The sequence below is a fragment of the Balaenoptera physalus genome (assembly GCF_965194825.1).
Source record: "Balaenoptera physalus genome assembly, chromosome: 2".
Lineage (NCBI taxonomy): Eukaryota > Metazoa > Chordata > Mammalia > Artiodactyla > Balaenopteridae > Balaenoptera > Balaenoptera physalus.
In genome coordinates, this window is record NC_138883.1 from 167,527,532 (window position 1) to 167,632,507 (window position 104,976).

Sequence of the window (104,976 nt, forward strand, 5' to 3'; positions counted from 1 at the left end):
AAGAGCAACTATTATAAGTCTCAAACATTTTCAAATAGGAAAAAGTTCCTTCTTTTTTCTTCATCTTGTGGCTCAAAATTGTCCATCATAACTACGTGTGATTCTCAAGGGCTGGAAGCTATAAAAAGAGTGACCTTTTCCATCTTCACCTCCGTCAGGCAGGTATGGAAGTCGAAACGGGTCATTGTTATTTTCCAGAAGGAGGACGTGAGCAAAGCAAGTTGTGACTCTAAAGCAACAGAAAAATGATGGAGGTTGCAGGTTGACACAGGGGCTTGGAAGGACCCTGGGGAGACCCAGATAGCCAGGCCCCCAGGATGTCTGAGACCTCCTGTACCTGGGAGACATCCTGGTCCCCTAATTCAACCCAAAGCTGGTTCTTTCCCTGTTCCCCCGCCGCACCATATGGTCCACAAAAACACCATATCCCAATGTCTCTGGAGCTCCCCAGTCCTACAAAAAGCATCCTTCCCACCCCTCCTCCCTTCCCTTCTCCCTGACCCCCCTCCACACCCTCCCACCTGGGAGCTGGCAGCCCTCTTCTCTGTCAAATCCATTAATAGACAGATAAAGGCCTTCCCAGAACAGTTCCAGAGCCTCTGGAGTTAGAAGCCTCCCAGCACCAGGGCTGGCAGCCCGCCTTCTCTTTGCACAGAGGTGAACTATTCTGAGGCTCTCAGTGCCCCCTAGCGGGCCCTTCCTTTTACCAAATCCCACAGACACAGCAACCTCTTTATCCACAGGGGAGGATGGATGCCTTTCATTAGGAGCAAGAGGGTAACAAAATAATGATTCTATTCTAATAATACAACAAAACCCTAGAAACCTTCTCTGCTCCCTCACTCTCCAAAATATTCTTCTAAGAAGGTAGACAGAGGAGAAAGAAAGTTGTTAAGCCAAGAGCCACCTCACTCTACAACAATGTTCAATTTGTCTAGAGGCCCTAGTAAGATTCCCTAACACAAAACAGAGTAAAACAGACTATGGAGTAAACAGGGATGCAGAGATGGGACCGGAAAAAACAAAGGCAGGAGAGATGTGGATTCAGCAACAGCTGAGGCTTGACCCAGCTCTGATACTTTGAGCTGCTGGTTTATATTTGAATGCGAGTTCAAGTGTCTGTAAGTTCAAGACCAATGAATGGAAGTTCAAGAGCATTAAGAATGCCCTTTGGGGAGACTCACAAGCAGGACGGTCAGTGTCTGCTTTTCTGCAGTTGCCCTGCCCAGGCAGTAAAGCTATGAACCCCAGATTAGGAGAGAAAATTTCTCTGAGTATAACATCCTGTCTCTGAAAAGCCACACTTTTCCAGGCTACAGCTGCCTCAGGAGGCCCCGAAGGAGTCCCAGCCAGAGAGTCTGGCCCCCTCCACTGTCAGAGACCCCACCCTCTTTAAACGGCAGATTGTTCCAATGGAAAACCTCTTCTGTACATTCAACTCAGGATGAGAGCAGATTGCTTTCACTTGTAACTTTCAAGGTCAGGTTGTTATAACCTAGAACTCTGGGAAGCAGCGTCATGAAATCATAAGAGCTGTGTTTAGCCAAAGTGGTATGTTCTTATATCAATCATTCACGCAACCCTGTACAAATGCAATTTTAACAGATGTTAGTACGTACATGAGCTGGGAGAGCATCTCCATTAATAACTGCTTGTTCTGGGAGACTGGGGAGACCTCTTCTCAGCTACAGGCTCAAGTTCGGGGTAGGCTGGGAATAGTATCTCCATTTAGACATTTTTAAAGTAACATTAGTAGAGGCTTGAAAGTCCCTGACAAATGGCAGGACATAAATATGTGACCAGTGTGACTGTTTTTTAACCCGTTCATGCAGAGAGTAATTACTCCTTGGTCTTATTTGATGCATGCTAATTGCTACCTTTTTCAAATTGATTTGATTTGAGGTCCCTGGTCTCTTAGTGACAATAGGGAAATTAAGAGGAAAGGTGACATTTTCTGAGAAAGCACAGCAATTCCCATATGAAGAGGCTGCCATTGGGGCCGGGTGGTGGCAGCTGTGCCCCCAGCACAGGGAGAAACCGAGGGCAGGTGGGCAGGGGCTGAATATCCTGGAGCCAACCTTTTCCTTGGCAATTGCCCATCTCACTAATAGAAGAAAGCTCATGGAGGGGGAAAGACCCTTTCCTGGTCAGGCTGGGTATAAACACTCTTCTGACTCTTCCTAAAGTGAAGGCCCAGGAACATCTGTTAAGTAGCTGATGCCAGCACTTATCTTTTTGATGCAAAGTTCTTGTCATAATGTTATAGGAACCACTGTAAAATGCCGGCATGGACATATGTTTAAAGTGAGAGCCAGGGAGGCTGTGTCAGAAAAATATAGAAGAGACAGAGATTGGGTGATTCAAAAGCTAAACTACCTCTCTCTGCAGTATTGAGTTTACTGCAGTTCAAGAGATAATTTGTGGGACTTCCCTGGTGGCACAGCAGTTAAGAATCCGCCTGCCAATGCAAGGGACACGGGTTCGAGCCCTGGTCCAGGAAGATCCCACGTGCTGCAGAGCAACTAAGCCCGTGCACCACAACTACTGAGCCTGCACTCTAGAGCCCACGAGCCACAACTACTGAGCCCGTGTGCCACAACTACTGAAGCCCGCACGCCTAGAGCCCGTGCTCCGCAACAGGAGAAGCCATCGCGATGAGAAGCCTGTGCTCGGCAACGAAGAGTAGCCCCTGCTCGCTGCAACTAGAGAAAGCCCGTGCACAGCAACGAAGACCAAATGCAGCCATAAATAAATAAATAAATAAATAAATAAATAAATAAATAAATAAATAAATAAATAAATTGCAAGGAAAAAAATATATTATTAAACTTAAAAAAAAAAAGAAAGAGGGACTTCCCTTGTGGCACAGTGGTTAAGACTCTGTGCTCCCAATGCAGGGGGCCTGGGTTCAATCCCTGGTCCGGGAACTAGACCCCACATGCATGCTGCAACTAAGAGTTCACATGCCATAACTAAGGGGCTGGCGAGCTGCAACTAAGGAGCCCATGTGCCGCAACTAAGGAGCTGGCAAGCCACAACTAAGACCTGACGCAACCAAATAAGTAAATAAACATTAAAAAATAAAAAAGAAAGAAATAATTTGCCTGACAAGATCTGGTTGTTTGTCACCTGTCAGAATGGCTATCATCAAAAAGAACAGAAATAACAAGTGTTGGTGAGGATGTGGAGAAAAGGGAACCCTCGCACACTGTCAGTGGGAATGTAAACTGGTGCAACTACTGTGGAAAACAGTATGGAGGTTTCTCAAAAACCTAAGACTAGAACTATGATATGACTCAGCAATTCCACTTCTGAAAAAAACAAAAACACTATTTCTAAAAGATATATGCACCCCAGTGTTGTAGCAGCATTATTTACAGTAGCCAAGGTATGGAAGCAACCTGTGTCCATCAACAGAACACATGAATGGATAAAAAAAGATGTGAGATATATATATAGATAGATATAGATATAGATATATATACACACAATAGAATACTACTCAGTCACAAAAAAAATGAAATGTTGCCATTTGCAGCAACATGGATGGACTTGGAGGGCATTATGCTAAGTGAAATAAGTCGGACAGAGAAAGACAAATACTGTATGGTATCACTTATATGTGGAATCTGAAAAATACAACAAAGTAGTGAATATAACAAAAAAGAAGCAGACTCACAGATATAAAGAACAAACTAGTGGTTACCAGTGGGGAGAGGGGAGGGGGTAGGGGCAATATAGGGGTAGGGGATTAGGAGGCACAAACTATTATGTATAAAATAAGCTACAAGTATATATTGTACAACACAGGGAATAGAGCCAATATTTTATAATAACTATAAATGGAGTATAACCTTTAAAAATTGCGAATCACTATATAGTACACCTGTAACTTACAAAATATTGTACAGCAACCATACTTCAATTAAAAAAAAGATTTTGTTCTTTATCGCTGATGTGCCCTTGGTCATGGTTGGGGAATTAGCTGTGGGATGTGCCCACATTTAGGCATCTCTCCAGAATACTGGCTACTAACCAGTCAATTTGTTGACATCGTTGTCTAACTGTAAACAGTTAAGTGATTACTGACACCATTAACTTAGGCCAAGGAGTTGTGCCCCCCCCCAAACCACAAACCACTTTAAAAGAAAAGTAATCCTTTATGTTCCATTCATTAACTACTACTTTGCATTGGCCAAACCTGGACATACTCCAGTACAAGAAGGGAAAGTGAGTTCACTGCTCTCATAGCAGGATTCGATTACAAGCACTTGTTCTCACTCTAGACTCAGAGCAGTGGTCTCAAACTTCAGTGGCATCAGAATCACCTGTGCTCTGGCGATTACTGGGCCTCACTCTCAAAGTTCCTCATTCAGTAGTTTTTGGGTAAAACCTGAGCATCTGCATTTGCAACAGGCTCCAGGTTGTACTGATTCTGCTGGTCTGGGGCCACCCTTTGGAAACCACTGACCTAGAACCGGAAGAAATCTCCCACTTAGGCTAGGCTGACTCTCTCCCAATATATGGAAACACAGCAGATGCTACTCACTTCTGAAAAGTTAACTACCATTTTGACTTATAAATGAAGGAGACACGCAGTTTTGAGAATTTCTAAATTAAAGTCTTTTCGTTAATAACCCATGGGGATTTCGATTTTAATCTTCTTCATGCCCTGGAAAGATTGTCACTAGAAACAAGGAAAACACTACATTCAGAAATGGGTCACAGCTGCCACCACACTGAGGGCATTTGAGCCGAATAAAGGTACACTCAACTATTTTTTCCCCTATTCTTTACACCAAATATATTCGAAGTCAGCAGAATTTCTAAGATGTCTAGGACTAAGAATGAAAAGTAAAGAGTTAAGATCTAAATGCAACAATTCAAAAGCAAGGAAAGAGATTCAGAAGCACCCAACAGCTTTATCATTTTAAACTGCCCATTTTAGCACAGGATTTTTAAATTGGAAAAGAGATAGCAAATTCTACCTATAACTGCATCACAATGACTCTTCATTCACTCCTTGGCCCTCAGCTTTGCAGATTTGTAGATTGATGATACAAATGGGCTATTGTTTAATTATATGTGTAACTAATGAGTAACTGTATGCTCAGGGTGCAGCTCTAGCCGAGTCCTTTGTGTCAGGAAGATGCCCTCAACCATGAACTCTGCAGTCAGGGTTCTGAAGGTTTGACAACCTCAGCCAAGAGCTTAGCCCCAATCTGTGTTCATTCATTGATAATTTCCATTGTCATAGTTAATGATGGTGACAACATACCAAAGACCACCTCTATAACTGCTTAGATGGGACTCGGTGATTGGATTGTTTAAAAAGAATGACAGAATGAACACATCCAAATTCAGCTGGAGGCGTAAGTTCCAGTGTCTGTTAAAAATTCTGTCGAACTATTCAGTACTTCACAGTGAAACGTTATATTGTTCCACATATTTAATTACATCGTTGCTATATTCACATGGTGAGATTGGGTTTTTAGGGAGGAATGGCCATGTTTTCCTTGAGTTTCAAGACTGTGTATGTCATGGGCTAGTGAGATTATGAAGTCTGGGGTCCTGCTCTTCAGAGCTGAGAGGAGGAAAAGGAAAGAAGAAATCTGAGATTGCAGTTAGAGCATGGACCTCCGCGCTGGGCGTCGTCACGGATGCAGGCAGGAACTGGGAGCAGAAGACAGAAGGGCATGGAGATCCACAGATGAAACAACTCTGGGTGCTCCTTCCCCACGTAAGGTGGTTATTTGGAAAGGCCAGACTTACACCTCTTCCCCGCAGGAATTTTCTCAGTATTGAAGGGAACGATGCTTCCTGTCTGAACCCAAAGAACATGAGCCCATCTCTAGGCACCCCCAGCAGTTTATACAGCACTCAATAAAAAGCAGTTGTTATAATGAAACTTTTGCCAGGAACTGATGCTCCAGTGCTTTGCAACATAGCTAAATATAGCTGGATATTCATCCAAGTGCAGGTGAAACAATAGATGGGGTAGATGTTGTTTTCCAGGACTCAGAACGATGGCTCTGGGGCTTCCCTGGTGGCGCAGTGGTTAAGAATCCGCCTGCCAGTGCAGGGGACACGGGTTCGAGCCCTGGTCCGGGAAGATCCCACGTGCCATGGAGCAACTAAGCCTGTGAGCCACAACTACTGAGCCTGCGTTCTAGAGCCTGTGAGCCACAACTACTGAGCCCATGTGCCACAAATACTGAGCCCGCACTCTAGAACCCGTGCTCCACAACAAGAGAAGCCACCGCAATGAGAAGCCCGCGCACCGCAACGAAGAGTAGCCCCTGCTCGCCACAACTAGAGAAAGCCTGCGCGCAGCAATGAAGACCCAATGCAGCCAAAAATAAATTAATTAAATTAATTTTTTAAAAAATGAAAAGAATGATGGCTCTGCCTCCAGAAACCTAAAGCTGTCAAATGCCACAAATTTGCTCTTTTTTGTTGTTGATATATTTATATCCTACCTCGTTCCACAAATAATTTGAAGAGGCTTATAATATGCATGCCACCTTAAAATACGAAAGTGTGAATAAAAAAGGTGAGGAATAATATAGATAGAATGGAAAGACATGATCAGAAGGTCTCATGCAATTTCCAAAATAGGAGACTAGGCCAGAAATTGGGCTCTGAGCTTTTCAGCAGCCAAAATAATTATAATTATAATAATAATAGAAATGCAAAATTCATATTGTCTATCAAAAGGAAACATAACAATTCATCAGAAGAAAGGCTTTTTCCCAATTCTTGGGTTGAAAGTACATTCCTATGGGAGATGGCCTGGCCATGGTGCATTAACCTCACCCTTCCAGTCAAGCCCATCAGGGAAAGGACACTGGAATTGATGTCAGAAAACCAGTGTCTGAGTGGCTATTCCAGTTGATCTTGGGTTAGTCATTTGCCTCTTATAAAGCAGCAAAACATACTCCACAGCTGGCGTGAGAATTAAGATCTTGAGATAAACGAAAATCACAAAGTGCTGTTCAAGGAGAAAACATTTTAAAATCATGTTTTCTTTATTACTCTTTTAGTTTCCCTTGCCATACGGTCAGGCATGCCCCGCACACATCCTCCTGGGTCTCTGAGGTCCACAGGTGCATCTCTGGATTCAAAACCAGCCTACATCCTGGAGACCTGATTTACTTCGGGGGCTTGCTCTCCATAATCAGTAACTGTGAACAGTCCCTGATTTATTAGTCCCTTGAGCCCTTCTCAAGCTCAATCTCTTGACCAGAAAGTCAGAGATTAATCTAAAAAAACTGTTCTGTGTTCATTTGTCACAATTTCTACTTTTTGCCCAGCTCACTCCATCGTCCTTTCTCACCATCCTTTCTTCATGGTGAAGACCGAACACACATCCCAGGAAGCCTCTGCACTTACATAAAATTAAGGCAGAACATTGGCAATGACTACAATTTTATTTTGTATATTCATTTCTTTAAAAGTCATTACCCTTTGTTCCTAAAGTCACATAAGAGATGACATCAAATGCTTAATTTGAAAGGTTCAATATAATGAGATTGTTTTTAATCCCAAATTCTCAAATACCAAAGATAAAATACAAACTACAGAAAAAGTGTTACAAAGCCAAGATGAAAATTTTACCAAATGACCATTAAAACAGAGGCTCAGACTTGTAAGTAGTATGCTAACATTATGGGAATTTGTCTATTTTTACTTTGGTATTGGTGGTGGTGACTGGACCTCTTAAGATGATAAAATCTCTTTACTCAAAGCAAAGGAACTCATACAAAAGGAGAATGGGTTATCCATTTCTTGTTATGTAATTTTTCAACAGTTCTGCTTCCCCTTTGTCATGACATATGGGACAGGTCCTCCAGGTGAGAGAGATTCAATGGCTCAAGTTTTTAAGATGCATGAGTGCATTTTATCTATGAGGTCACCATGTGGAAAACTGCTGTTTCAAGGCACTAATCATAGGTGAATGAATAAAAGTGGTACTTTCTTCATACTTAAAGAGATAAGATGTCTTCTAATTAAGGAATTTATTTCATTTATGATAATATCCATCCCAGAGTCCAGTAATTTCCCTGTATTTTATTTTTTAAGACAAGGGATGAAATAAGAAGTATATTAACACTTTATCCAAAAAAAACGTTGGTAACTCATAAATTAATTTTCTAGATAGAGTAACCTTGCTTCTTTAAAATCCCAAACTTAGAAAAGTATCTGCCACCTTGGATGGCAATCTTTCTAAAATGAATTATATATGTAAATGATTTACCAAGGAATTTCAATTCTTTGAGAATGTAAAGGCAGCATTTTCCCCTCAGTCATGACTTTCAGTGGTGCTATGTCAAATGAGTTTTTCCATTCTCCTAATGATGTCTTAGGCAGAGTCTATAATTTCTGATTACTTTCAGTTATTAGAACCTAGCTAAATTCAAAGCTCCCTCTGTACCTGACACAGGCTAGGTTTGGGGGCCAAGAGCCAGAAGTGGGGTCTGGGCCATGGTTTGCTTATTCATTCTTTCTCTCACCCTAGCATGTTGATTTGGTAGATGGTAGAGGGGGATGCTGGCCCCACTGCTGGGTCCAGCTGCTCTCTGGTGGGAAGGTAGAGGAAGGACAAGGGAAGTACCACTGAAACACTGTTGTGCTCACAGCACTTAATAAGCAGCAGTTGTTATGATAATAAAATGTTTTTCAGGAACTGATGTTTGAATGTATATAGCTGGATATTTATCCAAGTGCAAGTGAACAGATGGGTTTGACATGCTATTTTATAGAACTCAGAATGGCGGCCCTCTGGCTTGCCTTTGGTTTGGTCTAATAGTTGGTGACTTAGACTGATGGGGTAGACTCCTCATAGGTGACTTCTCCCCTTTAGTTGGGTGGTGTTCAGCTCCATCTCAGCCCCCTCTGTCACTGAAGACCACTCAGAGCAATAGTCTAAGCTCCCTCTCCGCCTCTCTAGTAGTCCACATGTCCAACCCTTTCTCAGGATGGACCACCCCATCATTTGACTTGGGGGGTCTCCTGGGAAGCCCCACAGCTCTTACCCTTTCTCTGGGTTCCATACTCCTTCATGTGGAGCCATGGGTATGACTAGGATACTTCTCCCTTCTCTCAGGGGGCAGAGAGAGTTTGGTTGGGGTGGAGCTGTACCCTACTTCTTCCAGGCCACTACCACGGTTCAAGACTTGCTGGTACAGAGTACTCCACTGGGCAAAAACTGACGACAGCTCCCTTGTGCTTGTATGCCCCCAATTCCAGAGAATTCACATCAATTACTCTTAAGAATCCTCTCACCACCCTCTGCTCTAACTTGTTAAGCCTCCAGCCAGGGGATCAGAAGCAAGTCTCTTGCAAGTACTGCAATTTCTATAAATAATTATCCTGGGGAAAAGGAGAGAATTAAGTTAAAGAAAAGATAAAGGAGTCAGAGTCTGCTTAAGTCCTCTTCTGGAATACATTTGACTGGATCAAGAAGTGGAATAGAACCACAGTCCTCAGGGAAAGAACTAGAATGTTGTTTCACTTCTCTTAGAAAGAGTAACTCCTAAAAAATTCACTATACAGAAGAAAAAGAGACACTTGTGATCTTCAGATTTCCACTATTTATCATAAGGTATGTGCTGTGGTTTTCTCTTTCATCGTCTCTTAGCCCTAGAGAAGAAAGTTCTTTATGCATCATGTCGTATGACACAGGAAAATATTGCCTCATGGCCCAAAGAAAACCTTCAACTGCCTTGACTTGTCAGGCATTAGTATGTCAGGATTGATGGAGTGTTCCTCAGGGGGAAATTAATGAATATGCATTCGTGACTAAAGCTTTTCATTAGTGCCCTCTCTCTCTCTCTCTCTCTCTCTGTGTGTGTGTGTGTGTGTGTGTGTGTGTGTGTGTGTGTGTGTCTGTCTGTCTGTCTGTCTGTCTGTGTATGGTGGTGGTTTAAAAACTTCGACTTATACAGTTTGGTCAATGACTCAAGTCTAGTTAGAAAGCTAAATAACAGAACTTTCCATTGAAGAGATGGCCTAACAAACCAAAGTTAATGCAAGCATTTTATATCAACTACTAAATATATATACCTCTCTCAGTATAGGATGGCACCCCAAAAATGTTGCTGACATTATTAGTCCACATGGATACTCTTACCTTATACTTTCTTAGAGAAAAAGGCTTTTTACTCTTGTATGTATGTACTAGGAAAATTTTACTTCCATGAGTAAATATCCACAATTTTGGTGGATTAAAGTATTAACCAATGTATTGCCTTTTGGAGATTAAATACTGGTTAGTATGTTGATATTATTTGCTGGCAATCTCACTAACCTCAGATATCCCTTCTGAAAGTTTAATGTTCTTTGTTTATATATAATGTGACACATCTGCAAAATACAGGTAGAAATTCAGATGTGATCACATCTCAGGTTTTATTCTTTATCATAACAGAGTAAATCAGGGCAGTAGAATTCTGCTGAAGCCAAACTTTGGCTGCAAAGGACTTCTGACCACTTAATCAGAAGATATGACTTCCAACACATATTAACCTAGATGTAAATTTGTACAATAAACTAGAAATTTAATGCCAGCAAAAGGATTTTTTGTGCAGCGGGTCCAACCAATGGTTTTTCTTTTTAATTGAAGTGCAGGTGATTTACAATATTACAATAGTTTCAGGTGTACAACATAGTAATTCAATATTTTTACAACCAGTGGGGTTTGATGAGGGTTTTCCTTCATGCCTGTAATGCTAATCACTCCTTCAACTTGACTTCTTCAAGACCTGTTTCAAGTCTCACCTCTTCTATGAAATGGAAATTAGAAATTCAAAATTGGAAGCTGTAATAATCATGGTTATGATAAAACTTTATCCACAACTAAATAGTAATCTTAAAATAATGCAGGGCAGAGGGCAGAGCTAAGGCTGGAAACTGGAGTGAGGCTGAATTTAAGGCACTTCCCATTGAGTGGAAACTGAAATATACTATTAAATGGGTGTAAATCTTCACAACCTTCTGGTTTGCAAGGCAGGTGAAAGCATACAGGGTTAGTGCTATTTGCAAAATCCTATATCAGAATCAGTCCCATAGTCTCACACAGTTAATAAGAATAGATACTTGACTGCTATTATATCTAATCCCCCTTGTGGAAGCAGTATGAGAGCACAATGGTTAAGAAGAGAACAGGAAGTAGAGCCAGGCATTCGGACCATCAAATTCCCACACCCCTCCCCCACCACCATTGGCTGTGGAGCCTGCAGCATATCACTTCTATCTGTGAACTTCAATTTCTTCATCTATGAAAGAGGGGCAGGAATGATATCTACCTCCTACAAAAGTCAGTTAACGACTAATGCCTCATCCTTGGGGAAGTTAAACAAGATAGCATGTACAGGTATGGGTAGAGTGCTTGGCTCTGTGTCTGTTTGCTGTGCTACTCTTGCTTTGAATGCTTTCCTTCCAGCTTCCAAATTCTCTCTCCATACCTACTTCAATCTCACTGCTATAAAACTACCCCTGACTTTCCCAGCTTCTCCACAAGGATGTTTCCATTCATGTGGGTGTGCTTCTTGCCTGCCTAATTTGGTTAGAGGCATCATGAAGACAGAAATACTATCAAGTCCTTTATTTTATGACTTTTCACAAGCACTTACTAAAGACTTGTTGACTTAAGTCCTTAAACGAGGTAGCAGTTATAGTATTGAGCGTCTACACATGATGCCTCTTAAATCATAATGTGAACACATAAAGTTCTAGAAAATTATAAATACTAAGGAATCAAGAAGCAAATGATTTTTATTCAAGGGAAGATTATTTATTTACAAAGGCATAAAAATAGATGACACCCTGTGTAGATAATTATGAGATTTGTGTGAACTTGGCTTTCAGAGAAATGGCGTGTGATGTTCTGCTTTTTAATTTGCAATTCAGTTATCCGAAAGCCCAGACAGATCTGGGTAAGCAGAGAGAAGCAAGGTAAAATGTAGTGAAAATAGCCTGCAATGGCCTGCTTATTCAGCTGTGAAGATATGCAGTAAAATGGATACTTTAAATAAAATGTATGCATTCATTATAACAAAAATGAGTATGTTCAATTAAAACATGGGCCTTTAGAGCACTACATCAAGAATTAAGAAGGTTAAAAAGCATCAAGATAGTCAAGACAAAATAGATATGATCATCTGAGTCATTTCTATTTCATCATGGCTGTCTATAGAGTTCTCCAGTGAGTAGAACATATTGAAAATCAGATCTACCTCTGATAAGACAAGGGAACCAGAATAGGTGAATCTTTCATTTGCATAGTGAAACATAAAGAGTCTACACTATAAGTCAGAAAACACAAGCTGTCAATCTGCTTTTGATCCCACAGAAGAAGAGGAAAGGAGACTGAGGCAGAAAAAAACATTAGAAGACATAATGGCTGAACAATGTGGAAAATTTTCAACCCAATAGTTCAAGAATCTCAACAAACGTCAAGTAGAATAAACATAGCAGTAACTATATCTAGGCACATCACTGTCAACATGCTGAATGCCAAACCTTAACATCAGCTGGTGGGGATGGCAGGAGGATTACATTAGAGGTAGGAGAATAAAAATTACCGCTGACTTCTCATAAGACCCAATGAAGCCAGAAGTAAGTGGGATGACATTTTTACTGTGCTGGTGTTTAGTGAGGGGGGGCTGGAGGGACTGTCAACCTAAAATTCTCTAACTAGCAGAAATATCTTTCAAAAATGAAGGGGGAGAGGGATAAATTAGGAGTCTGGGATTAGCAGATACAACTACTATATATAAAATATTTAGATAAACAACAAGGTCCTCCTGTATAGCATAGGGAACTATATTCAATATCTTGTAATAAACTATAATGGAAAAGAACATGAAAATATATATATGTATAACCAGATCACTTTGCTTTACACTAGAAACTAACACAACATTGTAAATTATACTTCAATTTTTTTTAATTCTTAAAAAAAAAAGAAATCTAATTCTTCAAAAAAAATGAAGGTGAAAAAAGAGATTTAAAAAAAAAAGTGATTTTATTGCCAGCAGGTCTGTACTACAATAAATATTAAAGAATGTTCTTCAGGCTGAGGGAACTAATATCAGTTGGAAACTCAAATCTACACAAAGGAATGAAGAACACCAGAAATGATACATTTAGAAACTTTTTTTGGTTGTTTTTAAAATTTTTACTTACAGGTTAATTGACTATTTAGAGCAAAAATAAAACAATGTGCTTTGGAGTTTATACTGTATGCTGAAGATGTATAACAACAATAGCACAAAGAGAGGGTAGTAGGTGGATGCATATGGTTTAAGATTTTATCTGGGAGGGACTTCCCTGGTGGCGCAGTGCTTAAGAATCCGCCTGCCAATGCAGGGGACGCAGGTTCGAGCCCTGGTCCAGGAAGATCCCACATGCCACAGAGCAACTAAGCCTGTGCGCCACAACTATTGAGCCTGTGCTCTAGAGCCCGTGAGCCACAACTACTGAGCCTGCGTGCTGCAACTACTGAAGCCTGCGCGCCTAGAGCCTGTGCTCCACAAGAGGAGCCACCACAATGAGGATCCCGCGCACCACAACGAGGAGTAGCCCCCGCTCGCCGCACCTTGAGAAAGCCCGCGCGCAGCAACGAAGACACAACGCAGCCAAAATCATTTAATTAATTTATTTTTTTTAAAAAAAGATTTTATCTGGGAATTGGTATAATGGGCTGTGATAAGTTAAGGATGTATATGGTAATCCCTAGGACAACCACTAAAAAATTAAATAAAACAAAGAGGTATAACTTAAAAAGCCAACAGAAAGGGGAAAATGGAATACCAAAAAACTCAATCCAAAAAAATTCAAGGACTGAGATTAGAAAAGAAACAAAAACAGATGGAGCAATTAGAAAACAAAAGCAAATAATGCCCCAGGCCAAGTGTAATGGTTCTTGGGGGTAGCTCAGTTCCTGTGGGAAAAGACCTTACAAATCTGTTATATTCACTAAATCACATAAGCATAGCTGCACACAAAATCAATAGTGATATCTATGATAACTTATACATATTAAATTAGTATGAATGCGTCCTTAATAATTCCCACTGACTATACTGCACTCAAGAGAAATTTTTAGGACCTTGTTTCCTAGCAGTTTCAACAAGAAGCTTGGAAATCTGCCTTGTGTCAGATAATACATCTTAGAAATAAGAACAATTTCCCCAATCATTGAGGTATTTCTGATTCTATGACTGGGAGTTCCAGTGGCTGCTTGAGACAAAAAGCTTTGGGTATCACCTTTTATTTAAGCTGCCAGGCTTAGCGATTCTGATGTTCCAGCCTCCTGAAGGAGGCAGAGGAAGATATTAAACTTGGGAGCCAAACAGACCTGCAGCTAGGGTGTCGAACAGTCCCCTGCATGAACTCAGGTCACCCAGCAGTGGGGCTGGAAAGACAGACAATGGGCCAGGTGCAAATGTCCTCAGTGAATGTGGGAGAGTGACCTGAAGGTTGACAGATGGCAGGACTGAGGACCAGGTCACGGGTGTTGTAGACATAAGTAACGTGAGCCTCACAGCAGGGGCTTGTTTATGGTAGAAAGAGTTCCAGAGGGCACATTGGAAGAACTTAAGTGGAAGGGGAGCCGGGGGAGGGAGGGGGGGGTCTGGGTACAGTGAAATCAGATTGTGGGAGATGATGGGTGAATGGAGGAGGCATTCTGTTCCAATGAGGGAACAGAATTCTCTGTTCCTTCTGATTTTCCCTCTGCATTTCTCACATTCTTTAGAAATTGCCCTTCTGCCTGAGCTGTGCTAAGGGGAGCCCAACACGTTCTTTTGTTGTTGTTGTTTACAGCAGAGCAAGACAAAGGGGACAGGCCACATCCAACGGGACAAAACTGAGACTCATGTGTGGGCTTGCTCCAGGTTGGGAGATATCATTTCTACAGCTCTTCTCTGTCAAAACACTTAGAGGGCTTCTGGTTTCATATAACGAGGCAAATTCTTCCGTTACAGATAACGTCTCGGATTTAATCCCGTCACTGCTATCGTAATGTGAACACGAACAACTTAACATCCACATGCTTTGTAATCTCCATCTATAAACCATGGAATAGGAGAATGACAACGTTCCCAACTGGTGGGGAGTCTCACGACACAAAGTCATTACAAACACTTTTGTGTCATGTGTGATAAAACAGAATTAGAAATCCATTTCTCCAGCTTTTAAAAACAATGTGTAATGAAGTCAAAGCACCATTTTACAATGACTAATAAAATCTAATTTAAATACAAACTTTAGTAATTTATAAAATTGAGAGAAATGCCAAGGACTTACTAAGCTTTTTTTTACTTTAGTCCAAACACACGAACCCTGTTTTCTTGTTCTCTCATGACCTGTTGATAGTCATAAAAGCCAAGCTATTACCTACATCAAAAATGTTGTACATTTCTTATAGTGTCCGGAGGTGATTTTTTACTCCATCATCTTTGTAGTGTATCTAAAGAGGCATTAAATAGAAGGATTATTCTCTCCTTCATCTGCTTTGTAACTCTGAATTTCTTGTTTTTCCGGTGGAATTTAGGAAGCTTCACTTTTTTAACCTTGCAATAGCCATCAGATTAAAGAAAAGCATATATTCAACACCTAATTTTTTTGAGTAGAACTTTCTTTTTGGTACTGGAGTATAAGTTGGACTTTTATGACTTGCTGAAGGTGCTCTCAGTTTCCATTGCAGAGTTGTCCCTATAACAAGCTCTGGAAACATCTTGTTTCAGACTGCCTCATACCAGAAGCCAATCAAGCAGGAAAAGGCGAGTCCAGTTATGTGATTACTTCCCATATCCAATGTTTTGATGCTTTCGTTTTGCTTTAAGTATGGCCAATTCCAAATGCCTCTGGACTCATGAGCAAAATCAAAATAAATACACACACTGACGCAGAACAGTGGGCAACCTCTCTCACACTCAGATATAACACAACTCAATCAGACTCAGCTGTCTTCATGGCAACGGTCCTCAAAGAAGGGCTCTGTACAAAGCTTTTGAGGTTGAGAAACCCAGGGCTATGTGGAATAATTTGCTCTTACTTTTTTTTCCATGGTTCTGATTTTTAAGTGTAGGGGATTATCCATTGCCTGTAGCTCATTAATCATGGTAGCTTTTTTTTTTTTTTTTTTTTTTTTGGCTGTGTTGGGTCTTCGTTGCTGTGCGCGGGCTTTCTCTAATTGTGGCGAGCGGGGGCTACTCTTCATTGCGGTGCGTGGGCTTTTCATTGAGGTGGCTTCTCTTGTTGCGGAGCACGGGCTCTAGGCTCCCAGGCTTCAGTAGTTGTGGCACTCAGGCTCAGTAGTTGTGGCTCGTGGGCTCTACAGTGCAGGCTCAGTAGTTGTGGCGCACTCAGGCTCAGTAGTTGTGGCTCGTGGGCTCTACAGTGCAGGCTCAGTAGTTGTGGCGCACGGGCTTAGTTGCTCCGTGGCAATGTGGGATCTCCCCGGACCAAGGCTCGAACCCGTGTCCCCTGCATTGGCAGGCGGATTCTTAACCACTGCGCCACCAGGGAAGCGCCTCATGGTAGCTCTTGATTATGAAAAGTGCAATCCAAAAGACAGTACTCTGAGGACTTGGCAGAGAAGTTCTATGCCCATCCCTGAAATGTGCCAGAACACCCTGCACTCTGCCAACTGTGATTACACTTGGCATTAATTGAAGATGCTGAGAGCTATAAGCCTTCCTGAGTTTAGCCACCTGGAGCAGATTAAAATCTGGGTCCCGCCGGTGAGGAGGTTTGAGGGATTGGGAATACAAGGCTGTTTTAATCTTTTCCAAGTCAGGCTGTTTAGAAATATCCATACATCAAATGTTCATGGATCTCATACAATTTCCTTCTCACAGGAGAATTCAATCACCAGTAACACTAAGTGGGATTAACTTGTGGTGGAGAGCCATCTGGAGAGAGAGAATTCACCTTCCCCTGTAAATATGTTCAGAGATTTACCACCATGGTTTTGAAGAAGTTGCTGAAGGTGCTCAAAGCTACAAATGATATTTCCTCTGAAAGCCTTGTTCAGTTGACCCAGTGAAATTAAAATGCAATTGAAGGAAAATCTAGTCCTTCCTTTGTGCTTCAATATTCCTCCGCCGCAGGAGGGTGATACCAGGATTTCAAGGACTGGCTTGAGGTCTTGCAAAGATATGATGAAAAGCCAGTGGAAACTGTCCTGAAACTGTATTGCCTAGATAAAGAGAAAGGCTCATGAAAAGGAAAGTGAGCAGAGGGAGGGACTAACAGGGAAATTACTAGGAGTCAGAATTCAGCTCTCTGGATCATGCTAGAGATAAGGGCTGCTCCCTTGAAGAACCCAGAAACGAATATAGATTAGTCTTAGAAAGTAGAGGACCCAGAGAAGCACAGAAGGCAGAGAAAGCCTTCATATTTTAATGGGAGAAAATGAATTAGCATAGTCAGAGGATAGAGAGAAGATGGCCCAGGAGGTCAAAGGCCAACCTCAAGTTCCCTGGGCCAACCCAGGTCATCTGAAATGATGCCAGTCTTCAGAGCCGTAAGAATGTCAGTCCTCTGGAAGAGGAGCTGAACCTCAGTGAAAAAAGTAAGTGCCAGCCATACCAATCTGACCTCAAAACCTCTGTGATATGGGGGCAAAATCAGATCAGGAAAATAACAGATTATTTAAAAATTGGTTTTATTAAATACTTACTATCTTCACTATTAAAATTACTGACAAACTAGACACATAGTATCTTCTTCAATTTGTAAGTCTATTATGATACAAACAATAGTGAAGCCATTAAAATTATGATACATTGATTTTGAACAATATCCATAAGCCTCTAGACTCATTTGGTGAGGCTAGCGTAAGTTTGATATTTAAACCAGGCCATGGCACCGTGAGAAAGGAAAACTATAAAGTCAACTCAGTTTTGAAGATAAATGTGAAAATCATAAGTTAAATATTGGCAAACTGTCTAAAAATGTGTAAAAAAAATACATAATGACTAAGTTGGGTTGATCTCAAGATTTCAGTGATGGCTTAACATTAGTAGAAAGTCTATTAATGTAATGCTCTACATTAACATAGTAAAAGAGAAAGGACATATGGTCATCTCACTAGATACTGGAAAGCCAATGAATAAATTTCAACACTCATTCATGACAAAAACTCTTAGTAAACTAGGAATAGAAGGGAACATCTACATCCTAGTAAAGATTACCAAAAATCTACAATAAATATCATGCATACTGGAGAAATGTTAGAAGCATTTCCTTTAGAGTCAGGAACAAAAAAAGGATGCCTGCTTTCACTACATCTATTCGAAGTTTATTGGAAGTCCAAGCCAGCACAATTAGAAATAAAAGATATAAGAACTGGAAAGAAAGAAAGATGATCTAATGATAAGATTGTTTTCATAAAAAATTCAAGAAACTCTTCAAGACAAACTGTGGAATATAAGAGGAGGATTTGTCAATCTTACTGGATAAAATATCAATGTACTAAAACAGCATTCAAATACACCAGCAACAAATAATTAGAAATTAGAACATGAAATGAAACACACACAATAGCAACAAAAGTTACAAGTTTTCTACGAATAAATCTAACAAAAGATGGGCAACTCCTCTCTCAATAATAACATAAAACTGAAGAAAAATATAAAATAAAACCTAAATAAATGAAAAGCTACATTACTTTAATAAATATTATCAAAAATAGAAATTGCTCTTTAACTTGTAAATTCAATAATTCAACACAATTTCAACCAACACTTCAATAGAGGTTTTTTTATTCTCCTTTTTTGGCCGCGCTGCGCGGCATGGGGGATCTTAGTTCCCTGACCAGGGATTAAACCCATGCCCCCTGCAGTGGAAGTGCGGAGTCTCAACCACTGGACCACCAGGGAAGCTCCATCAATAAAGTTGTTTTTATGCAACTAAATTTCACATGTAAGGTGAAATTTATTTCATTTGGATGAATGAAGAGCCAAGAAAAGCCAATACATTTTTGAAGAAGGGAGAATTATATTTGCCAGATAGTAAGGTTTAATATAAAATTATAGTATTAAAACAGTGTGGTATTGGTACAGGGATAGACAAAGAGGCTAATGGAACAGACTTTTAAATAAATAGTTTAATAAATGGACATTTAATAAATGGCTCTGACAATTGTCTCTCCATGTAGAAAAAGACAAAATTAGACCCTTACCTCACACTATACACAAAAATTAATTTCAGGTGGACTAAAAACTTAAAAGTGAAAATGAAAACTGTAAGCTTTAGAAGATAACACAAGAGAATATCATTATTATGTAAAATCCATTAAAAGAAATAAAATAGATTTTAAAAATCCATACAGGTAAAATGTTAAAACAGGGCTTCCCTGGTAGAACAGTGGTTAAGAATCTGCCTGCCAATGCAGGGGACACGGGTTCGAGCCCTGGTCCGGGAAGATCCCACATGCCACGGAGCAACTAAGCCCGTGCACCACAACTATTGAGCCTGCACTCTAGAGCCCATGAGCCACAACCACTGAAGTTCGTGCGCCTAGAGCCCGTGCTCCGCAACAAGAAAAGCCACCGCAATGAGAAGCCCGTGCACCGCAACGAAGAGTAGCCCCCGCTCGCTGCAACTAGAAAAAGCCTGCACGCAGCAACGAAGACAGAACACAGCCAAAAATAAATAAAAACCAAAAATTTTTAAATGAATAAAATCTATCTTTAAAAAATGAAACAAAATAAAATAAAATGTTCAAACAAAATATTGAGTAAGAAAAGCAAGTTGGAAAGAATGCATACATTTTGATGATAATAGTGTGTACCGTTTGTACAAAATTATAAACACACACATATGGGAACAAACACAGTAAAAGAACATAAGCAAACTGTAAAGGTAGATAAATCTGACTACTTAAAAATTAAAACTTCTGTACAAAAGATATCATGAGCAAAGTAAAAATCAAATTCACATAATGGGAGAAAATAATTAAAACCCATACAATCATCAAATAATTGGTATGCATAATAATAAAGAATTCCAACACAGCTGTAACAAAAAGAGAAACATCTAAAAGAAAAAGAGACAAGAATGCATACAATTCACAAAAATTGTGAATTGGTGGCTATTAAGCATCTGAAAAGATTCTCAACCCCATTAACCATCAGGGAAATGAAAATTAGAAATCAGTGAAACCCTATTGTGCATCCATCATATTGGCAAGAATTAGTAAATCTCATAACATCAAATACTGGTGAAGATGCGGGGAAATGGACTCATGCACATTGTAGGTACCACCACTTTGAAGAGCAATTGATGAAGTCCAAGGAAAGCTGAAGATGCATTATTCTTTGATCCAGTAGTTCCACTTCTACATGTCTATTCTAAAGTAATCTTGGGTGAACAAGGAGGTTTGTACAAAGTCGTTCATTTGTAGCATGGTAACATGGTTTGTAACAGCTGAAGAATGAAAACATCCTACTGTCTCTAAGTAGAATAATGGATATCCTCAGGTTTGTCAATACAATGCATTCTACACAGCAGTTAAAATGAATGAAGTAGATCTAAACCTGTCTGTCTGTCTATCTATCTACGGCAATAAATCTTTAAAAACCAAAATACTGAATAATAAAATCAAGTTGTAAAAACATACTGACAGATTTTAAAACACAGTAAACAACACTTAAACTGTTTTAGAATACAGTCATCTGTATCCTATCAGTGATTCCCCCCAGGGGACATTTGGCAATGTCACAACTGGAGGAGGATGCTACTGGCATCTAGTGGGTAGAAGTCAGAAATGCTGCTAAACATCCTGCAAGGCATTGCCCAACCATCCCCTCACCCTCAATAAAGAATTATTTGACTCCAAATGTCTAAAGGACTGAGTTTGAGAAATCTTGCTCTAGAGCCATCCTATCCAAATTATATAAATGAGAATGGGGGATTGAGGCAGGAGTATATTCTTCAAAAAAAAAAGAAAGAAAGAAAGAGAGAGTATAGTTCAGGGAAAAGGGAAGTAATTAAAACATATCAACTACAGTATGTGTGAAAAAGACGGAAAGAATACACATCAAAACATTCTCAGTAATGATTTCTGAGATAGTGTTCAAGAATTGTATTGTGTATACTTCTATTTTCTAATTTATCTAAAAGGAATACGAAGCATTGGTGAAATTAAAAATCATTTGAAGAGAAAAATAAAAAAAAAATCTTTCACCAAAAAAGTTTTCTTCCAAAATTTTATGCTTCAGATCAATTTCATAGCGCATATTTTTACGTTATTTTTCTTAAGTATTAACTATTTTGTGTTCTACTTTTTCCCACTGGCATTATTTCATATAGATCATTCCATAAACCCAGATAATCTTTATATTTGAAGTTTTAAGGGCTATATGATGTTTCATTGTATTACTTTGTCAAGAGTTACTTAGCCATTTCCTAGCTGCTAATGATTTTGGATCCTTCTATTATTATGAAAAGCATAAACATCTTTGCAAAAATCGAGTGTTTCTCTTTATTGAATTCTTTCCCTGGGATTTGCTCCCAGGAGTGGATTTGCCACATGGAAGGATATAATGAATTCTGTGATGCTTGGTACATGTTGTCAGATTTCTTTCCAGAAAAATTATTCCACTATTTCTACAAGCAATGCATGAGTATACTTGAGTCTCCAAAGCACTGTTAACTTTGGTTTAAAAAAAAAAAAAAACCTATTATTAATTTAATATGTAGGAGGTAGTATACTGGACTCTTTTAATTTGCAATTCTTTAATTATTAGGGAAGCTAAACATTTTCCCAAGCGATTGTACACTATTTGTAGTTTCCCTTGTGCAAACCATCTCCTCATATCCTTTAACCATCTGTCCAGTCAGACTTGAGTATTGTCCAAATAGATAATATTAATTTTCCTTAAATTCATAATAGTAAATGTTTGTAGGTTATTACAGTGTTCCCCCTGTTGTTTTCCTATTTATTTATTCAATTTGGGACTGTGATGGTTAATTTTACGGGTCAACTTGACTGGGCCACCAGATACTCAGATAACTGGTTAAACGTTATTTGGATGTATCTGTGAGGGTGTTTCTGGAAGAGAGGAGCATTGGTGGATTCTGTAAAGCTGGTGGTCCTCCCCAGAATGGAAGGGGAAACAACCACTTTGGAAAACATTTTGGTAGTTTTAAAAAGTTACACTTACCTTATGACCTAGCCATTCCATTTCCAGTTATTTACCCAAGAGAAAGCAAAGCACATGTCCATGTAAATGAGACAGGCTGGGACCTGGGACCCTTTGCTGTAGTGCTTGCACCTGGACAAACTTTCTCCTCCAGAAACAAAATACAAAGAAACTATAAGGGAGTAAATTTAACTGTGAGTTGGGGCAAATTATGAACAACACATACAAAAAGACCAAAAACACAACTGCCACGTCTGAGGAGCTGGAAGCAAAAGCAGGATGCTGCACAGGCCCCCTGCACACAGCACCACCAAAGGGGCGGCCAGCCCACCCAAGCCACCCCTCCAGCACAGCCCCTGGACCCGCCACCTACCCTCACCCCACATAAGGAAACAGCTTGCCCTGCCTCAGGAAGCGAGCAAGGGAACCTGTTACTTGTTTTCGCTCCCTCATGTTGCAGTATGAGTCCCAATAGAGCCTTGCCTGAGTTTCTTGTCTGGCCTCTTATCAATTTCTATTGATTAAGGAGTCCAAGAACTCTGGTCAGTGACACACAGATTTGCACAGAAATGTTCCCAGCAGGTTTACTTCTAATAAGGAAAAATTGGGAATGATAATGTCTATCAACAGGTGACTAGGTAAACACATTGTTGTATATCTATAAATGGAATAGTACTCAGCACCAACAAGGAATGAACAGTTGTTACATGCAAGAACAGGAAGGGCTGTCAAATTAGTTATTCTGAGTGAAAGAAGCCAGACAAAATAAAAAATGGTTCCACTTATGTGCAACTCAAGAAAAAGCAAACTAATCTATAGTTCCATTTATAAACAATTCTAGAAAATGCAAACTAAAACAGATCAGTGGGGTGGGGGGAGAGGGCATGGGGAGTAGAGTGGGAATGGGTACTGTGAGGTGGGACCAGGGGAAGAGCCTGCAAGGGGAGAGCCAGGTTTGGGGGAGCAGCGCAGGGAGGTAGGCGGTACATGGGCCGAGGGGGCCAAAGAAGGCCAAGGGGAGACGGTAGGGGCAGAAGCAGGAAGCGGTTAGGAGGAGGAAAGCGGGAAGGGCAGGAGTGGGGTAAGGAGCACAGCGCAGTGTGGTGCTTGGAGACCGGACAGGAGGGGAGGTGAGAGGAGGCGGAGCGGAGCATCGAAGACGTGGGCGGGTCCTGCGGGCGTGGGCGGGTCCTGTGGCGTGGGCCCCGCCGGGTCGCGTACGGCATCATGGCGCGCTTCCTCTGTGTGCTCAGGAGCCTTCCTTTCCGAGAAGTGCCCGGGTGGGGGGTGCGGGGCCGAGCGGGCCGGGGCGGCCTCGGCGCGAGTACCGGACCTGGGGACGCAGGTAGGACGCGGGCCTCGCAGGCCCCGCCGCCACCTCCCGGCTTTCGGTTTCCATTCACTTGCCAGGACTTGGGAGCCCGTCTGCTGGTTCTGGACCTGGCGCTTACTTTCTCGGGAAGCTCCTTCGGGACGCCCCTGCCCGCCCACCTCCTGCCTTCTGCGACAGCTGGTTGTAAATTGGCAGGGGCGGGGAGTGGGGGGGGAGGTCACTGACCCCTGTAAGGATTTGTGTAAAGGTATTGGTCCTCTCTCCAAACGTGCACACACTTTTTTTTTTTTTGCATAAAATGTTATGCTCTAGAGCCGGGCCTCAAGGTGTTGGCTCAGCAGCCCACCCCGCACGCTCTCTGCTGCAGTGGCCCCTGCTCTGTTATACTGTCCCCCTTCTCCAGTTATGTCTGCTGCTTTTCGCGTCTGAGAAGCAGGCGGTTCAGACTTTGCATGCCTGTGGATCTGCTCCCTGACCTGCTCTATTTCTGTGTTTCCAGGACCCAGGGAAACATGTGGACTAATAATCCACACCTCCTTTAACCTGATAACCATCGTTAGTCAATGGCTGTGATACAGACTAGGGAAAAGCGTATTTTCTACAAAATGCCTTTGGCTGCTCTGTGGGACTGGGGCACGTTTACATTTCATCCTTTAGTACGGAGTCACTTGTGGAGACGTGCGTTAGCTGGCACTATATTTCAGGCCTATTTCAGGGGAATCTAGTGCCTCGTGTCCATTGGCTTTCTGGGCAGATGCCTAGCCATCCCATCTCTGAATCCATTTGTTATGTGTCCATTGAAGACATTTAAAGCTACATATCTGTGCTGAAAATGTACCCAGTCACTTGGAATTCTTTTTATCCCCTTAAGTTTTCAAAATGCTGTGTTAAATAAATAAAAGCCCTGGCAGTGTGCAGTGGGAACTGATCCAACATGACTTGGGGCCATGGCCTTCAGAACCGCTTGGTGTCTCTAGTCAGCCAATCTCATTATTTGTTCTCTGCCTACTCTGTGCCAAGCAATGGTTTCCTGAGAACCACAGGTGATGGAAACATCACAGCTGTGCGCTGGAGCTCTTCTCATTCCCGTTTATAGGGTGGTGGTTTCAGCAGAAATTTGTCCTTCATGTTTGTACTTGGTGCTGTCAGAAACAGCCTAATGAATCGCCCTGGAATCTGAGGTTCTTCAGCAACGTTAAAATTTGGCCAGACACCAATACAGTAACTGCTAACTTATCAGACACCCCCTCCTGGGAATTCCTTCTAAGGAAATAATTCTAAAGAAGAACAGAGTTATATATGCAGAGATGTCTTTAACAGTACTCTTAAGAACTAGAAACTGGCTCTAACCCAAACGTCCATCAGTTAAGGAATGCTTAAGTAAACCATGAAAGTTCAATTCAACAAACTAGTAGGCAACCACTGAGAATGACGGGCAGGTACTAGTTTCGTGGTTAAGGGGGTTTCAGAGTCGACAGTGTCAATCACTGACCCTGTGTCTTTGGGCACGTCTTGAACTTGGTACCCTGAAGCCTGTTTTTTTCTTCTATAAAATAAGGATAGTGATAATGGTAGGGTTGTTTTACAGAATAAATGAAAAAAAACCTAAAAACATTTTATCACAATATTGGTGCTTAGTAGGTATACAATAAGCATTTGTTATAATTACATAAGAAATGGAAAGGTTAAAAGTGCAGCTGCATTTAACCCTGTGTTGTGGACTTGGGGCCTTGTTTATATATTGGCCTAGTTATCCACGTTGTGGGGAGGACTAGTGAGACATAAACAAGTACAGAGGTTTGCTGACGGGGAAACATTTTATAGCCTATACATTTTATCACTTATAGCCAATTATCACACAAGCATTGTACATGTGCTTTTAGCAGTAAACTTAAAGCCAGCAGTGACACACCTCATAAGTCATTATACTCTGTGATAACTAGGCAATTTTTTCCATCCTGAACATTGGGGTCAAAAATGTGGTTTGAAGCAAAACAGTAGCTTTCCACTAGAATTCTTTAAATTTCTTACCCAGTTCAGCAGTATGATCTGAAAGTTACCATACGTTTTCCATATAATTTAACATGCTAAATAATCCTAGTTACTTTAATATTTCTTCTGAGATGTCTAGGGGCCCTTTGGAATACTCGAAGTTAGCTTGAGAAAGAAACTTACAATCTGTTATCAAAAGCACCTCAATATTCCTGGATAATTTTGTTCTCTTAACAGGGAGAAAGAAAACCTAATTCCAGTTTTGTACCAGCTTACTATTAATAACAAAGGTCATTTACCTAGTTAAATCCAATCTAATCTTTTTTTTTTTTTTTTTTTTTTGGCTGCATTGGGTCTTTGTTGCAGTGCACGGGGTTTCTCTAGTTTCAACGAGCGGGGGCTACTCTTTGTTGCGGTGCGCGACCTTCTCATTGCAGTGGCTTCTTTTGTTGCAGAGCAGGGGCTCCAGGCACGCAGGCTTCAGTAGTTGTGGCACACAGGCTCTAGAGCGCACGCTCAGTAGTTATGGCTCACAGGCTTAATTGCTCCGTGGCATGTGGGATCTTCCCGGACCAGGGCTTGAACCGTGTTCCCTGCATTGGCAGGCAGGTTCTTAACCACTGCGCCACCAGGGAAGCCCGCAATCTAATCTTAATCACTCCTTCAATGTACGAAATTCTTTTCTCAAAATTCCCTTTTTTCACAAACCTTTTATCACTTTTTGTATCCATATGATTTGTCCCTTTTTTTTGCCCACCCAAAAACAACCAACTGTAGGACAAATTATTATCCTCATTTTTCCTCAACAAATATATCTCCATTCTTTATACCTTCTCTTGCCGACAACACATATCCTACTTGCTTTCCACACCGAAATGCTTCCCTTATCATTTTTAGTAGCTTTAATTACATATTACAATTTTTAACCCTTAAAAGCCTTAACAAAACCAAGAAACAAGTAATTGAACTGTTATACCAGCATTTACTGAGTGGCAAACTTAAGAACATATTCCATAACCTCTAAAAACTTAACATTTTTCTCATAGCATAATTTCTCTTTAATGTGGTACAAGATGTGTGTTTAATAAACCCAAACATCTTTTGAAGTTTTACCATTTAACCCAAGGCTGAAGTCTCAGGCAAAGTGGGCTGTGTTTGTATTTCAAGGACATGATAAGAGTTAACTTCAAGTTTTCTCCTATGCATATTTTTGTTCTCTCAGGGTCAGAATTCTGAAAACAGTATTTTATCAAGCCAGCTTTCTCTAACTGCATATGCAAAAAGAAGCGGTTTTGGAATTTCAAAAGAGTTTCATCTTATCCATTCTTCTCCAGAGTATAAAGAATACTGTTGTCATATATTGTTAAAAAAAATTATCTTCCTTTTTCTTTAGTCGTAATCTCATAGCTAAAATTTTTCTAATGAATTGAACCTGACCTTCCCATTTTACAAAAGACAGCAAAGATACCAATCACACAAATGAAATACACACTCACATACCAGAAGACAGAACTGTCACAATCCTCCAAGACAGTGACCCATGTGGAGTCCCAAACAAACACTTACCCAACACAAAGGGTCCTCGACAGTAGACACACGTCAGAACCAACTGGCAAAATGCCCAAATGACACACTCAGTGCTCACAAATAGCCCTCAGTGTCAGACACGTCAGAACCAATTGGCAAAATACGCAGATAGCACTTCGTGCTCAAAAGAGAAGTCGGCCCGCCTGCACACCCGTGGACTTACTTGGTCATGGAGCTCGTCAGTTTGTCCAGCATGTTTCCGTTCCACCAAGGAAAAGCGTACGTTGACAGCCAGTGCCAAGCAGGGGAGAAACAGGGAGAATCCCCCAAACACGTGGTTTCGGCAGCTGCTAGGAGCGTCCCCCCAAAGCCCCCCTCTCGGGGCCACCGAGCCTCGAGCAGCGGCTCCTCACAGCCATCCCGGCGCGTCGTCATGGCGGCTCTGCTCGGGAAAACCCCGGGAGCCAGATGTCGCGAGAGTACAGCAGCCCCAGGTTGAGAGCCAGAAACTGTAACCGGAAGTGGGATCGGGCTGCTCGCCGCTCTAAAGCCAATAAGGAGGCCGGGTTGGTGGGAAGGAAAGTTTGCTTTATTTCAGAGGCCGGCAGCCTGGCGGGGGAGGGGCAGAGGCCTGTCCAAAGGCCGACTCCCCGCACTGACAATCAGTGGGCAAGAGCTTTTATAGATGCGGGGAGGGGGCTACACGCAGAAACAGCGCAGTCAGCTCTGACAGTCATCTTGACGTTGGTCATCGGTGGTCTGATCAGCGTCATCTTGATTGTTTTAAGTACAGTTAATCTTCAGTTCCAGGGTCAATTTGTTCCCATTTCTTTAAGGCCAGCTCTCAGAATTGTAGCAGCTTATGTCATGGTTACAGTCTGGTCATCATGTAGTTAACTTCTTCCACCTGGTGGAGGGGGTTTAAGTATCTGTAAGACAGCTCAAAGGATATGGCTCAGAATGTTATCTATAGCCCTTGAGGAGGAACTAAAGGTCCTTGACTATACTTAATGACAAAAGTATTATTATTTAGTCTTGTTGGACTGTTTTCCTTTGTTTCTGCATTTTCTCACTTCTCTGATTAAACTTATTCTTTGGCTAAAGTTTTTCCACAGACAAAAGGCAGACTGAGGACATGGGGGGCAAGCACCATAGGGTCCTGCTCTGTTTCACTAGGACACTGCGTTCTTGTGGTTTCCTTCCCACCTCTCTGCTTGTCCCCGTTTCTTCAACCTGCATATTGCGGAGAGCCTCAGGGTCCAGCCCTCAGGCCTCTCTGTTCTGTCTACACTCACTGACTTGGGGATCTTCCAGTCCCCAAGATAAATAACATCTGAAGACTGAGGGGTTGCAAAGTTATATTTTCATCCTAGACCTCTCTTGGAACTCTAAATCCATGTGTCCAACTGCCTACTTGACATCTCCACTTGAATATCTGATTGGCATTTTTAAAGTTAACAAATTCAAAACCAAGTTCCCAAACCTACTCCTCCTGTAGTCTTCCCCCATCTTTCAGAGCCCAGAAGCTGTGGAGTATGACCCTTGGCCCTTTGCTTTCTCTTACCTCCACATCTGACCCATCAGCAGATCCCCCGGCTCTACCATCAGACTGTGTCCAGCGTCTCGCTACTTCTTAGCCACTCTCCTGCTGCCACCCTGATCCAGGTTTCCACGTCTCAGCCAGATTAATGTAGCCTCTGTAATGGTTCCCCTGCTTCAGACTTTACCCTGATTCAAATATTTTTTTAGTATATCTACCACTGATCCTTTTAAAATATGTTAGATCATGTCATGCCTCTGCTAACCTTCCAATGACTTCCAAACTCACTCAGAACATAAGCCATTGTCCTTACAATAGCCTTCAAGGCCCTAAATGATCTGGACCCCATCATCTGTCTGCTGTCCCTTGTACTAACCTTCCCTGCTGACTCCACCTCCGTTGCTCTGGCCTCCTTGCTGTTCATCAGACACGCCAGGCACACCCAGCCTGGTGCCCCTCTTGCCTGCAGTGCTCTTCTCCTAGGTATTCACGTTGTGTGTTTGTTCATTTCCTTCAACTCTTTGCTGAAATGTCGCCTTCTTAATAAGGCCTTCCCTCATTATTTTAAATTGTGTGTGTGTGTATGCACACAAATACATACACACACATTCTCACACTCTCTAATCTCCTTTGTGATTTTTGAAAAAATCATCTAAAGTTTTACATTCTTAGTTACTTTACCTCAACTCCATAAGGGCGGCGATTCTTGCCTGTTTTCTTTACGTTTGTATCCCCAGCATCTAGAATAGTGTCTGGCATATAGTAGGTGCTCTGTAAATATGACCAAATGAATGAAGAAATGAATATTTATCAAATGCCAAGGCACTGATAAATAGGGGTACACTGAACAAAGACACAGTTTTTTCAGACTTTCAGCTTCTAGTTGAATGAGACATCCAGACAGATTAACCTGCGCTTGTCATGTCTATCATGGAAGCACTGAGGGCCGTGAGAACCCAGAGGAGGAGCTTGCAACCCAGACTTAGGGGATCAGGGAATATTTCTTGGAGAAGATAACATGTAAACTGAGATCAGAGATTGGAGACTTCGGTTTCTGTCCTGGCATGTAAGGATCTTAGAAGTCTTCACTCCATCTTAACAACAAGTAAAAAGCTAAACAAACTATGATATCTTCTGGGGGAACTCAGAGGACCACAGTTGAGAGGGACTGGAGCATAGTAGAAGGGAGAAGTTGGAAGTGGTAAGCAGGGCCAACCATGAAGAGCCTTGGAAGTCACATCAAGGAGTTTGGAATTTATCTTGAGGGTATCATGTCACATTGAACAGTTTCGGGCAGTGAGGAAAAGAAGCGGTCGGAATAGGGGAGGGCATACAAATTAGAAAAAAACCTGTAATAATCTTTGCTGGAGGTAATGGTGGCCTGATCCAAGGTAGTTGCAGAGGGGTGAGAATGAGCAGATCCTAGAGTTATTTAGGAAGTAGAACCAACAGGCTTGGTGCAAGGGCAAGGGAAGAGTCATGGATGATGGCCTGGCTTTCTGGTTTGAAACATGGAATTGATGAGCTGGAGCACATGAGAGGAGGACCAGATTTGGGTTGGGGTGGAGGAGATACATGAAATTCTTTTGTTTGGGACGGGCCTAGTGGAGATATCCGGGTGTGGATTGTGTATGGATCCGGTACTCAGCAGAGAGATCTAGGATGGAGGGAAAAAATAGGTTGGGAGTCTCATCATGTAGATGGTACTTTAAGGATAAAATCTCCCAGGGTGGGGGAGGGGGTGTGGAGGGATGATAGAAGAAAGCCTAAGACAGACAGACTCCTCTAAAGAACACCAGTATTCAAGGATGGCTTGAGGAAGGGGAGCTGAGAAAGGATGCTGAGAGGGAGGAACTGGAGAGACAGGAGGATTTAGTGTCATGCAAGCTGAGGGATTAGACTCTACCAGAAAGAGAGAATGTCTAGTGTCACTTCTATGGAGAAGTAGATGGGATGAGGATGAAGTGTTCCTGGGTGTCCCTAAGAAGTCCTGCTGAGCTCTCTGAGAGCAGACCAGTGCAGCACGTCCCACCCAGAGGCACATGATGTCAGCTGGCCCCACTGTCAGTGATGCTAGCCTTGCTTACTTGGTTGAGGTGGTGATTTCTAGACTTTTCCATTGTAAAGGTACATTTTCTTACTTGTAAAATTAATAATTTGAGGGATCACATTTTGAAAATGTGTAACTATTCCATTCTTCAACAGTCTTTTTACCCAGGGGTTTTAGAATTCCCTGATGATTCTTGCTTGAATCCGTCTATTATTTTAGCGATTGCAAAAATGGTGATTTTAAAAATTTCATCATTCCTTCTCCCTTTATTACTTGGCATTCTGCATAATAACTCTGAAAGTCACTAAGCAGTAATAATTATCACATAAATACATTTTGCTTTGCTCCCCAGAAGCTGAGTTCCTGAAAAATTTGTGTGTAACTGAGCAATATTTCCATAGGAATATTTCAGAGGTATATTTCCATTGGAAAAAAAGAAATCCCTGTGGCCTTATAAAAAGTATTTAAGAAAGGACACCTTCTAATATATTTAACAGATAAAAACCCTTAAATAAAATGTAGACAACCATAAGCAGTCAATAATATATAATACTGAAAATACCATATTGTGCAGTATTATGAACTCGTGATGAAGACACAAGTCTTCTCTTGCTGAGAGATTATTTAGGACTTTCTTTTTTGTAACCAAAAATGAAATTCAGCTACGATTTTCTGACATGTTTGTTATGTGGGTGGTGACATCACAGGTATTTAACATTTCATCTTCAGTGCTGTGGTCAAGTTACTAACCCTTTGGGCCTTATTTTCTCCTTTGTAAGTTGAGGTGTAAGCAGATGATAAGGTCCTTTCATAGTCTTAACGTTGGATGATTAAAACGTTTGGATGATTAAAACGTTTATTTATTATAATATACATTAGGCTTCCTACCTCCCTTTGGCTAAAGTTATTTTGTTTACACTCACTGGAAAAAAAGTTGTAAGATAGAAGCTGAAGGGAGCAGAAGAAAGGAAGACAAAAGTGGGAAAAAAACCATGAAGCATGATAATAGATTATGGTAGGTCTCAGTTTCCCGTTCAGGAGTATGTGCTATAGGAGTCTCTTATTTTTTCCACACAAAAAGAATTTTTAATAAAAGACTTCCCTTGACAAACAAAATCAGAGATATCTTTATAAACCAGCAAGGAAGAGGGGTTTAATAACCCACTGGCTCCACGATCTTTTCTCTCCAATCACTCAGCTACTCCCAGCTGTATCCTGACAGGAAACACTCCTTTGAACGTAGTAATAGAAGAAAGATGAATGTCTACCCTTAGTAACCCAAGGAGAATTTATTCTACCTTATTTCATATTTCAGCTGCCTCTTATCTTCTGTGCCCCAGCAGGACTGGAAAACTGGCTCTCTACTTATTACTCATTTCTTATTAAACTAATGAGTCAATTACAGTATTTTGTACCTGAGCTTTCTGGTCTCTGTGAAGAAGGAAAAGGTGGAAGGGGGAGGGGAAGGGATGGCGTGTTTTGCTGGGAGATGGTGCACTTTAGGAGAGAGGCTAGGGAAGAAAAGGTCATTGTGCCTTACTGGGTTTTTTCCATGCAAAATATATTTTAATAATATAGAAATATATTAAAGTCCTTAACTTGATCAAAGACATCATTTGAAAGTCAGTAGCACCCATCTTATAATTTGCAATTTGTCGACCATTGCCATTAAATAAATTCTTATACCGTAGTTATTTTGAGATCCCAAACAATGCAATGAAATACGAAAAACAATTAAAAATATAAATATTTGTAGTAAAGGCATGACTCTAATTCTTTGGGGAAATAACTAAATTTTCTTAGACAAATCCAAGGAAGTCAACCTCAGCACTCTGGGCCTTGCTGTTTTAATTTTTTTTAATTCCTATTTAACAACACAGGGTCCCTTACAAAGCGGAAGCCGGTTCTCTCCAAGAGTGAGTGGCAGAAGAAGCTGACTCCAGAGCAGTTCCATGTCACAAGAGAAAAAGGGACGGAACCGGTAAGCTACACCGATCGACAGTTTCTGAGTAGATGTGTTGGGGGCAGGGCAGGACAGGTTGGAATCTATCTCGCTACAAAACCTAACTCATCCTCTGCTCTGAGAATCTGGTGCCTTTCATTGCTCTCCTTCTTCGGCCATGAATATCCATCCAGTTGTGCAAACCAGAATCCTTCCTCTGGACACACTGCCCTGCGTCGCCTCTCCCACCCATTCTGCCTCCTAAATGACCTTCCCATCACTCGGCTTCTCTCCGCTGCTCTCACCTGCAGGCTGGTCCAGGCTCCCACCAGCCCTGGCTTGCGTGCATTTGCCTCCAGCTGCTCTCCTCACAGCTTCCCTTGCTCCCCACCTTGCCATTCTCCGTATGGCTGCCAAAGAGATCTTTTGAAAACAGATCTGACCACATCACCCCCTGCTCGAAATTCTTCAGTGGCTTCCCACTGCTTTCAAAGTAAAGAGAAAAGTTGAAAAGTGGCTAATAAGGCCCTAAAGGCTCTTGCCCCTACCTCCCACCCCTGTCCTCAGATCTGGCCACTTTTCCCCCTGGTCACTGCACTCCGGCCACACTGTCCTCTTTCAGCTCTCAGACCCTGGGCTTCCCCTCCGTTCAGGCCCTTTCACCCCATGTCCTCCCCCACCACCAACACCCCGACCCATTCAAACCTACCTTTCAGCTCTCAGCCCCACTCTCACTCCCACAGGGAAGCCTTTCCTCAGCCCCGATGGGTTTGCTTTTACCAATACTTTCTCTTCTTAGCACTTGCCATCCTTGGTATACCCCAGCACATAACATGGTGCCTGCAGATAACAGGCACTCAAAAAATAAACCGTGGTGACTGTCGCATGACTGCAGGCCACGAGGGGGACACGTTATTGAAGCTGCCTTCAGTAATCTCAGCTTTCTTTCATTTCCTGAGAGAACAGCCCTCAGTGGTTCCTCATTATAGTATGTACCATGTTTACTGTGCTGCATTTCCCAACAAGTAGTCTGTCTTAGTCCCAAATATGACCACTGGAATATAGTTATTGAACCAGGTTATTAGATATTTTCATTGGTGAAGCAGACCCCACAGAGTGGACCACAGCGCAGCGGTTTCAAAAGTTGTAGAATATTTATATCTTTGAACTTAGCAGTCCCTGCAAAATTCAGGTAAGCTGTCCGTGTGCTATGGCTGTATAACCGTGGTCTCACCCTCAACTTCACCACCGATGCTAAAGCCGTTAGACAGACCAGCAGATCCCAATAGATTCTGGTGAAATACTGGTATTTTTGAAAACTTCCTGTGGGTGGGATTTTAATAAAGGCTTCCAGCATTGGATACACACTAGGTTTTCAAGTAAATACTGGAATGAACAAGTGAGAAGCCCTAAATAAGTGGTAGGACTTGTATAAAACTGGGGAGGAAGGGTAAGAGGGCAGACAGAGGAAATCAGGTGAGGAGGCGGAGGAGAGATGTCATTTCATAAAATACGTCGGCTAAGCATTCTTTTATGGTTGATTTTTTTTTTTTAACTTACTGTGCTACCAGTTCCCTGTCACTTCCTCTGCCCACTGTCCCTGCAATGACAGAATTATATTTTGAATATTATCAGGCTGTCCAGATCGCATGAGTAGGCTGTTCTAGATCACCTTCAGGTCTGGGCAGCCCTTTGGCATGTGTGTCTCATCAGCCCAGGTAGGGAGGATGCGAAACTTCCTCTTCATTCCAGATGCCCATTCATGCCAGCGTTGGGTACAGGTCTTCGAGGGGACAGGCCAGAAAAAGACCAGCTCACCACTGTTTGGATGTCTGCAGCCAAGTTCAGGGTTTTTAAAGAGGGAAAACATCCAAGTGTGCTGAGATGGTGGGCTCAGTAGGTTAATTTGAAATTGTCCATTATGCAGCTCCCTGAAAATGTGCTGTTAATCCTACCACGAGGAATGTGAATGTTTGACCTGTGGATTTGTCGAGGTGGGACGTCTAGAGAGGACCAAGGAGGCTGCTTGTTTCCTGAGTCAGCTCTGGGACTCGGTGACCCACCCGGTGCCTCAGCTTCTCTCCATAAAATGGGACAGCACCTGCCACGAGCCACTGCTTGTAGATTTTCACACTAGGCTCGTGCAAGAGTTTCTTTTTCTTGACATTCCTTTGACAGAGGAGATGACGAAAGGAATTGGGCAAAAATAGCCTTTTTTTTTTTCAAACAATGAGATCAGTTTACAAAATAACATTTTAAAAAATTAGTCTTGGCTCACTCATTGCCTCAAGTCTCCTTGTGTTCCTCTCGGAACCTGCAAACTCCTTAAGCCACGATTAACGTGGTAATTTCATCTAAGTAGTAACTTAGGCCCTGCGAGAATCTAGCTCATTATTTAGCATTTATTAAGTATGCAGTGTCCTAAACACCACGTGAAGCATATTAAAGGCACAACCCTAATCTCACTGAGCTTTGCTTTTTATGTATCTAAATCCTGTCTTTAATTGGAGATTTCAAAGTGTTTTAGACAGTGGACTAGATTCCTGTTGTATTAACTCTTTTGAAATGGTGACCGAGATCTTACACAATCCAGAGGCGCGGTTCTCTCGCTTTTTCACAGGCTTTGATGTTCTTGGGTGAAAGGTGCTATATAAATACAAAGCATTATTAATGTCATAATTTGAATATTTGGCACAATAAAGGCCGGTCGTAAACAAGCCTGTAGGCTTCTTCACTGGGCGCATTGTAATTTTCTCTCCAGTGATATTTGCACTTTGTCAAATTAGTACAAAAATTCCTTTATTGGGAGACTTAATCTTGGATTTGGATCTGCTGTATCATGTCCTGCCGGAATTATGAGAAACCTGAACCTGATGTATCTCATTTGCTTTCAGCCTTTCAGTGGGATCTACCTGAATAACAAGGAATCAGGAATGTATCACTGTGTGTGCTGTGACAGCCCACTCTTCAGGTGAGATAAAGATCAAAAGGTACCGAAGGAGAGTAAGCCTCTAAATTCATACATCTCTGTCTCCTGGGGCCTTGGATAAATACATACCCATGATGTTTTTAATCGCCCTTCTCATTTGGCCTGGTTGCTATAAGGAGGGCTGTTCATTTAAGATTCTTGCCTATCTTGATTATTTCTAGTGTTTAGAGCATTAACTTCTTAGCCTATATTCTTTCTTTCTGTATCCGCAAGAAACAGCTAAAAACAAAACAAACTTGGTGGGCACCTTAAGATAAAGCTATTAGAGGTTTTTTCCTGGGAAAGTATTTAAATAAATCTAAACCATAATGGTATTTGCTTGGCCATGTGATTAAAACTGTATCTCTCCCAGGGAGAAATGGGTTTATAATTTAATTTAGAAAATGTAGAATTTTATGAGGATAGATTCCCCACAGTGCTTGACAGTAGTGAATGCCATGCCCTCTTCTATGTAGCTAAAAGTAAATTTAATTGTCCCTTGATTTCAAAGCCTCTTTTAAGTCAATCAGGATCTGAAATCTCTCCACAAAGGCTTTTTTGTTTAGACATGCAGGAAACAGTCTAAAAAAAGTAGATTCGATGAAGAAGAAAGGAAAACATCTTTGAAGTCCTGTTTTTCAGAACTTCAAAGATGTTTTCCTTTCTTTTGCATCAACCCTAAATTGGTTTAGAATAAAATATAAATCAAGCCAGCTCTGTGAATCTTCCATTAGGCAGTGCTTCATTATGTGCTTTGGGCTTTGAGCAGACTGGGCTTTCCTAGGCTGCTAATGTGGGCTGAATTTGGAAAGCCAGACCCAGCCTGCAAGGATGAGGAACGATTAGGATTGATTTTCCTTCATGCTCACGGAAGGGCAGGCCTTTGTCCGGATTCATTCACTCTGTCGGTGGCTGGTGAGGAGATAGCAGAGGTGGCAGTCAGGGGAATTCCCTGGCAGTCCAGTGGTTAGGACTCCTTGCTCTCACTGCCAAGGGCCTGGGTTCAATCCCTGGTTGGGGAGCTAAGATCCCACAAGCCTTGCAGCATGGCCAAAAAATAAATAAATAAATAATAAAATAAATCTTTAAAAAAAAAAAAAAAAGAAAAGACGGCAGTCAAGCTGAGATGGCCTGGGGGAAGCTAGGAACAGTAAAATGGTTGTATATTTCTGAACCATTAGTTATTTTTTGACCTTTGGTTCTATTAAAAGGGAAAAGTGGGACCTTGAGATGGCCACACTGCTTTTAGCCAAAGAACCCGTGTTGTAAAAGTATAAAGCACGGCCTTGTGACTATGCATTAACCAGCCAGATGTTCTGTTTCCATCTTTCGACTGTGAAGGCAAAAGATGTGAGGTCATCTTTGCAAGAGCATGTTCCTTCCTACATTTGAGTCTTTGTTTTTTAACTTCATTGGCGTTCCAGTTTCTGTACCTGTAAAGATGACATTCTCTTCCTACCCAATGCCCAGCCAGGTTCTGTCAGGAAATCACAGAATGTTGGGTGCAGGTAGGGACCGGAGAGACCAGAGCAAAAAACTCTGTCTAGTAGAACTTTCTATGATGATGGAAATGTTCTGTATCTGTTCCATCCACTTCGGTGGCCACCAATCACACATGGCTGTTGAGCACTTGAAATGCGGCTGATGCGGCTGAAAAACTGAATTTTTAATTTTATTTCATTTAAAATAATTTTAAATAATTTAAACTTGAAAGGCCACATGTGACCAGTAGCTACTGTATTAGCACAGTGCTCGTCCAAATTAAGGAAGCTGAGTGACCATCCCCAAAGCAGCCAAGACTAATGAGAATACCAGCCAGTTCCCCAAAAGCCCTTTCATCAAGTGGCCAGTTTAATGACCTGCCAACCTGTTTGTTTCTTTTTAATCATTTAGTTTTAGTTGCAGTTTCCATTTTCATTTCTTAAGGACTTTTGAGTTTGTTCCATTTTTTTTCCTCCCGCTGCTGCTGCTGCTGCAGCTGAGACTGAGAAAAATAAGAATATATTCATAAGAATCTTTTATGTTCCAGAATGTACTCTTATTAAAGATGCATTTATTTATAGGCGAGACAGTGTAGTACAGTGGCTAAGCCTGTAGATGTACATCCTGGCTTCATTGCTGTGTGACCTCAGGCAAGTTTCTTAACCTCTCTGTGCCTCAGTTTCCCCACCTGTAACATGAGCACGCTAGTAGTACTGAATTCATAAAGTTGTTGGGAGGATTAACTGAGTTATGAGTTAATACATGTGAAAGCACCAGAGCAATGCCTCACACATGCCAAGCACTGGATACATGTTAGCAATGAGACATTCTTAGAGACAGATCCTTCTTAGGGCCATATACATGAATGTGTCTTTGATAATGAGGAACTCCTGAGAATTTCTTCTAATTAATGAGAATCTATAAATGAAGACTATATTCCTGACGGTGCTTCCCATTCAGGAGGGTGGCTAGCTGTAGGGATTCTTGTTTGACCTCTCATTTTCCCTCTCTCTCTGTCCCCAGTCTCCAGCCTCAGTAACACAGAGCAGGAGTAGAAAAGAAAGAAACATTCCTTCAAATGCTTGTACAGAGTCAAAACCAGGTGAAAAGTCAACTAAACAGTTAAGGAATCAAGTGGATGAGGGATTACTGTCTCTTGGCTGCTGGGCTCCTTGCTGCCTGCACACTTCCCTTCAGGCCAAACCAGTATGGTGCACATTCTGGGGGAGACAACTCAGAGACATTTAATCCAGGGTTTCCAAGTCAAGAGCGCTCTCGGGATTTTATCACTCCCCTGGGGACTCCAGGCTGTTGCTTCCTTAACCTTGGAATTTTGTGACTTTGCCCCTCCCCTGCTTCCTCTATTCCCCTCCCTTCTCCTCCCCCTGCCCCCCCCCCAACACTGATTCTGAAAGTGTTTATTAAAATCTACTGTGAGATCACATGTTTCATGGTCATAAATCTTGGAACAGAAGGAAACTGAGAGCCTGATGTTAGTTCCCTTTTTACAGAATATCCTGACATCCTACGTGTTAATACTAAGTAACATTGTTAACCTTTTGTGTGCTCCCATTCCTTCAAAGGAAGGAAAATTCTTCTACCATGAGGGTTGTCAGTTATCACCAAGTGCCTCTGCTGCTGTTTTGGGGGCTGTGGAATTTCCAGAAATGAAGATTAAAAACAAAGCAAATAAACATATAACAAAACTAAACAAAAGAAGCACCTCTAAGAGTACATGACTAAAGATGGTCCAGAATGGCTTTAGTTTCTCAAGGGAGGGCCTTACAATCTGCTAATCATTTAAATATGTATATTGGAATTTCTAATTCACCTTAATATTTAAGTTTTCACTCTTAAATGATATATGATGGGCCTCTCATATTACCTGGTAAATCTCCAGATTCTGTAAATTGCATCAATAAAACTTTTATTGTTTCCCATAAAATGTTTTAAGTGACTTTTTATTAGTCTTAGATTCATTCATTAAAAAAATTATTATATTCATAATTCTCCATCAAAATTCCTTTAATGATCACTAGTTTATATATAATGTTCAGTGTGGAAAAGCTATGATTAAAAGATACTTAAAATGTTTTTCCCTGGACCAAAGTAGCTCAGATGAATATTTTTGAACCCTTGGAAAACAAAAAGGGTTGCAGAGAACCCAATCTGAATGTGCAGACACTTCTAATTGGACCCACAGCTGCTCAAATTTCATGGATACCTGTTACTACTACTAATAATGATATTTAAAAAATAATAGCTACTGACTTAAGTACCACGTGTCTGACACTATGCAAAAAACAGTAAACGTAGAAAGCATCTCAGTTAATCCTCTCAGGAACCCCATGAAATAACAATGCCATTACGATTCCGAAGATCAGGACACAGAGGCTTTGCCAAGGTTGCATAGACATAACAGACAGAGCCTGGCTTCACACCCGAGTCTCTCAGAAGTCAACCTCAGAGCTATACCTGAGTTCCTGGGATCTTTTCAGGTCTCTTCGAGGTGCTCCCTTTTGCAACTGCGTATCCGCGAGACCACATCCTCTTCCTACACTTCAGTCGAAACAGCATTGCAGCAGATTGAATGCACGAGCACATATAAAGAGTCAATTGTCATTTTTTTTTAAGCTAGACAGTAAAGAGATTTACAAAGTTAGAAAACAGTGCAACTCTTCGCACTAAATGTTTGTTTCAGTTTGGAAAATAGAATTATTGTTGTAAGAATAGGTTATTTATGTTAGCATGTAATGCATTTATTATTTTTAAAAAATAATTTAATGCATATATGTTTTTAAAATTCTCACTTATAATTTCTAATTTGTTAAGTATTGATAGACAAAACTCATGTAAACAAAAGTTCTCAGAGATCCTCAGTAATTTTGTAGTACAGAGGGGTCCCAAGACCGGAACGTTTGAGTCTCTTCTTACACGAGACTCTTTCTGCTGGGGTTCGTGCTCTAAACTGAACTTCCTTCTGTGCTCATAGTCTAGGGATTTGATTATTTGCCACTTTTCCCCCCTCTTTACTCAGTTTTTGGTGTTGTTGGGTTTTTTTGGCAGAATTTACAATTCATTTCTTGTCTCTCCTCCTCAGACGGAGCCATTTCCCTGCCATTTAAAATTTGTTTTCCTAGTGTGAGTCAAGGGAGTCATTCAAAGCACTTAGAGACTGAGCCTCTGATGAGTAGACTTGCTTGTTGCCCTCCTCCTCCTCTTGCCGGCTCCTCTGCCACCACCGCCCCCCCCCCCAGCATCATTCGTCCCTGTGGCGCTTCCCCAGGAAGGTCCCTGCACTGCGGTGATGACTCTGGGTGCCCAGGCTGATGTATCACCACTTGCTCCACAGCACAGCTCCTTAAACCCTCAGAGCATCTCTATAACGTAGATGTGATTATCCGCATGTTACAGATGAGAAAACTGAGGCTTGGAGAGAATAAGCAGCCTGTCCAATTTCACACAGCTAAGAAGTGACAGAGGCAGCTCTTGAACCCCTGAAGGCAGTCAGGCTTTGAATTTAGATAACCCGAAGTTCCGGTGGCTGAAGACGGCTGTTTCATCAGTTCTCACGCTTCTCTGATACGCTAACCTCACGATGCCCTCCTTCGACCGCTGTTATTTCATTTCGATTTCCCCCTTTCCTACGTTTAGAACACAGGGATTTGATCTGTTTCCTAACGTGCAACAGTTCACAAAGCTCCTCATGTTTTTAGTCCTTGAGCGGGATGACTTCGACATCCCATCATCCCGTTGAGAGGGATGCCTTCGACATCAAAAGAACAAAAAATCTTTGACCTGATAAGACAGCGTCTTTAATAGTGGAGATGCAGTGGGCAGATTCCTGTGGAACCAGTGGTTCACGGAACTGGCCTTGGGATCTGGCAGAGGAGAAGGGAATCGAATCGTGCTTGGTAGAAAAATGATTCGGGGCATAAAATGTTCCTTGTATGGTAATAGCAGCCTTCACAGCTGTAGTGTCATGATGTCTAACACAGCTCTGAGAAAAAGTACTGCTCGGGCACCGGATGGCCTTCGTTTTCTGAGGCTCACGGGACGTCTGGCTCTGATGAGAGTGACACAGGGATCCTGCGACGTGTGGACACCTCGTTGGGACCAGCTCGCACAGAGGTCGTCTGCAAGCAGGTGGGTGTCTTTGTTTTCTCTGATTTGTTTTCCCCAGTGCCGCCCCAAATGCCGCAGAGAGCTCACTTGTCCTTGCATATCTGGTGTGACGGCCCGGAGCACTTTTGTCACGGAAGCACCTTGGGTTTCTCCCGTGCTGCTGGTCCCTACCTCCCATCACTCCAGGCACCGCACACCCGAGAAGGAGCCTTTCCTGGTTCAAGCCTTGCAGAGATGGGAGCAGAGCAAGGGTCTGAAAGAGAGAGCTGGCCCTTTACATTCTGTTGCACAGGGACAATCAGCAGGAAGGCCGAGCCTGGCTGGCGTCCCTACGCCCCCTTCTCACTCTGCAGCGTGTCAGCAACCGGCGGAGCGGCGCTGCAGGTGACATCAGCACGTTATTCCTCCTGTGAGCTTGGTAGGAGAGAGTGGCTTAAATCCAGACAGCATATTCACGTAGATATCCTTGGGTGCTCAAATGTTCTGGTTTTGTAAGCAGATAAATATAGCTTAGTCTTGTCTTCAGTAAAAAACAATAATAATACACTGGCTACAAGATTACCGAGTGCTCACCCAGGGACGGTGTTAGTGCTTTAAATGTGTCGTATCAGTGAATCATCACATCTCTATTACGTAGGTATAATTATCATCCCCATTTTATAGATGAGTAAATCAAGGCCTAAGTTAAATCACTTGCTCACATTCTCACTGATAAAGGAGAGAGCTATTTACCACTACTGTGCTCTGCATCCTTTCATTTCTTAATCAAATTCTGGTACAATAGACTTTTTCCCCACACCAGTGTCAAAAACTCGAGTGGGGCGGCCATGTGGGATTCATGTGTCTGGTTTTACATAAAGAGCCTTGTCCCAGTTGAGGAATGACAGAGGCTTCTCTCCTTGCAGTGCGAAGCTCACCTTGGCCATGTGTTTCCTGATGGACCTGGGCCTACTGGTCAGAGGTTTTGCATCAACAGTGTGGCACTCAAGTTCAAACCAAGCAAACACTGACTACCTCCAAGAGTCCCCTTCCCTCGCCACTCCCTCATTTCCAAACTCAATTTTCATAATTTATGTGAATGGCTAGTTTTATTACCTACTAAACCAGGCTAAGTTTGCTGCTATCACCAAGCAAGTCACACCTTCTCTAACTTACTACCTGGAGTCAGCTCAACCCTGGCTCTAGCTTTGACTGGAATTTCACAAAATGACAGAGGGGCAACCGTTTCCATTAAATCGACTTCTGTGGGCTTTGCTTGGACCAGAGGGCATGACTCTTTGGGGACATTTGGAGGCTGATGGACAAACCAAAGAATTCCTACAAAACCACCCTGAACGTTCCATTGCAGTTAAGTTCTTCATGGACATATATAGGTGAGAGATCAAGTGAAAAGAGGAAGGAAAATATGGGGTTAGGGCTTCCCTGGTGGCGCAGTGGTTGAGAATCTGCCTGCCAATGCAGGGGACACGGGTTCGAGCCCTGGTCTGGGAAGATCCCACATGCCACGGAGCACCTGGGCCCGTGAGCCACGATTACTGAGCCTGCGCATCTGGAGCCTGTGCTCCGCAACAAGAGAGGCCGCGATAGTGAGAGGCCCGCGCACCGCGATGAAGAGTGGCCCCCGCTTGCCGCAACTAGAGAAAGCCCTCACACAGAAACGAAGACCCAACATAGCCAAAAACAAATAAATAAATTAATTAAAAAAAAAAAAAAAAGAAAATATGGGGTTAGACTAATTCACAGTCCCAGCATGGAAAGAAGCAACGAGGAGGAGGGTTGTGGATGAGCCGTGCTTTGGGGGATCCACGGGATGCATGATATTTTTTTCAAAACTTTAGACTGTTTTGAACATTCCAGTTCCAGCTTCTCTATGGGCAACTTAAGTTTCAATGGGAGTTTGCTAGATTTCAGTGATAATGAATACAAGTGGCTACAAAGTTAAACTTTAATTTAGTTCAAATAAAATATTTACTAAAATCTGTTTGCTTTTTATCTAAGTCTGTGAATTTGCTCATTTATAAAAATGACTAAATCAAATGCCAAAAAATAATTAGTTCACGTGGTAGTAGGTGTTTGGTTACACCAATGCTGATAGCAACTCAAGTGTTTTTTACAAATTGAGTCTTGAATAATTTGTTACTGAAAGTGTTTAAATCATTTTCTTTGAGACTTTATGGACAGAAAGGAGGCTTAAGTATTCTATTTTTCTCTTTATTACTGTGTTATGCATTATGACCTCTTCTTCTAGTACTTACCCTGGAAATCACAACATCCATCCTTAACTTATTACCGTCATACTAAAATTATTAATTTTTTCTACTTTTCCAAGAATGTTAACCTTAGAACACTTTAACTTCATTAACATCCTCTCATATTTTGTGTTACTATTGTCATGTATTTAATTTTATATACATATAAACCCCACAAATCATTGTTAGTGTATATGTTGATATTCATTTATGTTTACCTACATATTTGCTGTTTCTGTTGCTCTTTATTTCTTCCTGAAATCCCATGTTTCCTTGTGGGATTTTTTTTTCTTCTGCTTGAAGAACTCTTTTTTCTTTTAGTTCATGATTTCTCATGATGAATCTTCTCAGTTTTTATTGGCAAGAAAATGTATTTATTCGCCTTTCATTTTTTTAAAGCTTTATTGAGGTACAATTGATATATTTAAAAATTGCACATATTTAATGTATACCTTTGGGTCTCCTTTTATTTTTGAAGAATCCTTTTCCCTGGACATAGAATTCTAATTTGGAGAAATTTTATTTGGACATTTTACAGTTTCATTCAATTGTCTTATGGCTTCTATAGTTTCTCCTGAGAAATCAGCTGTCAGTGCAATTGTTGCTCCTCTGAAGGTAATGTGTTCCCCTCCCCCCACAACTGTTTCTGTGATTTTCTCTTTTTATTTGATTTTCAGCAGTTTGTAATGTGCCCTGGTGTGGTTGTCTTTGTATTTATTGTGCTTGGGGTTCACAGAGCTCTTTGAATCTTAGGTTGATACTTTCATCAGTTTTGTTATTATCTCTTTCTTTTTTTCCCTAGACTCTCTCCTTTTGAATTACACAAATTTTAGACCATTTATTGCACCCCACATATCTCTAAGGCTCTTTTCTGTATCTTCCCGTTCTTTTAAATATCTGTATTTCTATGTGGATATTTTCTGTCAACCTCTTCTCTTATTTACTAATCTTATTCTTTTGCTTGTCTAGTCTGCTGTTAAACACATCTTATGCATTCTTAATTTTAAGTGTGGTACTTTTGTAGTCCTAAAATAACCATTTGATTCTTTTTTATGGATTCCAGTTCTCTGTTAAAGTTCTCCGTCTTCAACAGACAAAAATAAAATTCTATGAGGCCTTTCCTCCTGAAATAGGTTGAACTTTTAATCTCTGCTTACAAAACTGATGAAAAACAGTGCTCTGCATTTCAGAGGCTTTCCACTTAGGGTTTTAGCACCCTGACCTACGCAGATCCCATATTCATCAAATGTGCTAAGATGAAAAGTAGCCATTTACTTAGGGTCCCCAAGTCTCTGTTATAAATGCTCTGCTCATTTCTGTGTCCCCTAGCAGATGCCCTTTGTGGGTACAAAGCCTAAATTCTCAGGCTCTTGGCAGAGTTTAGAATTGGCAAATGATCCCAGGATAAAAGGGGCTCTGTGGGGTTCTTCCCTCTCTGGAGTTGTGGCAGACAGAATAATGGCTCCCCAGAGATGTCCATATCCTAATCCCCAGACCTGTAAATACATTACTTTCATGGTAAAAGGGTCTTTTCAGATGTGAATGAATTAAAGACCTTGATACAGGGAGACAGATTATCCTGGATTCTCTGGATGGGTCCATTCTAATCACATGAGTCTTTAGAAGTAAACCTTTCCTGGCTGGGGTCAGGGAGAGATGTGATGATGGAAGAAGGGTCGGAGAGATGCTGCATTGCTGGCTTTGAAGATGGAAGAAGAGGACCATGAGCCCAAGAATGTGAATAGCTTCTAGGAGCTGGAAAAGGCAAGAAAATGGATTCTCCCCTAGAGCCTCAGAAAGGAACACAGCCCTGCCGACATCTTCTTTATCCCAGTGAGACTGTTTTCAGACTTCCGTGTAACTGCAAGGTAATAAGTGTGTTGTCTTAAGCCACCCAGTTTGTGGTTGGTTGTTAACAGCAGCAATAGAAAACTAGTACAGGAATCTTAGCCCCTTTATTTCTTGTTACCTCAGAACCTTTCTGTTGTCTACAGAGATAATAATTTGTAATTACTTAATATTTTATAAATTAATAAATGTAATACATATTTATAAATTAATAAATAATTTCTGTATTTTGCCTAGCTCTAGTTGTCCTGGATGAGAGTGCTGGTATGCTGCTAGCTACTCATTGCTCCTGGATAATAGCTCACAGTTTTAGTATCCAACGCCTTTTAACTTTGCCCTCACAAATGTCCCTGTGAGGAAGACAAAGACAGTATGTTTTTTTGCTATTTTGTATTTGGAGTGGAAGCTCAGGAAGGTTAAGTGAATTATTCCAAATTAGATAATGCTTAAGAAGCCAAGTCAAGCCTACAACACAGGTCTCTAGACAACACAGCCAGTCCTCTTTCCATTATTATAATGTCTGTGACCCACAATCAGAATCAAGCACTCCTATTTTAAATTATTTACATACAGTTACTTTAAGTGAAAAATTTGCTGAATGTTAATAATTTCAAACAATCATGTAACCTCTACCACAATCAAGATACAGAACAATTCCCTTACCCTAAAATTAATTAATCCCTCCCCCACCCTGACCCCAGCCAACTACTGATATTTCTGTCACTAGAGCATTGCCTTGTCTAGCATTCTACATAAATGGAAATATATAGTATGCAGCCATTTGTATTTGAAGCGTTTCACTTGGCCTAACAGTTTTAAGATTCATCCATGTTATATTGTGATTTGTTCCTTTTTGTTGCTGAGCAGTATACCATAGTCTACCCATGGGTAAACAATTTATCTATTCACCAGTTAACAGACATTTGGGTTGCTTCCACTTTTGGCTGTTACAAATAGTGCTGCTATGAACATTTATATACACACTGTTGTGTAGACTTACGTTTTCATTTCTCTGGGAGTGAAATATATATTTAACTTCATAAGGTACTGTGTATGTTTTTCCAAAGTGGCTGTTCTATTTTGTATTCCCAACAGCAACAAATGAACATCCAGTTGCCCCACATCCTTGTCAACACTTCCTTTTTTTCCCCCCTACAGATGGCCAGTTGCCCCAGCACCATTTGTTGAAGACTTTCTTGAATGTCCTTGACATTTTTACAAAAATTAATTTACCATATAAGTGTGGGTCTATTTCTGGACCCTCTGTTCCATTGATATGTCTATCCTTATGGCATTATGTTGATTAATAATTGCTTTATAGCAAGTCGTAAAATCAGATCAATATGGGTTTCCAGCTTTGTTCTTTTTCAAAATTGTTTTGGCTATGCTGGTTCTTTTGCATTTCCATATAAATTTTTAAATTATCTTGAATTATATTAGATCAGTTAGGGGAGATTGACATCATAATAATGTTTGGTCCCCCAATCCATGAGCCTGGTATATCCCTCCATTTATTTAAGTCTTCTTTAATTTTTCTTTAAATATTTTGTAGCTTTCAGCGTGTGATTCTTATTTTGTTAAATTTATCCCGAAGTGTTTTAATTTTCTTAATGACATTATAAATTGAGTTGTTTAAATTGTTTCTTGCTGTTATACAGAAATACAATTAGCTTTTGTGTTTTGACCTTGTATACTGCAACCTTGCTAAATTGACTTTCTTAGCTTTTTTCTGAATTCCCTAGAGTTTTCTGCATTCACAATCATATTGTCAACAAATAAGACAATTTTACTTCTTCCTTTCCAATCTGCCTTTTATTTCTTTTTCCTGCTTTATTCACTACCTGGGCCTTACAGTACAAAGTTAAATCAACATAGTGAGAGTGGGTATCTTTGCTTTGCCTTGTTTCTAATTTTAGATAGAAAACATGAAATCTTTCACCACTGAATATAATGTTAGCTGTAGATTTTTCATAGATGACATTAATCAGATGAGGAAGACTCCTATTCCTAGTTGCTGAGAGATTTTATCATGAGTGTCGATTTTTATCAGATTTTTTTTCTGCATCTATTGAAATAATTATGTGGTTCTCCTATATTTTATTAATGTGGTGAATTACATTGGTTGATTTTCTAATGTTAAACCAACCTTGCATTCTGAGATGAACCTTACTTGAACATGATGTATAGTAGTATCCTTTTTGAATCCTGTTGGGTTTTATTTTCTAATATTTTGTTGAGAATTTTTGTATCTGTGTTCATGAGTGATATTGCTCCGCATTTCCCTTGTGATGTCTTTGATTTTGTAATCAAGGTAATGTTAGCATCATAAAATGAGCTGGGAAATGCTCCCTCTTCTATTTTCTGAAAAAGTTTTTTTAAGACTGGTATTATTTCTTCCTTAAATGTTTGATGGAATTTACCAGTGAAGCCATCTGTATCTGAAGTTTTCTATGTGGGGAGGTTCTTAATTGTGGATTCAATTTCCTTAATTTATATAGGTCTGTCAAGTTTTCTTAAGCCACTTTTGGTAAATTGTTTCTTTTAAGGAATGTGTTTATTTCATCTAGATTGTCAAACTTGTAGGCATTAGATTGTTCATAATAGTCTCTTATTATCCTTTTAGTGTCTGAAGGGCATGTGGTGAGGCTCCTTCTTTCATTCCTAATACTGGGAATTTGTGTCTTCCATTTTCTTGATCACTCTAGCTAGAAGTTTTTTAGTTTTCTTGGATTTATTTCAAAGGGTAGGTTTTGGGTTTACTGATATTCTCTATTATTTTCTGTTTTCAGTTTTATTGATTTCTACTCTTTATTCTTCCTTTTGTTTGCTTTGGGTATAATTTATTCTTCTTTTTGTAGTTTCTTAAAGTAGAAGCTTAGATCATTGAGTTTTAGACCTTTTTTTCTTTTCCCACATAGGCATTTAAAATTCTGAATTTCCCTGTATACCCTATTTTGCCTACATCTCACAAATTTTGATATGTGTATTTTCATTATCATATTTATATGATATACTATCAACATATTTTCTAGTATTGCCATGACACCGCCCACCCCAAGCCCGCCACCGCCTCTGAGTGCACCCCAGGCTTCTCTTAGCCCTGGGCTAAAATCTGGGCAGATGAGACCAGCTGCTGTGGCTCCCTTGTGCCTTCTTCAAGGAGAGCTTGCATTCTTCACTGGAAGTCATTTGCTTCTTGTTACTCTCCAGTACTTTCAGGTAGTTGCTCTGTGTATTATGTTCAGTCTTCTGGTTGTTTTCTGCAGAAGCACAGTCATCTGGAGTCACCTTAGTCATTGTTCTTGGAAGTGGAAACGTAAGACTCTCAGTTGCCAGTACTTTTCTCAGTGGTGTGTCCTCCTTTCTGGCATGGTCTCCAGAAATTTAATTGGATTTTTATTCAATGATGTTGTACATTCTTCTGGTGATATACATTCTTCCTGGCTCGCCAGGAAGCTGTACAGATTAAAAATCAATGTTTTAGAGGCTCATCATTGAGAAATTTTTCTGAAGCCAAAAGCTATTGGCCAAGTCTTAATTTAAATTTTTTCCAACCTATAACTCATGGCTATGCTCTGTGGATTCACTTCTTAATCTAAGATCCTTTAATGGGCTTGAGGGGAGTCATGAACCCCTGAAATTGTTTTTTTAAAAGTGACTTACATGTGTTTTTTTTTTTCTGGGGAGAGTTTTTTAACTTATCAGATCTTCAAAGGGGCCCTTTGCCTAACACTGATTGAAAACCACAGTGCATGTCAGTGGAGTTACGGGGCCTTGAGTATTGTGAAAGACGAGGTGGACAAGACCCTTGTTTTGACTCAATTTTCATAAAAGATTGTCATCCCTAATTTTGCTTTATTGCTTTTTCAGATGTATATATTGGGCTTAGAGAACACAGAAATATGTAACAGGTGGTCTTTAACAGAGGAATTTATATTGTGATTTCCTTGATACCTAATAGGCTTTTTTTTTTTCTTTTCTCATAAATTCCTAGGGAATAGGTTCCAGCAGCTCAGACGCCCCTCTGCTGGTTCTCATACAGTGGGCTTCTCTGGGTGGAGCAGGCTGGGCTTCAGTTGAATGCAGGTACCTTTGTCTTTACCTTCCTTCTTTTTCTGGTCATTCTCCTTCACGTGTTTCGGAAAGCTATCTCAGGTCTGGGAGTGCTTCATGTGCGCAGAATGTACATTGATTCTCTTGGCAAAAATCTTGCCCTTGTTGGTTTTCAACGACACCAAAGGCATGCCGATGGGAGCAGTGGTGGGGCATGTGTTTTTAACCGTGCCCTTCCCTTGACATCTGCAGTATCACCTTTCTGGCAAATTCGCATGTACATGGCCAAAGAAACAACTCCAGGATTTCTAAAGGCCTAGAGAACATATAACACGTTCCTCTTCTCTTTCCCTTGTGCCTGTAATTTTGGTGAATTACTGGAAGATGGAGGTTCCAGCCAAAGGCCTTTTAACTCCTCTTGTGGTATGTGATGAATCAAGATATTTTGTGCTGGATACTGGCTATGAATACAACTTATGTGCTGTAGTCTGGCTCCTAAACTTTTGTGGGTTTTAAAATATATTCATTATATTACAGCCAGTTGAGATCATGTTGCAAAAATGTAAATCACCGTTAATAGCTGGTTATTATCATATTATAAAAAATATAAATCATTATTAAGGACCACAGATTCCATTTGCTGGATGTTATGCTGTGGGTTAAAAAAAGAATCGCTGGTGCCAATTTCATTAGCCTGTCAGTTGGGTTCTTATATTTTATTTTTTAATCCCTGTATAACTGTTTGAGGAAATATATTTATTCTAGAGAAGAAAGAATTCCAGGAAGAATAGTTGTATATTTATATGGTGGCCATTTTTCCTTGATATTAGATGTTGATTTCCATTTTTGTTTTTTTATTTCCAGAGGGCCCACTCTGCTTGTCTCTGCTCCTTTTCTTTTTCTTTGCACCTCTCACAGCTTAAAGAAATTGAAGTTGCTCTAATTGTCAGCGACTATGATTCAGGCTGCTGGGTTCTCATAGCATCTCAGATATAATCTCCCAGACTAAGAGGGTGGGAAAGACCCATTCAGAAAATAATGACTAATCAGACAGGATCCTTCGCCCCATTCATTGCCTACCTTTGGAGCACTCTTTCTCAAGGTGATTTGCCTGATTTCAGGTGTGCTTGCCACATCTGTTATATTTCCACTCTGACCATATTTTCTTTTAAGAAGGACCTTTCCTAAAAAATAGAAGCATCGATTGCTGCACTAGTCTACCCTGCTTTCTGGAGGCCTCTGCCACTCACTCCAACCAAGTACTGTGTGAGCGTTCTCACACTGAAGCACCGAGTAATGCATGCAGAGGAATAATAGCAATTTAATAGAAAATGGTTTTCATCTGCTCTCCAGGCATGTCTTTCTTTGGCCACAGGAGAGAACCTCAATCATTTTTTATTGAATTAACAACTTTATAGATTAACCTCATATCCAGGAACTTCATGCCTACCATCAAATCAGCACACATACACACAGTGTAAAAAATAAAGGAGATATAGTCAGAAAGAAGTTGAAACCATGACTTGTTTGAATAACTACAGAGAGTTATGACTGATGAAATGATCATTGGATTATGTACTGGTGGATTGGAGCACCTCTGCTCCTCTTTGTTCACAGCAACAGCAAGCAAAAAACAAAACAACACCCCATAATTGTTTTGAATTATATCTTAAGATCTAGAAGGAATGTCAAATGACTAGAGCAAAGAGATTGAATTATATACTTGTGTTAAAAAATAAAATATTAAATAACATATAAACTGCAGTGCTGCAGTGCAGTTCTGACACAAACCATCCGGAGCTGCACCCTCTCCACAGGTTTGGGGCATGATCCCCAACAAGACTGCCCTCGTGTCAGATGCCAGGCACATTTTGGGGGTCCCTAGGCCACCTGCACTTCTGGCCAACTGGCTACAATCCAGGGGTGCTCTTACGACCCCCTCAGCTTCAATAATTCACTGGAATGACTCACAGAACTCAGGAAAGTGCTATGCTTATTATTACAGTTTTACTCTAAACGATACAAATCAAGACCAGTCAGTGAAGAGACACATAGGGTGAGGTCCCAACACAGAGCTCTGGCGCCCTCTCCCTGTGGAGCCAGGATGCACCACGGTCCCGGCACAGCCACCAGGAGGCTCACCCAAGCCTCAGCATTCAGAGTTTTTATTGGGGTTTCATTACCTAGCATGATTGATTGCATTGCTCACGTGATTGAACTCAATCTCTATTCCCCCTTCCCTACCCGGAGTCAGGAGGTTGGGCTGGCTGATATCTCGTGGCTCAAAGCTAAAATCCTCTGATCACATGGTTGGTCTTTCCAGCAAGACCAGCTCCCACCTGAGTCACTGCCTTAGCATAAACTCAGGTATAGTCCAGTGCTCATTATGAATAACAAAGACTCAGACATCCCTCGGGAACTTCTAATGGTTTAAAGGCTCCATCCCAGGAACCCAGGAAAAAGACCAGACAAGTTCTTTATTATATGACTTTTAGGAAGTAACACTACATATAAAAAATTATAGGGTGTTTTTAATACTATAGTCATAGCCTTAAATGCTTTTTTTATTTATAAGAGAAAATAAATGAAGTTAAAGATTCATTTAAAGAAGGTAGAAAAAAAGAATAAGGTGATCTTAAGGAAAATAGAATAAAGAAATGACAAAAGGAGACATTAATGAATTAGGAGAAAAATATAGTAAGAGTAAAACATCAAAGAAATGGGTCTCTGAAAAACAACAGTATAAAACAAACTTCTAGTAGTTAATCTAGAAGAAAAGAATATTTATCTGAACTAAAATTAGATATGAAATGCAGGGTATAAAAACAGATACAGGAAATTTAAAAATTGCTAACATGCTCTTGTAGAGCTCAACTGAAAAAGATGGGTGAAGTGTATGATTTTTGCAGAAAATATTAAGTGATCAAAATTACTATAATAAAATCTGTAATGCCCAAATAGACTAATGTGCATAGAGGACTACAAATTATTCATAGTTGCCTGCAAAAATGACTCTGGGCCTGGAGAGTTTCATGAGCGAGTTCTTTCAAACCTCCAGTAATTCCTGTGCCATGACATAGTTCCTGGGTTGGTGGGATGAGGGAAGGGGGAGAGAAAGTCAATTTAATAGTTGGGAAAATAACGTAACAATGAACATCAAATCCCATCCAAGGTAGAGGATAACACAAAAGAAGGAGATCTATAAACCAATTTCACCCAAGAAAATAGATGTGAAAACATTAAGCAAATTTCTAACAAAATAATTTCATTGGGATATTAAAAGAATCATTCGGCTTTTACTCTGGTCAGTATGAAAAATTAAGATTCTTTGGAGGTCACTCCAGTTCAAGACAAAACAAAAATAGAACCTGCATGAAACACTCCTGTTTCCAATTACATTGCTTGGCCTGCAGGACCTAAGAGAAATGGTCAAGGCATGTTGTGGGCAGTGGAGGTGGGACTCTAATAGGAAGTGAGACAGGAAGCATTCAGAAAAGGCTGGGTCGCCTGGGGGTGGAGGGGGGTTAAGCCGACATCACTCATCCATTCAGTCATTTATTTAACAAGTATTTAAGGGGTACCTGCCCTATGCTGGGCTCCGTCCTAGGTACCAGAGACCCAGCCGTCAACAGCACGACATCTGAGTCCTGTCCTCATTTGGAGCATCCATTCTAGTAGGGGAGACTGGCAACAGAATCAATTAATAAATACAGTAAAATTTTAGGTGGTGCTAAGTGCTATGGAGAAAAATTAAGCCTGGAAAGAGGATAGGGCACGTTGGGTGGGTTACAGTTTTAGATAGCGTGATCAGGGATGCCTCACTAAGAAGGTACCATGGAAAGACTTGGAGATGAGGGAAGCTATTCCAGGCAGAGGGAACTGCACACTGTAAAGGTTACGTGGAGGGGTGTTTAGAAACTGAGGAGACCTGTGTGGCGGAAGAGGAGCCAGAGGAGAATGACATAGGGACTGAATACACAGTGGCCGTCTGCTCTTTCCAGTATGGTGCGTTAAGTGGAGATGAACTGGGGACGCCACCCCGTATCCTTTAAGTCTTTAAGGTGGTACTAATTCCCCTAATCTTTCCCCAAAGGGACACAGAGCCCTGTGCTGTAGTCACTGTACACTAGAGAGGAGAAAACCTCGAACTTTGAGGTCTGTTGGATACGGGATCTGAGCTGTCACTGACTCCAGGGACCCCAAAAGCACCGTGGTCACAGTGGAGATACACAGAGCGCGTGGGCCTGGCCCAGATTCATTCACCAGGGGATCACTGAGCCCATAGATCCGTTAGCCGGCCCCTGAGTACTTAGGACGCATATACCTCCCAGCTGGCAGGACCCCATCTGTGGAGCAAGGACAATCGTGATACAAAGGTTCAAGCAGAAGCCTGAAACCGTGCCCCGCACCGCACCCCAACCAAGACAGTGAACCAGAAGCAGGACTACATCCCAGGGAAAATGGCAGAGATTAGTTACATTTGGAAACAAATAATTAGAATAAAAAACAAAACAGCAGCGAAGCCGAGGATGCAGGGCTGCTTTTTGTAGAGAGCTCCTTCTTGCTGCTCTCTGACTTTCTTCTTGGTTTGTGTATGTTCCTCTGAACCCTGGTTTCCTTTAGAGCGATGGAAGGATCTGAATAGTTCCGTTGGCTGGTATTGGACTTAGGAAAGGGTGGGGCAGACAGGTCACATTGCCACCTGCGTACACATCTTGTCCTGAATCATGAAGTTAGGCTTGGCTAAAAAACTGAGTTTAAAATGTGACCCAGTGGGCACTCATGCCTTAAAAAGGTATAGACCTCAGTCTGAAGGCTGGTTGATGACTCTGGAGGGCTTCTTCCTGTATGTTGGAGCTCACTGGTGCTCTGAGGGGTTTAAGAAAGCCTGTCCTTAGGAATAGCCCAAGGATGTTTCTCAAGGGTTATCGTGGCTTGATTCTGCCCTGGCATAGGCCGTAAACACCATTATCCATCCCCCATGATGCAAGGACAATCTGAACACATTATATCACCAGTGACCTTGAGTTTCCCAGGTCTGTCAACCCACTGACATTGTAAGGTGCCCCGAGAGACATCACTGGAGCCTCAGGACTCCAGGAAAAGGCCATTTTCTCAATACACCAGCAAGAGAGGAATTCTTCAAAGAACCGGTATTCTACAGGCTTGCTGTCACATCGGTCCAATTTCCTGTCCTCATACTTGCTGACCTTTCTCCCATATTAAAACTCACTATAGAGGGGCCCCCGAGTCTAGTTCTGGGGAACAGGGATGGGAGACAAAGAGACTTCTGCTCATTTCATCTGAACTGGGGGCATCCTGCGAGGCTGCCTCCCTGCCTGGGTCAGGGAGGGACGTTTGTCTCGATGAAGTTACCCCAAGCCTGGGTCTTGGAGTCTCTCCTGAGAGTCATGAACAAAAGAGTAATTCCTGTTGCATTTAGATGCTGATTATGGGGGAGGGGTGGTAAGATGAGGATGGGGCGGGATATTCTTAGTAATCCGAGTATTTGACTGATTGGTAACTGCTTACAGCTTGTTTCTTTCTAGCGTGTACCCCTTGAAATCATTTTCTTTGTAAATGTTAAAAGCCATATGAAAAAAACAAAACTAACCTTGATTACCCTTCTTTGTACTTCAATCAGCAGCATGTCAGCCCGTGAATAAACTGTAATTCCTTCACTGTGCCTGTGAGGAGAACATTTAGGCCACATTAAAAAAAAAAAAAGTCTTGGTAGGCGTCTCAAGAACAATTAGCAATTAAAAGCATCTATATTCTACGCGTTACTCCATAAGCACCGCTGCTTGATTGATTTCAGCCTCGGGCACTGCTTCGCTCGGGATCTCCATCTTCACCGATTGCCAGCTCTTGGAGTCACTGGAGGCCTCTCAAGTGTCGAGGAAGCTCTTGGTGTCCGTGAATCTCTTAGTGCATCGTTAACTTGAGAACTGGACTTGATGCCTATTCCTGGCGTCCTTCTGGGGGTCACCAGCACTCCCCTCCAATCTCCATTGCTGGGGACTAATGATAAGAAACCAACTGCCAGGGTGAGTGCTGGCGGAGAGCCTGGGACACCTGTGCTCTCCCTGGACGCCGGCCACAGCCTGCAATGAGCTTTGCCTACAGATAACATCCTATTATCAGGACTGACTGTTCCCAGAGTAACAGACTCCAAACACCGTAAAATGCCACAGAGAGAAGAGAATGAAAAGGCACTGGGTCCAACCCCTGTGCATTTTACCGTTAGACTGAATCCCAGAGAGACTGAAGTAGCTCGTGACGATAGCGACACCCGAGGTTCCTGAGTCCTCACGCCAGCCTCTTCCCTAGGCGGTCTTCATGGGTGGAAATTGGGTTAGGTGGCTTCTCTAGGATGTTAAATTTGTACAACAGTTCAGGTACAATCCTGATTTCAGGCAGAGGAATGGACTTGAGGACTTTTCAAGGCCACAGTCAGGACCAGGAGTCTCTGAGAGCTGCAAAAACTGTGCTCTGTCTTCAGCAGTGTTCCACGTTAAGCGGGTGGCCATCCTGCATCGCCTCAGACCCACCCATCTCCCCGGAGCCCGAACACTGCGGATTGGGGCCGAGACCTGCAGCAGGGCCAAGGCTGTACGAGGTGGGAGAGGGCCCACACTAGCCAGGAGACACTCACCCTCAGACCCCAGGAGGCAGCCGAAGCTGAAATTTCACATCTAGGTGCCTCTCTGGCCTCATCCTTGTCCCTATGGGTACCCCAAAAGATGTAAGAAGAGGGGGACGAAAACGGCAAGGGGCAGGGTGACCTGCACAGGGGGTGGGCACTGAGGAGAGTCACCAAGATGAGGTACAGTGGAGAAGAAACATCCTCAGCGGGAGTGGAGCCTACCTCACCTGGGCCTGGGGTCTGAGCCAGCAGTGGGAGCCCCTTTGAGAGGCCCTGGGGTGACCATTTCCACTGAGCCTGAGACATGTGTCATCCCCAGATCCTAGGCTAAACCGAGGTTCCAGGATGGGAATGACTGCAGGGGCAGAGCTGCTCCCTGGGGTCTCCTTCTCGGGCCAGAGACCCTCGGGCAATCCACAAGCAGGTGGGATGGGCAAGAGCAGCCTGAGGGGCCCCTGTCGCCATGACACGTGGTGACATGGTGACCAAACCACCTCCAAAATGACTTCAGTGGATTCAGTGAAGCCTAGACCATGGTTCAGTCTCAGTTCAGCGATGCTTCCAGAATGTCTGCACAAAAAGTCACATTGTTGGGCTTCCCTGGTGGCGCAGTGGTTGAGAATCTGCCTGCCAATGCAGGGGACACAGGTTCGAGCCCTGGTCTGGGAAGATCCCACATGCCGCGGAGCAACTAGGCCCGTGAGCCACAACTACTGAGCCTGCGCGTCTGGAGCCTGTGCTCCGCAACGAGAGAGGCCACGATAGTGAGAGGCCCGCGCACAGCGATGAAGAGTGGCCCCCGCTTGCCGCAACTAGAGAAAGCCCTAGCACAGAAACGAAGACCCAGCATAGCAATCAATCAATCAATCAATAAATCTTTAAAAAAAAAAAAAGTCACATTGTTTTGCCATAGACAGGAAGCCACCAGGAACCCAGGGACCCCCTCAGTGGTCTGCACTTAACAGAAGTGGCTCCGACCTAAAACCAAATACATGATAGCTTACGACGCCGAATAACCAATTGTAGAAGATGGAACAGTAAAAATAGTAAAAGAAAAAAAACAGTAAATAGTAAATGCAAACAAAAATTCTAGCAACCTTTTATGAGCCTTTAAGCATTTTTTTCACTTACCATGATTTGTTTTTGAAATGTAGGAGTGTTTGGTTGAGGTTCATAATGTTTATGAGTCCTATGAATTTTATGTATTTTTTAAGAAAATTGTTTCCAAATTGGGGCATGTTTTTCCTATTCTTTTAAATCAGTGTGCTTACTCTGCTTGCTTAACAGTGTTTTCCATGAATTTAAAATTTCCTCTCTGGTTCTAAGTAAATCTCCGAAAGAATACTGATCAAGATGAATCTTTTGAATCACTAGTATTTTTAATTGTTAATGTTTGTGCACTTCAGGATGATCTGTATTTAAATGTACTTTCCAGTAATTTTGTCCACTTTGTCAGTTGTTTTGCCTTTTAAACTGATGTAAGTTGGTTTTCAATCAGTAATTCCTGCCTTACTGTTATAAGTCAGAGCCAGCTACTTGTGTACTCTGCCATGTGCTCGTGAGATGCGGGGAGGTGCCTGTGGGACGGGACGTTTGGGGCTGACCAGATGCTGTTAATGGAGGTGATGCTGTAACCCATGTTCCCGTATCTGCTTGCGTCATCCATATGCACGAACGCGTTTGCTTTATAGAGTAGAGGAAGGCCTCTTGGATGGGGTTTGAACCATCCAAGGAAGGAACCCTTTTCGTGAAAATCTCCATAAGATTCTGGATAAGCATCAGCAGCCAAAAGCAGACTGAGGTCTTCTGGAGATGCTTTAGGAGAATAGTAGAAATTAGGGGAGGGGTCAGGAGATAGTCCGGCACAGTGTTGGGGGCAGCCCTTCCAGCAGCCTCTTCCGGTGCCCTAGCGCTGTCTCGTGGTCACGTGGGGTGGGGGAGGGGAAGTGGTCAGCACGGGTGTCCTCACAGCAGCCACCACTCATGTGTCATCGCACCCCAGGACGCTGCACCGGCAGGAGCCGCATAGCAGGGGAGGGAGTGGGCCAGCAGCCAGCCTGGTGACTGCAGCAAAGAGGCTGGTTCGTGGCTGCCTTCAAGGTCCCCTTTGGAGACTCCCCAGAACAACTGGGAGACATAAGGAGAGCTGTGTCCCTTTTAAGGTATATTTAGGGAACCTCAAATTATTGTAATTTGGGCATTAAAAGTTAATGAGACAAATGCAGCGGACACGGGTTCGTGCCCTGGTCTGGGAAGATCCCACATGCCGTGGAGCAACTGGGCCCGTGAGCCACAACTACTGAGCCTGCGCGTCTGGAGCCTGTGCTCCGCAACAAGAGAGGCCGCGATAGTGAGAGGCCCGCGCATCGCGATGAAGAGTGACCCCCGCTTGCCACAACTAGAGAAAGCCCTAGCACAGAAATGAAGACCCAACATAGCAATCAATCAATCAATCAATCAATCAATCAAAATCTAAAAAAAAAAAAAAAAAAAGTTAATGAGACAATATTGTAGCCACAGGCCAGTGAAGCCTGGATGTAGCCCTTGTACCTGTGATGGCTATGAGGCTAAACTAAAGAGAATATTATCTTGACGAAACATTTCTTACCTCTTTATTCTAATTTCAGTGGTAAAAAAAAATGACATTAGCAAATTAGCAACTTCACTGAGATAGTATTTCTCGGCTCTGAGATTGGCAAAGTCCAAAAATGCAGTAACACACTCTGTCGGTGAGAATGTGGAGAAACAGTTGGGGAATACAAAACAGCACAACCCCATACGGGGCAGTTTGGTGATATCTACCAGAAAACGTACGTTTACCCTTTGACCCAGCAATTTGACTTCTAGGAGTTGACCCTAAAGCTGTATTGGCAAAAATAAGAAAAAGAGAATGTACGAGGATTTTCACTGCAGCGCCGTTTGTAAAAGCAAAAGACTGGAAACAATCGAAGTGTGCATCAGTCAGGAGACGGTTGAATAAGCTATGATGCGGCCACACGACGAGTACTGTCCGATTAAAAACAGGAATGAAGACTGTCTCCACTGCCAGCATGAAATGACCTCCAGGCTATATAACAGTGGGGAGGACTGTGTGTGGTATGCTACTTTCATCTACCAAAGACGGCAACTTCTCCAAATAAACGTTCCTTTGTAGATTTGGGTCAGAAACCATGAACATATTTTCCGTAATTATGAAACAAAATTAAATTTAAAAAATCAGTCCCCAAATAATCAAGAATAAAGTGAAACAATGAACCTAACTCTGTATCATGTTAGTGGCATTGCCATAGGGAGAGGAACAATTGTAAGTAATTTTAAAACATGGTAATCTGACTGTGTCTCCACAATGGGCTGTTACCTAGGACAAAAAGAACTGCCAAAGAAAAAATTAAGCTATTTTCATATCATAGTGTTGGCAGATGAGCAATTACGTTGGTGTCATTGGGAACTGGGATTTTCGGTGTGGAAGAGAGGAGAAACCAATGGATGATAGATAAGGTGACATAAAAAGCCTATAGTTTTCTATTTGAGTTGGAAATTCAAGTATGTAATCATATAAAACTCATTTTATCTTAAAAAAAAAATAATTTCCTAACCCTGTCCATGAAGAGGCCTAAAAACAAGGAGCATTCCAATGAGAGGAGGCAAGCAAGCCCCCAGCGTCCCTGGTCAGTTATGTATCCTGGATCAAACATCCCAGACTGATCTTCCAGTGAAGATCTTGGCAGTGAAACTACTGCCCCAGCAGAAATGGCCGAGCCAGCCCGGCAGAGGCAAGAAGGCTGTTTTCATCAGCACCAGATTTGCCCCGTCTCAGTGATCATCCCGGCTGGGCCCCATCAGTGTGATCCCAGCCAGATACTGCATTCCTGGGCCACTTGAAAGATAAGACCCTAACACAGGAAGCAGCAACAGGGAGTTGGGGACATCAAAACCAGTCAGCTCATAAAAACTCACAGATGGGCCCTGACAGAACACAGCTGCTGGCCCACGGCCGGTATGGGGACATCAGCAGCACAAGTCACAGGACGCCCGGCCTCGAGGGGCTGGAGCAGAGGTGGTTCTGTCCCCCAGGGTCAGCGTCAGGAAGGGCTTCTCCCCCGCTCCCTGGCTGCCTTCGAACTCTCGGGCACGTCCCAGGAAACCAGTGAGTCTGCAGACTGCTTTACTCAAAACCACCAGAAAGCCTTCTCTTTTATTTTCTACTGATATATATTTGATTTACAATATTGTGTTAGTTTCAGGTGTACAGCATAGTGATTCAGTATTTTTGCAGGTTATACTCCATTACAGGGTTATTACAAGACATCGGGTATAATACCCTGTGCTTACAGTTTATCCTTGTTGCCTTTTATTGCTGAGTCAAATGCTCACAAGGAAATGTGGCATTCAAAAGCAGGATGGGATTTTTTCTAATAATATAGGAAAATAAAGAAAGAAACCAAGCACACGAACTTCCCGTTTGGATGCACAGACGTGGCGTGAGCTCCTTCTCACTTTTCAACGTGAGAAGGGCCTCTTCCTTCCCTCTCACCAGCCTCACTCCTGTCTCTCTCTTAGGTCTCAGCTTCCTGTCACTTCCTTGGGAAAACCTGTAAGCACCTGGGTCAGGTCGGATCCTCCCGTTCATACACCCCAGACTCTCTGAAATCACTTACTACATTTGCAATTCATAAATTATGTAGTTACTTGTTTAACATTCTTCCCCTCTTGATGATGGGCTGTCCCCTTATGGTTTCCCAGATTCCACTCAGCCTCAGCGTCTCCCCACCTCGCTCCAGAGAGGCATCAAATGCAGGTTTAAACAGCAAGTCTCAGGTGTAGCATGAAGAGCCCCAGTCTGACATCACCCTGCCTCAGAGCAGCAGGCCCTGGAGATGTCCCCAAAGGCAGGGCAGGTCCTCTCCGTGGAGGTGATGGCTCAGAGGGGGCACCAAGGCTGTCGAGGTCACTGCTGTTTTTCCGGGACCTACGTGATGCCTGGTTCACTGTAGGAGCCCAGGAAGTACTCCTTCGGATGACAGTGAATGCTGGGTGGCTGGCCATCCGGGTCACGGCTGCACAAAGTGCTTCCAACGGTGATCATTAGGATGACCTTATGTCCCGTGTGCCGGGCTGTCCTGATCTGTCAATTGTCCCTCCCTCCTAAGAATGTCCTAGTTTTGATGACAATGTATTTGGACGCCCTGCAGAAGTATCAGTCAAGCCAACGTCTTCCTATTAAATAAAAACGGAGGGCAGGGGTGAAAACACCTCACTCGGGGCTCAAAACCCCTTTCTCACTTTGATCCTAGGTTCAACAAGAATTTATTCGTAAACCACCTTTATTTCCTTATTATCAAAGTAATAAATATTCAATTTGGAAAATTTAGGAAATACAGATATGCAAAAAAGAGAACATCTCAATCACTGTAATCCCAACACCCAGAGATACCCACCCTAATATTCTGAGATCATTCTTCTCCCATGAAAATACATACTTTTTATCAAAATGACAGCACACTTGCAGGCGCAGTTAAGACATGCAAGTTGCCAGGCAGCATGTATCCTGCGTGACCCAGAACATCTTGCTGCTGTTCAGATGATATACCTGGGGGTATAGCTTCCATATATATATACCTGACCTGGTGCCTGCTCAGCCCGGGCCACACCCCATGCAGGCGCAATCGGGCAGTACCCACCCGGGGTGCTGCCAGTGGTCGGGGTCGAGAACCAAGCCTGGAGGTCTTCCCTCTGCACGGGCCTTTCTCCCACTCCTTTTACTTACTCTGTTCCATTTTTGAAATAATACCTGGGTTTTTGTCATTCACATGAACAACAAGGACCTTCCCAAAAAGCAATAGATACAGTTTTCCTTTAAGGGGAAATCACTGGGGTATCCAGAAGATTATCCAAATATAGGGATCGGACCAACAAGATTTCTGGAGATACTCCTCAATCCTATATCCCTATGCGAGGATATCTAGGAAAGTGTTCTAAGAATCTGTAAACCCCTAGACATCTTAATCATTGTCAACACTTTGTGGTTACAATCAGTAGTGCTGGAACTCATATTTTGATAAATTGAAAAATGTCTCTCCTTTTCAAGACCCTTCTGGAAGAAAAGAGAACATATATATTTTTTCTCATGTATATATATTATATATATAAATCTATTTTGTTTATAGATTCTATTGTACATATGTGTGTGTATATATATGTATATTTATGTATGTATGTATGTGTGTATATAAATTGTCTAAAAATCTCTCTCTCACCCCCTTCCTTCCTCTTAGGTCATTCTCCTCCTCTGTTGGATTTGAGATCTATTTTATCATTCAGAGTTGATCACTAAAAATACATTAAAAAGCCAAAATGCTTAATGTGTCCACTTTAAGTTTTCGGTACTTTTTAACAGTCCAGTTAGAGTTGTAGCTGGGAGAAAAGAAGCAGTGGAGTTGGGGAGATTGAAGATGGAGGAAAGACGGGGCGTGGTCGCTGGGGCCAAGTCCGGGGGAGGCCAGAGCCGGGGGGGGGGGCGGAATGGGGGGAGGCAGAGGCGGGAGAGAGGCCGGCCCTGGTGAAGAGGAAAGGAGAGAGGGAGCCAGGTGAGTGGGTGCTAAGTCTGTGGAGCGGGCAGGAAGCTAAGACAGATGATGCCTCAAGGTTCCCCCTGTAGAGATCGGGGCAGGTTCTTGGGGAGCAGTGAAAGCAACTCTGCCCTGGAGCTGGGGACGGAGAGGAGAAGGAAGCTTCCAGACACATGTGAACAGGTTTTGTTCATTACAACAAAGGTTGGTATTTAAAACCTCCCAAGACCACTTTAAGAAAGTATCAGTGGGCTTCCCTGGTGGTGCAGTGGTTGAGAGTCTGCCTGCCAATGCAGGGGACACGGGTTCGAGCCCTGGTCCGGGAAGATCCCACATGCCGCGGAGCAACTAAGCCCGTGCGCCACAACTACTGAGCCTGCGCGTCTGGAGCCCGTGAACCACAACTACTGAGCCCGTGAGCCACAACTACTGAAGCCCACGCACCCGTGCTCCGCAACGAAGAGTAGCCCCTGCTCACCGCAACTAGAGAAAGCCCACATGCAGCGACGAAGACCTAACACAACCAAAAATAAATAAATTAAATAAATAAATTTATAAAAAGAAAAAAAAGAAAGTATCAGGCAGCGCGGTAAATCACAGGAGCCACAAGCCCTCTGCTCCTTCTCCCGCGGACGTGGCGGGGGGCGGGGGCTCACCCTCCATCCCGGGAATCTGAGCCGCAGGGACACAGGGACTTACGTGGCAGAGGTGATGCCCAAAACGTGACTTGCAACTTGTAACTTCCGCCAGAAGCAGCTGGCGGATTTCTGCCTGGGTCTTGCCCACTCGCTCTGGGGTGGGGCGGGGAGGGGAAAGGCGGCTGCCACGTCGACAGCCGCACCCCCACCCCCGAGATTGCCAGGCGGGGAGAGGCCTCTCTGAGGAACCCGACGGTCCCAGCCTCACAGCTGTCCCGATGTGCACTAGACATGAGGGGGAGCCCCCATCTGGGGAGCCCCCAGACCACCGGCCCTCAGTGACCTTAGTCACCCCCCACCTGCCCGAATTCGTGGCCCACAAAACACATACGATAAAGCGGGGGGAAATCGGCTCAGCAGCCAAAGTCACCAGAACAGTAGTGTCCACTACAGCTGAGCACACCTGCCTCCTACCACCTACCAGGGCCACTGCCGGTAAATATCTAACCAAGTCGTCTCTGCTTGCACCAAGAGACACATACAAGAAAGCTCACAGCAGCGCCATATTCATGACAGTGGCAAACTGGGAACAATGCAAGAAAGGCAAGACTAGAACTATCCATGGGCTGGATGGGGCTGGGTGGAACCAGAAAGAATCAGGGAAAGGATGGCAGCAGAGAAGCCTGGATTGGCTGTGGCCTGATTGGGGGGTGGGGGGGTCCCAATTAGATGGCTGTACAGTGCTGAATATGACACCCATTGTCACAGCTAAATACCCACTGGAAGAGGAGGCACCACCTCCCACCTCCCCCCACCAGCATATGTGAGCTAGTCTTCCCCTAACCAGCCCACTCTACTTGTATTTGCTCTGATCGTTACAGTGTTCCTGGCCTTGCGCCTGGTGATGAGAAAGAAGGGAAGGGAGGGAGAGAGGGAAAATGGAAGCACTAGGTCTCTTTCATTTAAGAAACAGGCATTTAAACAGATGATTTCAATACAACAAGACGGTGAGTGCCGTATTCCAGGTTTGCCTGTGTTGGTCACTAGATTTCTCCTTGAATACACCACCTGTCTTCTAGAAAGGAAACTCCGTGAGAGCAAGGACAGTGTTCTACTGACTTTTCAATTGCCACAGCATCCAGGCCCTTGTGCATGGTAGGTATGTCAAACTCATTTTTTTTAAAACCCATTTTAAAAAAACTGAATGGCTGAATTAAGCCAGAGCTAGCTGCGTTTGTAAGGTCACCCACGAGGTGGCCTGGAGATGATGTGAGCCCTCCTCCCCTGCAGCCAGGTGAGAGGAGATACGCGTGGGGCTGAGATGAGAACACCTAGCCTCTGGTTTGCCCTGGGTCAGTGGACTGAAGCCAAGGTCTGTGGACAGCTAGATGTAGCCAAGGACAAACGCCCCTTCCCCAGCATCCCATGACACGGCCATCACAACGGGTTCCAGGCACTATGGTCCCATCTAACAACATAGCATCATAGAAAAGTGGGCAGGAAATGGCCCCCGGTCCTGGGGGCTGAGGAGGGAGTTCAGGGGACCCACAGGTGGAAGGAAATACCCAGGTAGTGAGCAGTGTCTTACCTGACCTGCTTTTGTCCTCCAGGGGTCAGGCTCTCTGGACCCCTGTGATCTATATCCCACTGACCGGCTGAAGTTCAGAAACCACACATGCATGCACACACGATGAACAGAATGCAAATTGTGCATGAACTTCATTGATTTTTATCATTAAATATCTTTTATCAACCAATTTATAAAGGTACAACTAATATGGACGGGGGGGTTCCCCTGGAACTCTAAAAGGCTCAGAAATAGCTCTGTGTAGGCGTAGATTCTGATTTTTCCAAATGAAGAAAAAAAAAATCTCACATGTAGGACTTATCTGAGCCAATAGAGGGCGTCACTCACCTTTACAAGTCCCTTGAACACTTTTTTTGGGGGGGAGGGGGTTGAGGGGTGGCGAGACCCTGAGATGTACTGAATCTGAATGTGCTTTTTGCTGTAGACTAAGGCAGTAGGATGTTGGTGGGATTGGTAACTAGAAAACTGACATAACGAATATTGCTAAAACGCCCTGTCTCTTTTGCATGAAATAGAGCTGAATCAATTTTCTCTCTTCCATTAAGCTCTTCCTCTTGCTAGATTGACCTACGGACATTAGCCAATTCTCCCAACCTTGACATATAGCTGAGAGTTTCAATTGGTAGACTGTTGCACTACATCTTTCCATTGTCCAAACAAGTGTGTTTGTTGTGTGTAACCGGGTTATACGTGGGGGAATGAGTAATTCTGGAAAGGTCCACTAGAGGGAGCCAAATGACTGCTTTAGAACCATTCACTGCCCGTTGGGATTCCTCTTTGGGAAGCTGCTTCCTAATACCTCTTGGCCACCCTCCTCCTTCCCCTTTAAAAATCAGAAGTAATCATAGCAGCAGAACTGTATATTCTGTATTTTCTTACTTAACTACCCACAGACTTTAAACAAACAAGTAATGCCGCTGTGGTGACATATTCAACAATATGAAGATTCTCTGCCTTCTTAATAGGGAGTAGAATAATTAGAGAAATCTTGCCTTAGAAAGACCATTAACTGGATGCACAGTGAGAAATAAATCCTCAAGTATATTAGGGGGCTAGGGGATGGGAGAATGGTTTCTAAGTATAAACAATTACCAGGTTAAGCTGATCACTTTTCATATATTTTCAACTAACATTTTAAGCATCTGCTTTAAAGGGGACTTGACAGTGATTTTTTTTCTTCTTATGCTGTGATAGGGGTTGGCTCTGCATTAAGAATCACCTAGACAAATACATCCTTCCTGCTTCTGTTCTGCTTGAGACCTAGGAGACTGTTCATCGAGGTCAACAGCATCCTCCCGTTGGCATTGGCCGTGACTAGGCATTCTGTAGCCAGGAACTGCTGGGAAAATGGTGCCTCCGAATTTCAACCAGCTTCTTAAAATACTCCCCTTCCACTTCCCTGGTGGCGCAGTGGTTAAGAATTTGTCTGCCAATGAAGGGGACACAGGTTCGAGCCCTGGTCCAGGAGGATCCCACATGCTGCGGAGCAACTAAGCCGCCACAATGAGAAGCCAGCGCCACGCAACAAAGAGCAGCCCCCGCTGGCCGCAACTAGAGAAAGCCCGCAAGCAGCAACGTAGACACAACGCAGCCAAAAATAAATAAAATACTCTCCCTCTTTCTTGGTACCCACCCTTAAACCTTTTCAACCCACAGCCAGGGGCTAGTGGGTCCTTCTGAGATCCCACACACTTTGTAACAAATTATAGCTCCAATTCCATTATATAATTATTTTAAATCTGAATTCCTTATTAAACTGTCAAAGCTTTGAGGAAAGAATTTTGTCTGAATTTCCTCGAGAAAATTTTAGCCACAGAACCCAGCAGAGTGCAAGGCACACAGGAGTTCATCAATTTTTATGGAATAAATAATATCCTCGTGAACAAGGTGTAAAATAATAAAAGCTAGGAGCAAGCAATGACTTTCCCTGTGCCAGCCTCTCTCTAAGCACTAGATATGTGTGAACTCATTTCATCCTCAGAAATGCCCCATGGGGGCTTCCCTGGTGGCGCAGTGGTTGAGAATCTGCCTGCCGATGCAGGGGATACGGGTTCGAGCCCTGGTCTGGAAAGATCCCACACGCCGCGGAGCAACTAGGCCCGTGAGCTACAACTACTGAGCCTGCGCGTCTGGAGCCTGTGCTCCACAACAAGAGAGGCCGCAATAGTGAGAGGCCCGCGCACCGCGATGAAGAGTGGCCCCCGCTTGCCGCAACTGGAGAAAGCCCTCGCACAGAAACGAAGACCCAACACAGCCAAAAATAAATAAATAATAATTAAAAAAAAAAAAGAAGTGAAACAGATGAGTTAGTTTAAAAAAAAAAAAGAAATGCCCCATGAAACAAGTAACAGGTACTACTACTACCTACATTTTAAAGTTGAGAAAAGTGACCTCAGATTGACGAGGAGGATTAAGTAACTTGCCCAAGGTCATGAGTGGTATAAGCCGAGACTGGGGTTTGAACCCCAGGATGGTGATGCCACCACCTGGACTCTCAGCCACATTACTGTAAAGAACTATGCCCGGGAATTAGAGGTGGTTATGCAGATGTGTACCTGCATACTGACTATACCCTATGGGTGCCAATTAATTCACAATTAAGGAAAACTTGAATGGAGTAACATGCAACTTACTTCATGTCTTAGGTAGGTCTAAGCTGCTGTAACAAGAAGACTCCCCCCCGCCCCACAATTCAATGACTTAAAGATCAAAATATTTATTTCTACCTCATATAATAACCTGGAGTGAGTGTTCTGGGCCAGTGGGCAGCTCTCTTCATGTGGTCATCCAGGGACCCAGGCTCTTCCGTCCCGGGGCCCAGCCATTCCCAAGGGCCTTGTGGTCCTCTGAGGTTGGGACTAGCCCTGTCTTTGGACAGAACTTGGTCACAGAGACACAAGTAACTGCTGGGAAATGAGGTCTCACTGGGCAGCCATGTATACGGTGACAAGTTCACTACCATGGAAAAAAAGCAAGCTTGATAGGAAATTAGCTGTGCCCACCACACTCAGTACTCAGGCCTGTGCCAGTCAGCATTTTATTACTCACTTTCATAAGGACAGACGTTACCTGCTCGTGAAATTAGAGGATGACACCAGTACAGAAAAGAGAAAAAATATATTGGATGATAGATGAGGATTTTTTTTTTAAACTCATAACCTTAGGAAATGACTTCTTAGATATGACACCAGAAGCACAAGCTACAAAAGAAAGAATAGACAAATTGGACATCATCAAAATTTAAAACTTTTGTGTTTCCAAGGACACCATCAAGAAAGTGAAAATGCACAGGAGAAAAATTTTGCAAATTATATATCTGATAAGGGACTTGTGTCTAGAATATATAAAGAACTATTAGAGCTTGGTTATAAAAAGACAATTAACCCAATTTTTTTAATTGACAAACTATCTAAATAGTTTCTCCAAAGAAGATATACAAATGTCCAACAAGCACATGAAAAGTGCTCAACACCATTAGCCAGCAGGAAAATGCAAATCAAACCCATGAGACAGCACTCCACACCCACTAGGGTGGCTATAATCAAAAAGACAAATAATAACAAGTGTTGGCGAGGGTGTGGAGAAACTGGAACTCTCACGCACTGCTGGTGGGAACGGAAAATGGTGCAGGCGCTTTGGAAAACAGTCTGGCAGTTCCTCAAAAGTTTAAACATAAAGTTACTTTATTCTGCTCCTAGGTGTACACCCAAGAGAAATAGAAACATATGTCCACACAAAAACTTGCACACAAATGTTCACAGCAGTATCATTCATAATAGCCAAAATGTGAAAACAACCCAAATGTCCATCAACTGATGTGATATATTTGTATAATGGAGTATTATTTGAAAAAAAGGAATAATAATATTTTATAATAATTTTATATGGAGTATAATCTATGAAAATAACAAATCATTACGTTGTAGAGCTGAAACTAATGTAATATTGTAAGTCAACTACAATTCAATTTTTTAAAGTTAAAAATAAATTATATAACGTACTTCTGAATTTTAAAAAAGGAGTAAAGTACTAATACATCTACAATATGGATGAACCTTGCAAACATTAAGCTAAGAGGAGGAAACCAGTCACACAGACCACATATTGCATGATTCCAATTGTACAGAATGTCCAGAATAGGCAGATCTCTAGAGACAGAAAGCAGATTAGTGGTTGCCTAGAGCTGGGGAGAGGTGTGACAGTTAAGGGGTGTTGAGTTGCTTTGGGAGATAATGAAAATGTTCAAAATTGATTGTGGCGATGGATATAGTATATAGTGAATATATTAAATATACAAAAAGCCATTGAATTGTACACTTTAAATGGGCTTGTATGATATGTTCATTATTCCTCAAAAAAGCTGTTAAAAAATCATGGGAATTCCCTGGCGGTCCAGTGGTTAGGACTCTGTGCTTCCACTGCAGGGGGCACAGGTTCGATCCCTGGTCGGGGAACTAAGATCCCGCCTGCCTCGTGGGGAGGCCAAAAAAAAAAAAAAATCATAAATGGCAAGAACAATGGGCTCCCACTAACAAATGAAATGCATCATCGCGCCATGTAACATCCAGCTCACAGACTCTGAAAACCCTCTGCACAAGTATGGGATGGGGAGAAAGGTGTTGACAGTGACACCAGGGAAAGGGGGAGGGGGCTCAGGATTGCATTATGAGCAAACAGCATGACAGAGCTGCCAGAACAGTTAAATACGCTGAGGTGAAGGCTATCCTCTCCCAGCAGAAATTCCAGGGGCTGTTTCGAGCTTTAAAGCCTGGGGTGCTCTGGAAAACAGAGCCCACTCACAGCTCTAAACTCACTACTAGGGAAAACAAGCGAGAACATGGGAACCCTAATGGCGGTTATTGCCAAGGCTTCGATGTCAGAGGAGTCTTCTGTCCTGGCCTCAGGTGGACCGACTCACTGGCGTCAGGCCTGCCTGTGACTCTCATCACCAGGCTCGGTGGGCAGAGGCTGCAAAGATCTGAGTGGAGGAGCCCCCTGCATTCAGGGCTGTTGGCTGGGGGTCCGCAGCGACAGCCCTATGACCAGGCTCCCCGTGGACGCCAGTGAAAAAGGAAGTTGGGGGATGGGGTCAGGAATCAAATGGGTTTGAAAAGAAGACAATTGTAACAGGTATACTATTTAAAAAATATCTCCCAGTGATGCTTCTTTAACAGTAAGCCCGTCTCTCACTCCCTATACTTCCTAAAACGTCCACCTTCCTTTTCTTCATTTACACTCCACTTCTCACCAAAAATAATCTGAGGACAGAATGGAAACTTTGAGCCCCAGGAAGGACTTCATATCATTGCTCTAAGTTTTGGGGCGTCCTTTGAGCTCACTGGCAGAAAGAAAACAGAAGTGCCTGAACTGTTCTCATTTTCAGGAAGGAGAAAGCATACCACATTTCCAAAATATAAAAGAGTTACTGACACAACAGCTAAAAGAATTTTCTGACGTGACTCTTTGTTTTAGCGGATAAACGTAGGTGACGGAAAATCGTTTTTCAGTAAGGCAGAAAAAGCATTTTATATATTTATGCGTGTTGCTCAGAAGTTGCTGATCTATTATTTCTACCAGAAGCCCACATATGTCAGAAATGCATTTAAACAGCTTAATTTCTGCTAGAATTCACCCTAAAATAAACAAACAAATGAGCAATTATTTATGTGCCTCTTCTGTTTCAGCACTGGGGTGAATGAAGAGATGCCAGAGAGTGAGAATAGTATTTGCGTTCTAGAAAATTCCTTGAGCCGTAACAGTAACACACAGGAAATAACTTGAACCGTGGAACAGTACAGACTTAGATGCCGGGGTGGGCGGCAGCTAGGCACCTTACCTTGGATGTATGGGGGTTCCAGCAGGAGAGATCAGTGAGAACCACAGTGGCAAATAAAGCTACGTCAGAATGAAGGTCTGGAAAGCCAGGCTCCAGGGTTCTGACCTGCCTCCTCCATAAAGAGGGCATCAGGCTCACACCCATCCTGGAAAGGCTGGTCCCACGCCAACAAGGCCAGGGAGCAGAGACGGCAACACCGCAAGCCTCATTACAGGACAGCCATCCCCCAGAACAGATGCAGCCCCACCCAAACAAGGCAGTTTGGGGACAAAGGAGACCTAAATCCCTTGGCCACCCCCGACCCCCGCCCCTCTCAGCCGCGCTTCGGCCTCAAATGGGCCAGGTGGCACCTAGGGCCAGTCTGCCATCCGCTGCTGGGAACTGGCATGTTTAATCCGCTCAATTAGAAATGTAACGACTTCTCGCTTCCATTTGCCAGGCTGCCAGGGAGAAGGTACAGACAGCCAAGTGCGGTCCACGATGCTGAGCAAAAGCTCAGAAAGCGCAAGCCCAAAGCTTCCTTCAGAGTGACAAGCATTCTCCAGAAAAGACCCGGATGTGTCCAGCTCTTCTTCCCGCCCCGCGTGGTCCTGCCTGCGGGGGCGTGATGGCCAAGGACACGGCCTACAACCCTCCTTTCTTCATCTCTAAATCGTTGTAATAATAGATGATGTCTACTTTTGCAAAGATTAAGACAGAGCCTATAGCTGATGCCTGATGTCTGGCACTTAGCAGTTTCACAGGAGCTGTTATGACCCCGTTAATTTCTAGTATTTTTGGTCCCTCCGTCTGCTATTTCTACTCCCTCCACCGCCAGGAAACAACCCAGACAAAATGTCTCCTGAGATGCAGGCGAAGAGGGCTCAACCATACGACTCCCCAGCACATCAGTGTCTCAGCAACAAGTCAGGGAGAGGCCTGAAAACACCGGGGGAGTTGATAGATATCTATTTCAATAAACCCAGGGATGCCCCTTCCAGGATCGCAATGCACAGTCACGTCATTTCCGGGTCTTGCTCACCTTCCTGCACCTCTGCCTCACCTGGGGGAAGCAGAGAGGCAGCTGTTTTTATACTTTCCCAATCAGCCTCCTATACTTTCCCACCTCCACCCAGGGCCTCCTCCCCTTTGGAGTCCCAGGGCATGGCAATCAAGCATGTGTGAGGAAGGGTCTGCAGTAGTCAGAACAGCAGTCCTTTGAGAACACCCACACCCTAGTCCCTGCGAAGGGCACCCCCTGTTCCACAGTGGAGGGCGGCTAAGGTAGCAGATGGAATTAGGGCTGATAATCAGCTGACCTTAAGACAGAGAGATGAAACAACAAATGCTGGGGAGGGTGTGGAGAAAAGGGAACCCTCTTACACTGTTGGTGGGAATGTAAATTGATACAGCCACTATGGAGAACAGTTTGGAGGTTCCTTAAAAAACTAAAAATAGGGGCTTCCCTGGTGGCGCAGTGGTTGAGAATCTGCCTGCCAATGCAGGGGACACGGGTTCGAGCCCTGGTCTGGGAAGATCCCACATGCCGCGGAGCAACTCGGCCCGTGAGCCACAACTACTGAGCCTGCGCGACTGGAGCCTGTGCTCCGCAATAAGAGAGGCCGCGATAGTGAGAGGCCTGCGCACCGCGATGAAGAGTGGCCCCCGCTTGCCGCAACTAGAGAAAGCCCTCGCACAGAAACGAAGACCCAACACAGCCAAAAATAAATAAATAAATAAATAAAAATTTAATAAAAAAAAAAAAAACAAAAACAAAAACAAAACTAAACTAAAAATAGAACTACCATATGACCCAGCAATCCCACTACTGGGCATATACCCAGAGAAAACCATAATTCAAAAAGACACATGCACCCCAATGTTCATCACAGCACTATTTACAATAGCCAGGACATGGAAGCAACCTAAATGTCCATCAACAGAGGAATGGAAAAGAAGATGTGGTACATATATACAATGGAATATTACCCAGCCATAAAAAGGAACGAAATTGGGTCATTTGCAGAGATGTGGATGGACCTAGAGACTGTCATACAGAGTGAAGTAAATCAGAAAGAGAAAAACAAATATCGTATATGTGGAATCTAGAAAAGTGGTATAGATGATCTTATTTGCAAAGCAGAAATAGAGACACAGATGTAGAGAACAAACGTATGGATACCAAGGGGGAAAGGGGTGGTGGTGGGATGAATTGGGAGATTGGGATTGACACATATATACTATTGATACTATGTATAAAATAGATAACTAATGAGAACATACTGTATAGCACAGGGACCTCTACTCAATGCTCTGTGGTGACCTAAATGGGAAGGAAATCCAAAAAAGAGGGGATATATGTATACGTATAGCTGATTCACTTTGCTGTACAGCAGAAACTAACACAACATTGTAAAGCAACTATACTCCAAAAAAAATTTAAAAAAAAAAAAAAGAGATGATACTGGAGGGCCCCATGTGACCACAGGGTTCTTAAACATGGAAAAAGGAGGCAGAAGGAGGTGTGACAACGGAAAAAATGGCCAGAGAGCTGCCATGTCACTGGCTTTGAAGATGGAGGAAGGAGGGCAACAAGCCAAGGAATGTGGGAGCCTCCAGAAGCCGGAAAAGGCAAGGACCCGGATTCCCCCGTAGAGCCTCCAGAAGGAATGCAGCCCTGCTGACACCTTGATTTAGTCCAGTGAGACCTGTGTCAGACTTTCAACCTACAGATTGTAAGACAATAAATTTGTATTGTTTTAAGCCACCAAGTTTGTGGTGATTTGAATGACAGCCACAGAGAATGAATACAGTCTTCCCACTCATCATCTGGTGACATCCATTCTCCCTTCCAAGCTGTATTTCTGACAGAGGTGGTACGTGCTATCTCCGTGATTTTTCCTGTGCTCTGATGGAACATGCCAGCCAAATGCTAAGACCCTATGCCCTGCCAGTATAGGTAAAAATTGTCGTCACACGTGCGAACCTCCGTGTGAGCCTGCTCCAGGAAGTAAGGATGGCCAAGGAGTTACTGGAGCCAGCAGTTGTGGGCATGTTCAGGGGTTGCCAAGAGCACGCATGTTCTGCCTGATCAACCCTTCCATGCTTCCCAACCTCTTCATCACCACAGACCTCACGGCCCCAGGGTTTAAGAGATTATGCATGAATTAATTTTTCTCTATTTTTATTCATCAGAGAAACATATGACTTCCAACCAAAGCTTGTAATGAGCATGAAGTAGCCAGAGCTCTCACTATGATTTCAGTGAATTCCAGGTGAAAGCAAAGCCAGGAAGCTTTAGAAATCCTGCCCAGTCCAATCCTCAGTAAATGGTTGGTTTCTCTAAGTTTTTATTTAATATTTAAAATACTTGGTGAAGCCCCATTATCACCTCTATGGCTTCCTAAAGGCCCCAGATTGAGAACTACTGAAAAAGATTTCATTTGTGTGATCCACTTAGATCCTGAACTTTACACCTCAGTATCTAACTCCTTTCACCCCAGTGTTATTTCTGAGTGCCTTTCAGCTCTATGAGTGGAAGATTTTTTTTCATTGTATTGGTAGGTTTACTTCAAGGTCAGCTTAGATTCTGGTCTGCTGAGTGTATAGCAATGGAGGCATCCATGGTGGGCCTTGGAGACTCCACAATCTGATACAGAGGCTTTCCCCAGTCTGTCCCTGGGAAGGAAGGGACTAAAAACAAATTGCCTGGAATCTCCTTTTATGGACCATACGCTCCCACTTCAAAAAGAGTTAAAGCACGTGCTTCCTGCTCCTGGGAGTATAAACTGTTAGAACCATCGTGAAAAATAGTTTGGAGTTACCGCCTGAAGTTAAAGATACGCATACCCCATGATCCAGAAGTTCCATTTCTAGGTTTACACTCAAAGAAATGTCCGCACATGTGCATTAAGAAGACATGTACAAGAGTGCTCATAGCGGCGTTGTTCCTAACAGTGCAAACTGGAACCGTCTATAGGAGAATGCTATAAAGAGCAGTGTATTCCTACAATGCAATACTACGGAGCAATGAACGCAGCACAGTGGATGATGTGCACACTCATAGTGTTGAAAGAAAAAGAGAGCAAGTGCAAAGGAATGTTCTCTGATTCCATTTACATAACGTTCAAAAAGCAGCTGAAATCATAGCATGTAAGGATTCAGACTTAGGAGACAAAATTCTAAAGAAAAGGAAGTAGTTACCACAGAAGTTTAATATTCATTACTCCTGGGGGTGAGGAAGGGGTTGGTGATTGGGAGGGGACATGAGAGGGGCTTCTGGGGGACTGGCCATGCTCTATTTCTTCACCTTGGTGGTGATCACATGGGGGCTTGTCGTGCCAAATCCTTGAGTTGTGTATTTTACACATTTTTCTGTCTGTGTGCTATGTTTCACACTTTTAAGAAGAAAATTTTGAAATGTAAATTCTGAACTATTTCCCTAAAAACAAATTCCTTGCATTTGAAATTTTCTTACTTTATGAATTTCCATGATAAAACATATTCATGAGCATAAAAGAACATTTGAAAAACATCAGATAAGTGGGAAAAAATCACCGCTAAATTCTTTCTCCCAAAGCAAATACTGTTAATACTTTGGTATATTTCTTTCCAATCTTTTCTCCATGACTAGCTTTTTTTTTTTTTTTTTTTTTTTTATTTATTTATGGCTGTGTTGGGTCTTCGTTTCTGTGCGAGGGCTTTCTCTAGTTGCGGCGAGCGGGGGCCACTCTTCATCGCAGTGCGCGGGCCTCTCACTATCACGGCCTCTCTTGTTGCGGAGCACAGGCTCCAGACGCGCAGGCTCAGTAGTTGTGGCTCACGGGGCTAGTTGCTCCATGGCATGTGGGATCTTCCCAGACCAGGGCTCGAACCCGTATCCCCTGCATCGGCAGGCAGATTCTCAACCACTGCGCCACCAGGGAAGCCCCATGACTAGTTTTTGATGTTTTTATTTTTCATGATAGATAGCCAGATTTATTCAAATCTATATTTTAATATCTTTCACTTATCATTATCCTGTAAGCATTTTCAAAGTTCTTACAAACCCTCATGTAATTATTTTAATGACCATGTATTTCACTTAATGGTGCATCATTAAAGGACATATCAACTTGAACAATATTTAAGTAATTTCCTCTTTTTCTATCTGTAGGTAGTGTCATGGCAGAGCTTTTTCTGTACAGCCTATTTCAAATTATTTCCTTAGAATTGATCTCTAGAAATGGATTTTCAAGAGCCAAAAATAATGCCTTCCTAGGGCTCTTTATACACAACACGTCCCTTTTCCAGGATCGGAGTTCAAGGAAGTTATCAAATCCAAACAGACACATCTTAGGTCCATTTAGAATAGCTCCTCCCAGAACCAGGTCAGCTGATCTGTTGATTTCCCCAAATCGCTGCTCCAAGTCCATGGATGCCACTAACCTTGGGTTCACGCACTTTTATCTTCCCACTGAGATGCACAGCTCAGGGGTACTTTGATCACCCAGCAAGATTCCTTAAAACAGTGGAGCTGTAAACTCACCTGTAAGTTTCTAAATGCTTAGAGCAACAATTCCAACAAAGTTTTAGCGTCTTCAATGTAAAATGAGAATATGAATGTCAAATTTGAAGGAATATGTGTGAGCATAAATGAGATGATGTTTTGTTTAGGGTAGTGTTTCTCCAAATGTGGTTATGGGACATTTTTAGAAGCAATCTGGTATATTAGGGCAAGTAAAGCTAGAAGCTGTAATAAACAGTGCCCCAAACTCAGTGGCTTAACAGCATGAAGATGTAATTATTGCTCATTTCATAGTTCAGTGTGTGTTAGCATGTTGTAAATGATGGTCTTCCCACCCAGCGGCTGTGGTTCTTTCCACCTAATGTCGCTGCCATCATCCAGGGCCACAGAGTCCTCTGCCAGATCCTCTGTATCCACTTGGCAGACAACAAGATGGGGGAAAGCTAACATAGAGGACTCAAGAGTGGTTTTAGGGGAATTCCTTGGAGGTCCAGCGGTTAGGACTCCACACTTTCACTGCCGTGGGTCTGGGTTCAATCCCTAGTCAGGGAACTAAGATCCCACAAGCCAAGTGGCACAGCCAAAAAAAAAAAAAAAAAAAGAGTGGTTTTAAGTACCAGTGCCAGAAGTGATCTGGCACATCACTTTGCTGACATTCTATTGGTCACGACTCAATTACCCAGTCCCACACAGCTGTGAGAGAGGGTGGGAACTGTAGTTTAGCTCCATCCCAGAGGAAACGAAAATGATTTTGGTGATCTCACTGCATACCTGACTGTAAATATATATATATATATATATATATATATATATATATATATATATATATATATATATATATATACACATATATATATATATGTGTGTGTGTGTATATATATATATATATACACACACATATATACACACACACACACATGCACACACGTATTTAGTAGGTCTGGGTAGCCTCAGACCTTATGCATATCTGAGGCTACCCAGACGTACTGAATCAGAATCTCAGGGGCCTAGGAATATGAAGTTTAAACAGATTATTTTTTTTTTAACAGATTATTTTTATAGGCACTAAAGCTGGAAGCCAGAGACGGCTTCAAGGGTTCCAGCACAAACACCTCTTTTCCAAGGGCAGCCCTGCTATTGATCTTACCTTAGATGCCAGGATGGGTACCCAGAGTATTTTGGCAAATCTTTCGGAAGCTGCAACAACTGTACCGTAAGGACTCCCAGGATGGTTTGCCAACATCCCATTAAAAGTGTGCGTAGGGCTTCCCTGGTGGCGCAGTGGTTGAGAATCTGCCTGCCAATGCAGGGGACACAGGTTCGAGCCATGGTCTGGGAAGATCCCACATGCCGCAGAGCAACTGGGCCCGTGAGCCACAATTACTGAGCCTGTGCATCTGGAGCTTGTGCTCCGCAACAAGAGAGGCCGCGATGGTGAGAGGCCCGCGCACCGCGATGAAGAGTGGCCCCGGCTTGCCGCAACTAGAGAAAGCCCTCGCACAGAAACGGGGACCCAACACAGCCATAAATAAATAAATAAATAAAAATTTAAAAATAAATAAAAAAATAAAAAACCTCTCCTTCAGCAGGATTCATGCTACAAAACCTTCTTTAAAAAAAAAAAAAAGTGTGTGTAAGCATGGCATTTGCTGGGTCCCTTTCTCAGTACTTTTATCCTTACTCAGACAAAGGGGATAGTGCAGGGCTACGCTGAGCAGCACAAAGAGAATCCAGCCCTCACAGCCCAAATCTATCTGCTTTAGGGACACTGGTGAGGTCACCATTCAATACATCATCATTTTATGGGGACACATGGAAGAAATTCTCTCAGGTGTCAGTATCTTAAATAGTTGTTTTTCTGTTAATCGTGAAATTTATTGCATTTCTCCTTTGTATCGGCTGCTGGGAAGTTTGGAGCCAAAACTTGAGACCACCTATAGCAAGTACACAGAACTTAATCCCAATTACATCTTATTTTTCCTACCTTTACCCCAAATATTCACATTTGCTTATTTTCTTATCTTATTAAAGTGTACATATTTGCACATGCTACTTGATATCTATTTTGAATGAGCACGTTGTAGAAATTGATTTTTAATGGTTGAATAGATCTTGTGACAGAAAAGTGAACAGAAATATTGGTTCTTAGTTTTCTGACCATGTTTTAGCCCAAGGAAAATATTCCCCAAAAATGACATGCATGAAGCCTTAATCACTGGTTTAACTCAGTACAAAGTGAGTTTTTTCAGAGACCTCAGAAAAAATTCACTAATTAAAGCCACATGTACCTTTCCAAGATCAATCTGTCCCAGTTGTCATCTCTTTTCCTGAGATGGAATCACCATATTCTGGGCCCAGAGAGAGTACAGAACCGAATTACCATTCGAAAGTAGAGTGTTGGGTGAACAAGTCTTGGCTTTGATAAATTTTGCTCTCTGTCCAAACTTTCCCACAATAATAATTAAATCCAGTGCAAAGAAAGCTAGAAAGAATTCATGTACCTTTAAGACATCCTAAGACTATTACTTAGCAAAAACTTCCCACACTGAATTTAATGAGTAACTCATGGAAGGGACTGAGAGGTGTCCAAATATCCATTCAATTAACTAAAATGTACTGAGCGCTTGTTTATGTTCCAGTCACTGTACGTTAACATGCGATTCCCATTTTACAGATGCACACACACATACACACACACAAACACACACACACACACGAAAGAAGCTCGCACTCTGAAAGGGAGGTATTAAGAGGGTGTTGACACGTTTCTTTGAGCAGCCCCTGACAACGGCCCTTGATCTGAGGGAGGTTGCCTCGAGAGGCCGGGCCGTTACCTTCAGCACCAAGGCCAGCGTACCTGGCTCTTCTGGGATCCCTTTACCTTCCCCATTCCGGAACTCTCACACCCAGAACTACAATAAAGAAATGCTCTTTCTCAGTGAAACATGCCTTCTAAATTCGTGAAATGAGCTTCATAAATGGCTCTTCATGGAGCGGTCACCGGTGCCAGCAGAAAAGCTTTTGGCAACGAGAGATGAAAATGGCCCGTTTATTGGAGACCTACCCCTTCCGAACACAGGCGCCCACGCAAACCCCCCCCAACACACACATACACAAACACACGCGCGCGCGTTGCCAGATGGGCTGCACGTTGGCTGAGCTCTGCTCTTGTCACTCTCAGCACCCCTTCTTACAGAGAAGCAGTTGGGGAAAGCCTTCTTTGCCTCCTGCCCCAGCAAGTAGTGACTCCTGCGCCAGCACAGGCAGGGGAGATGCGTGAGGAGCACAAGGGCTCAGGACTCTGGTTTTCTGAGATTTGTGCTTCTAAGAGCGTTTTATGCCTGGGGTTTGTGTATAGCTCTTGACCCTAAGGCAAACAAACAAACAATAACAACCCACCATAAAGACTGCCCTTCCCAACTAAAGTAATACAAATCCTGTAAGGCAAACATATCAGACATTGGTAACACTATTCCCACTTCACAGATGAGGAAGCTGAGGCCGAGATTAAGCTACTTGCCCAAGATAACACAGTGACAAAGACGAACCAAAAAAGCCAGATTTCCAGTCTCCTTTCTGCTGGTCCTTCCCCAGCAAGATACATACACGTATTTGCCAACTGTCACCAGCTTCCGGGTTGTGCACCCCTCCCTCTGGCCCAATTATCTGAAAACCAAAAGAGTAGAAAATCGAAAATGAGAGGGAAGTCGGCAGGGACGTGAGGCAGCGTATTGCTGCCGCTTCCTTGCCTCCTTTTTCAGAAGCTAAAATCGACTCAACTCTTCCTCGGTGACAGCCCCTCGCCTGCGGCGTGGCTCCCGGCCTCGGCGGGGGTCCGTGCAATCTGGGCGCCTCCAGCTGCCCCTTCTCCAGAGTCGCCAGCCGCAGAGCGCAGGGCCAAACTGGGACGGAGCGAGGGTGCCCGGGGGGTCCGGGATGCCCGTTCCGTTGCCGCTGCTGGAGCCGCCCTGGGCGCACTGCACAGGGCTCGGCTCTCTTCTGCTCGCCCGGCGCGCTGCTCGTCCCGGAGCGCAGCCAGAGAGCCTCCAGCTGCGCCCCAGGCCCAGATCCTGGGCTGTGCGGAGCGCGGAGCCCCGGCTTCCCCCAGCCAGCTCCCTCCTGAGTTAGCACTCAGTGCCAGGGAGAAGCGTGGGTCTCTCCCCACCCCTCCCCAAGCGCACCGGGCCAGCTTCCATCTGATTAGAATGTTTCTTCCATCTGATTAGAATGACAGTAGCTTTCAAGTCATTCATTATAAGAATTTTAGTCTTAAAAGAAAAAGAGGGTCCCACTGTAATTGTGAGTTGTAATAGATGCGAACTTCTGGTGCCTTCCTCTGCAGTATGTAAGACAGTAAAAAATGTGTCTCATCCAAACGCGCCCCCTCCCTAAGCCCATTGTGAAGTCAATCTCTAACAAAGGGGACGTGTGAATATTCAACACCAAGTCTTTCAGTAGTATTTTCCGGAATCCCTGAGTCGGCCTTTTTTTTTTTTTTTTTTTTTTTTAAATCAGCGAATACCTGTTTAAGTTTTAAAAGCACATGGAAATCGCCCGCGAGCGACCATATAATTTGATTTGCCAGGCAATCTGCAGAGCGATCGCACATCATTTATAATGTTCATTGAACATTTTGCCTAATTGTGTCTGTCTCTGAAAGGGCGGCGCACCCCCTCCCGACCGCGAGCAGCACAAGTGGCGACATTCCCATGGAGCGGCCGCGCCGCAGCTTGTAGCATTCAGCTCGGGAGGCCGGGCCGCGCGCCTCCCTGCCCGGCGACCGGGCGCGCCTGACACTAATAGCTCGCGGCTCAGGTACGAGCGGCCGCCGCGTTTGACTCCATTCAATTCACAACCGGCCGCGCTTGCAGGTGTCGCCTTTTGAAACTGCCATTCAGGCGGCCGCTGTTCACTTCTCGCTGCGCCGCGGGTTTTGTGGAAGCGCAAGAATGGGGCTGATTATTCCCGTGCCCACAGGCCGCCCCCACCCCAGCCGGACGCGAGGCTTCCCTCCGCCAAAAGAGGCGTTTAATTAGTTCTGGAGCCGCGGACAGCCAGCGCGGCCGACAAAGCCAGGCTCCCCAGGTAATCCCGGTTCCCTGCGGCCCCGGGAGGGGGCGCCCGGGGCCTGAGCACCGGCCTCGGGCCGCGCGCTTCCTCCCGCGCCGCCGCCGTCCCTCTGCCCTCCGGCAGGCTCTCCAGGCGTTGGAAGCCTCGCTTGCCGGGCTTGGGTGACCTTGGTCAGCGGCGCTGTTGGTCCCCGGCCGCGAGCAGCTCTCGGGCGCCTGCGACCCCTTCCCGCCTCTCTGTCCCCATCGCCAGCCGGGGAAATGGAAACTTGGCTGGCAAGACAGGTGGCCCTAGCTGTCTTGCGAGTGAGTGTCCTCTCCGTGACATGTCATCCCCCACCCCACTCCCATTTCGGAGAAATATCGGACAATGTTTTGGGGAAACCCTGGAGACACTTGCCCCCTTTATCCGTCTTTGCGTCTCAGCGCCGCGTGCGCTAAGCTCAGGGCGCAAAGTTGGGCCTGGGAGACGGCGAATGGTTGCCTCGCCACCGCGGCCAGTGACACTCCCTTTGCAACAGGGCTCGGGCGCCCGAGCTGGCTCCAAATACGCACGTCAGTGGACAGCATCAGCCTGGGTCGCATACTGTAGGCCACCGGAGTCACAGGTACCACCCTCACCCTCCAACCCCCCCAAAGGGATCGTGCCCGCGGGATCCAGGCCTTTGGCTGCGGGACGCGCAAGGCCTGCAGCGGGGGCGGGGGGCGAGGGAGGCCCAGTTCAGCCGGATGCACGCTGGGTACCTTTCGTTGGGGGGAGAGTAGGCGTCGGCCGCGGGGCGGGAGCCCCTCCTGCCTCGTCATTTGATTTCCGCGAGCGTCCGAGGACGCCGGCACCCATTCGTTCCACTCGCTGAGCTCTGTGAACGAGCGTGGGGAGGGCTGGGGAGGCCGGGCCCGGGGAGGGCCGGGTGGTCTCCCTCCCCCGCCCTCCCCGCCGGCCGAGCCGCGGCACAAGTGTTGCAATTCCCACGGACCGGCGGGCTCTGCGGCTGGAGGCCCGGGCACCCGGGGCCCGGGAGACAGGGCGGACACAGAGGGGTTTGTCGACACGGTGACCTCCGCGCTCCCGCTCTGAAAGGGCCTGAAAGGAGCCGTTTATGGTGCATTACCAGTCAAGGGCTCAGGTACCAGCGCCTTGTGTCGGCAAGCTCCGGCGGCCGCCCGTGCTGCAGGTGTCAACTATACAAACGCCCGGGAGGGGGGAGGACGCCGGGGAGAGCCGGGGAGGGGCGCCCGGCCGCGCCGCGCCCGCCGCTCGCGCGGTTTCGCTCTTTCTCCTCTGCGGTGAGAGCAGCCGGCCTGGGGCGCAGACCCAGGTCCTGTGGGGTTGGGGAGTGGTAGAGAAAGCGGCGGAGGCAAGGGCGGCGGGGGAGAGAGAAGGGCCCTAAGGACGTTATTTATGGGCTGCATTTGATCAGGAGGGGAGTCGGGGGAGGCTTTGAGCCTCTGCCCAGCGCGACCCAGTTTCAAGGCTGAGGGCAGAGGGAGGTCACGGGAGGCTAGAACTGTCCAGTGGAGGCCAGCGTTGGGCCGGGCAAGGATTTTGCCCGCCGGTAGGGCTGCTTGGGCCCCCAGGGGCCTCCCCGGATTTAACCTGAACTTCCCACGTGGGTCCATCGTCTTCCTGTGCAAAGATGGGCCTGAGCCTGGGTGCACGTTTAACAAATGTTCTTGGTTAGAGTGGCCCTCTCCTCCTCTCCCCGCACCCCCGAGTCAGGGTCACTTCCGGCCCAGAAGAAACCAAGGAAGGCGCCTTACCCTCAGTGGGCCCCTCTGCCCCCAAAGGCCTGGCAAGCCGAGAACTCAAACCCCTCAAGTTGGCTTCTATAAAGCAACACCTGGAAATACTTTTTTCCCTTAGGGAGGAGATTGTTACTGGAGTTTACTTCCTAGATTGGCCCTCAAAAGCCTTCACGGGGCCAAAATACTGGGGGGAAAAAAGGTAAAACAAAACAAAAAAGCCCCAAACACCACTGCCATGATATTAAGCAAGACAGTTTTTAAAAATAGCAAATGATATTTAATGATTTTCAGGGCCAACTAAAAAAAAAGGATGAGCAGACAGAAATCTTAGGTGTGTCTGAAGGAAGCTTCTGGGAACTCCCGAAGGTCTTAGAGATTGTCTGCCTTGCTTCCTTATCTAATACTACCTAGAAACTTCTTTCTCCTTTCTGCAGCTCCATCACCATCATTACTTTTACATGTGCCATCTACGATTACAATTAGCTTTTAACTGAGTAAAACTGAGTGCTTTCCTTAAAGTAACAGAGGAATGGGACAAGGAATGGTGAAGAGAATGAAGAGGACGGGTGTGTGTCTGAGAGAATAAAGGGGAGAGAATAGATTCCTTACGAGGTGAAAGAAAACATTTCCCACCTGAAAAACAAAGGAAAATCGCCCCTGTTCTCTCTATCATCACATTCACAACTAAACGTCTTGAATAAGTTATCCAAAGTAGGGGGTTTCTATTTCCTCACCTTTATTCGGTCCTCAGCACACTGCATTCCGGCCCACACTCTCACACTGGAACTCTCACTCATTTAGTCATTTTCACCAATAACTTCCATGGCCCCCAATTTAAGAACAATTTCTGACCTTATCTTGCCTAAAATTGCAGCAAACAGGTCCACCATTCATCCTGATACCAAGAGCAGAATCCTCAGTACCATCTTTTGTTTCCCTCTCTCCTCCAAGCCCACAGTCAATAAGTCACCAGATCCTAAAAGTATTTCTCCAGTCTGCCTGGCTACCAACCAGTTCAAGCCTTCGTAATCTCTCAGCCCTTCTGCTGCAGCTTCCTGATCCGTTTCCCTGCCTATAATCTTGCTTTACACCAAACTGTTTTTCAACACTGCAGCCTTGGTATCCTTTCTAAATGGCAGACTTGATCATGCCACCTGTGGCTTCAGAACCTTCCCTGATTAATTATAGATAAATTATAAACATGTGCTATTGTACTAATCAATTACATACATTATAAAGACTCAGACAAATTTTAAAAGAATGAGATGCAAATACAGATAAAAAAATAAATGATGGATTAGAACAGCAAAAAAAAAAAATACTGATGATAGTTCTAATATTTTTTTCCCATACCCCAGTGGATCTTCTTCTCCACTCTGAAAATAACTGTTCTATATTATGCCAAAGTCCTTAATACAGCTTGTAAGCTTCCTTATTCTAGACTCTGCCTATGTTTCCATTTTCATCATCTCTCTTTACTTCAGCCTTAATAAAGTTCTTTCATATTTCCAAATGCCACGATACTCATACTCTGTTTGTCTCTCTTTCATGTTTATTTCAACCTCTACTCTCTGTTCCCTGTAGTCTGTAAGCTCCATGAATAAAGGATCTGTTCTATTTATTGTTAGTGCTTATCACAGTTCTCAGCACAGAATTGTTGTTCAATGTTTGTTCCATAAATAAACATGGTACATCTTGGAGGAAGCCATGATTTCTATAAAGAGACTAGAAAGCAGAGAAAACTGATCCACAGAAAAAGAATGAAGCAGACACACAGAGGAGAACAGAAAGAAGCACAGGAAAGACAGAGAGAATGTGCAGGCATCTTTCCAGATCACAGTGTGTTAACAAGGATACAAGTTAGGCTGCTCTATAAAAGAGTTGAAATATATAGTGGTTTAAAAGAGATAGAAGTTTATTTCTCTCTCACAAAAACAAAACAAAACAAAACTGAATAGGCATTCCAGGCCTCATGTGGGATCTAAATGATGTGGGAGACTCAGATTCTTTTATCTAGTTACTTATCCATCCTCAATATGTAGCTTTCCACTCATGGTTCAAAATGGCTGCTCCAACTCCTGCCATTGCATTGGCATTCCAACCAGTAGGAAGAGAGAAAGTAGCAAAATGGGACATGTCCTTCCTCTTCAAAGAGCCCCAAAGGTGAATATCACTTCTACTCATTAGTTAGAAGTTAGTTTCACTGAGCTGCAAGGATGACTAGAAAATGCAATTTTTATTCTGGGTGTCCATGTGCCCAGCTACAATTGTGGGGTTCTATTCATACAGATATGGGGGAGAATTTTCAGTCTCTGAGACTCCTGGTACTGCTGCCTTCCTGAGGCCTAGCTACATTCCTGCTTATGGATTCTAGGACATGCCCTGAATCCCATATCATAGCTCTCTTTTAATGTTTGTTAATTCAAGTTGATTTCCATTACTTGAAACCAAAAGATTTAAAACTAACACACAAACTTACTGAGTAATATGTGCAACAACACAGGTACATCAGATAAGCCAGGTTATGCTGCAGTAGCTGCCCCCAAATCTTAGTGGCTTCACACAACAAAAGCTTATTTCTAGTCCAGGTTTCCTGCTCTATGAGAGTTTGCAGGGGGCACCCTGTTCATTGTAGTCACTCAAGGTCCCAGGCCGACAGATGTTCTGCCTTAAGCTGAGTTTCCACCATCGTTACAGAAGAGAGAAGCAAAGGAGCCAGTTAATACACAGGCTCTTAAGGCTTCCTCCTGGCCTGCCCCTGCCCTGGTGCATTCTCCTTAGAGAATCAGCCATTTCTCTAAGGATCTCTGGAACCTTTAAGTGAGGAATGGTTTTTAGAAAACAAGATCTGAGAACAAACTGTGTTCATTGTTACAACGGCCCTTTTAGCAGACAGAGCTAGGAAAAAAAAAAGAATGTACACATACATATACAAGTACCTCTACGTTTATATCTATATCCATATGTCTCTATCTATACATTCTAGTCGTTCTCCTTTCCATATTTATAACTCCCTTCTCTTAACAGTGAAAAACCCAGTTCTCATTATTCTCAGTATATTTACTCATTCATTTACCCCTAGATGACACAGAAAGTCATTTTAACATTGCTAACCTATACCACTGTGAACATCAGACCTACTAAATACAGTTTAGAATTTGTTTATAGTTCTTTTTACCCTGAGTCTGAAAGTATTGTATTCAAAAGTTACTTGGGGGCTTCCCTGGTGGCGCAGTGGTTGAGAGTCTGCCTGCCAATGCAGGGTACACGGGTTCGAGCCCTGGTCTGGGAAGATCCCACATGCCGCGGAGCAACTAGGCCCGTGAGCCACAATTACTGAGCCTGTGCGTCTGGAGCCTGTGCTCCGCAACAAGAGAGGCCGCGATAATGAGAGGCCCGCGCACCGCGATGAAGAGTGGCCCCCGCTCGCCGCAACTAGAGAAAGCCCTCGCACAGAAACGAAGACCCAACACAGCCATAAATAAATAAATAAATAAATAAAAATTTAAAAATAATAATAATAATTGTTTCAGTTACATATGCCTGAGATTTATTAAAAAAAAATTACTTGGATCACTAATAATAATATTTTTTTAAGTAGCAGGGAAATTACAACAATAAAATGCACTATTGAACATGGAGGGGGAAAAAAAGCTTCCTCCTGGAAGTGACATGGCATTTCTACTCATCTTTTACTAACCCAAGCAAGTTACATGGCCACATCTCACCTCAAAGAAGACAAGGAAGTACAAGCTTATGACCTGCCTGGAAGAAGACAGAGGTCTGTGGCTTGTCCGTCCAGCTGCCATCACATGGGATGTCCTATGATGGAAACTTTTCAGGTTAACTCTTGTTGTAAAGCACCCAGAAAGTATAATATGGTCCTTCTGCACTTTCCCTTCTTCTCTGCTCACACCTGCCCGGCTGAAGAGGAAAAGTGCTCCCTAAGCACTAGGGACCTGTAAGGTCAATGACAACATAAATCCCTCACATCACTTTAAATCAGGGCAGGGAAATGTCATAAAATGGATGATGGTTTGCAGAGCTTTGCTTCGCCCTGGGACATCTCAACACTCTTAGGAGTCTCTGTGCATTTTCCTAGCTGCATCTTGGATTTTTACAGTGGGTTTGTACTCTGGTCTGGTAGGTTCCAAGCACCTGAACAAACTACAAGGACCAGGAGCATGTGAGGAAACAGGAAGACGTTCTACCATGAGGTAAATACAGGGAAATGGGTTTTGGAGGCTGGTGAAGGCTAAATAAAGGTGAGATTCTAGGTTCTTGAGGCAATCTCTGACTGTCCCCCAAATGCTTTCAAATGACTGCAATAGGCTACATTGTAAGAATTCATCCCTGTGATGGATGGCATTACCTTTCAAGGACACTAATAAAATGCCAGAGAGATGACGATCTAGTTGCTGCATGTTGCTTACACCTTAGTGGCCTCTCGCTGAGATTGATGGCCTGGAAGTAAACTGGCTTTTAACAAGGGCAAAAAGGGTAATTTGGAGCACTGAGCATTCTCTGAGAACACAGGTCTTGGTGGAGCATAGATGTGGTCACCATGAGGCCACACCATGCCTGGGATGGGAACGGGGATGGAGGCAGGACCAAGAAAGGAGATGCAAAAAGGTACATTGAAATGCACTGCCCCCAGGGCTTGCTTGAGATGGAGTCTGTAGCTGGGACTCAGGTCCCTAAATCAGGGAAGATGGTGGGCTATTGCATGCCTTCTACTTTCATCAATCTATTCAGCCTCCTAGGGACATACTTATGCCCCTCCTCTTGTAGTCAGACTCACTCAAGACTCACCTAGCTCAACACTGTTCCCTTTATGAAGCTCCTGCCAACCCCTCACTCTCGTGCTGAGCCTTTAAACCTCAAAGATAGCCCTTACTACACTGGATTATAATAATCTCTCCTCTCTCTTACTACCCCAAGAATGCATTAGGCACAGAGAGTGCATCTCTGATCCCTGGCATTTAACACAGTGACTGAACATAGCTGATGCTCAAAACATCTTTCTTAAAAAGATAAATAAATAAAGTAAGGCTTAAAACCGGGCATATTTACATTTTCTCAGTATTTCCACATTGCTTTTAACTTTGTATATAATATGAAAAAAAAAAAGACAATTCAGCTTTAAAAAAGTGTAATCGATTGGCATTATATAGACTAGTAGTCTCCAAAGTGAACAAGATGTTCCTTTGGGCTACAGGGAAAAATTTAGAACTTCTAATATATTTTTACTCATCTTCTTAAAATTTCTTTTTGGGCATGTTTAAAAATGTATGTATGGGCTTCCCTGGTGGCGCAGTGGTTGAGAATCTGCCTGCCAATGCAGGGAACACGGGTTTGAGCCCTGGTCCAGGAAGATCCCACATGCCGCAGAGCGACTAGGCCCGTGAGCCACAATTGCTGAGCCTGCGCGTCTGGAGCCTGTGTTCCGCAACAAGAGAGGCCGCGATAGTGAGAGGCCCGCGCACCGCGATGAAGAGTGGCCCCCACTTGCCGCAACTGGAGAAAGTCCTCGTGCAGAAACGAAGACCCAACACAGCCATAAATAAATAAATAAATAAATAAAAATGTATGTATGCAGTGTATTAATACACACTTATTTCTATGCAATTTTATATACATAATATACATAAATTCACCCGTAGAGTGTATACTCAAAAATGGTAATGATAAGGTGCATCAGACACAGCTAATCCTCCCCCCTCCTCAAACACACAGAATACTTTTCTCTCTTGTTTGATAACACCCCAAGTACAAACTGGGAGTATAGCCACCAAATGCAAGACCACATTTGTCACCTTCCCTTGTAGCTAGATGTGGCCATGTGACGGCTCAGGCCAACTGAATATGAACCACAGTGATGTGTGCAACCTTCAGATCATGATCTTAAAAGGAAAGGAGTGTGCCCTTCCTCTTTCCTTCTTGCTGGCTGGGATGCAGACATGATGGTGGGAGCTAGAGCAGCCATTTTGGACTCAAGGTTAGAAGCCATGTTTCAGAAAGATAGAGCAACAAGTTACAAGGAAGCTTGACCCCCAACCCATTTAGCCACCATATAAACTTTGGATTGCTGGGACTTCCCTGGAGGTCCAGTGGTTAAGACTCTGCATTTCCACCGCAGGGGGTGCAGGTTTGTTCCCTGGTAGGGGAACTAAGATCCCGCATGCTGAGTGGTGCAGCCAAAAAATAATAAATTAATTAATTAATAAATAAAATTTTAAACTTCGGGTTGCTTATGCTTGGACTATTACAAGAGGGACAAAAATGTTATATTATCTTTAGATATTTGTTACAGAAGCCAGAACTTTATCCAGAATAATGCAAGATGTGCAGTCAAAAAAAAAAAAAACTGGAGACGATTACTTTAAAATGACTCCTTTATACAGACAATCGGGGCTCAAGGTGAAAGCTACCAATGGTAGAGAACTCTTCAGGCTTTTTTAATGCCTGTGATATCACCTCTCATTCATAACTTTTTCTTCTGTACTTTATAGACATTTAATAAAAACTTATTCAATCTTGTATACTTGAAAGTTGGTATAAGAGTAGAGCATTAATGGTCTCACCATAACAGCCACAGCAAAATGGTAATTTTGTGGGGTAAAGGATGTGTTAACTAACCTTATTTTGGTAAACATTTTGCAATATATACATATATCAGATCACCACATTGAACACTTTAAACTTATACGATGTTATATGTCAGTTATATTTAATAAGCTCAGAGGGGAAAAAAGAAAAAAAAACCTTATTGATTAACCCACTGAGTACAGAGGGAAGCAGGATGAAACTAGCATTCTCTGAGTGCCTACTCTATACTTTACATACATCATTGCATTAACTTTCCACAGCAGTCCTTAAGGTAGATATTAGTATTTCGTCCCATGTCTATAGCCAATGAAAATAAAGCTCAGCAAGTTTAAATAACTTATCCAGGAACAAACAACTGTAAGGAGTGGAGCAGATATTTGAATTTGAACTCAGATCTACATGAGTCCAATGTCCATGCTTTTCCATCCTCTACACTTTCATATTTCAAACACTTCCTCTATCAAACTTCCAGACTCTTCCTCCTGCCTCTTCCCCTTTCTCATTTTGCTTCACATCCTTTTTACTTTACTCCCCTGCCCCCTTTCCTCTCTGCCTTCTTATCTCTTCACCTGAAGCCAAACACATGTATTTGATAATCATCTGGAACAGTATTTCTCAAAACTGACTCTGAATATATGTATGTGTTTATGTGAGTATTCACATATTTATATACACACATAGATGAATATATGTCCTTGTAGATAAAGTCTCCACACTTTTCATAGAAAAACAAAGCAACAACCAATAAAAGCTTTCATGAGCCCTCACTCAGTGTCAGTTTAAATGATCATTAAAATGAAACTGCTTAAGGATAAAGAAGATGTGGTATATATACACAATGGAATATTAATCAGCCACAAAAAAATGAAATAATGCCATTTGCAGCAACATGGATGGACGTAGAGATTATCATACTAAGTGAAGTAAGCCAGACAGAGAAAGACAAATATCATGATATCACTTACATGTGGAATCTAAAAAAAACTGATACAAATGAACTTATTTACAAAACAGAAATAGACTCACAAACATAGAAAACAAAAATATGGTTACCAAAGGGGAAAGGTGGCGGGGAGGGATAAATTATGGATTTGGGATTAACAGATACCCACTACTATATGTAAAATAGATCACCAACAAGGACCTACGGTATACAGCACAGGGAACTCTACTCAGTATCTTGTAATAACCCATAATGGAAGAGAATATCAAAAAGAATACATATATGTATATGTATAACTGAAACACTTTGCTGTACATCTAAAACTAACACAACATTGTAAATCAACTATATTTCAATAAAAATTTTTTAGAAAGGAAATTGCTGAAATATTTGCCAGTATAAAAGTTGGTATAAACTCTTTACAGGTGTTGTTCTTATATAACTGCAAAACCAAACACATTAAAACTTTTCTAAATCTACAAATCAATAAGATTCAAATTAACTTCAAGGTGATACATGGTACAACTGTGTAGTAACAGCATTTGCCACTTACAAAGCTCACGTGTTGTTGGTCCCTATCCTCAGCCCACTGTGCGTCACATCCATTTCTCCCCAGGTTAAGTAATCTGCTGTGATAGCTTTGTTCATCTAGCTTGTTTTGTAGTTATTTCATTTCTTGGCACGAGCAACAACATCTGTATATCTTCTTTAGGCCGAAGCAATTAAAATAGACTGGCACCACCGCAATCTTAAGCACAAACGTCAACTCAGATTCAGGCTCCAAGTTCAAAGATAGGGCTAGGTTTTTGGATAGCCATCCAGGTGGACCGGAATATGCTCACCCTTTGTTGTCATTGTTTTTTTCAAGATTAGCATCTGAACATGGTCACAAAATTGAAAAAAAAAAAGACATAATTAACTTGTGGAGCCTTCATTTAAGAAGTATGGATCCAGAAAATCGGAGGTCCACAGAAATGAGAGGGGTCCAGTGATAGGTCGGGACCCTCACCAGGAAAATCAAACTCCTGGGTATGGAAACAGTCCCTTTGCTATGAAGAGGGAAAAGGCTATAGATACGACCCCCTGATTACAGAGGCATGGGCAGATGACAGAGCGACTGTTTCTTCTAACAAGCCTGGCTTGTTTTTCCTTGCAGGTGAGGAAAGGCGTCTGGCTTCTCTGCAGGGCTGGTGAGAATGGAGGAATGAGCGGGGAACACCAGCCCCCGCCCCGTTCCTGCACTCCAGGCCTTGGCGTGTGTCTAACTGGTGTCTCTGAGAAGGACACTGCAGAAGAGAAACAGGAGAGACGGGCCTGCGTGAACGTGCCCAGCTGAGCACTGGGGTCTTGCTCTGCCCCTTCACAGGCTTTGCTCTGGGGGCTATCCTGTGTGAATGGACCATTTTTCCATCCCCGACTCATAACCATGAGCATTAGCAAAACACCATCACCAGGCCTAATCCTAACTGCCTCCAAAAGTTGTGAGAAGCGCTGAATAGAGGTGCACTGCCTCTTCCAGTGTCAGCGGTGAATCAACCTCAGTATTTGTTGATAGATTTTTTTGATATTGGTCCACTCTAAATCCTGGAGCTCAGGTAGGGGTGGGTGAAACCAACAAGAATGACTCCTTCCTGCTTAATAGGGCTCCCACTTGTAACTGGTGCTACAACCTCATTGACTCCACCAATGTTTACTGAGCACCTATGAACCTACTACTGTCAAATAAATAAATAGAATTGAACAAATAAATAAAATTGAGCAAATACTACCGTGTGCCTGACACTGGGTACGTGTTTATATTTGTTAACTCAATCCTCACAGTAACCCAACACGGCAATATTGTTATAATTTCTTCTTGCAGGAGTAGGCCCAGGTAGGTTAGCTAACTTGCCCAAAGGGCTGGTTAGTGGCAGAGCCACCAGAATCCAGGCAGTCAGGCTCCGGAGCCCATGCTCACGACCTCTGTGCTTCCCCGCCTCTCTGGGGTGGCAGTGGAAGATGGGGTGCTACTTTCTCTGCGACAAAAATAGGCTCAAACCTCTAGCAGTGTGCAATCTGAGAGGAGTCTTGTGGTGGCAAAACCTGGGGCCTGGCGGGGTACTGATTTCTTGGAATGTCCAAGCATGAAAACTGAATTCCAGACCTTTAGGGAACTTTTCCAAATAACTGGAGTTTCTTGACTAATAGTAGGCACTTCTCTGCTTGAACCAGGCATGGGCTGGCATAAGCTTCTTCAGGCACAGGTTAACCAGGCTGAGGAAGAGTTTTGCTCTAGGCAGGATTTTAAGGAACAAGAACAAAAATGCCACTGCAATAGCCTACATCTTCAGGACCACTGGTAGGCATGAAAGCTAAGGTATCATTGAGGCAAGGGAGAAAAAATTCCGTGGGAATCACAATCAGTGACCTGCCAAGCACGGAAGAAAGTCAGCCCACGGGCAAAACACAAAGGTGATTTCAAGAGATGCGCAAAGTACCACCTCAACTGTGAGTTCTCAGGAGTGAGTGGTGCTTAAGTGAAAATCAAATTATCCAATGGTAAAGTCCTACGACGAGCCATCACGCCACTGTTCAAGCCTGTCAGTAAAGGTATAAGGAAATGGTGATGAGAGTAAGTCAAGTGAAAAGTGCAGGATATGAAAATAGAAATACATGGGAGGAAACAGGCCAAAATGTTAGCAGTAGTCACGTGGAGGCTGCGGAGCTGTGGACAACGCAGATGATGTGGTGGCTTTAATGAGTAATTTAAAATTCCCTTCGTATTGTCAAATCCCTCTAAATTTTGTTTGCTATTGATCTCATGCAGAGAATGACACTTCATCCCATGCCATCCCATTTCACCTGCACTGTAGGCGGGACTTAGACAATTACATGAAGGCTCACTCAGGACCTGGTCCACATGTAGGGCACCCTGCGTGCCTGGCTGCCCCAGCCAGCCCTCACTGGTCCCACCTGCCAGAGGATTCTTGCCGCTTTTTGAAGATGGCACAAGCTAATAATATCCAATGTTTCTGGACGGCTTCTCCAGGGCTTATATGAAGGGATCATAAACTGCAAAAGTTTTCTTTTAAAAGAAATTCCTTATTTTTAAAAAAACCATAATTTAGGACTTCCCTGGTGGCGCAGTGGTTAAGAATCCGCCTGCCAATGCAGGGGACATGGGCTCGAGCCCTGGTCCAGGAAGATCCCACAAGCCGCGGAGCAACTAAGCCCATGCGCCACAACTACTGAGCCTGCGCTCTAGAGCCCGAGGGCCACAACTACTGAAGCCCGTGTGCCACAACTACTGAAGCCCGCATGCCTAGAGCCCATGCTCTGCAACAAGAGAAGCCACCACAGTGAGAAGCCCGCGCACCGCAACGAAGAGTACCCCCCGCTGGCCGCAGCTGGAGAAAGCCCGCGCGCAGCAACAAAGACCCAATGCAGCCAAAAAAATTGTTTTTAAATAATAATAAATTTTAAAAAAGATTTTAATTTAAAAGATCATAATTTAAAAATTTTTTAAAATTCTGCATATATGTTCACATATTTCAAAAATCACAAGATCCAAAAGGGTATACAAGGAAAAATTCTTTCCATTAGCCACTCAGTTTCTTCTTGAGTGCAGCTAACATCATCAGTGTCTTGAGCATCCATCGAGAGATGTTGGATGGCTGCATAAGCAAATGTGCTCACATATAGTCACTGACATCTTTTTTAAAAACAATGCAAGTGGGAGCATGCTAGCCACTCTTGCTTCTTTCTCTTTAACGATGTATCTTGGAAATCATTTCACATCGTTACATCAAAAGCATTCTCATTTTGTTATGGCAGCTGAATATTGCATTATACAAATGCACCATAATTCAATTAAGGCCCTACAGATGGTCATGAAGCCAGAAAAAACATATAGCTTTAAAGAGAAACAAACAGAAAAAAGCTCAAAGTTCCTGTTTCTATTAAATTCGGGTTTTTTTCCTCTTCATTGCTCACTATGGAGGCCAAGACACAGAAGTCTGGTAATAATGACCTGCAGTGTTTACTTTACTAAAGACCAAACACCTTTTGGAATAACAAGACTGAAGGACAAAGCTCAGAAGCTTTGCTATTCATCAAAGAAACCTTGGCATGACAGAAAATACTTATTTGGATAATTATATCAGCATTTCGGTGTTTCATCCTCCAAAGATTAATGTTTAACAACGGGAACTTCTAGAAGGAAGGAGGTGGGTGTTGGACGTTGGGATTTTCCCTGCGTTTGGTGGCAGCCACGTGCCTCCTGCCCTCATTCCCAGATGGGACCTGGCCCAGCTTTTTTTTTTCAGGCTGAGTAGCTTCAGAGAAGAGAATGTCTGATGGGAAACCCTAGAAAACGATGCTGACACCCCCATCACCCTTGTGCTGGAAATCCCTTTATTTCCCCTCATGGCTCCCTGGTGCCAGCTGTGTCACTCCAGGACAGTGACTTAGCCTTTCTGAATCTTATCATTTGCAAATAATAAAAACACCTGCCTAGGTTATCTCACAGTGCTGTGTTAGCAAACAAGAGAATCCATGTGAAAATCGTATTAAATCAGCTACATCGGGCTTCCCTGGTGGCGCAGTGGTTAAGAATCTGCCTGCCAATGCAGGCGACACGGGTTCGAGCCCTGGTCTGGGAAGATCCCACATGCAGCGGGGCAACTAAGCCCATGCACCGCAACTACCAAGCCTGTGCTCTAGAGCCTGCATGCCTAGAGCCCGTGCTCCACAACAAGAGAAGCCACTGTAATGAGAAGCCCGTGCACAGCAATGAAGAGTAGCCCCTGCTCGCCGCAACTAGAGACAGCCCGCATGCAGTAACGAAGACCCAACGCAGCCAAAAATAAATAAATAAAATAAAATAAGTAAATTTATATTTAAAAAAATCAGGGCTTCCCTGGTGGCGCAGTGGTTGAGAATCTGCCTGCCAATGCAGGGGACACGGGTTCGAGCCCTGGTCTGGGAAGATCCCACATGCTGCGGAGCAACTGGGCCCGTGAGCCACAACTACTGAGCCTGAGCGTCTGGAGCCTCTGCTCCGCAACAAGAGAAGCCGCGATAGTGAGAGGCCTGCGCACTGCGATGAAGAGTGGCCCCCACTCGCCGCAACTGGAGAAAGCCCTCGCACAGCAACGAAGACCCAACACAGCCAAAAATAAAAATAATAAATAAATAATAAATTAAAAAAAAAATCAGCTACGTTCAGCGTAGAGACAAAGAATGGGCCGGAAGATGCTATCGAAGGCAAATGAGGTATGGAGTCAGCCAATCTGGTGTGTAACTCGGTCCCCTTCTCTGACGGGCCATGCCGCCCTGGGTTTATGGCCGAGACTCATCTAGTCACCAGTTGAAGTAAGGAGGATGCCCTTCAGCTTTGCGGAATTATGAGAGTAAGTGATAAACATGAGTGAAAGCCCTCCAAAATGCTCATCTCCATCTTGTCTAGCCTTCGTATTATTCCTTCTACCTATCTTACAATAAATATAAGATCTCCAAATAAATATAAGAATAAATATAAGACCGTCAAACCAAATCAAGGAGCTCAAACTAGTGGAAAGGACTGTAGAAAACCAGAGAGAGGTCATCGTAGCATTGGAAGAGATGGTAAGTTAATAAAGAATGAAGTAAAGAGAAGATGAAGAGAATGACAGGCGGGGCTAGTTCAAGGAAGGCTTTTGAAGTGGTGTCAAGGAGTTCGGCATTACCTAGGCCAGTCCTTTCCAGGATGGAATAAAATGTCACCTGATCAGAGTGTACTTTCTGAGTGGAAAAATCATCCATAATCTATATAGTGTGACTTTGGGGGCCAGAGAAAGTCCCATGAGCCCATATTTAGTTCTGCATCCTTAGTCTTATGCTGGGAATTGCACCATTCAGTGATTCCTTCCTCAGCACATCAGGAGGTGCTGTGGAATTTGCAGTGTAGCCAGGACTCTGGAGAGGCCAGGAAGGTGGCGTTTGGTAAACTGGGGCCAGCTTAGAACGGGGCCTGACTGACTACATTGCACATCAATGCACATACACCTTTCATGAGTGGGTGGAAGCAAGGCTAGAATCTGGTCTCAGCAGCCAGTGGAACCAGCACCGGGCTGGGGTGGACTGGGATTGATGGTAACCTGCTGTGTGACCTTAGGGAAGTCACTGAACCTCTCTGGGCTTCAGAGGCCTTTCAGCATTAGCCCCATGATTCTATTTTTCAAACCCTTTCCTAAGAGTGTAGGGATAAAGGGTGGGTTGATGAGGGCACTCAGCTGAGAAGAAAAAGTTTTCACAGAATGGGGGAGGGAGGGGGAGGGTAAAGAAAGGGGAAACAGACACAGGTGACACAGGTGAGGACAATCCAGCCACCTGACATCACCTCTGTGTTCTTGAGTGGGGACGGGGACAGTTTGGGTCATGAGGAGTTAACATGGGCCCATTTTCAAGGTGGGAGACAGACACCAGTCACATCTGCAGGTGCCTGCTTGCAAGCACTAAGCGAGGAGCGTGGGACACCGGCGGGGAGACAACGTTTCTGGGGACCTGGGGCTCCAGCAGGGAGGACATATACTGAGGGGTGTCGAACACTGTGGAGCCATATGAAGGGGGAGCAGAGGATGGAGGGCCCAGAGGCCCCACCCTTCATGGGTGATCTCTGCCCAGAATCCATCCTGGGAAGAAGCCAGGGACCCGGGCTCCAACGCTCCAGTCACTGTTCCTAAAAGCCAGAGGAAGACTCTAGAAGTGTTTGCTGGGAAAGCAATGAGCAAGTATTCAGGTCCATGCCACCCCTGGGAGGGAGAGAGAGCTGAGAGAGACAGAGAGCATGCGAGGGAAAGAGAAGGACAAACAGGCAGACGGACACAGCAAAGCTTCCTCAGTGCCCCACGGCCTTTGCCAGATGTTCCCCTGGAACCCAGAAACTTGAAGACGGCCTCAGGCTTCCAACAGCCTCAAAATCAGGCTTCCGACAGCCTCAAAGGCGGCGTGGCAGGAGTCTGCTGGGCCCTGATGACAGGTGCCACTGAGCCCCTTGGAAAGACTTGAAAAAATCTCAGTGCCTCACTAGGATTTGGCCCTAAAAAGAATCAAGCACTTTGCCACCGCCTAACCTTAGGGGATGGATGTTATTTTATACTGAGGCGGGGGACAAGGTTAGGGGACGTCTCTCCTGAGGACAGAGGGTGGAGCGGAGAAGCTAGAGCTTAGCGAAGGGTGGAGAGGCTTTTGGCTCTGGGACCAGCCCTGTCCCTCTGCCCTGAAGTACCTGGAACCTTTTGTTCTTGTTCCTCTCCATGCTCCCCCACTGCCCTGGGGATCCAGGGCACGTGGAGGGATGGGCTGGAATGAGAGCTGGGGCCTGTAGCCTGGCAGGACAGGGCTCTGTCCCAGCCTTCTCCTCATCCGACCTGTTGCTTCCAGAGGAAGAGGGCAGCCGTCCACACTGTTGTGACCTCCAGTGACCCGGAGAAAATTTCCTTTATTAGCAGTGAAGCCTTTCTTCTTTTTAGAAGAGAAAAGAACAATCATGTCTTACTTAAGGACAGGGTGTGTATATGTGTGTGTGTGTGTGTATGTGTGTGTGTGTGTGTAAGCATGCACGCCCGCACCAGCATCCCCGTATCAGTATCTGCACCAGCCTGCAGACAGCCAGCAATTCTCTAAGGGGGAGATAATGGTGGGGATGGGGAGGGCGAGGGCGAGGGCGAGGAGGGTTCTGACCGGAACGGGCGACTCTCTTTTCTTTTCCTCCTACCCCAGGCTCATCCCTGCAGCCCCAGGAGCTGCCCAGAACCTTCATGCTAGCTCTGCTCAGCCTCACAGGACAGTAAGATTTTCCACCAGCACTGGACTTCCCCATAGCTCGCTTGGGTGCCCAAGGTAAAGTTCTGGACTCTTCCACAAACTCCTCAAGCATACAGAAGGTGATTTTCTGGGGACCCTGACTGTTAAAAATCACATTGGGTTAAAATATCCCCCAATACACACTTACTGACTCCCATTTCCCCCAGCTCCTTCCCCGCCCCCGCCCCCCGCATATCCATGACGCAAACATTTTCTCAAGAGCCATCTAGATCTATCAGAGAAGGCCTCTTGAAGAGAGCCTGTGTAGGCTGGAATCTCAGTCTTTCCTCCACTGAATGGTTATCAATATTTTGGATAAGGGTTTGAAGTCTGGTCATCTGTTACTCCTCCAAGTCCTCGGACTGATTCAGAGGCATGTCCCTACTGGGTTTTAATCTAACCAGGTGAGGGGAGGGGAGGAGGGTCTTTTAAATATAAAGAGAATTGGGTGCCCAATTCCAGCAGCTGGCTGGATCCGGGGTCTTGACCTCCTCCCCCGCAAACAGCTTCCCTCCCTTTGAGGTGAGAAAGGTCAATCTAAATACAGGAAATTGCAGCCCAGGGTCGAACACAGGGAAAACGTCCACATTTGCATCAGTTTAAGTTAATCACCTCACTAGAAAGGGCGTGAGCTAACACAGGAAAGAACTTGCTGAAAAATAGTAAGTCTTTCGGTTAAAATTCTCTGGTGTCCTTGGCCGTTCAAGGTAAGGTAATCTCTGGTCTTCTTATATATCTTTTGCCCTTAATTTTTTTGGTCTCAGAATTCAGTTAAATACAATGTAATGTCTAAAACCAAGAAGCGTGTTGAAATCGCTGTTCTAAGAGACATGGACTTGGCTTTTGAGAGGGGTCTAAACACCCACTAGAAGCCTCTGGTGGGGCAAGTGTCTGAAAAAGGAAGAGGCTGACCCAGGGAGGCAGTGTCTCTCGGTCTTCTGTTGAGAGAACACGCGCGGTCGGCTGCACTTCTGAACTCTCTGGAGCTTGGCTTTTAACAGAATTGCCTCGACCTTGAAAGTGTTTCTTTGTTACTTTTCAACTGAGGAATTCGTGTTGCATCGTAGTCTGTGATTGAGGGTGTTATGGGCCAGAGCACAAATGTTTTGTGTTTGGTTTAAAAAAACAATTTTTTTTTAAAGGCCGGGAAGGAAAAAAATCATTCAGGGATGGTCCTGGTTCCCAGTCAGAAAGGTGAGAGGCTCTGGTAAGAGGCTCTGAAAACGGTTCCCACTCTGCCCTTTAACTTCCATGCCCTCCCTCCTGACTGCTCCAGAGCAGACGATTCAATTGACTCCTTTTGTATCCGGTTTTATTGCTCCGGACCCCTAGGGTCTCGATTTGCTTTCAGAAGAAACGTGCCCCTCTGAGCCGCTCTCCAAGGCGGTCCCTCCAGCGTCCCCATTTCTGTCTCCGGGCGGGGAAAGGGAGGGGAGGCGAGGCGAGGCGAGGCCGGCCGCGGAGCACCGGATACCGGAGTCAGGATCCCGAGCAGCGCCCCGCAGGCGCGCGCCCCTCGACCCCGAGCCGCGCCTGGAACGCCTTACGAGCTGCAGCGCTTCGCCTTCCAACCCCAGCGGCACACACGGTGCCAACTTGACCAGAGTCCTGGAAAGGTCCGGCGGCGAGACAGAAGCCGGGAATAGAACCCTCCCCGCCGGAGGCCCGCGCTCTCCGGGTATGGGGGTGGCGAAACGCACCGCCTGGACTGCCCAGTTTTTGCGCCGACCCCCAAGGAGCAGCAAGCTCCGCCCGCGATCAGCTCCCGCCGTCTGGGCCGCGGACGCGCCCTCAGGAACTTTTGTGGCTGCGCGGAGGCGCCCCGCGGAAGGGCCTGGCTCTGCGCAGCGCGCGCGGGCGGGCGCCAGGGGCCGCAGGTGCCCCTGGAGCCGCGCGTCCGGCAGGTACTCGGCCGAGGAGCGGGCGGGGAGGGGCGGGAGGAGCCCCGGGCCGCGCGGGCCCCGCCTCCCCTCCGCCCCGGGAGCTCCCACCGGGCGGAAAGCCTCCCCGGCCCCCTCCCCGCCGGCACCCCGCACTCGGTGATTGGCTGGCGCCGCGGGTCCCTGGCACGCGCCTGTGGATGTAGTTATAAGAATCCTCGCGTGCCAGCCCTCAGCTCCAGCCAGTCGGCACAGCCCTCCCCAGCGCAGCGCGGGCGTCGGCCAGAGCGCAGCGGCCGCGGGCTCCCCAGGGAGGCCGGGGCAGGAAGCGGGCGGACAGTCTTCGCCGCCTCCCGCGCCTGACCGGGAGGGTGGGGCTGCCAGACAAGCCCGAACTGCCGCAGCAAACTTCCTGAGAACACCCTCACCCCAGGCCAGCAGTCCCCCGGGCCCTCGGCGGCGCAGAGCATGGACGCGGTGCTGCTAGAGCACTTCCCCGGGGGCCTGGACGCCTTCCCGTCCCCTTACTTTGACGAGGAGGACTTCTTCACCGACCAGTCTTCTCGGGACCCTCTGGAGGACGGCGATGAGCTGTTGGCCGACGAGCAGGCCGAGGTGGAGTTCCTCAGCCACCAGCTGCACGAATACTGCTACCGCGACGGGGCGTGCCTGCTGCTGCAGTCCGCGCCCTCGGTGGCTCCGCACGCGCTCGCCCCGCCGCCCTCGGGGGGCCCCGGCGAGCCGGAGGACTGTGGTGGCGGCTACTGCTGCGAGGCGGGGGCGCCCCCCGGCGGCTTCCCCTACTCGCCCGGCTCGCCGCCCTCGTGCCTCGCCTACCCGTGCGCCGGGCCGGCCGTGCTGTCCCCCGGAGCGCGGCTGCGCGGCCTGAGCGGGGTGGCGGCGGCGGCGCGGCGGCGGCGGCGGGTGCGCTCTGAGGCCGAGTTGCAGCAGCTGCGGCAGGCGGCCAACGTGCGCGAGCGGCGGCGCATGCAGTCCATCAACGACGCCTTCGAGGGGCTGCGCTCGCACATCCCCACGCTGCCCTACGAGAAGCGCCTCTCCAAGGTGGACACGCTGCGCCTGGCCATCGGCTACATCAACTTCCTCAGCGAACTCGTGCAGGCCGACCTGCCCTTGCGCGGCGGCGGCGCGGGCGGTGGCGGGGGACCGGGCGGCGGCGGGCGCCTGGGCGGGGACAGCCCGGGCCGCCAGGTCCAGAAGGTCATCATCTGCCATCGGGGCACCCGTAAGTGCGTCCGCCTCCCAGCTGGGGAAGACGGGGACGGGCACGGGAAGGTCCCGGAGGGGCTGGGTGAACAGACCGACCAGCCGACTGACCGACAGACGGACGGACGGGCCGTGGGCACCGGACACCTTGAGCGCGAGTTGGCGTTTCTGAGGTTTTCTTCCGCCACTTTGACCATGGCTCGGAGGGTGCGCGTCCCCGACAGACTTGCATCTTCTGGGATTGCGGGGTGGAGGCGCTGGGGGCTTGAGGGGTGGAGGCAGAGGGTCGTTCTAATGGAACCTAAGACGCCTGTCTGTCCAGGCGCCCAAGAGGGGATCCTAACGGACTGGAGGGCACCGTTGGGAACAGAGTTGGACATTCACAGTCTGTTTTCTCTTCTCACCCCCTCAGGGTCCCCCTCCCCCAGCGACCCGGATTATGGCCTCCCTCCCCTCGCAGGACACTCTCTCTCTTGGACTGATGAAAAACAACTCAAAGAACAAAATATTATCCGAACAGCCAAAGTGTGGACCCCAGAGGATCCCAGAAAACTCAACAGCAAATCTTCCTTCAACAACATAGAAAACGAACCGCCCTTTGATTTTGTGTCCTGAGATGTCCCAGACCCGCCTGAGGATCTGATTATGTCTCTGTGTATATTGTACATGTAAATATCTATAACGTAAATGTAATTTAAGAATCACATTTTTCTAATGGCAATCAACTGTTTGTTATTTATCTATTTATTACCCTGTCGAGTTAATGAAATAGATGATCTCTTTTAAAATATATAATTTATATAATTTATCCTGATTTTCTAAAAATATGCAATAGTCTACGATTCCACCCAGCACCCTTGGCAGAACTCTGCGTTGTTGGAAGAACTCTGGCCAGAAAACTTAATGCTAATTTATTGCCAGATATGGTTTATTTCTAAGCAAGGTTAATAAATGCTATTTACACCTTTTTCTAAAAGTTATTTGTTTAATACATGATGGGGTGTTATTAACTTAGTTAAAAAAAAAAAAACAAACTGAACCAGAGACTCAAACGTAGCTTTTAGTTTTAGCTGAAAGGAATTGGGTTAGAGGGTTAGGCCTCAGTTCTCTCGGAGGCTCTTCATCTGCATCGCCAGCGCTAAATAGGTAAATATTTCGCCTGTATTTTTAGCCTACCATCCAAACACCCTATGAGGCAAAGAGGTCATAGACTATTTATTGTTCTCGTTTTTCAGACGGGAAAGCTAAGGCTGGGAGACGATGTTTGACTTACCCAAGGTCACCGGCACCCTGCCTAATCATAGTGTAGAAAGTGTGTCCAGTGGCAACAGGGGGTTAGTTTCTGGGTTAGCCAAGGGAAGGGGCCTTTCTGCTTCCATGGGCTGGGGAGAAAGGCTTGGTGTTGAGCTGCCCTGTGACCCATCCCTTCTGCAGTTACAGCCTCAGGTACATGGAACTCCGATGGGGAAGACGACCATGCTGAGGCCGGAGACCCTGTCGGATGCTTCCCAGCAAAACCCAGGGTCTTTTAGGTAAGGCGAGAAGGAGGGCGCCCTCTCTGCCACTTCTGCAACTGCGTTATTTCTGAAATTCACTTGGTTTTGTCTCCAGAATCTAGTCCTCTTAAGGCAAGCAGCCTGGGGAGAAGGCGAGCCTCGGGCGGAGGGCGCAGGGTCGCCCCCTAGCGAAGGGGAGAGGCGTAAGGGCGCGGCCGGGAGAGCCCCGGAAGCTGGGGCTCGGGCTCGTCTCCGCCGCCGCTACCCGGGGCCTCCCTGGCCCTCGGGGCGCCCTCAGCTGGCGGCGGGAGTCGGGGCGCACGGCTTTGAGCGCGGGGTTCCGCGCACGCTCGGACGGCGCGGGCGCGGAGGGGGAGGCACCGAGCAGGGCCTCGCGCGCCCGGCGCGCACCTCCTGGCTGATCTGCAGACCCCGTGCCCCGCAGGCCCTGCGGAGGCGGCGTGTCGCTCCCCTCCAGGCAGCGGCCTGGTCAGCCAAGGTACGATCGCCCCGGTACCCACGGCCCTGCCGAAGGACAATATGTCGGCAGCATGCTAATTGCTTTAACCTAGTTTCAGACCAACCGAGGGGTTCCCCGCGCGCCGCGGGTGCCATGGACGTCATCCAAAACCAATTAAAGCGAGGCCGCGAGCCCGACCCGCAGCGCGGCCTGGCCAGACGCGCGGAGATTCTGCGTCGCGAAGCTCCCAGGAGGCCCTTGGCCACGGACCCTCTCACCCTTTCCAGCCTCTGCAGCCTCTCCCGTCCCTCCCCCTGAATGATGGAGATTTCACACTGGAGGCAGAATTTGGGGACGAGAGAAAATAATTCGATTTTGTCCTGTATTAGGGCCTCATTAAACACGAAAGTTGCTTTTGCACAAGTGCTTCTATCAGGCATGTAATCTCATTACACTCATTAGAAAGTCAAATGGTAGGCAGACTTCAACTTAATTATAAGTTATGTAAGTATTGTACCGTTTTCTTCAGCTGTGTAGACCTGCGTTTCAGTTGGATTAGGGAATGTGGCAATCCGCCGTTAAAACACTACCATCATTGTGATGTGGCACCTTTTATTTTGCGTGCCACTTTTTTGTGATTCAATGCTTCAGCGACATCCTTTAGTGCGGTGCAGATGAAGCGGAAGAGCCGGGCTGAGCATGTAAAACACCAGGGTCTCTATCTTGTCACTCTTCTGTCCTGGCTTGGCAAGTCCCTTTAAACACAACCTTCAAAGAGACTGACAGCTTCTTTTTATTTACTCATAATCCATTCATTCTAGTGTAGCAATTCTTAAAAAAAAAAAAATGCGGCAGTAAAAGCAGAACAAACGTATCATTTCAGAGTCTCCTTTGGCAGCGGAGAGGCCGGAGCTGCGCTCTGCTCGGTGCAGGAGCGGCTCTCCCTGTGGCAGAGCCAGGCTCGAGAGCCTCTGGCCTGGGGCATCTCTAGCCAATAAATACAGCCTGGCACTGGAAGCATCAGCGTGGGGGCAGTTTGAGTGACAGGTATTCAGCGGTCCTTCTAAGTTGACACTCTTCCAACTTCAACAAAAATGCTTATGAAACTAATCCAGTAAGCCAAGCTTCTGGATGGGTGTGGAGACCCTTTGCTCAGCCCTGCTCTTCTGAACACTCGTCAGCCCCTGCGCTGAAACCTAGCCTGGGACCACGAGGAGAAAGCGTTTAAAGCCCTCCCTGGCTGCCCTTGTCCATTTAGCGTAGTAAAGAAGCTGCAAACCCAGAACGGGATGCATTTTCTGATCTCTACTGGCAAACTGGCTAAATCATTGCCCAGTGGTCCAGACTCCATTGCAAGCGGTCATGGGGGGATGGGGTACAGGAGAGGGTTTGGTAAAGACAAGGAAGAGAGTTTGGGTGGGGGGGACCTCCCTTCTCCCCACACCTTACCCCCTCCCACCAAGTACACATCCTCACTTCCAGCCCATCCTCCTGGTCTCCATCCCAGGTTGCTCGACCATTCTATTCTGCCTTGGTGTCAGAGTGCCTATAGCTCTAGACAATAAAAGCCCCTTCTCCCCATTCCTCTCTCTCCCCTACATTTCTGGTGGGCGTTGGGGTCAGTGCCCTCTCATTGTTGCCTTAAAAGATATTACATGTCACAAAAGGGCAGCCGTCTATTTTCAGAGATT

General features: G+C 44.3%; 3 protein-coding genes and 1 long non-coding RNA gene across 5 annotated transcripts; 3 read left to right on the forward strand and 1 right to left on the reverse strand.

The window, feature by feature from the left end:
- Window positions 1–23,347: 23,347 nt before the first annotated feature.
- On the forward strand, window positions 23,348–43,100 carry MSRB2 (methionine sulfoxide reductase B2). Its single transcript, XM_082449888.1, has 5 exons — window positions 23,348–23,505; window positions 32,483–32,583; window positions 35,439–35,515; window positions 40,993–41,140; window positions 42,025–43,100. The coding sequence occupies exons 1-5, from the start codon at window positions 23,388–23,390 to the stop codon at window positions 42,127–42,129; spliced, it is 549 nt and encodes a 182-aa protein (XP_082306014.1). The 5' UTR covers window positions 23,348–23,387; the 3' UTR covers window positions 42,130–43,100.
- LOC309655045 lies at window positions 26,587–40,398 on the reverse strand. 2 transcript variants are annotated; one of them, XR_014260576.1, is made up of 2 exons: window positions 39,470–40,398; window positions 26,587–29,323 (listed from the first exon to the last, which is right to left on the reverse strand). It is a non-coding gene; the product is annotated as an uncharacterized lncRNA (long non-coding RNA). The 2 variants fall into 2 exon arrangements; XR_014260577.1 differs by lacking the exon at window positions 39,470–40,398 and adding an exon at window positions 32,850–35,429.
- A 38,023-nt stretch (window positions 43,101–81,123) lies between the features above and the next one.
- LOC309655020 (uncharacterized protein) lies at window positions 81,124–95,115 on the forward strand. Its single transcript, XM_082449908.1, has 2 exons — window positions 81,124–81,708; window positions 91,555–95,115. Exons 1-2 carry the CDS (start codon window positions 81,427–81,429, stop codon window positions 91,732–91,734), a joined length of 462 nt encoding a protein of 153 aa, XP_082306034.1. The 5' UTR covers window positions 81,124–81,426; the 3' UTR covers window positions 91,735–95,115.
- A 5,443-nt stretch (window positions 95,116–100,558) lies between these two features.
- On the forward strand, window positions 100,559–103,059 carry PTF1A (pancreas associated transcription factor 1a). Its single transcript, XM_082449189.1, has 2 exons — window positions 100,559–101,348; window positions 101,742–103,059. Exons 1-2 carry the CDS (start codon window positions 100,571–100,573, stop codon window positions 101,942–101,944), a joined length of 981 nt encoding a protein of 326 aa, XP_082305315.1. The 5' UTR covers window positions 100,559–100,570; the 3' UTR covers window positions 101,945–103,059.
- Window positions 103,060–104,976: the final 1,917 nt, after the last annotated feature.

What these genes read in the sequence shown, in the direction of transcription:
- MSRB2 (XM_082449888.1), top strand. Translation starts at nt 23,388, where the DNA reads ATGGCGCGCTTCCTCTGTGTGCTCAGGAGCCTTCCTTTCCGAGAAGTG. An exon ending in TACCGGACCTGGGGACGCAG is followed by an intron (nt 23,506 to 32,482) that starts GTAGGACGCGGG and finishes TTAACAACACAG; the next exon opens with GGTCCCTTACAAAGCGGAAG. An exon ending in TGTGACAGCCCACTCTTCAG is followed by an intron (nt 35,516 to 40,992) that starts GTGAGATAAAGA and finishes TGTCTAACACAG; the next exon opens with CTCTGAGAAAAAGTACTGCT.
- LOC309655020 (XM_082449908.1), top strand. Translation starts at nt 81,427, where the DNA reads ATGTCATCCCCCACCCCACTCCCATTTCGGAGAAATATCGGACAATGT. An exon ending in GTAGGCCACCGGAGTCACAG is followed by an intron (nt 81,709 to 91,554) that starts GTACCACCCTCA and finishes TTTTCCTTGCAG; the next exon opens with GTGAGGAAAGGCGTCTGGCT.
- PTF1A (XM_082449189.1), top strand. Translation starts at nt 100,571, where the DNA reads ATGGACGCGGTGCTGCTAGAGCACTTCCCCGGGGGCCTGGACGCCTTC. An exon ending in CATCTGCCATCGGGGCACCC is followed by an intron (nt 101,349 to 101,741) that starts GTAAGTGCGTCC and finishes TCACCCCCTCAG; the next exon opens with GGTCCCCCTCCCCCAGCGAC.